Consider the following 141,171-nt stretch of genomic DNA (forward strand, 5'->3'; position numbering starts at 1 on the left):
ACAATATAGGCCTAATAGCCACGCTTCAAAACCAATCAAGCAGAGCTTGCTTTATGGTCTTTTTGTCCATATTCTATATCTGCACCATCCTGGAGAAATTAATGCATGTTATATAGTATTATACATTTAGCATTATGCAAAAGATAACTATTCACTTATGTTTTCCATTCTGGGTCGTTCAGATGGCATTTCATATTTGACAGCTTAAAGACTTCTAAAGAAAAGGCCAAACTCCCCCTGTGTGTCAGACGAAAACCACAGGGTGAAGCAGGCCTTTTTTTCATTGCAATTTACTTCCTTGCATGGAGGATATTAGGCAATTTCAAGACTTGTCAAAATCAGCTATTCAGCAAAGAATGACTTTATAATTATTCATCTCCTGACCTGTGGCACGGTTAGTGAAAACGCAAGCTCTGCAACTTTCGCCTCTGTGCTGGGTACTTTAGGGAACAGTTGTTCTTACGTGAACATGCTTTTGACTACGTAATAGCACTCTCTTGTGTTGCTGAGAGTTTCCAGAGAACTATGAGTTTCGAGTGTTTTCCACAGCCTTAATTTGACTTTGGCCTATAGGAGCGTATATCTAAGATATCAGATCTAAATTGCTCTTCTTAAGTTAGCCAACTTCAGCTCTTATATGCTACTGCGGGTTCAGCCTAATACATACAGTTTAAATGATAATGGGCAGTTGGTTGGTGACTTAAGTCAGGGGTGTCAAACAAGGGAAACTTTTAAACTCTGCAACAGCGAAATGCTACCTAAGGATGATTTTATACACATATGCACACACATACACACACACACACACACACACACACACACACACAATGCAGAAATCCCTCCATAAATGGATTAAGTTTAGTGTTACTACTGAACAAGTAAACAAGCATGCAGCCATGCAATTTAAGCCCAGGTATGATCATATTGACTCTCTCTGAGTCTATCTGAGTTTGTGAACTCAGATTTAAAGCTATTCACATTTATATCCATTGAGAAATTTAAGTTCATCATAAATAATGTAAGGATGGACACGTGGCTGGTTTTCTAGAGAAGCATTCGAGTTACTGTAACTATTGTGTATTATGTTGTAGATGTCATGTTTATATCATGTTGTATGTTTATACGTTGGGAGTCTGTACAGCTGTTGTCCAGGTCTGGTCTCTCTTGTAAAGTGATTCTTTGATCTCAGTATAACATCCTGATAAAATAAAGTCATAATAAATAAATAAACTATAGCTGCCCAGTCCAGAACTGTAGCATGCTAGCATAAATCCCAGATAATTGTGAAAATTATTTATGGTGCAAAAACTAGATATTACTCACTCCTACGCACACATACAGAAAACGAAAGGAGACAATTACATGGCCAGTCATACACTCAGAAGAAGAGACCAGCAGCTCATAAAAATTACTTGACAGAATATTATGCGAAGTAAATGTCATCAGATGCAAAATCAACTTTTAAAATGTCCTGTCCCCTACATACACAGACAGAGCCTTTAAATCAACATCTTGAAATAGCAGTAATTCTCTGTGGGTGCTCCGGTTTGCTTTCTGGCTTTGATTTGTTGACAGATCTGTAGATGGATCAGAAGATAATGACTGAGTGCTGTCACATTGGAGCAGACGAACCTCTGCCTGCCGCAGCTCTGTCCACGACGGACCGAGAGGTTGTGCACACAGGACGAGGGTGCGGCTAAAGCAAACGTGAAACGGAAGCGTTCTTGCCTGCTGTGCTGAAGTAGCACCATAAATTAAATGGGGCTTTTATTATCTCGGCGGTGTGGCCTGAGGCTCCGGAGCATGAAATGCAAATAAACAGTGATGGTGGATGGGTGAAGGGATGCACGCATCGATGGGTGGATGTGTAGAAGTGTGCACTGCCATCACACTTGTTGTATTACAGACAACCTCAGCACCTGCCGTAAAGCTCAGAGCAAGGCTGAAGTTATTCATTTTCTTATTAAGCCTATTTTTAACTGGTGTGGCATGAACTACCTGGATGCTGTTTTGCTGTTAAGCCACCCACATTGGAGTTTCCAGTGCTTCAGTGCATTGATAAAGTTTTCTAGGTTGAGAAGAACCCAAATAATTCATTAAGAACCATTAAGGAGGCCAAATGATTTTCATACTTCAGTAGTTGCATTAAGAAGTCTTAAAAACCATTTTTAGTAGAGAGTGATATGGTAAGAGTTGAACTGTATAGAAAGCTAGAGGAATATTAGGATGTGCAAAGAAAGATGATTATCACCTCCTCCCTTTGACTTCCCTCCTCCCCCCATCCATGTCCTCTGGCCTGCTGTAAAATATGATTCATATTTAATAGCCTGCACTTGCCCTGCAGTGTTGTGTTTTATCATTGTTTAATGCATGTTAAACAGCTCTCTCTCTATCACCATCTTCTCTCTGTCTATTCTCTCTCTGTTCTCTCTCTCTCTGTTCTCTCTCTCTCTGTTATCTCTCTCTGCCTTGTCTCTCTCTCGTTCACTGTCTCTCCCAATTCCCTGTTTCTCAAGTGTAGTGGACAGCATGTGGGATTAATAGGTAGCATAAAGAAAACAATACAGGCAAGAGAGACTATATAGAAGAGGAGTGAGAAATTGTGTGTGTGTGTGTGTGTGTGTGTGTGTGTGTGTGTGTGTGTGTGTGTGTGTGTGTGTGTGTGTGTGTGTGTGTGTGTGTGTGTGTGCGCGCGCGTGTGCATTTGTGCATGCGCGTACATGCGTGTGTGTGTGTGTGTGTGTGTGTGAGGGGGAGAGAGAGAGAGGCAGTGAGAGAGAGAGAGAGAGAGAGAGAGAAAGGCAGGGAAGGGGAGGGCTATTTTAAAATTGCATCATAGAGAGAGGGCAGGTGGAATTTGCCCTGCGACTGGCTGAGCTGCCATAAGCATCATGAGAGCTTTTGATGGGGTGACACTCGCTGCTGATAGTCCCCAAGTTCACCATTATGCCAGGCCTTCTGATAGTCCCCAAGTTCACCATTATGCCAGGCCTTCTGATAGTCCCCAAGTTCACCATTATGCCAGGCCTTCTGATAGTCCCCAAGTTCACCATTATGCCAGGCCTTCTGATAGTCCCCAAGTTCACCATTATGCCAGGCCTTCTGATAGTCCCCAAGTTCACCATTATGCCAGGCCTTCTGATAGTCCCCAAGTTCACCATTATGCCAGGCCTTCCTGCTCGAACTCCCAAAGACCCCCCCACCCCCCACTTCCGCTCAGCTTCCAGGTGTTATCACAGTGTGGGTAAAAAACGAGAGGCCAGCGATTAACAAAAGGAAGTATGACTAACAGGAGCAAAGATGAAAATACTCCGCGTTCAAAAAGCAGAAGCTCAGACGAAAACATCAAGCCACGAGAAAAAATGTTTGTGACTTTTTGTCTTTCAGTGGAGAAGTGAGATCACAATATAGGTCAGAATGTGGACAGCGGCGTAGAAGCCCTCAGAGTTGTATGTGCTTGTGAAGGGCTTACGAAGTCCTGTGAGGTCCTGAGTTGGTGGGGAGGTGCTGTAGAGGGTTATCAGCTCTAGTGCGGGTGCAGAGGAGGCCTACTGTGCTCTGCTGAGGTGTCCTGTATGCCGTTTCTCTGACGAGAGCTTCATCACAGAGGACTGTGCATGTTCCGGTTCCTGCGTGTCTGTGCGGTTGAGGCAGAGCTGCAGTGCTCGGGGCCACGTTCAGACACTCTGAATCACAGATGAGTTCAGTGCATTAGATACATTAGTTACCAAGTCAGAGAAATTAGTCACCACTGCCATGGACATATCCACAACAATGAGGCTCAAACATGTCTACAGGGATAAAGACAATTACTACAATTAAGCACTGTAGTGGCACGCTGGGGAAGATTCTAGTGTGACTGACAGCCTGGACAAGCACAAATGAAGAATGTAGAGTTTAATTTTGAAGTAACTTTGTCAAAAAAAGAGAAATTCATATAATACTTACTCTTCTTGAGTTAGTTTCACATGAAGATTTCAGCAATCAGCACAATATCATCTGTCCAGGACTTTTATTTTTTAATGGCAAACTTCAAACTCTAAGTCTAAGCCTTAAACCTCAAACCTCATACCTCAGCGTTCCTCATTTCTTCAACCTAAGACAGTACCCATATCCCCATCTCACCATGGCCAGGTTTTAAATGCCTTTCTACTCTGCTCCATAACTGACCATACCTGACAATATGAATAGAGATGGAGGAGTGAAGAAATCAACGCCAACGTCATCAGCACCCTGCAGCTAATGACTGATATCAATGACCCAGGATCTGCACAAAGACAGCTGGGCGTGGGTGCTAAGTGTCAGCACTTTGATATAAAGTGTTTTCTGTACTGGCCCAATGTCCAGCAGTGAGTTAATGGTAAAATAAAGTGGCAATGACACTCAGGGGATTGGCATGACATAATGGAGTTGCTGTAATCACAGGCAGCTCTGACAGCAGATGTTCATGTTCATGGGTACTGATAAATGGGAGCTATCTTAAGGCTGAGAGTATTGTGTGTGTGTGTGTGTGTGTGTGTGTGTGTGTGTGTGTGTGTGTGTGTGTGTGTGTGTGTGTGTGTGTGTGTGTGTGTGTGTGTGTGTGTGTGCGTGTGTGTGTGTGTGTGTGTGTGTGCGTGCATGTATGCGTGCGTGTGTGTGTGTGTGTGCGTGTTGAGTGTGTTTGTTTATGTATGCTTTACACTCACCCTTGTAACCAACACCTGTGCCCTGCTTTGTGACAACAACTGTTGTAAAAAGCGCAATATAAATAAAATTTGATTGATTGATTGATTGATTCTGTCAAAAAAGCCAAATCTCTCAAATACCATAGTTTTATGTGATGCTCTCTGACTTTCTCTTTCATGTGCAGACACACACACACACACACACAGGTGGATTAATAGATAAGCATACATCATCATAGCTCTCTCAACATACAGACTACATCACAGTTCAGCAAAAACTGAAACATTGATTGATTGATTGATTGATTCTGTCAAAAAAGCCAAATCTCTCAAATACCAGTTTTATGTGATGCTCTCTGACTTTCTCTTTCATGTGCAGACACACAAACACACACACATACATGCACGCACACACACACACACACACACACACACACACACACACACACACACACACACACACACACACACACACACACACACACACAGGTGGATTAATAGATAAGCATACATCATCATAGCTCTCTCAACATACAGACTACATCACAGTTCAGCAAAAACTGAAACAAAGCAGGTGTAGATTAATCTGAATTCATGGCTTGTGTGAGCAGACATAAAATATTTGTATTGTGTTAAATCCTGTGAATGTCAGGGATTTAGAGTCACAGAAGCAATCAGACATAGAGACATGCATTTATAACCAAATGAAGCATGGTTTGTGACATTCACATGTCTGAAATGCCACCATGAAATGACATTGAAGGAAATAGGTACTATCAGACATTTATGGGATAAGAGTATAGGAATCACAACATTAGAAAGCTAAGAGTGTTTAAATGTCATTATTGTTAACATTGAAAACAACAACATACATTTTAAGTCTTAATTATGAGTGATAAGCTTCATGATTCCCCATATGTACAGAATGAATGTTGGCAAGTTTAGTTTCATTTAACTGACTTTAGGCTTAAGTAAAACATTTTCAAAGACAAATATATAAGAAATCAGACTTTTTTGCATTCATTAACAAAATCATTTCAAAACCTTTCTCTGAAGAAGGAAAGATAAAATCTGTATATTTTTGCGTAGACCTTGATTACCTACACCAAAGAATGAACAATGACTGAAATGGTCTAGGATGGCATGTCTGGGTTGTTCTGGTGGTTGATGGGCCAACGGTGCCAGTGGGAGGTCAGAGGTCAGTCTCTCTGCTAGAGGAGGAGAATGATGGATGATTGGCTGTCTGACTGGCACTGGGTGGTGGTGGAGGAAGCTCATCTGACCTTGAACTTTAGTCACCTCTGACTGAGCCAACAGCTAGTAGCTCACTGGAGTACACGTACACACACACACACACACACACACACACACACACACACACACACACACACACACACATTCACACACACACACATTCACACACACACACATGCACACACATGTACACACTCAGACACACACTCTCACTTTCTCTCTCTTGATCACCCTCTCACAAACATACCTACATACTGCTCTCTTTCTTTCTCACACACACCTGCAACTCTGTCTCTGTCTCACACACATGCACATGCCTCTCTCTCTCTCTTGTCCTCTCTCACACAACTCTTTTTCTTCTACCCCTTTCTCTCTCTCTCACACACATATGAATAGAAGCATTATTAGTAATTAAACCAATTATATATATTTTCCAAATTGTCATTTACTTATATACTGAGATGCTGAAATCCAGTGTAAGTGAAGATGTCATCTTACAGAAATGTAGTTAGGAAAGTCTTTGAATGTCTTATATAAACCTTTAGCAACATTTGTTAGCACCTGAATATTTGTTCCATTTTTATTCTGGATAAATGAAACATTACTTAAAAGAACACAAAACATATATTACAGTACATGTCACAGCCTTATTTTTCATTTACTGGTTTGAGTTTCAAATAACATGTTATGAACCTGAGAATACAATGTATTTAAATACACAAACAACTTGGTTATATAAAACATAATTTATTGAAATACATAAATAAATACTGGCGGTTTTGAGTATAGGTTTTGGTACTGGACAAGACATTGTATGAGCTAGCCAATTGAAAATCTATAGCAGACAGGCCTACATTAATAAATGTTACTTATTTAATCTTAACAGTTATTATTCTTTTTGACACATAGCTTGTTTAGGTATGTTTGACACACACAGAAGTCAAACAGAAAATTGCACATTCAGACAACATAATATCTCACTGTCGTTAGGCGCTACGGCCAGAGCCATTTGCAGGTTGTATTTAGTCCTGATTCCCACAAATATACAGACATGGATGACTACAGCGTGCGGGACGCCGCCCCACGGCAATGTCGCCGTGGAAGACGGTTTGCTGGAATGTGCTGATTAATGTTCGTTTAAATCGCTCAGTCCGGGTACAGAATGAAACCAGAAAACGTACTGTATTTATTATTGTTGCCCCCGTGTGCCTTCCCGCCGTCCAATTTGACGTATATCTCGTCACCAGAGTCCAGATGTAGTACCACACTGTTGCTCGCGTAATCATAGTTTTGGTCCGCGTCCTGGGCAATTGCACTCGCGCGCACCTATTCAAGAAAAAATGCAGAATAACTTAGTTTAGGTTTTTTAAAGCGTATGCGTTATCATAGAAAATCCACAAAACATCGCATCACTTAGGTATGAGTTTTTTTGTTTTATTTCAGTTGAAACGTGTAAAACTGTATTTGTTATATCAACCTGTCAATCGACGTTCTCATTGACTATAAAAGTGAGAACTTTCCAAATTAATATGTTGCTTTATACAATAATCTATAACGCGTTAAATACGAGGCCGTATGCCGTGTACAAATCACAGAGTATTTTGCTTTGCACGGCTGATGGAGTTCTATCTATCTATCTGTACAAGCGCACACACGGTCATATGAAATAAACGTATCGTGTTGCGAAAAACACAATCGTTTTGCAATGGTCGCAACTGCGATGACTTGAAAACTTGAAAACGAAGTCCATCCAACCCATTTGTCCTGATCAGCTCGGAAAGAATAGGGTCAAAGCGACCGCCCTTTCAACGCGCCTTTCTCACTCAGTTCTCAAAGTCTTATTTTGTCAGCGTCACTATTTCGTTCTGCATTACAAAAATGGAGCTTATGTGCGTGCAACTTGCCCTGCGGGTTTATGTAAACTAAAACATTCCAAAGTACTCATGTAATGTCTTCATATAACCGTGTATATATAATATATGTTTTCATATTCATGTTCTGTAACCGGATGACATTTACCTGTCCGTTTTTACAGAGGTCTGCCCACATGCTTGTGCCATCTCCCCCACGCATTAGCACATGGTACGTAAAGAAGTATATTCCAGACACCTGGCACGTGAACTTGCCGGTAGACGGGTCGTAGTGATTGCCTAAGTTTGTTACCACATCATCAAACCGCAGCACTTCGTAGCCCTCATGAGGGTTTTTGAGACCGACATAAAAAGCGATCTTGATGCTTACGAATGCTGAACCAAATTCTCCAGTATCAGTCCTGGCTGTTCCCGACGTGAGTCCGGTAAATCCAGGTTTCCCGGAGTCCCCCCGGTCACCAGGTGGTCCTCGCGGACCGGGAGGACCCGGTTCACCGGGAGGACCCCTTGGTCCAGGTTTCCCTGGGCGTCCGGGTTCCCCTTTAGTCCCTCGCGAGAAGGGTGGAGGCGGGATAGCGCCGAGGTCCTGAATGACCTCCAGTGCCGTCGCGCTCGGTTTGGGACTATATGGATCGCAAATCATGCGGCAGGTGCCCATCATCTCGTAGTGCGCGGAGGTCTTGGCAGTGTGGACCAGCAGCGGGATCGCGATAATCAGCGTCACCAGCATGGCGATGCCCACCACAGCGCCTGCGATCCGCTTCCTGCGGAGCACCCAAGAAGCTCGCGCCAAAAAGTCCGGGTGGCTTTTGGAGGCAATTGTGACAGGCTGGGTCCGCGCTGAAAAGTACCACAGAAAAGCACAAATGGACCAGAAGATATTACTCTTCCCACAAAAGTAAAGATCGCACAAGCGCAGACATAAATGCAGGCTATTGTAACCTTAAGTTCTGTTAACCCGAGGCTAGTTCGCCACTGTCACTAGACTTCATGGAGTTGACAGCGAAACTATTCGTGACAGCATCGCTGTGACGCGCGCTACAACCCGGGACTGAGCGAAGGAGACTGCGAGCGATTTTCGCCCGTCTCCAACAGAAGACACGCTGACGTAACTAACGTAGGGCAAAGCCTGATGTAATTGGTATCAGAGTGCCAGCAATAATATTATGATCTAAATGCATGAATATCAATCTACGCTTGTTCCAGAGATTACAAGGATCAGAGTGCTTTACAGACGCAAATGTGTGCACATTTCGATACAGTAATTACAATTCTAGTCTCACCCATGCAACTATTCGTTGGCACCCAGGAGGTTTTGGCACCGAGGATGAAGTTTCACGTAGAGTCTTGACAGTTCAGAGCCTTTATGCCTCACGAAGATGTGGTAAATGAGCTAAATGACATTCAAACGAACAGGCGGGAGCTTAGGCCTAGGGCGTCTGACTCAGAGGCCTGGAGCTGTTCTTTCAGCACCTGCACAACACGCCGGGAATGGTAGCCGTCTAGAACATTCGCAACGTTGCCAATAGCAATTGCAAATAACAATTTCTAAAACACCACGGCAAAATTACACAAGGTGGCCTGATAATTAGATAGAGACACAGGTTGTGGCAGTACATAGCAGACTCTAAATACAACAGTTTGGTCTGTAGTTCAGCCATGTAAAGAGAAAACCTCTAAAACTGGAATAAGGCCTTTCAGGTGAACTGAACAGCAATTCATTTAAATTTAGATGTATTCATTTTTAATTATTTGTTGGATTTACACCCAATCCTGTGTGTAAAATACGTTACTGTCATTAAATCTAGGTATATGCAGGGATGTATTTTAGACCAGTCCTGTTACTATCCTAGCATAAATGGGAAAATGTTTTCTTGTCTGTCTGAGCTACAATCATCCTAAGGCAAGGTGGAGACTGTCAGCTCTGTCAAACACCCCCAGCTGACTTTGCCTTTAGAGCTCTCTCTCTGTCACTGTCACTCTCTTTGTGTGTGTGTGTGTGTGTGTGTGTGTGTGTGTGTGTGTGTGTGTGTGTGTGTGTGTGTGTGTGTGTGTGTGTGAGAAAGAGAGGTAGGGCAGATTTGTGGACCATCACTGCTTATCTCAATTTATCTCACAAACACACAATTTAATTTGTTTGTGAAAACAAATCACATGATATATTTAAAATACAAAGACAGGAATAGTGTGAGTGAGATAATAAGTTATTCCAATATGTCATTCCAATGAATAGGACACGAGAAAGATGAGAGAGGATTGTTACATCTGAGAATATTACTGAGAATATTATCCCTCTTCAAACAGGGTTCATTTAAATTCACTCCATCTGAAAGGTCTGTAGTGTAAGGCTCAGAAGAACATTACATCATGGATCCGAGAGTACTCTGCTTTTGAGCACAGACTTCCTTCAGAAGAGTTTCACGGCTTGTTGTTCTGGTCAGTTTTTGTAAATTCAGCATCTGTCAAAACATGAATCTGAATAAAACAGCATGAAAAGATTAATCTAGTGTCAATCCTCATCGGCCTTGACACAATAACAGAAGTTATATTCAAATGTCAGCTTGTGAATTAGGTTTGTGAAGCTTGACCTTTTAGCCTATAGTGTGGCACAGCAGCAAAATACAATGAGCCAGAGGCTGAACAGCAATCACACACACACACACACACACACACGTGCGCACACACACGCGCACACACGCGCACACACACACGCACACACACAAACACACACAAACACACACAAACACACACACAAATACACAAAACAGAAAAACATAGAGACAGAATACAATGCACATTGTGGAAGTCATTCTACTCTTGTTTTATGTGCTTTGTAAAACCTTTATCCACTTCCTCTTACACTCAATATGCACTTTCAATATTATTCAAATTATTTTGTTCAGTTGCTCTTCTGGAAGGACAAACACACTTACAGTTTTTTACGACTGCTAACATGCTTTCCCAATACTTGAGATACATTTTCAAAACTCTAAACACAGCAACACATTTACCTCATACAAATAGATAAATAGTTACAGTATTTTGCAGCTGCTAATAGCACAATTTCTGAAGCCCATGTATCTATTGACCGGCTGTGCTAAACCTTAAGCACATTCTCTGCCTTACAATCATTTAGAAATTCTAAAACACACTTTATGCATAACTTTAAACACAGTTGTTCACACAAGACACATTCAAAACTGAAAACCATGTGTTTCTTTTAGAAAACACTGCCACGCAACTGCTACACTCACCTACAAAAATTCAAACCCAGTTCTCACACGTTACAACACTTCTAGCTCATTTTCAGACACCAAAATCTAATCCCTATAAAGAGAAAGATGTCAGAGCCACTCTGGGTGACCATGTGGTCAAGCATGCTTTGGGTTTTCTGGAGGCAAAGGGTCCAACCTTATCTGTGCTGCTACACTGTAGCATCATCCAGACTATTCAAAATGAGAATAGATAAGTAGACCTATCCTCTATACATACTACATCATGTACTACTACCCCTTTGTGGGTGGCTATCCACCTCAGAACAGAAAGAGACCATCGTCAATATGGTCAGAGCAAACAACTGCATACATTTCCAACAATTTCAACAGCACATCATTACTGACAATGTCACTATCAGCAACATCCATTCAGTGAGTCTATCCGGACTGGGCCAGTGACAGTGTGAAACAACTGCGCTATGAATTTGCCACTCATCATCATGCCACTCTTGGTCCCTACAACACTGTGCACATCATCACCTTCTTCAACACAGAGCACAACATACTCATCCTCCATCACCAGGGGGATGAACCAGAACAGTCCAGGTTTGTTGTCGTCTGGGACAACATCAGTTTGCACCGGGCTGCTCAAATACAAACTGGTTCACAGTCACGATTTGTTGCGTTTCATCTCCACCAAACTCTCCATTGCTGTTGAGTTATTTTTGACATGAAGGTGGTCGCCAACCCCACCAGTGCAATTACATTCAGCAGGTGATGGAGGAAGCTTGAGGTTATTTTGTCTTTTTTTTCTTTTTCGTTGTTCATGTGTTTACAGTATATACAGCATATGTTGCTGTGTTCATGCAAACCCTAAAAAAAAAACCTTCCCTTTGTATTTTACTTTATGGTGTAAATGTACTGAATATGCAGAAATAACTTCAGTATTTGTGAATATTCATGCATATGTGAGACCTCTGACAGACCTTCACAGCAGACTACAAACTAAACACTCAAACACATGATAGTTTTCCATTTGTCACTTCAGTGTGTAGTCACATATATGAAAGGCTAATCATCTGATATTTGTGTGTAGTTTGTTATTTTTATTATATATTATGTTTGTTATATTTGTTTTGCATTTAGATGCAAAAATATGGTTTTGGCAAGAGTTGCAAGAGTTTTGGTTGAATTGTGTGCTTTTTCCAAAAGTGTGAGATGTTTTGCCTGTTGTGTGTAGCATTGGCTGCTGTGTGTTAAATTTTGACAAAAGAGCCATAGTTTCAGAAATTGTGTCTTAGCGTCTGCAAAAAACTGTATATAGTGCTTTTCACAACGCATGTTGTCACAAAGCTTTACAATCATATGGGTCCAGTTTATGGTGTAAATTTTACTTTATGGAATATGCAGAAATAACTTCAGTATTTGAGAATATTCATGTATATGTGTGATCTCTGACAGACCTTCACAGCAGTAGCTTTTCAGCTGCCTTTGTTTTTGCATTTTATACAATATTTAGGATTTTGGAACTTATGTTTTCATTTTTTACATGCGGTGTGCAAGCATTTGTAAATAAAAATGCAAAAATAACATGAATTGTACTAATTGTATAGCCACTGAAGACTGATGTTGTGTTTACTGTGTTTAGAGTTTTAAAAATGTGACGACTGATTACAAAAGGATGTTAGCAGACGTAAAAAACTGTAAATTAACCTACTGTAAGCAAACCTTGTGGTGAAACTGATGTCTTGCTGTGACTACCGCCTGTAGTCTCTTAGTGCTACATCGCCCCCTGCTGGAGGAAGCTAAAAAAAAAAACAAACATACAAAACAACCCCTTTCCTATGTTGAGACAACACTCTTATAATGCTATTCTCAACCAGTTTTATGTGTTGATTTTTTATATCCCTGTATATATTCAGTTTCTCATTCAAAGTGAGGCCATTTCTAAAATGCAATGCCCTTAGTTGGGATTAGCGCAGCGGGTGGGTGTACTTTTGATTCTAATTTGACCTGCCTTTTCAGTGTGAGACTGTATCCCTCAAATACGGATGCCTGTCAAATCAATTAATCAACAAAGGATTCACTTGTTGTGTAGGATTGCATAAATACTCTGATAATGATATTTTGTCAATATCTATTCTCTGTAGACACCATGGATAAATTAAATGTTTGGAAAAGATGCTGCGGCTCACATTATGAATCTGGACTCATCTGGTAGGCTACATGCATTGTTATATGAATTCCTAGAAGACATAACACAAACAAACAAAAACAAAAACAATTAAAGCATATGGTTTCATTATTTTCTATTCCACAGCATAAAATATCTAGAGTGCTGCTTGGCATTGTAGCACAAAGAAATATGTGATAACTGAAGACTGTTGGTAAATCTTCTTGAAAAAAAGTGTGAATAAAAAAACACTGATAAATAAAATTAAAGTTTTAGTTTTTCTCAGTCACTTTGGTGCATTTCTCAAATATGCATTTGCGCACATTTGTAAATGTGTTTTTTTCCTCAAAACAATAAGTGTAATCTTCAAAACAATTTGCACAAACAGCACTGTGAATTACCTGCAAATCCTGAAATTTGCTCAATATCCTATGATTATGATTAGCCTCAGTTCTGTTCCTTTTCTTAGCTGACAGGAGTGGCACTCAGTGTCACCCACCTCAAGGTTCATGTTGTGTGTTCGGAGATGCTCTTCTGCATGCCTGGGTTGTAACAACTGGTTATTTGAGTTACTGTTGCCGTTGTATCAGCTCAAACCAGTCTGACCATTCTCCTCTGACCTCTGGCATCAACAACCATGCCACGTTCAAAGTCACTTAAATACTTAAAGAATGAGCAGTTGGACAGGTGTACCTAATAAAGTGGCCAGTGAGTGTATATATAACAATACATTGGCTTTGATGACAATGATTGAAAATACACAAGGCTGCAATTCATGATATATACTTGATAGATTATGACAACACTTTTGAATGTAATGACTTAAGTACTCAACTAAGGGTGGGGGGGGGGACTATTCAACACAAAACAAGTATAATTGCCTAATGTTCCAAAGCATTTGTGTTTTGTTCTAAGGCCCCTTTTTGCATGTTCTCACATATTTGTATATGAGCGCCAGCTTGTATTTGGCTTGAAGATAAACTGAAACGTAAAAGCAAATGTTGTTTTCACTGTCCTCATGCACATCTTTTACGTCTAAACTGCAAGTGTCTGCTGGCGCTGTACAGCACATGTGCTCCTGGAAATGCAAGGGATTCGTTTACCAGATATTACTGTGAGTTCACGAGAGTTCATTAAATTCATTTGTTGTATAGGATCTACTTTATCAAAAGTTATCCATGTCAACAGTCTGTGCCCCGCCAAGAACCATCTTAGCAATGCAAATACATTAAATATACAAGAAGAGCTGTGATTTGTCATTGTTCTGACATAATGAGCTTCTGTGATTGGCTAGGCTTGCTGCAGAGTTGCGAGAAGCACCTTTCTGATTGGCTAGGTGAAAGAGATCAGATATATATTCATTCAGAGTTCAGATATATATGTTCTGTTCTCCAAAAAGAAAAAAAGTCCTATGAAACTTCAAGCAAAATGCTATTACAGGTAAAAGGAAAAATGAAGGCTATGATTACTGTGTTACTCATCGTGGGAATCTACGGACGAACCTTTTGTCTTGTGAGGGAGCACACAAGTGTGGATGCGCTAATGCAATGGTCAGGTGCTCAGCAGTACTGTAGAACGTACTATGTTGACCTGTCTACCCTAAGCACAACAGATGAGATATCTCAACTTTCATTTACAAGCAACTACGTTTGCCCCAGCAGCAATTACCATTCATGGTGCGAAAAGGCTAAATGGATTGGTCTATATTCAGACGTTTCTAATTCAATAGACTGGAAATGGTCAAATGGAGAAAATCTGCCTTTCTGCTCTTGGGATACTGCTGGACCAGGAGGGAACTGTATTTTTCTCAGTGATACAGGTCAATGCTATAGTGCTGATTGCACATGGAATCTTGGCTTTTTCTGCATGGATGTGTATGAGCTGGTCCTAGTACAGCAGAACATGACGTGGGAAGATGCTCTGGTCTACTGTAGAGACCACTATCTAGACTTAGCAAGTCTGAGATCAGAAAACTGGATGAATGATGCTTTGGCAGTAAGCATGGCAGCTCAAACAGCTTACGTCTGGATCGGCCTGCGCTTCTTCCAGTCTCAGTGGATTTGGACCAGCGCCGCTGATATAGACCACATCGCCTGGTCTGCAAATGTCATGACCCAGTGCCCACCCAGAAACCTCCGCTGTGGAGCTCTGGACTACATGAAAGGGATTTGGCAGCCTGGGGACTGTGAGGATACATTTAACTTTGTCTGCTTTCAGAGATCATCAGCACTGACACCACCACCATCTTCTTGATCACCATCATCATTATCGTCATCATCAAATTCAAGGAAAAACAATAAGAAAAATATTTAAACTGTTTAGCCATTAGCAGTTAGCACTTAAGTCTTTAAAAAACTTTGCTCTTATTTTCCTCCTATTTTCTCCTATATGCTCATATTTTTAGATAATTAACTACTTTTCAGTCATTTCATTTTGTTCAAGATTTGGAATGGGTAACTATCATTTGTGTACTCAAAATATGATAATGTCTTGCTCTTATTTATAAACTATAAAAACATGTTACTTATATATGGAATATAGCATATATTGTTCATGCTTTTCAGATGCACTTCCAGGATTTGGTGGCATGTTACAGTAATATTTATGATGCAAAGAAAGCTAAAGCCATTTTGTGAATCTTCGGTTTATCCATAGAGCTTTTGCAAGCTGAAGAACCATCAAAAATTATTAATATTGACAGACTCTAAACTCTTAGTTTAAGTTTAATTTCACATTTCTTGCAATAAGTAGGAGGATTTGATGATCTTTACTTAAAATGAAATTACTTTTGATATTATGTGTTTTGCCGAGGTTATAAATTACTCTTCTTATGTATGTAAACACAATAAACAATAGACAAAAGTGTTTATCATGCATTTTATATGGTTTTAAAAATACTATATGTCATTAACTTTCCAAACAAAACATTTGTCATGGTACAGCCCGACCCCTTACTTTGGGTGTGTCTGTGTGTAGATCTTTCATACTAGTTATTATTTGTGTCCGGTCTTGTGTGTGTGTGTGTGTGTGTGTGTGTGTGTGTGTGTGTGTGTGTGTGTGTGTGTGTGTGGTTGATGTTTAGTTGTTGGTCTCCGTAACTCGCCTCACCTATTCCCTGTTTCGTTGCACCTGTGACGTTGTTTAAGCATGTGTCTTGTCTTTGTTCACCCAAGGCTAGTGATCCACATGTGTTAGTTCTGTTGCACACTCTAAATAAAGGAGTTTAAATTATGTTCTGTATCATCTCGGTGTTACACCGGCTTCCTGCAATATCCTACGCAAATGTCACAACCTTGAACCATTTTACACCTCAGTGAAAATGTCAGAGCATAAACTTGAAGCCATGAACTACTAAAATGAAGTGATGAACTACAATATGTATTACTGCAATACCAAACTGCTTTTTCAATACGAACTGCTTTTAATCAAGGCCATGTGAGTATGTGAGTGCGTAATATAATTGACATTTCAATAACAGTCTATATATTGTCACCAGCACTGTCTATATGTTTATTTTATTGTTTTATGGTCAAGTTGTGTTTTCCATAAGCAAAACCCCATTAACAGGTTTTCAGATTTTAAATTAATACAGGTCTCCTGGAAACTCAGAAAACAATAATCAAACTTATTCTACTGCTTCTAAATTATTTTACACAAAAGTTGTAACAAATGTTTCACTCTGAACTGAGTAATGCATACTCAAAGTTTGCATGAAATAGAAGATTCATATAATTTTTCAGCAGTTGCTCTAGATTGGTTTTTACTTATAGACAGAAATAACCAAACTTGTGATACAGAAAATATTTGGGAGAAACAGAAGTATGATTCCATTTGATTTATCACATCAGTCATGGACAATAAATATCCTACCCTCTTCACCTTTAAGAGCCATTTTGAGACTGGCGGCATTTCAACCTTTCCACTGTCGTAAGCACAGAAAGTTACGTTTCTCCTCACAGTCTCCAGGTTTCCAAATGTTATCGTTCTTCCCCAGAGTTCCACAGTGGTGGTTTTTGTCAGGGCACTTGGGAGTTCCCCCTGCAGGCCAGGCCTGGTACTCCAGAGCATTCCCATCCACCCAAATCCAAGTTCTGACCACAAAGAGCAAGCCGGTCCACACGTATGGTGTCTGGGCAGCCTGGCTCACGTTTATTGCCAGGAGCATCTCGTCATGTGACAGCAGGCTCGCCAGGTCGGTGGACTGGTTCCTACAGTAGTCCAAGGCCTCCTTCCACCGCATCTTCTTCTGCACCAAGATCAGCTTGGGTGACTCTTCCATGCAATAAAATGTGAGATTCAGCAAACAATCATCATTATACCAAGCACCACTGCTTGTGTTTAGCAACGCACAGCTCATTGATGTTTTTAATTTTGGTTCCCTTGCTGCCCACTTTGTGAATGCCGAGATCTTTTCTCCTGACCACTTCCAAATCTGTTTGCCAGAACTGTTTGTGTAAAGGCCAATCCACACTCCATATCGGCACCAATCGGAGTCACTGCAAGGAACAGTATTCGTCAACAGCTGGTCCTCCTCCTGGCTGCTAATAATGCTCAGATCATCATAATGAAGTCTACAGTACTCCTGAGCTTCAAGCCAGCTCATTCTCTGATCCACATAGAAGTGTTTTCTGATTAAACAAGATGCTGATCCATAGCAACCCATGATAATGAGCAAGGTGACAAAAAACTTCATCTTTAGTTCAGCTTTCTGAAGTACCGTCTCTGTTTCAACTGATCACTTGACTGAAATGCAGCAGTTTGGAAAGTCAAGTTACATTAGGAAGTTCCTTGAAGCTTAGCCAATCAGAGGTCTGCCTCTCACCTGGTTCAAGCCAAACAGAAATGTACTTCACAGATCAGCATATAACTATAGCTTCTCCATCATGCCTCTCCATAACCAATAACCAATAACCATAACCAACTGTTAATGAAATATCAATGGTAATTTCATTATCAACTATGTATTACTTTCTTTATACAAGTATTGTGAGTACTGATATAAACAGTCAAAACAGTCAAAAACAGTCAAATACTGCTATTCAATCCAGGCAAAGTAAAAACAAATAGCATTCTCTCTGGTACATGAAAACCTAGAGATATGCAAATGACTGGCTGTAATTTGACTGCTTAAGAAGGATGTGTGCCTTGGCTGTGCAGTGGAGAGTTTCATCTCATCGTCTCGACCGCTTCCTGGACCAAGTCCAGTGCAATTCAATAAACAACTAAACCCATTTGCAGTATATATGAACTGCCGCAGTTCTCCAAGAAACCTCTACATGTACCCTCAGGATGAAGACTGGTGTGCTATTCATCTGACCTGTTCATTCCACCGTCTACAAGAATGTCCCTAGGTGACAGTTTTAAATAATACATTCTTAAATATTAATAAAGTTTTTTTTTGGTTGTTGATAAAATAGCCGAAGAACAAAATGAACAAGTGTGTAGATTTCACCATATTTCACCATATTTCCCCAGAGTTCCACAGAGCAAATGCTGATGTTTTAAAAGCAACTCTATAAAAACACTTTTGTTCCCACCATTTTTATCCTCGATACCAGTCTAATTTATTAGCAGTTACAGTTCTAATATCACACCCCTCACAGTGAAACATGATTATCAGACTAATAAATCAAATAGAAAGAAACATTGTACAGATTAAAAGGTTTAATGAAAGTGCTCGGCCTTGCGGGTATCACATTCTTAACACTCTGAAAAAAGTATTTCCAGGCCCATTTAGAAAAGTAAATATCCAAACAAATTCTGAACTATAAGTCTTAGTGTTAAGATTTGGATACTTTTCATTTACTGAGGACTGAAGGTCTCAGCCTTAATGTAAAGTAGTTTTAACCAATGGTGAAATTTCAATTTCTGAAATGTGGCATTTGGTATAAGTGTGTGTGACTGTAAAAATTCACTGAAAGGCAATAGTATGTTTGTCTCTTGTAAATCAAAAATAAGATATTTAGTGCATGTCAAGTATTTAGTGCATTTGGGATGTCATTTGAAAATTTTCAAAGAGTAAATAAATTCCAAACCCTCAAAACTAAATTGAACAATAAGACCACTTCAAATCTCATACACTTTATAGAAGTAAACATTTACTGTCATTAATAAATAATGCTGTGGTGACAAATAAAGGGTGTGGTGGTCCGAGAGGGAACTGGGATTAGTGGATCCAGTCTGAGAAGGAACTGGGAATGATGTGTCCAGTCTGAAAGGAGAGTGGAACCACCGGCTATGGTCTGAGAGGACAGGGGCAGTCATGGGTCTGCGATTTGCCTTGTGGAGGAGTACTTGGTGCACTCGTGGTCACTGGTGGACTCTGTGAAGCTCGGTGAGGAGGAGAGACCACTGCCTAGAGGAAGAGAGAAGGGGTGTGGCACTCAGTGTTGATCTGTTCTGATAGCTGACCATTCATCAGCTGGACACAGCATGGCAATTGGACCCTGTGAGCATGTTTTTGTCAGATGTGGTTATTTTTGTCCATTGCCTGTGTGTGTTGCCCTGGACAGGGCACGTAGGGGTGAGCATCATCACATCAGTACGATGAGCTAGGCCGCTGGCTGTCCTGCAGCACCACCATTTCACACCTTCTGGACACAAATACTGGAGTGCGTTCCAGACAACTCCCATGTGCTGTGCTCACATAGCTGCTGTAACGACTTGTGAACTGTGTGTACTAGTCATTCACCCTCCAGGCTAAGCAAATCAGATCCTGTTTGCAGTGGTTAGTCACTGCGTGTGTGAGTGTGTCCGAATGTGTGCATGTGTGTCTGTAGATACAAAATAATTAAGATTATTCACACTATGATTTTCACACTATGTTGGTTATGAATATCTTGGAAACCTGCTTTATAACACAAAATAAAATAAAAAACTGCAGGTTTACCAAAACAAAACAAAAACAGTATTTACAGTCATTTTGTGTCAGTAGTGATTTGGAGAAGCAACTGTTTGCCTGGTAACATGACATGAGGAGAAACAGAGAAAGAAATCTGTAGCTCACCTTTCATAAGATTATACATGTTCAGGTAATTAGTTCCTGAATCTAAAATGGCATACCAGCTACGAGAGGCAGAGTTGGCCTGCAGATCATTTGAGAGAGAGCAAGAGAGACAGACAAGAGACACAGATGAGACGATCTTACAGTTTTACTATAACTTCTTTGAAGTTGCTGAGACAGTGATATAATATTCAGAAGATGCTCACAGAAATTCAGACGTTCCCTGGTTATTCATACATACCTTGATCTCACAGCTGTTTGAACTTGGACTGCTGAAGTTAAAGGTGATGTCATCCACAAATCTCATTATGGGGGTGGTGCGCATGGCAACAATGTCATCGTCATTTACAGCCACAAGCTTCCACAGAAATGGGACACAAAACGGGCCATGAATCAATTGACTGTTATTCGAATCTGCAATTTGCTTTAATTAACATGACATCTGAGGGTAATAGTTAAAAAAAAATCACGATACCTTTATGACCTGGAAAATCTACAATATATTTAATTTCATGTCATTTGATCGCGACATCAGTATCTTTGTATACTCACTGAATACATGCACTTTCGACTCTTTGGGGGGCAGGACTCTGTTGCCCATTCTTTAATCTGGTTGACCAGGAGAGAGGAGACGTCAAAGCAAGAAATGTTGATGTCCCTGTGAACATGAAGTATCAGTGTCAGTATCATATAACATAACTAAATATGTGTTTTCACAACGGTTTTCATGGAAGTGTTTTATACTGTATAGCCTATGTGCATAGGAGCTAACGAATTCGTTTTAGGATCTTTACACATATGCAGATGGAAGGGTTCTACTTCATCTCGATATCCTAATTAAAACTATTTAATATGTCAGGATGAAGGTGAAATGACGGGTGAAAGCCACTGAAGTAATCCTGAAACCGTTGGCGGGGAAGCCAGTGGTCCAGCCTACCTACCAAATAACAGAACACTGCGCCTGGATGTGTTCCGCTGCCACAGCGGCTAGCAGACCGATACACAGAACCACCAGAACCAAAACGGAGACGCACACAACATTGCAGTTCGTCCTGCGAGCTGGATCGGCCAAAACCTCCTCCTCTCTCAACAAGTCATTCGATTCACTGGACATCCCCCGTCAGCGTTATCATCTCTGTGCAGATGTTTGGACATGTCCCCTCCCCGTCGTGAGCGTGCGGCCGTTACAAAAGCAAGACAAATGGGAGCTCCATACCCCAGCACACGAAAACCAGCTCTCTGAAATTCAGATACTGGCACATTTATCAGATATCACACTCGCCAAAACTGTAGCGTTGCCGTCTGCGCAATTCCTAGCTCCTTCCCCACTGCTTGTGTCTAATAGCGATGCGATGTCTCCTCCCCGTGGTTGTTTCAGTACTGACCCGTTCCTCTGACACTGCAGCAAAGTTAAATATAAATCCGGAAGCTTTTTAATAATATCTGAATAAAACTCCATTTCCGTATGAGACATAAAATATAAACACCAAGTAATATTATGAAAGGGTTGCGTGAAATGGCTCAAATGTCCGCACGATCAATATGTGCACACAGCGGGGAGGGCCTGGGGCGGAGAGCGCGCGCTACACCCCACGCGCAGGGGCGGAGAGCTCGCGCAGGGGAACCAACGAGACGTTGAACTGCAGCGAAAAAAGTGAGTGACTTGTTTTATTTACATATCGCTATATACTGCGCGTTACAATGCATGGTAATTTAATTTAATCTCCATTTGGTAATATGTATATTAGTGATTTGTATGTAACTCTTTCTTGCAGTTTCAATTTAATGAAGAATGAAACTAACCCTACTGTGAAAATAGATTAGATTAGACCACCCTTCCGCCTCTTGATAAAAATTGTCATAACCGAACCCTGGTTATGGTTTGGTTAATTATGTTTGTGAGAAGAATGATTTTTAGCGACAGAAAATATATTCCTGAAGTCTCGTCAAAGGATGAAAGTACAACAGTCTGCCATGCTCACATTGCAGACATTAGGTCGCCTAAATTCAGATAAAAATATGCAATATTGAAGGTGGCGTTGGACAAAAGCATGCTCAGTGCTCTAAATTTATAAATATATATCCATTCTTTTAGAAATGTGTATAGTAATTGTTATTGTGGACTTTTATTTCAAGTTGACTGTGTTCAACTGTGAAGTCTTCCCCGCACCCAGACACACTCATGGTGTTGTTCTCTTCTCCACAGTAGTAGCTATGTCAGATGAGATGAGTTCTCCTCTGCTCCTGCACGTGGAAGTCCAAGAGGACCCTCCATCTGGTGCTGCTGGCCGGCGCACTGTGGCCATACTGGGCTCCGGCGACTTCTCGCGTTCTCTGGCCGTGCGGCTGGTGGCGTGCGGGGTCAGTGTGGTGGTGGGGAGTCGCTGCGTGAAGCGCATAGCCCCCGGGCTCTTTCCCGACGCAGTGGAGCTGAGCAACCAGGAGAGGGCGGTAGAGAAGGCCCAGCGCCTGGTCTTCCTGGCTTTGTTCCCTGAGCACTACCCGTCTCTGCTGAGCATCAGGGCTGCACTGGCCGGGAAGGTCCTGGTGGACGTGAGTAATGCCACGGAGAGGGACTGCGGCGTGGCGTCCAACGCGGAGCGGCTGGCTGAGCTGTTCCCTGAGTGTGTGGTGGTGAAGGGGTTTAATATGATCTCTGCCTGGACACTGCAGACTGGTGCTCAGGATGGCAGCAGACAGGTCAGTACTTCCCCAGAAGTAACTAAGTTTACCATCTAAGTAAGAACATCTGACTACCTACATAGATGTGCCCCTGATTCTGATTTACAGGACTAGAACGGCAGAAAACAGTTTCCATTTTAGTGCATGCTGATTAACAAGTGTGCCAGGGTCGTTTCCATGGTACCATATGTTATCAATATTATATGTGCAATTGCATCACACTGTATTGCACCATTGCCCAATCAGGTTAGCTATCTACAGCACAAATTTGCTGTGCTTAATACTGCACCTATGAAGTCAGTCCAAGGTCCTGTGAGTTCCATGACCTTTGACCCGAGATCTCCTCTAGGTGCTGCTGTGTAGCGACAGCGTGGAGGGCAAGAACGAAGTGGCCCAGCTCGCGCGGCACATGGGCTTCCACCCGGTGGACGGGGGCGGCCTGCAGCAGGCACGCGTCCTCGAGAACGCGCCCCTCCACCTATTTCCATCCTGGCACGGACCCGTCCTCGCCACCTCCCTCCTCTTCCTCTTCTTCTACGGCTACGGCTTCCTCCGCGGCCTCCTGCTGCCGTACCTGACCAGCGGGCGCAACGTCTTCCACCGGCTCGCCCTGGACCTGCCGAACGAGAGCCTGCCGAACGTGGCGCTGGTGTGCCTGTCCCTGGTCTACCTGCCGGGGCTGTTGGCGGCGTGGCTGCAGCTGTGGAGGGGCACCAAGTACCGGCGTTTCCCCCGCTGGCTGGGCGGCTGGCTGATGAGGAGGAAGCAGCTCGGCCTGCTGGGGTTCCTGTGTGCCACCCTGCACGGCGCCTACAGCCTGTGCCTTCCTCTGCGCACTGCCACACGCCACACGCTCATCAATGCTGCGTACTCGCAGGTCTGTGGCTTTTTAGACTTCCTTATCCTCCGCATGCTGTGAATGTATCACATTGCGTTTCCATCAGACCACACTGTGCACACATTGTATCACAGGTAAAGGCAGGCGTGGAGGAACCGTGGGATGAATCAGGAGTGTGGCGTTCGGACCTCTACCTCTCGTGCGGAGTGTTGGCTCTGGGTATCCTCTCTCTGATGGCCATCACATCCCTTCCCACTGTGGGCAATGTCCTTACCTGGAGAGAATTCACCTTTGTTCAGGCAATCAGCACAAACACACGTGCAAGCACGTAGCTCATTCCGCAGTGCGGAAATATCAGGAAACCTCACAGTGACCTTGTTCTAGTGTCAGATAGGTGTCTAATGAGGAAGATATAATGAGGAAGACATATAGAATGCACGACTAAACGCTGAGATTATTCATATCAAATATCAAATATATTTGATTTTGAGATTATTCATGCTTGTGGCTTCTTGTTCAATAAGCAACACATTCAGTGTTTGTAACCATCAAACAGCTTCACCCAACATCTCACTATCTTCTCTTGTTCTCCTTCCTCAGTCAGGACTGGGCTACGCTGCCATGACGCTGTCCGTCATGCACACGCTCGTGTTTGGCTGGGACTTCGCCTTCTCCGCCCAGGCGTATGAATTCTACATGCCGCCCAGCTACGTCCTAGCCGTGGCCGTGCCCTGCGCGGTATTGGTGTGCCGCTGTTTCCTGCTGCTGCCCTGCGTGTCCGCCAGGCTGTCCCGCATACGCCGCGGCTGGGAGAGCGTTCGCAAGTGCCCCGTCACGCCGGGCCAGCAGAGGGCCGTCCACAGGACACATCCACGGGTGTAATAGCACAGTCAGGAACAGGAGACGCCTGGGTTTACTTGCAAGAAATCGTTACCTATGCAGGTTTCTGGAAGGAATGTAGCGCTCACCAAAGGACAACTGATATTTTTGAGTTGCCTATCAACGAAGGGCTACAGAGATGCAGATGTCATCTTTCAACACAAGTTCTGTCATCTTCACTTCATAGGATTTTAAATAGTAATGTACTATTTCCTGTTGTCTTGTGCCCTCTGCGGTTTTCTTGGTGCATAGTAATACAGGAAACCTTTTATCAGTAAGCCGTCTTAAGTACTTGGGTGAGACTTTCTTCTCATTCTGAGATTATAACAGCATATAACTGCTTACAGGCAATGCCATTTCATTTTTACGGAAAATTCAGAGTTGTACTGTTGACCTTTGCCCCAAACAAACCCAAGTCACTTTCAACCAAGATAAAAGCTCCTGAAATGTGATACTATAATGCATGGTCCTGATCTGCAAGGGTTTTTTCTTCCTAGCATACTACTGACAGAATATTCATGAGTCTTTGTCCTCTCTGTGAATCCTTTTGCAAATACCTCGTCTTTGATACACTCCATGCAGGACACACACACAGGAGAAGCTGCTTCAGGACTTTCTGAACAATAGGACCTACCTCACACACAAAACGTCACTGCTGTTCTCTGTATGCCTGTTAATATAAAAAGTGCCTGATCTGGTTTAGCTGTTCCCTGTTCATTCTGATGCTGTTTAATTACTCAGGAAGACAAAAAAGCAAAAATCCAGACTAGCATAGAATCTGTCCTAGAAGCACTGATCACTTATTAGTTACAAATCTGACACTGAAGTGACTTCAGACACCAGCATTTTTAGAAATTATCATGATTTAATTTTTGTGAAGACTGATTTGACACATTGTATTGAAGCTTGTATCAGAATGTCTCTTACCATTTGACTAATAATTCTCATGGGACTATTTCAGAAGGTTTGGGCCTGAACTGTCACACAAACTCTAAGGGGATGCAAATGTTAGTATGAATTTTCTATTGTACTGCATTTTCACAAAAAAAGAGAAACTTATTAAATCATACTTGTATTGCTGCACTTTAATGACTAAACATCTTTACTGATCATTAGATCTTTTTTTTTAATGAGATCAGAGTACCTAGAGTTTGGAGGGCTATTTTTTAACTAATGACTGCTGTCATTTTGGCAAATCACCAGATGTCTCTTTTGTGGTTTCCAGTTTTCAGTGTTCTAATATTTAGAATATTTTACCTGCACAAATCAGGACAAAAGCCCAATAAGCTTTGAAACTTTGTCTGGCCACTAGTTTAAAGCATCCTCATGCCATCCTCTTCAAATCTCCACATATGCATGTGCTTGCATATTTAATACTTGATCATTTATACAGAACTACAAAACTTAAATATAAGTGTTTTATAGTACATTTACTCAGTAAAAAAAAAAATTACTCAGAGGGGTGTCGCATGCTGGATGGACCAATCGGTGGACGCCCTGCAGGACGCGCTGGATGACGTGGACCGGGACACGTTCCAACACAGCTCCGATGGTGACTGTGACCTGTTTACACACTCGGTAGTGAGTCTGAGAGTCTTCTTGAAGGTCATTGAGGCGTTACGAGCCTCTATATGGTGACACAGCTCATCCCATAGTTTTTCCTATGGGATCCAGGTCTGGAGAAAGTCCTTTCGCCCAAAAGCCAAATATCTCTTTTTGTGAGTATTATAAACTAAAACATTCATCTACATAAATATGCACACATGCAGACTGTCGACCATCTTAAGACATTTAATATTTTGTATAACACCAGGATAAAAAGCCCAGTTGTTTTTGCATTTTTGCATTAATCATTTGGCAAGTACCCATTTACAATACAAAAATAAATGACTAGAACTTTTCGACTGCCAGAGTATTGATCATTTAACTGGCACCGAGCCCCTACTGGCTGAGCTTTCAGTGTGCATTACAGCCAGGAGTAGCTACTGCACTGAATTTCCACATTACCACAATAAATAATCAAAATGGCCTGCGGTCATTAAACATACCTGAGGACTACAAATAAACCTTAACAGCAAGTCAATCTTTTGCACATAGTTTTATAAAGAATTTCTGTACATCATATTTTCGGACACAAGTGACTTCTTAATCTACTCATCATTTCTGCACTTGGCACAGAAATTGTGAGTGGGTAGGTGTGTGCGTGTATTGGGGCAACAAACAATTAAACACCAAATGGTTGAGGTATGGTCAATTTTCAAAAATGTTGTGTAAAAACTATAAATGTTACCTAAGGGAAGATTTTAATTTGAACTTTATTTAATAAATATATACAATCTCAGCAAAAGGCATCTCATATAGGCCATTAAAAGAAAATGGAGGCAGTATTATATTGGTAAATAATGTTAATGCAACGCACAACACAAACACCGCTGTCAGTTAAACTGTCCAAGTCTTAGCAGACATCATTTTTTTTCCTCCATTGAATATAATTTTTTGTAATCATTATCAAATATGTCTAATTGAAGAGTGCTGAGAAGGAATTATAAACAGACTAAAAAAAACAAATGAAAATAAAATATAATTTGGTCTGACTGATTCTGGAAGACGTCAGCTCGGAGGTTTTCAATAAAATCTGTGTAACACCAAAGACCTCTTTGACCTCAAACAACTTGGTCAAAATAAAAGCACCTCAAGATCTTTTCCTGCACAAGTCGTTGTGGGTCTCACCAAACAGTCTGGGGATTGGCCTTGTATTGTGCATAGTCAGCCATTCTGAAGAAGGCCAGCTCTGTCTCATTGGCTGCAGAGAGAAGTGACACATTTCAGGTTGGTTTATGGTTTATACTTGTGTATTTAACAGTGTGTCGCAAATAACCATGTACATCAATAATCTTAAAACTGTGACCTACCAAAATAAAAAAAACACATGTACTTGAAATTTATATAAATAAATAAACCTAAAATAATCTGCGTCAAATCAGTAAGTAAAGAGACAAATTTAGACAAAACATGCGTGGAGATGGAGTCTGAAAGTGGTAAGTCCGTGTACTCCATTATACATACATTCACGGACGTAATTTGGGGGGGGGGGGGGGGGGACGGGGGGGACATGTCCCCCCCACTTTTTCAAAAGCCGGCTTTGGTCCCCCCCAGTTTTTACGGTTAAAACCAAATATTTAAATAGCGACGAATCCATGTCCCCCCCACTTTTGAAATCAGAATTACGTCCATGCATACATTATACATTTCCATGAAACAAAATTTGTAAATGTACAAATGTTCAGCATGAGTAGGGCTTAAACAAAAGTGTCATAGTATTGTGAAATCACACCACGGTGGATTTCAGTGCACTAGTGAGGAGAATGTGAAGGTAAGACCCAATAATGGGAGAAGAGTTCTTACCTACACCGCACGCTCGTAAATCGAGACCATCGCGCAGAATCAGCTGTTCATCATTCTCTAAACTCATCACTAGTTCATTAGTCTGAAATCAGAAACTTCATCTTAGATTTAGACCTTGTGTTGCGTTGTTGTTAATAGGGTTGTATTTGATTGCAGTAGTCGTGTTGTGATGCGAGTTGCACCTTTGCTCCATGTGCTTGATGGATGATCTTCATCGTGTCTGTGAATATCAGACCCGTCAATGTCGCGTTCACCATGCTGACGTTAAACTGTTATCAAACGTTTTTTATAAACCCCCCCCCCCCCCGAGTGAAGATTTAACTTACCATAGTCAAATGTCTTAAAAGGCGGGGGCAAACCAGGTCTCGTGGAAATATCTAAAATAAGAGAGCACACGCCGGCTAGTTGCTTTGCATGTTTGGCCCGCAATAATCTTAGTGAGCATCAGTGTTCGTGATGGTGGTCATCTTGAACACACTAGGTAGGAGCTCATGTGCCATTCATCTCGCAAAGATAGCCAGGATTATTCTATAATTAAATCAACGGAACATTGTCTCACCATTCTTTATAAAGGCAATGAATTCTTCTACTTTCTGATGTAAATGTACACCACGGAACACCACTGGTTTGAAGTTCCGATGTTCAAATGAACGAACCAGACGTACAGTAAGAGTCGCTTCGGATGACATTATAGCTTCAAACTGTTAGCCAGCTAGCTACTAGCTTCGGCGCTTATGGGTTTAATATTTAAAAAACAATTTACAGTCAACGAACTTCAGCTCCTAATAATCATGCGATTACGGTCAAATATCGTGATTACTTGGTAGAAAGATTCTGAATAGTTTGTGTAAGTGTTCTGGTTCCAGCTAGCTGGGTTCTAGCTGCCTGCACTATCAGCCCAAAGCAACAGCACGACTAGAGCATCAGCCCAAAGCAACAGCATGACTAGAGCATCAGCCCAAAGCAACAGCACGACTAGAGCATCAGCCCAAAGCAACAGCACGACTATAGCATCAGCCCAAAGCAACAGCACGACTATAGCATCGATGAACGTAACTCCTTCACCGCAATCGGACAGCGCGGTGCGACCAAGACAGATGGTTTGAGATTAAGATTCATTGTGCTGCTTTGAAAAACAATACGTGTTACAAAAATGTCTGAAGAGAATATGGTATAGATTTAATCTTACCACAAGTCATTTATATCCATTCAGAATGTCAGAAATATTCTATACGTCTATTTAAACTATTAAGCGGTCGTTGTAAATCACCATCTGCAAGACTAATTGAGGCAGACCTGATGAATTATATTGCAGCCTATGACCAGATATGAAACAAAAAAAACAAATTTGAAATCAGTTACATAAATACGCAACTCAACAACTTTACCAAATTAGTATCAGTTGCTTTTATATTTCCATAGATGATATGAATTATGCTGGATCTATAGGAAACTTTCATGATTTTCATGATTTCATGATTCTGATAAATGGTATTCACGCCTGTGTAACAACATTTTGTGCATACAAGTCTATGAAATACAAGAACACTATTGCTTTACATCTCCATACAGTTTCCTTGTATAGATATTGCCATATTTCATTGACTGCCTTTTTAAATATTTACATTTTTTGTCACAGCAGTTCAGAATATTTGTAGTGTCACTTTGTTCTCTTTTTATTAGTAAGTGAATATGATTCTAGTTTCTAGTCTGTTAAATTTAACACCGTTTAGTGTGTTCGTCTTTATTACTCGCAAGAATACAACAGCATTCATTCAATAAAGCGCCCGTGTCAACGTGAGCGTATATGACCTATGCTCTAGTCAGCCGGTCTGTTACTTACCCCGCCCCCCCAAACACGATTGGCAGTTTTCTCTCACTACATAGTCAAGCAACCAATTGAATGAAAGGGGCGTGGTTGAAGCGACACTCTAAAGCAATGTAGCTTAGCAGCGAAGGTCGGCTACAAGATCCACCGTAAGCGGCACAGTCGGGGCGACGGGGCTGTTTTTAAAAAGATAAACCAAAATCATGACCGAGGTTAGTAATCTCAGTGACAGATAAATACGTCTTCACCTTAATTTCATTCGCAAGTGTATAGTAATGATGAGCTAAGTGCAGGAAGCGCATATCTACCGTCTGATAAACAGATAAATGTCTGGCTCGCTAATGGAAGATCAGCATGATGGATCAGCTGTGTACAATATAACTTACAGGATGCATGAGAATTTACCACCATGTGTTAATGTAGACACGTAGGTCGATTAACGTTTGATCAATGATCAAACCTCCAGATCAATAAATATATTTTAGTCCAGTGATTTGCTTTTAGTGGTAATGCAAGCTACTTTTTCAGATGTCTGAATCCGATGGTCAAAAGTCACGAAGAATGTTAAGGACGCTGTTCACTCAGACCCTTCGAAATTAAACACGTGCTGCGTGTTTTGTCCTCGGAACCGAACCACGTTTTCGTGCCACTTTCGGTGGGTAGTGGGCGGCGGAGCGCGTGCACGCTGCAAAACGCAATACGACCTCGCAATCTGCTCATTGCGTTGGTCGCGATGTGCAACTGACTTGCACGATGTTGCAATCAAAACGGTTAGCAAAGATGTAATCTGTGTTGCAGTCAACGTTTCCCTCACTGGCCTCAAATCATTCAGACAAAAAACAGTACCAGCACTTTAGATTGTGTGTAATGCAGCGTGATCCCTCTTTTGGTCTTTTTTTGAATGGACGCTGCTACTTGGTATGCCGCGAGTGTAGACGGGTTCTACTCACTTTTACCCCTTCTCGACTATTTTACTACTGTTGTGTATTTAGCAGGACTGATTTGCACATATGCGTAATATTGAAAGCTGTCTGTGTTGAAAGTAGCCCTTGTACTGTAGTGCTCTCTGGTGGGTCGGGATGTCGCTGCTGTGGGTGTCCGTTACAGTTAGCTGCTGAAATGTAGAGCTTCTTAATCCAGCGCTTGCAGACATCCACCCACTGCATATTTGCTGTGTTCCAACTCTCCCACGCGCCCTAGCCCGAGGAGGTCCGCACACGTTGGGAGCTAGATCAGACCAAGTCTGTAGAAGCACTGATGATCCCTAAGGAATTTGAAATTCTGTGCAACATTGTACCTATTTAATATCCCTTCACTTTGTGTTTCAGGAAAGTGGCGTTGTACAAACATACTAAATAATTACATGAATGCTTTTGCTATATACAAATGTTAAAGGTTATGATTTCAGACATGATGTTATGCTGTGTAAATATTCTTTGCGTCACGTTTTAAATGGATTTCTCATCCACCACTGAAGTAATTTCAGAAGGCATCTGTAAGCGATGGCATGTTATACATGCCAGTTTTGAAATGTGTCTGTCATCCACAGGAGGCATTTCAGAAGGCAGCTGAGGAGGTGAAGCATCTGAAGGCGAAGCCCACTGATGCGGAGATGCTGGACGTTTATGCCCTGTACAAACAGGCCACTGTAGGAGATGTGAACATTGGTGTGTTTACCTCATTGTGTTTATACAATTCTTACTCAGTTAGTAGTTATACAGCACATAATGTACAAATGTCATCCTCATCTTACTGGCTTTCTTTACAATACAATCAGTATACAGTACAGAGCATGCAATGGCCAATCAATCTTGCAGGAGACCCATGGAAATACTGGCTTGTGAAATTGAGTATTGACTATTCTCATATCAATTATTATAGGGGTGTGTGAGTTAATTGCATATACACCAAACATTAATGCAGTGTTTGCACAGAATCTTGGTGATTTTAACTCAAGCTTTCTTTCTTCAGCTCGCCCTGGCATGCTTGACTTTACTGGAAAATCTAAGTGGGATGCCTGGAAGACAAAGGAAGGTCAGTTCCACCTGCCTACCACTTGAGGGCGCCAAAGACGAAGAATAAGATTTGAATCTCTTCTCAGTAATAGTAATATTCATTATGTGAAGCTTCAATACAGTATTCTGAAACGTTTAAATGTGACGAGATGTTTTAATATGAAGATATTTGCTGTTTTAAATGTTTCTGAATCAAAAATGAAAGATTTGTGAGCTTACCAAATCATTAGTATTTGTGCATTTGGTATTAGTTGACTTACACAAAAAATTTTCTGCATTTGACATTTAAACATTTACCCCTCTCACCACGACTTCTTGTAGGTATTAGTAAAGAGGACGCAATGAAAGCTTACATCAGTAAAGTGGAGGAGCTGAAAGAAAAATATGGAATCTAAAGGGTTACCTGAATTCTGCAGCTCACAAGCGCCACCCTCAGGCCAGTCTGGAGGTTCATTTGCTCATGTGAAATTCCTGTGAATCGTGGAGCGTTCTCTTGGCAACAAGATGGCCTGGGGGTGCACCACCTAGTGGGTCTTCGGAAATCGTCCCCCTAGCAACTTTAATGAAACTCACCCCACAGCCCTGTTCAACTAAAATCTGCCATAAATGCCTTTTGGTTTCAAATGACTGTGTCTAGTTTTTTTTATAGTTTGGATGAGTTGCTAATGCTAGATTTGGCTGTCAGTGAAAGCCATTTGTTCATGAAGTGATCCAAGGAATTTGGACAGCATGTTTAAACAATTTAGCACGTACTGCTGCGTGAGGACTGAACACATTTCTTCCGGTGTGTGTGTGTGTGTGTGTGTGTCTGTCTGTATTAAACTTGTGTGAATCTGCACAAAACGATTAGGCATTGGTTAGACATGCTGTTGATTTGAGGCATTACAGGTGTATTAGAATTTATTCGAACTTCACAAGCCCCTTATTTTAAAATGTGTTAAATGTGGACAGGATGTTCACTTTATATTGTATATTCAAAATATGCAATATGGTAAATTCTGCAAAAACTGACCCAGTTGTACATTGTCAAAGGGAAGAACTGGATCTTGTGATTGGCTATAATAAACTACAGGTGATGTCTGTAACATGAAAACGAGGTGTGATCTGCGCACAGAATTATGAATCAATCTAGTCTTCTGAACTAAACGGTCCTCATTATATTCGGTTAGTTCTAATATATATAATTTATTATATAAAATATAAGTAATAGTAGATATATATATATATATATATATATATATATATTTTACTGTTTTGTTTTGAGGAATGTCGTTGGAATACCCACTTCGATTGCGGGAGGGGAGAGACACTGTCCCTAGTTGCAGCGACCTGACTAGAAAGTCAGGATGCACCGTAGTGCGCTCGAGAAGGAGCAGCGGGCTCGTGCACGCCTCACACGTTTCTTGTCCCGCGGCGTCTGTTAATGTTACACTGCAGCACAGACTTTAGCTCCTGTACTTTCGACTGGAAGCGAAAGTGCGTGACATTCTTCGTGCACCGACCGTTCAGCACGGTAGGAGTCAAAATGACGGCGATAAAAATAAAGGTACATTTTACTTAACACTGTTTTTTGGGGGGTGGGGGATGTAAAAATGTAATTAATTTGATGTATTTTGAAAGGGAAATTAGATAAATATGTTCTAAAATATTAGAAATCCCTAGAAGGTAAAATTTTATTAATCTCTCGCCTGAAAACAACTGCAGAATGGAAACCTGGTTCCTACAAACTACCAGCTTGCTAAACAGCGTCTCCTGAAGGGCTGCAGCACCTCGGGCGTCTCCGTGATGTCCGTCTGGGGATGTGCCCAGCTTGGCAGTAGTAGTAGTAGTATTACTATTAGTAGTAGTAGTAGTAGTATTACTATTAGTAGTAGTAGTGGTACAAGCCTATCTGTAGGGTCGCGTTGACACCAAAACATGGTGATGCTAATCTCAGAATAGAAGCTGCTTAACCCAATGAAAATGTGTCATTATGGCTCGCTATAATTTAATGCATAGAGTCGATTAGCGACAGTCAATTGAATTGGCAGCATAGCCTGTCATTTGAAATGCGGGTTAATCTGACTGTAAACGTTTGTGTGGAGAACCTCATGGTTCCTGGTGGATTTGGGTAATCCCAGACTGCCTCCGGGCCTTTGCCTAAATTACTTGACTTTAAATTAAGTAATGGAACACGTTTAAAGTGAATGGGCATTAAATAATATCCTAATGTGATATAATACATGTTTAAAATAGTTGTGAGTTTCACATCAAAACAGAGAAGTGAAAGTTGCCAAGTCATTACACAACGCTGAGCTCTGTTGTCTCTGGAGTGAGATGTTGTCTCTGTTTCTGTCGGGCTCTCTCCCCACTGACATCTTTCCCAGGGCGTATCTCCGGCTCCACGGAGGAACTCTCGGCCTCTCTTCCTGGAGGTGCTGTGTCGCAGCATGATCATCCTGTGTTTGGTCCTCTCTGTTGTCTTGTCCTCGTTTGCCACGTGTGACGGCCAGTGGCTGTGGTCGGATCGCCGCATGTTCGGCCTCTGGTTCTTCTGCGTGGTTCCGGCGGAGGGTTCCGGCGTGCCCTCCAACTGCAGCAGGCACGGTGGGCTGACGTCGGGGGAGGGCTTGGAGGCAGGGCTGGGGCTGTGTCGCCTGGTCGTCTCTCTGGCCGTGGTGAGTGCCATCTTTGGCCTGGAGCTGCTGGTGATGTCGCAGGTCAGCGAGGGTCAGGACTCCAGCCAGCGCTGGCGCCTTGGGGCATGGCTTGTGCTGGTGGCTGCGGGATTAGCCGCAGGAGGGGTGGCAACCTTTGTGGTCCTCCTGTGGCAGCATGCGACACCTCTGGGCTTCACTCTTACCTTCTGGTGTCAGTTTGCCGCCACCTTCCTGTTCTTCCTCAATGGCATGGCAGCGAGGCATATCCACAATATGGCCTCACTGCTGCCTCCCAGTGGTGCTTTCAGGAAACTGTAGGTATTGACCTCTAGAGACAGAAAACCCTTGGACAGCCACCACAAAGCAGAAGGATATTTGGTGGGGCTTGACTTATGGAGCCGTCGGTTCATGGCCTAAAGAGCTGTCAGGAGTGACAGGAATGTCATTTCTCCTCACTGATGTTTTAAATCAGAATGTATAAATAATTCCAAGTCATGTATACATTTATTTCTGTTAATTTGAATATTTCAGCAGATTTGCAACATGACTGTCCAATAAAGGCGATATTTTTCACTTTAAATAAATATATATATTATGCAATCTTCAGTGTTATAATGATGTTTATAAACATCTCCACTAAGCAACAAGCAATGTTTAAAAACCAGGTGCATATACAACCAACAAACAGGTCTCACACAGCTGGTAATCATGCAACATGATAAAAAAATCATAATATTTTCTTTTGTGCTTTATAACCTAGCTTGTTTTTCTTGTGTGTTTACGGGTGGAGGTGTAGGACTCTCTCCCATAGGTCTAATGACTAATGATTTCCTCATATAGTTCCCTGAGGTGTCAGGGGACTTGTGTCTCAAACATATTGTGGTTAAATGTCTGGCTTAACAGCACACCAGGAGTATTTTAATAGTTTTTGAGTATTTGAAGAAACTGTAGAACCCCATAGCTATATGTATGTCTTAAATTATACTTGGCAATGACACAATTGCTACATTTTGGGAATGTTTTCCTTTTGAATAGTTTATATATTGAATAATCGTTATTTAAGAGGTGCTGATTGTAGCATTACATCCACATAGAAACACTGGAGCTTAACAGGATAAATATTAAGCAAAATCCTCGATTTACTAGCAATGCAGTGTTTGACTGCACTAGTGAAAGGCAGTCGGGCATCGCTGTTGAAGCCTTTGAGACAAGCTGAAATGAAGGCGTGGGTGAGAGAGGAGATACCACTTCTTTTGCCACAATGCAGAGCAATTTGCTCCCCTCTGCACCTGTGATAGTTCTTTGGTTGCTGTAATTAACTGCATTGTGTGTTTGCTTAGTTAGCCAGTGTTCCTATTAGATATAGTTACTGAAGTATGTAAGTAAGTAGTATGTCCTTATAGTCGTGTTTTTAAGTTCTATGTACATTAAGTTGTGTTGACCTTGTTTCAGTGTGTATTAATTCGAGCGTGATTGTGGTTTTGTTCTAACATGTTTTAGGGTATGCTGGGTGTTTTAGGAAATATTGTTAGCTCTGTTCAACAGTGAAATCTGTGTAAGTGGCAGGCCACTGTTGCTGAGGGAACCATGATGCCCCCTGGGATCGCCATGGAAACACTGCTTCAGACGCCAGCGCCGCCACCGCCTCTTCATTTCATTTTGAACCTGGTAAAAGGTCAGAGGTCAAAACCGATCACATGGATCACACGCCAGCATCTCTACAGCAAAAGACTTTCAAGCTTTTTTTTCCTTTCTTACAATAAGCTCCTCCCCTTAATTATCATTTTCATTAGGAAAGTTTAAATGCGACATCTGACCCTCGTCCAGCACTCCTGCTTTGAAACCGGTCAGCAGATTAAAGTGCGTCAGCAGAGAGAAACACTCACCTCTCCGTTCAGGAAGCAGTATAGCAGTGCTACCATAAAGCCCTGTGCAGCAGAACACACACACACACACACACACACACACACACACATACACACACACACCCCGTCACACTGACATTTCTTAATGTGGACCACAACCTATCTTGCAGGCTACTGCAATGTTAATGCGCAGAACTTGGCAAGCATCAAAGTTTCCACGGATCGACAGAAGTTACGTAAGTTTGATGCGGGTTGCATTCGAGCTCTGACTGCTCCTGTAATATTGCATTACGAATGTGTGTGACCTCCCCATACAATGTAAGCACCTGTGTGGAGGCCATGGCCAGCTCGACCGCGTTCCAAATTTGGAAGGTGAGGATCTCGACTTGATCGGGGAAGAAAGCAAAGAGTGCGTACTGCACACCAAACAGAGACACCAGCAGCAACGTGGATTTGGCCAGCTTTCTTCAAACACACAGAAGATAAAGAGCATCGCAAAAGTAAGTTATGCCGAGCTGCAGAATTCTCCCCATCTGTTCCGTGTCTCTCTCTCTCTCTCTCTCTCTCTCTCTCTCTCTCTCTCTCTCTCTCTCTCTCTCTCTCGAAATGCAGTGTCTCCTACGGTATGTCACTTTTATGTGGTGTTTGAAGCTGTTGTGCGTCACCTTACCTGTGCTTTTTAAACCCATCTTCAAGCATGTCTGGACCGCTCATCTTCCTCACTAACATTCGGATTATTCTTAGGAAAAACACCACGTTTACCTGAATTATACAGAAAAGACTTAGAAATGACTCAGGCATGCTGCAGCTTGTAGTTGGAAACAGATTATATTTTATGTTATCAAATCCTCACGTTCTTGTTAAGATCACCAAAAACTACAGTAATAAAACAGTGTCTGCACATGTTATTGGAATGTATGGCTCTGTGTTCTAAAAGTGGAGCTCATCTGCATGTTTCTTACTATGATGAATAGAATTACAGGAACTCTCAGAATCCACCAGACCCATCCGCTGCCTCTCATCTCCCAACACCTGCACACACCCGCACACACACACATTCTCTTGGTAGTGTGTGTGAATAATGACTTAAACATTAAGTCGTAAACATTAATGACAATCCACTAACCTCTTCAATCAGATTATGACAAACATTTTATTTACTTACATTTAATTGTTTTTAGTATCAAGTCATATAACTATTTTATGAATAATTGAGGGATCATCAACAGCTCAACCCTCCGTTTTATTTCCTGTTGTGCATAATTTGTCACAAATAAATAAATAAATGATTCACGAGTGCATAAAACAAATTCAGTCACCATCTGGGAGCACATTTGGGATGTAGATGAAATGCTAATGTTACTAATGATTGAAACTACGAACCAGCCTTCCTGGGACACATTCAAAGAAGAAGCATACCCCAGAGATGACCTCACACGTTCTCTTTGCAGCATGGTACAATAAAGATCCACCATCACATACTGTTGTAATGCTCAGACTAGAGAAGTTTGTGTTGTATAGCCTTTTCTTAGCAGCTGGACGAGTGTAGTCTGTTTGAGCAATATCATACACCACCTGAAGTTCTAAAAACTTCCAAGAATCTAATCATATCCTCTAGATGTTATAAAAGCCAGTCGGCACAAAGGCAATGCTATTTTCAAAAACAGAGTTGGGTTCAAATGCTTGATGTTTCTTCAAGGTTCAACAGTTGTTATAAATCTGACGTGCAGCACGTCTAGCATGCAGTTCTCCAGTATCTCTTTTATAATGTACAATCATTAATGCGAGTATGTACACGCAGTAAATAAGAGTATCACTGAGGTATTGCCAAAATGAGTATGACTCATACTGAACGTAGCAGTTGCTGAAACTGTCTCTTCAGCAACTGCCTAGATGTTTAGACACTGACTTTATAGTCTGACTGATGACAGCTATACCACAGTGCGTGGGAGAGTGTTATCTTGAGAGAGAGATTAGGCATTCTGAGATAAGGACATGATTAGGATGTTTAGGTGTGTGTGAACGCACCCCTCGTCCTCCTGCAGATATTTGGCCATGCCCCACACGCTGATGATGAGCATGGGTGTGCCTGTGTGGACAGGAGCAGAATCATTGCCTCATTTCAGTCAATAGACACAAGCGCAAAACTGCTCCGAGCTGTGGAAACCTTTGGCCAGGCATGCTCAGATGTCTCTGTGAAATGTTGATCTTCAGAATATAAGACCTACTGGAGAATATAGAGATTAACTGAAGTGGTTTTCATTGCAGTTAATGTTTACATAGCTAGGGATGTGTGCGCATGTGTCTGAGAGATTTCTGTGCAAAAGATAATAAAGAGAGAAATGTGTTTGTGAATGTAAAGAGAGAGTTTGTGTGTGTGTGTGTGTGTGTGTGTGTGTGTGTGTGTGTGTGTGTGTGTGTGTGTGTGTGCGTGTGTGTGTGTGTGTCAGAGATAGCGAGATATACCCCAGCCGAGGCCGATGTACCAGTGCAGGCGTTTTCTTGGGGAGTGTAGGGACAGGTGGATGAAGCTGTGTAGGTAATGACCCTCCACCAGCAACCAGCTGTAGTTGGCCAGGATACAGTAGTTGGAGATCAACACCGCCACCTTGCAACCAGGCTGTCAACACAGTACAGGGACACATTACAGTGCAAAACCTTCTGAGCAAAAACTAGGTTTGGCGTGTGTGTGTGTGTGTGTGTGTGTGTGTGTGTGTGTGTGTGTGTGTGTGTGTGTGTGTGTGTACCGGGTGGGAATCGCAGTGGTAGTAAGCCTGTGAGTTGTGCAGCACTGCATCTTTGATGAAGATGGACGCACCCCTCAGGATGAAGGACAGAAAGAGCTGCATGTGGATGAAGTTACGCGTGCAGTGGAGTTTTCTGAGAGGGCAGAGAACATTCCAGAAGGATTCCATATAACACGGCCCAGTAAAAAACCCTGATACACCTACATGTCTCTAGACCTCTTATGTTTGTGGAGGACAGTCAAACACAAGGCTGTACCTGAACACGCACAGAAGTATGAACGCAATGGTGAGGGAGATCAGGGAGATGCTGTATCCTACTGAATACATGATGCGTATCCCCACAAAGTACTCCTGTGACACCTGCATCTACACAAACACACAACAGTTGATCCCTTAGAGCTCCATTTAGTCTCTTCTCGGGTGGTTTCTCAGTAGTTGATGGAGTCAGTGCTAGAGTTATGTAGTCAAACAGAATTTGTAGCCATTAAATTTACTCCCTTATATTTTAGTTGCCTCATTAAATCCGATGCAGTGAATGCATTTTTAGTTGTGGGCTTTTTATATGAGGAATACTACAGGGAATGATTTCAGTGCCAACCTAAACTTATCTTCAGCCTTCCTCTTAAATGCTCCTCTTTCTCTGACTTTCTCTCTTTTCGCTCAGTTTTAAAATTACTCTGAAGTAAGTAACAATTGTACAATTGATGACATTAAAAGGGAATGAGAATTTTAATGAATGAGCATTCAAACAAACCCACCAATGGTATATCACTACCCACCACATTCAAATAAAGAGCTGTGAATTGTCTATGGATAACGATAAGACTGCAAACATTGTTTTATTTTTATCAGGACTTATCATATCGTGGAAATGACCGCAGTTATTAAAGTGTGTTTTGCATGCGCATCAGCGGTATATTACAGTTCCAGTTTGGTGGTCTCTATGCCCTATAATGTGATGCAGAATGGATCATACTGTGGGGACATGAAGTGTGTCGTTCAGAGTGTATCCGCACGCCAGCTCGTACGGAGGGACGGGCTCTGACCAGCCACTCTCCGTACACCTCCTGCCCACACCCCCTGTGGAGAAGCCAATAACAGCTGTGGATAAACAATCCATATGATTAAAAAGTAATCAAGGGTGTGTCTGCCTTCCTTTCAGTGCTTGTGCATCTCATTTCATAGCAAGCGACAATGTGCACGTAGAGCATCTCACATAGAGCATCTCACTTAGAACATCTCACGTAGAGCATCTCACATAGAGCATCTCATGTAGAGCATCTCACGTAGAGCATCTCACATAGAACATCTCACGTAGAGCATCTCCTCAGCTTTTTTTTTTTTTTTTACCGAAGACACATTTTCAAGCAAGTTATTTATAGGCCTGTATGGCAGATTCGCCTTGATAGATCAGTGTGGAGCTGACCTTTAATCCTAAGAAATGGGGGACAGGGTTGGGTGACGGTCTCTCCCACCTGGGCATGAGGCCAACAGTTCAGATGATCCCATAATGCACTGCAGCCTGCAGGGAACAATGAAAGGGGATGAGCTTCGTGCCAGGTGTACGCATCTGTCTGTGTGGCCAATTTGCTTTTCCTAAATAAATGTAAAAACTTTCAGAGACAGTTGATGAGAAATATGTATAACATTGTCATTAATTTTCACAAGAAATACAACATCTAGATCAAAAAGATGTTAGGTCTGTGAAGACATACCGTTCTTTTGAAATAGACCCAAATGTCTCCCTGCTGAGACTTTTCTGTTCACTCTAGTACTTGGGTCTAATTCTGCAGGTCATTAGCAATAATGTGATAATGGATAATGTGAACGTAATGGTCTCCTCTTACAGTGGCTGTAATTGAGTAAACCAGGAGTCTATAGAATCAGTCAGGAGAGATCAGGAGCTGTGTACACACACTCAGTATCAATCAGGATCAGTCAGGAGAGATCAGGAGCTGTGTACACACACTCAGTATCAATCAGGATCAGTCAGGAGACAGAGTGGCCCCTCCATTCTGCTGATGAATGTTTTCCTCTTAAAGACTACAATCACCACGCAGCCTGTCAGTACCTCCTCTTGTTCTGCTGTGGTTGACTGATGAATGGTAGGAAGGCATGGTTACCTTGTATGTTCCCTTCACACAGGGTGAAAGCAATCTGGCTCATTGTATCATGTGAAATATGTCATGATAGAGTAGTGCATGATAGTACAGCATACTGGTAAGTAAGGTCTGGGCTGCACTTTAGTGTTTCGATGTGCTTGTGTGGTACTAATGGCTCCATTAATGCATTACTGATAGTCCTAGAAAGTCCAGACTTGTTTTTGAAATCAGTTCAGCTCAGAATCACAACACTTGTCAATCGCTCTAGTTGCAGACATGATCGGTATACTACGATCTGAATTTGTCCTACAACATTGTGAGCTCTGACAGAAAATTGACTCTGAGCCAGTGTTAGTCTTTGTGGGAACTGCCTGAGGTGCAGGGAGATACATGTGTAAATCTGATAACATTGTGATTTATGCTAGACAGCGTGGAAGCCATTTACCATACTTCCCTATCATACGATTTTACAGCTTTCAAAGGAACCAAGATAAACCATAATCAGTTTGTTTGTCCACACGCAAATACACACAAACATAAATGCAAGTGGTCAAAAATGGATTCATTGTCCAGGTATGACCAGTACATGAATGAACAGGTCTGTGTGCCCACTCTCTGGACCTTACAATTCACGTTCTCCTGCCCACTTGCCCTGTGTGTGTTTAAGGGAGACATGGGACGTGAGACCAAGAGGTGCCATGCCTGAAGAGTCCGAGTGTGTGAGGTTATCTTGGTAGATGATATTCTTGCAGTTCTCTTCATCCCTGAGCCAGAGGATCTCTGGATCACAGTCTGAGGAGATGGCGTTCGCCTGTGGGCAGGGACGGACATACACACTGCCATCGACTCAGTGAGCTTGGACTTGGACAGTCTATGATAACGTTTTAACTGTAGACTTTTAACTGTAGTCTTTTCAAATGTAATTGAATAAAATTCAATCAATCGAAAATTTCTCACTATGTTGGAAGGCAGGTTCAAGAGAAATGTCTTAAAACAATAAAAATATCTGCAATGTAAAGACAAGTAAAAAGATCTAGAAATAAGATTTAAAATCTTAGAAGAGCCTTATATATTTCTCTCTCTCTCTCTGAGAGAGAGGGAGAGAGAGATAGAGAGAGGGAGGGAGGGATGGAGGGGATGAGAGATAGTATATCTAGAATATATAGTAGGGCCGTCTACATTCACAGTTAGGTAAGACTGTGTATAATGTAGACGGTCCTCGTTCACTAGATCTGTATACTGTCTTGGCATTTATTTGAAACTTTCAGATCAAAGTTCATTCAGCCGTGCGAGTTAATTAGTGGCTTCTTTCTAGACAATTCAAAGTCTGTGTGCGCCCAAGAGTCAAAGCTGAACTAAATCGGCCTCTAATTGCTTGTTTTAATAATGACCTCCGACGTGAACAAAACATAGATGGCCTTTACTTGCCAAATGAAATATAGGCCAATGTTAACAAGAATTATGAAAAACTGAGTTTGATTGTATTTAGCAGATCTATATAAACTTATGGCCTCAAACGTATCTTTACGAGTGAGTTTTAAATGCTGATTTCTTTTTTTTCCACATTATAGCCAAAGGCTGTCAGAGAAAAAGTAGCGTGTTGTAAATCTACATCATTCCGAATAAATTAAGAAAGTAATACAGAACCAGATAACACTGATCTACTCAAAGGTAAGCAAAATCTTTGTTAAAAAATGTTTAATTTTTGTTTTTAACCCAATTGATTATGCACTTGGGATTATGTAGTAACGCATACATACAGAACAGTCATATACTGTGCGCACTGAAAAACGTAACTAGCCATTTCAAAACGGTTAGTGCAGTTTCTGTTGTGTTAATACCGTTATATAGTTAACAATAGCCGTATTGCGCAAAATGCCCCTTATAAAATAACTACTTTTGAACTCACGTGTGAATATAAAGCGAAGAAAGCCGCCAATGCAGCTTTGTGTGCGTCCAAAAACCTCATGAAGAAATAAAGGATGAGCCCGTCTGTGCGCTGTCAGATGTCAAATTTGACTTCTATTAATAAACATCTTTTCTCTAACATCGGCGTGCACATCCCTTACAGTATAAGGTGCATGCGTGTGCGCGCCAAACATCTGTCCAGGTAGGTAGTGAATACATCCCACACTGACGCAGAATTCAAAGGTGTCAATAGGGTAAAGTATCCAGATGTCGGTGAAAGCCGTGTAATAAGATCAAATTCTTTACTCACATTCTTTAAATTGATTCGAAACGACTTTAAAAGTAGCAGTGAAGTTGTCCGCACTGAACTGTCCAAAGTATCCAACCGAAGCTACCCAACAGCGGACGCTTTAAGTAACAAAATATAAAGCCCCGCATTATTAGATTTACCACAGAATGATGTTATATATGGCCAAGTGTATATACTACACAGGCCAAGTGGCTTCCCATTGCTCTGTTTCTCACAGCACACCACACCCCTCCCTCGCTTTTCTCTAACGTCAGATCTAAAAAAACTTGCACTGTGATTGATTATACGGTTCCCAATTTCCCTAAACATCCTTCACAATTTATGTTACACCGTATAAGACAGAAAGAAACAGAAAAGTAAAAAAATACTACTATGACTTATCATTCTGTCTTATAATGACTTGAACCTGCTATTATCTGGACCTGCATTGTGAAATCTGCTGTGTTAGAGTGACTAAGGTGGCATCTGATGTCTGCCATTCAATATGCTTTAGAATGTTTGTTGTAGACCCAAAGTCTAGCACAATAACACCAGATGGTTTCCTTTGTTATCTGACTCATCCCTACATTTCATATTTTGAGCCACATTTTTTTCCCCACAAAATGTTTAGCGTGGACATACTGGCTCTCTGTCTGGGCACATTTCTGTCTCAGTTTAGATCCTCAACTCATCATTTAACATCCAATCAGAATCCCAGTTGTTTTGATTTCTGGCATCCATAGAGAAGCAACAAAATCTACTCTCTGTCTTGTGTGTCTTACTCTCTCTCTGATAAGGTCCTCAGTTAGATTGATCTGTGAATTTATAACCCATTTGACGCAATACTGTTACTGTTGTGCAACGCTGCATATAAACTATACTCTTTTTGTTCAATGTGAGTGGTGTTCAGGAGTGAAGTCTGGACACACTGGTGTTCAGGAGTGAAGTCTGGACACACTGGTTCCAGAACGACCACAGCAGATTGTGTAAACGTTACCTGTCTGTTCTACACATCTCCCCGTGATCAATAGGCCATTAATCTCCTCACCTGATAACAGTTATTCTCACCAGAGGAATCACTCTCTTTCTTTCTCTCTTTCTCTTTTTTGTCGCTTTCTGTGTATGAATGTGACAGAGTGGGTTCTTACTACACAGCACACAGTTACACACTACCTGGACAGGCAGTCATGAATCTGTCAGGGGCATGAAAGCCTTTCTCGCTTCCTCACCCCTTTGGAAGAGCTGAAGCCAGTCTGTGACTGATGACCAGTCGATGCTAAAACACACTAGTGTTTACAGATGAACTTCTGAGGGAATACAAAACAGGACACATTATATCTGACATTATCAATTATCTTCACTACACATAGACAGAGAAAAACTTTATCTATGCTGTACAATACTATTACACCAGTTAAAAGGAACGGTTTAAGAAACACCTTTAAACAGAGTTTTCAAAATGCTGCAATCATATTTTGCAGCATATGCAATGCAGAATACAGGAGCCATTTTTCTGTCTCCGTAGGGTACAAACAGTTCATGATGTTAGATACTACAGGTCCTGTTTTAAAGCAGGTAAATTATACAACTGGTTACTATAAAAGATAGCTCAGGACTTGTGCACTTTAAAAGGTGTCTTGGTGTCATATATATTTAGTGTCGCAGATGTCTAAGGGGATGTTTTTGTAGTCTGAGTCTGTCTTGTGTGTTTGGGGCTACATTTAAGAGAAGGAAACGAGTTATGGGTGCTGCCTGCAGGAGGAAGAACTATATTTCATCCTTAGCAGTGTTTAACAACACACACACAAATGCTCATAGACTTTGGCTTCAGGCAGTACACTCACATTTCATTTGTCCTCAGCTATGGTATTCACTGTGGCAGAATGTTTCTGTTACTTCTGTAGCAAAATCTGCAACAGCTCAATGCAGTCACAGACAGACGTGGACACACGTTCATACAAATGCTGGTAACACACCCACACAGACGCTTCCACGCACACAGCAGCATTCTGCCCCACAAGTTAACGTGAGATAAAAGTACTCCAGAACACAAAGACAATACAACCCTGGAGTCACGTCAGGAGTATGTTTCAAATATTTATCTTGCATTCTATTAAAAGGTCAAAGAGAGACCCTCGAATTGCAGAGAAGTCCTCATTATTTTTGAAAGCATGTGATGAATTATTTGTTGAATATTTTTATGAGCGGAAGATGTGAAAGATGGAAGGATGTTTATGAACATTCCTCTTGTTTTCCTACAGGGCCAAATGAGAATGTTTTTTTTCAGAGCTCATTGGGCTGTGCTATTTGCAGATCCTAATTGAATCCAGCCACTCTGTATACTGAGGCTTTCTGTATGTTGTCTTTTGGCGATTAGGAATGACCTCACAAAAGCCCAGCAGCAGCGCCGCATTATTCACTGTTTTATGTTTCTTTCTGGTACCAGCCAATAGAACATAGTTTACAGTGCTGTTAAACGAGGCCGGTGCGGCTAGTCGTGCTTGACGGACCTTCACCAAGACAACGACAGACAACACAAATCGATCTTTCGCAACTGATAAGACTTGGTGTCCGGCTTGGAGCGAGCGCGCTGTTTGCACATTTCCAGATAGCAGCTCATTTGCCATCTGAAGGTCACTGACATGGAATGGTAGCCGCAGCAGCGGCCACTTCCTGATTTCTGTGTTCCCATTTTTGGGTTCGTATTACTGGGAAAAGAGTTCTCAGTGAAGAGTCCTCAGACCAGGCCCAGGGTTGTGGACAGTATGGACATGTATTGATGTTTTGCATGCTAGCATTTGATTGGTGAGGTGAGGTGAAGGTGAGTTGGCTATCTGATGGTTCATGTCACATGCAAATATTAAACAAACTGCCAGACACACAAGAGTTGTGAGCTGATCAGTATACTGCCAGTGATGTGTCAGTCCAGACCTCATACCTCAGTCCAAACCTCATACCTGAGCCCATACCTCATACCTGAGTCCATACCTCATACCTCATACCTCAGTCCATACCTCATACCTCAGTCCAAACCTCATACCTCAGTCCAAACCTCATACCTCATTCCAGTCCTCATACCTCAGTCCATACCTCATACCTCATTCCAGTCCTCATACCTGAGTCCATACCTCATACCTCAGTCCAAACCTCATACCTCAGTCCAAACCTCATACCTCAGTCCAAGTGAGGACGTTTAGTAAATGTAACCTTTGAAAGTTCATACATTTGATCATGAGTTTATTTAGGAAAAAAATGTTACAGTAAAACAAGTTTCATTACACCTCTCTCACTCAGTACTTAACATTGCCTTCAAAAATAAATAATGTTTTTTATTCATCAATGCATATTTTTTTCATTTTCCTATTAATTGTTTACCAATGCATTATATATTTTGCAGTGTATACACATAACAGATATGAATTATGTAATGGATACAATGTATGTGGCAGGGGTAGAGAGGTAGTTGTCTCCCTACAAACGCTGAGGTCTTGGGCAGTACCGTCCTTACATGGTTTGCACACTCAGTGTTTACAGAGTTCTTCTACTTGTGCACTGCCACTACTTAACTCTTGAATCAATTCTTTGTGTTATGAATTTTTTCCTTTGCTGGAACACAAAGTTTTTTTTCACATTTTCTTACTTGAGTATCATCATCCTTCCCCTGGCTTTGTTTAATTGAAGTCCTGACTAAAGAGATATGAATTAAGCTTTTAGAGTGCAAATATTTACTGTTTTATCTCTGTATGTGTCACTGACTTCAGAGTATTGCTCATCACCACATAATGTAAATCCTTTAATATAATCCATGTAAGCATCAAACTAGTTTCACCAAAAATAGTCACGAAAGTCGTAGATACATGGATTGCCAGTGTAATGGAATGAGTGTAACACACTACCAAGATGAGCCAGATTCATTTCTTGAATCTTATCTTGAGCTTTTTATGCAACGTGATCACTACAATGGACAGATATCCTGCAGCCATTCACAATCATTTAATTTGCATTGCTCTGTGAGAACCACAAAGTGACGAATTCCCTTGAGCCTTGATTATGACACTTCTTTTTATGTATCATTGTCTATTTGAGTTATGACATTCAAAATAGCAGTGGGAACAGGACACCCACCGGGTGGATCAGGAAGATGAACCTCCTCACTGAGCGCTAGGGTATTGCTGACTTCCAGTCTAAGATACACAGAAAGGTCAAACAGAAAACTGTTAAAAAAATAAAAGGCATTCTTTTTCCAGTTTTGTTTGCATATTATTGCTGTTGATTTTCTTTTACTGAAAACAAAATCTGTTCACTATAGTGAACACTATGAATTAAAGGGTCTGTATTTCCATACATCAGTATTTTCACGTTTTGTTGAAAATATTGATCTTGTTTTCACTTTGATATTTTAACTATGTAAATAGTTAAAATAGGCTAAGAGGCCTATGAGAGACTGAGTTTACGAGGTTACTGAGAGATGAAATAGCCTGTGTGTGTGTGTGTGTGTGTGTGTGTAGTGCTTGTATATGTCAGAGAGAAGTATTACATTTGTATTATAGCCATCATCTATCATGCTAAGCTATCATGAAGCTAAATAACACTAACTGAATACAATTTATTAATCACGTTTTTGAGGTTACATTTATTAAATTATTTGTAATGGGTGAAATAATTAAAACAGCATTATAATATATCTCAATGTTAGCTCCCATAAAAAGGTTAAACAAGTTTTAGTTATTAACTCTTAGGAGTTGTTAATTTTGGGACAATGATTAATTATAACATTGTGATTTATTATTGAAGATTAAAGGTTTTGAATGTATATTTTATGCTGCTCTAATACAGTAACATGCAATTGAAAACATGTAATGAATAATTATTCAAAAGAGAAATGTGAGAACTTAAAAAAAAAAGATCTTGGACAAATGTACATTACATCATTTTACCTGTAACACTCTAGGTGTTATGGGAATAGGAGACAGGGAAGTGCTGAGAGGAGTGAGATTAAGGGCAAATCCATTATAGTAGAGTCAGTGACACAGTTACTGACTCACAGTCTAAGAGTAGTCACTGACACAGTCACTGACTCAGTCTAAGAGTAGTCACTGACACAGTTACTGACTCAGACTAAGAGTAGTCACTGACACAGTCACTGACTCACAGTCTAAGAGTAGTCACTGACACAGTTACTGACTCACAGTCTAAGAGTAGTCACTGACACAGTCACTGACTCACAGTCTAAGAGTAGTCAGTGACACAGTTACTGACTCACAGTCTAAGAGTAGTCACTGACACAGTCTAAGGTTGCAAAGCCAAATGGAGTCATTATGAACACACAAAACAACAAAAGGCAGGCTAAACAGAAAAACAATGGAAATAGCTATAGACTACAGAAGGACAGACATGTGCAAATAAACAGATCATAACCAGGATAAGAAATACCAGAAAATACACACTGGCTGTAGAGAAACAAAGAAGACAGTAGGCATAACACTGGGTTTAAACACAAGACCAAATGACAGACCAAACAACACACAGCTGGGAACAATAACGAGAGGCGGAGTTACAAAGTACAAGGGTGTGGCAGGCTGAACTATACACAACTTCACATGGAACACCAAAACAAGGAAGTAACACATTAGTTCTCAGTAAGAACATGATTGAGGGGAGGGATCATTCATTACATCACCCTTCTTGAGAATATTAGAACATCATTTTGATTCCTTCATGATTCATTTAGTATGGAGAGTCAATAACCTTGACAACATATTTGTTACATTAAAAATGCACGTTGTTTCTCTTTCATAAGTAAACTGAAACCTAGATGTTTTCAATACTGACTGACTATAATTTTTTTTGTTGTGTGCAGAAATCAGATACTCCAAATCTCTACTTCTGTAGTATCTTACTCACCTGCTTCTCCCTATACCATGGAGCCAGGCGAGATACACAAATGCACGCAGGCTTCATTAGATGTTTCACCCAAGTCAGGCTGAACTCAGTCAAGTAATACACAATGTCTTGGAGTAAACACTGAAGACAAAGCTAGAAAAATCAGCAGACAACATGGGATTAACAGACCACGTGGGACCTTCACAACCCCAAAAAGAACAAATAAGGTAGCACGAGGAACGAAACATATCACTGGTACGCACAATAAGGGGAAGGGAGTATTAGATAGAAGACTCGGCATATAGAAAAGTGAGAAAAGGGATAAAAGCAACAAACCAACGTGGTGCTATTGCCATGGGAACCACAATGCTAAAGGAGGTGAAACCGTCTCCAAACAAAACAAACATCACTGAATGTAAAGGTCACACATTTACATCCGACACAGAATATCAACATATTTTAATAAGGAAGGCAACAAATATAAATATGTTGCTCCAATGTAATCAGTCTACCACTGTAATTACTCATTGTTTATTTGGTATTTACTGTATGGATGATGTGGTATTAAATGGAGTCCTTGAGTCAGGGGTGCACCCTCATGGAGCACACACGGTCCCTGGAGGAGTGCGCACCGGTCCGGGGAGGGCACGCAGTGGGACGCAATGGCAGCAGCTTCCTCTGTTTCCTGATCCAGTAGTGGGGGGGGGGGGGGGGCACTCTCCTCTCTCCACACCGTCCTCCTCCCCCGCCCTCCCCCCACAGCTGGGGAAGGGGCCTGGAGTGACTCCTCTCCCTCTGAGGAACGTGAGAGGTTGTACCAGTCCCGGAGCCCCCTCACACGCTGAGAGGAGCTTACCTCCCGGATGGCAAACCCTCCCACTGACAGAACTTCAATGCCCTGTGGAGGTCTGGGTTGCTGTGGTAACCCGTGGTGCTGAAACAGAGGTCATGCTGATCTCGCTGATTTGATTTTAGATTAGATTTGGATACTTAGTAAGACTAGACATCCAAATCATAGGTGAGGTCAGTAACAGACACTTTCTTTTGGAATCCTCAGGTTTTGTGCAAAGCTCTTTAATTTTAGGGCTACCATATTATTTCTTAAATGACTTCTTGACCAGGACTTCTTCACTGGTGTCTGCACTAGAAATGCTGAGAAACCCTTGTTTATTTATTAAAGGGCATTCAGGTTATATAAGCAGGTTTGGGTCAGATCATTGAGGGAGTCCGAACACGAAACACACAGAGGTCTGTGACTAGACACAGAAGAACACCCCAAACACAATTGCAAAACAAAGACCAGCACAGACTAGACACACCAGACTAAACTAGTAACACTGGAATACAATAACGAGGGGGGCGGGTTACAAAACAGGAGGAGGGACTAGAACACGCACATGGCTAACTAAACAAACACATGAATGACAGCTGGGGGAGGGGTTAACCGTGACAAGTATATAATGGATCATGTAATGTTTACATAGTTTACTATAGTTTTTCTCTCGTGATGTAAAGGTTTGGTATTGTTGCAGAAAATTAATACATATGGTAAAATCCGTTTTCCTATTAACCCTAATGAACTTGCTTCTTTTATTTTTCTTGTCTTTAAAAGAAAATGGTTTTACACTATGCTGAATCACAGTGGCATAAGTCTCCACAAATTATTTGCAGGTGAATATCCAATTAGAGGAAGACATTGTCAAAACAGGCCCAGAATAAATGACACCACTCTTCACTGGAACGCATAGACGTGCAGCTATAACGTTTGGACAGAAGATGTCCCTATTGGGCTAGTAATTGCCCAGAGAAACCTTCTTGGAGAAACAGAACACTCCACGTTTAGAGGCGCGTCTCTTATCCAGCACAACTTGTTCACCTCATCAGCAGAGTGCTTGAAAAATTCACTTCGCCATGTCAGGGTGTGCGGTACTGCTCCACTCCAGAAGATGAATTGAGAAACACTGGAAGTTTTTTTTTGAAAATGTGAACGTTTTTAAATATTAAATTATTTTTAATAGTTTAAAGCATATAAAGATGTATTTTAACATTTAGTTATGTTATTTAATAGCAGGCAATCAATGAACTTTTGTTCTATTTTTATCAGTTTAAACATCAATAAATAATACGTTACTTGTATTCAGCCAAGGTGCGGGGCCAATAGTCTGACTTAAACCGACTCTTTGCTTTCCCCAATCGGTTTTTGCACAACGTGGGATTTTAGCACAGTATTCTCTCTTCATTTTTGTTGGGGCGGCATACGATCCACATTCCACTATCTAAGTGTTGTGCACAGCGATGATCCGTGCAGAATGCTGCACACTGTGTGCAGTGGAAGGGTAGGGGGCCTTGGCACAGATCCGCACCATCGTGTCATGACTGGAATATGTATGCTGCTGTCTCAATTAAAGAGCAAGTGTGCGGGCGGGAACAGAAACAGAGACGCGACTGTTGAGTGGGGCAGGACTCCGGGAAGAAATGGTGGGAGTTCCAGAATTTTAAGTCTCTAAGGAAAGCGGGACAGAAGCCTGCGCGAAAAAACAGTAAACACAGCTGATGATGAATAAAGGCGCGCAGGACAGACGCGCGTGAGGTTTGAGGTTCACGCGCGTGACGGTTTCTCCGGGGTCAAGACTGATGAGAGTTGACAGTCGCGCGCAGGATCAGCCGCGATCGGGGTGAGTTCTAACCTGCGAGCGCGAGGCGTTTCGCTTTTTGCAAGACTGCAACGAAAAACTTTATTAAACGAAAACCAGATCCTCCCTGGAAAAACGTGACCTCCGCCACAATGCAGATTGACACGAATGCACCCAGAACACAGTGCAAGCTCACTTTTCTTGCTAGGCTGCATTAGTCTACTCTGTGAAGGTGTGCAATGAGGAAGTAAGTTGTTTTGTCCCTTGTTTTTTAGTCGCACGGACTGTGTTGGACCCATGCAGTCCAGCACAGGTATGGATGGCGATGCTTATCAGAGCGCCTCACTCAGCCGGCCACCGGACAGACGGTACAGTCACTGACTTTTACGTCGATGCATCTTTCTGTATAGTTTGGCTCTTTGGGGATATTAAACCACTGCATACTGCCATGGAGTCGAGTCTCTCTGGAATATCTAATAAATAGAAAATATTCCGTGAAATGGCTTTCCTATTGAGTTTGTGGCTTGTCTGTTGGCATTCACGCTGTGGTGGTTTTAGTCTGACACTTCGGGCTGACATAGTGTCTTGGTTTTGTGAGCTACTTTTCCAAAATCCTCCCCTTTCCCAACCGGTGACAGGCTTTCAGTGCACAATAAATTCCATATGTTCTAAGGAGGCAGTATTGTCCTGATATATTTTAAATCGTGAATTAGGGAAAGATCCACTTTAACAGAGTATGGACTAACGGAACAAAGTATTATAAGATGGAAAGAAAAAGATTCCGAGTCGGTTGGGTTATTATTTTGCCTCGCTTGCGCCCCCCCTCCCCCTTTACACACAAGCGCAACTTGTCGCTGCAGTCAAGAGGGTTTAAGAGCCGAATGTGGGTGCGTTGTGTGTGAGAAAGATTCTTTAGTTGTGTTGCTGTTTGAGACATGTTAGCTTTAATTAAAGTCCCAGTTGTTGTATGCATTGACACAACCTTTGACCTTTGTCTGTTTCCTGCCTCAAAGGAGAGGGGATCGTGGGAAACAGTCTGCAGGGAAGTGAGGCAGGAACCACTACACCATGCAGAATTCCACTTCTCACTGATGTTTACATTCAGGAAATGAACATTTAGTTGCAATTGAGTCTTAAACGTGCTTTATCGAATCACGAAGCAAAATGTGTTCAGAAATGAATGGAATTCTCACTGTTGCTAGTGCGTATGTCTTTGCGTTCAGCTGGATTAGGTAACAGATGATATCTTCAGGGCATTCCAACATGATCACAAGCTGTTATTAAGCTGCAGGCAGCGGTGGGCCTCGCTGTTGTGGTTCCAGAATTCTGTGTCCACATTAGTGTCAGACTCCATTGTTATAAACACTTTTGGGGTTGACAGACACTGGAAATTTGTACTCAGGTTCAGCTTGCTGAGAAGGCTGTCAGCTGTCAGCAGTCCAATAGCTGGAGGCCTTCTCTCTAAAACAGGGAGTCTCCCCACTCACTCTGCCTCTTTCCAGACAGTTGATCTAGAAATACTAGAAATACCCTTTTCTTATTCATCTTTTCATCAGACATTGTGAAATATATAAGATGGCAGATTAGGCTATTCATTGGAAACACCCATAACACCTACAACTTTAACTTTCTGTATTCCATGACGCTGCATTACCCTACGCTGGCAATCCATTTCAATTAGAGTTAGGGACTGCGATGAGAAATTTAAAGGTTGCCCATAAGTAAATCCAACAAACCGCCTGCTGTTCCTTCCAGAAATGTGCGCTGCTTGATCGCCAAGAGCCTTTAGGGGTGAGATGAGGCTGTTGTAACGCCGCCCGAGTCTTAATTGCAGGGAGGTGCTTGTGTAATGTGGGTGCAGAGCTCTGGTGCATCTGGAGGTGGTGGTGACTTACGAGGCCACGCCCGGGTGCAACTGTGCGTGGATATCCAAACAGGCTGTGTATGAGCTGCCTCTCTCGCTCAGCCCTGCAGCCGGGGGGCATGCTGCCTGGCTGCCTCGCCTTGGCGGCTGCCGTTCCACCCGCTCCCACGGTGGCAGCGCTCGGGGGCCGACCTTTCTCTGGTCGAGGCTGTGGAGCGACCTCTCAGATAAGGCCGAAGAGCGGAACTTCAGGTGCCAGCCAGGAAGAGCTTTGGGAACGAAACGGGTTTGTCAGGCTGCCGATGCTGGCGTGCTCTCCACACTGACAGCTGGCCTCGGAATGTGCAGTTTGCACAGCCAGTGCAAGAATGTTTTTTTAAGCACCTATCTCGTCACAGTCTTTTGTAGATATCCAGCATATCACGATGGACACCGTTATCTGTGGTCCACAAACCTGGCGTTGGGTTGCTGTGGATCCTAACAGATGTTTCTATTCTTCTCTCTTGTTTTTCTTTTTACTGCACACGCACACACACACACACACACACACACACACACACACACACACACACACACACACACACACACACACACACACACACACACATATATATATATATATATATATATATATATATATATATATATATATATATATATATATATATATATATATATATATATATATATATATATGCACATGCACACACATACACACAAAGAGTTCGTGGGCACAGCTGTTTTGTGTAAATCCAGTAATGAAAGCTTTGGGAAGTATTGCAAAGGTGAAAAGCTAAATATTAGGAAAAATACTCATTTAAGCAAGAATTATTGTAAAGATTTTCTTCGGTCTCAATGTCTGTAGGTTCTTGGCATCTCTTAGAGGAATGCTGTAACTTCTGAAACCACTGCTCTAACACCAGCCCCAAGGTGCAGTTTGTGTTTGTGTTGAAATGGGCTTTGCAGAGAAAATTTGGATCTGGATTGTGAAATATATGTTTAATTTACTCACATGAGTTCCAATGCTCCCTTAAAGCTCAGCATAATACTTACTGTGTCTGCCTGTGTCAAACTTCTCCAGTACATACCATAGATCACGACCTCCACACATACCACATACACCCCAATAGCCCCATTTAACACCACCAATCTGGTACTATTTTGCTGAAGTCTGAAAGAGAACGTTTCCTTGGACCCTAGTAGAGAGTGTAGGCACATGTGTACCCCATCTATCCTGTCAGTGTTGTTAAGACTCAGAGTTTAATGTGTGTGTCCTGTTTGAGCAGTGCAGGCTCTTTCAGGGTGAACGATTTCTGCCCCACAAGGCCGAACCAACACATGGCGGAACTCCAGGGAACAGGGGGAACTTGGCCCGGGTTTTCTTGGTGAATGGGGTGTATCTGAGAAGAGGATTGGGTGTCCTTAGTGGGTCCATTGGGTGCATGCAGGGACAGAGTGGGATGACGTTGGACTAGAACGGTCAGTGTTTGTGGCAGAATAGCACGCTCAGAGCAGGAGAGCATCGTACGGCTGCACAGTTGAGCGCAGAAGCGTCTGCATTCACACGGAGATCAGCAGGACTCTGCTAATCACTGCTTACCTCGAGATGCCACGTGTGAGTTCAGTGTGTGTGCGTGTGTGTGTGTGTGTTCCTTGTGTGTAATGTGTTTGTTGGCCCCACCACTAAAGGCTGTGATTTATCTCTGTTTTGTGTCTGTCCAGGCCAGTTACAGGAACAAGCCACACACAGGCATCTTCCATGCAAACGGACTGTGTTTTGCCCTGTCTTAGACTCACACAGTTACAAACACTGCTTCAGACTCACACAAACAGACAGACACGGAGTTACATGTGTTTAGTAGCAAGAAAGCATGTCAGGCCCTTGCCACATCAGAGTAAAACGCTGTGAATAAATAGGGTTACACTGAGCTAAATACTGACCATGCTCCTATACTTGTTTCTATATTTAGTTTTACATATAACATCATGGGCTACTCACCTTCCTTTAGACACAAATTCAATTCACAAGTCTTCCCTTTCATTAAAATGTCTATGCTATGATATCTGTAATGCAGGACAGGAACATTTAAAGCCTCAATGCCTTTAGTACAGGAAGGGATTGAATGCCACATGAAGCAGATGCCTCACACGTAACATGGGGACATTTGAATAATGTATTGTAAGCTTTCTGGCGCTTCATGTGATGCACTGACACAAGTGACCTATAACATGCTACAGTAATGAGTTATTCCAAGTATGCTTCTTGCAGAAAACGATGAGAAAGATATCTGCACACCTTTCAGGAAAAATGCTTTAATATAATACCATTATAATACCTTAGTACAGAGGTATTGGCTGACACAATTAAAATGAGGCCATCTGTTCCTGGTTGGCTGCTAGAAAGCATGAGAATCTAACAGCTGTGGAACACAGGGCAACCGCGCACAACGGTGTTGCGGTATAACGAGAAACCCGCCGCTGACATGTCAGTGGGAAGCTGCCTTTTCCATTTCTTCTGTGTATTTTTGTGTGAGGTGCCTTCCTGTTTCCATCCTAGCAGACTAACTCCTTATAGCTGCACCAGCTGCATGTTAATGATGTAATATCTTTTATATTAATGACTTACCAGCTATTTGACCAAGTGGATCTGGGACACATGGGTAAGGTCAGCTGCACATTCGACACTAGATGGCAGTAACATTAGGCCTGTGGAGCTGAATCAAAGAGTTGCTTGGGTAAGCTTTTCATTCTTAGCAGTACTGCTCCTGGGAAAGAGAAAAGTGAATATTTTAAATACCGTTCACCCACAGTGTGAGCAAGGACACTGCAAAAAGATACAACGCATCTGTAGTGTAAGGTGAAGGGATGTTTTTAAAGTGTGTTTTCAGGGCAGGAAGTAAAAACACATTTTAGCAATTCAGCTTTTTAGAATCAAGAGTAAAATGGGGAGTCAGTCTTGAAATCTGGCTGCTCGGTAACTTTTTGGGAAGCAAGATATGTGATCTGGTATTATTCGGTGTGACTTTGGTGAGTATCTCCTCACAGACAAAGCATTTTGTCACTAATACTGAAAGGATGCAGTGTGACTGCTGTAATTATGACTCCGGGGAAAATGCTGTTTTTGGCACTTGCTTCTATAAAAGTTTTTTTTTATTTCCTTTGTATTCACATGTGCTCACACCGGCCTAACTGACTCACGTCCTACTGGTTATATGAAGTATTTGATTTGTAAGGATCTATTAGTGCTTAGCATGTGTAATTCTAGCTGGTTTATCTGTAAATAGCACAAACTCTTCCTGTACATTTCTGATCGGAACCAGCTCCCTGTTGCCTTATCTAAATGCTTGGCAGATGTTATGACGAGTAACCAAAGAGATAGAGAATATGTGTGTGTGTGTGTGTGTGTGTGTGTGTGTGTGTGTGTGTGTGTGTGTGTGTGTGTGTGTGTGTGTGTGTGTGTGTGTGTGTGTGTGTGTGTGTGTGTGTGTCTGTGCCTGTGTGTACACTGGGAACATTGCACTCAGGAAGTACTGGGCCCAGTAGAGGCTTCGGATGAATGACACAGTGGGCGTCCATCAGGGAGAACAATGACCTCCACTTTGACCTATACAAGATTTGGACATTTTGGCAGTAGAAAGAATTCAAACATGTACTTTAACATTATATGTGCATTTCTCTTCTACTTTTTTTGTGGGGCTGGGAGGGGGGGTGTAAATGTACTTAAGCTGCCTGCTGAGTGTGTTGTCATCCCCCAACCATAGTTAGCCCTTTAGCCTAATTGGTTTATGGGGCTGACATTTTTCTCACATTTTGCAGTGTTATTTAGCTGGAATGGACTGATTTGTATCAGGGACCTGTTATTGGAGAGAAGATAAGCATGTGTTTTGTAATCGTTCTCAATGGCTATCAGTTCTGTGTAAGAGAGGGGGGTGTCCATTTTTTTGGAGGGGGAGGTGGTTGGTGTTCACACTTTGTTTTGCTTTAAATAATGGGGGACATGAAGAGGAAATGGGGAGTTCACATACAGAATTACTCCCGCATCTCTCTCTCTCTCTCTCTCTCTCTCTCTCTCTTTCTCTCTCTGTGTATGTCTCGCTCTTTCTCTCTCTTTCAATCTTTCTCTCTCTGTCACACAGTACTTTTGGCATAATGACCTTTCCAGACCTTCTCTAAGCAGGCTGTGTTTACAGTTAGCGACGTCTCTCCTCTCTTACCATATTACCAGCTGTGGCCCTGGCTCCGTCATCCGTACTTCCGTGGGGAATACTCCCTTCTCCTCCCCTCTCTACCGCTTTGCTGCTGCCTGTCAAACATCCTCCCCCCCAAAAAACAACCCGTCCTCAAGCCGTAAACCCCACCTGCTGCAACGTTCTGAACCTTCTTCTACCTGACCAATCACAAACACGGACACCCCGCCCGACCATAAAGTCGTGCTCAAAATGTAACGGCGCATTCTGAGATGCTGAGAGCGGCATATGCAGTTGCACTGTTGAGTCAACACATGGTCCTGTCTGGCAGGCCCAGTCAACATAATGCTTTCATTCATTCATGGCTGTCGCACCTTCCACGCGCCTCTGCGGAGAGGTCCTGTCAGCGGAGTTCGTTTTTAGCATTTCCCCTGTTTTTACAAGGGCGAAAGGAAAACTGGCAAGATCAACATTGTGCTGTAGAATAGGGTGGAGGGGATGGAAGCTAATGAATAACAGTGCCACATCACCCCCCCCCCCCCCACCCCCCCACCCCACCAAAAACCACACCCTCTCGCCTCTCGCTGTGTCACTGTGAGTTTCTGCCGTCTTTGCTGGCTCTGATCGAGAAATCTGCTCGAGTCTTAAGGTCACCCCTTCCTGCCTTTATGCCTCTCCGCGTCGCACAGTGTGCCGGATAAAACTTTCCACAGTGCAAACAATGATTTGGAATTCCAAATAGCCCTCTGTGTAAAGTTTGTTAACTAGTGGGGGGGGTGTATTTTTCATGTGCACTCCAGTGGGATTATGGGTCGTGTTTGAACATGTGAGCAATGCATGACTATCTCAGAATGTAATCACCTCTTAAAGGATAAGGACGGAATTTTGACAGCCTCTCCCTTTCCCCATTTTTCTTAATTGATTATTTCACTGGGTGGTATTACCACCCCCTCCTCTGTTGTTCTTACAGCAGAACCAATCACCATCATTTTTAGAGCTGTCCAGAAATAAAATAATTTAGGCATTCCTGTTGACCGACTTGAACGTTAATAATGTAAGCCTCCCAGAAAAAATCGACCAAATTCAGTTTCTGGATAAATAATTACCAGTTTAAGATTTACTGGGCGCAGCCACATGGAGGTTGCTGTCGTCGCAGTCTTTAAGAGGCAGGAAAACCATGTGCTTAGAGCAGCTTTACAATCTTAACAAAGCGTCTATACTCAAATTCCCTTGACAGTGGCTGTACATAAGTGTATCCTAACAGGGTTCTAGACTGTGCATTTTAATGTGATTTCCCCCTTTAGTGTGACTGAAGGAACTGTTAAATATACCTTTTATTCCCAAATCCATCCCAAAAGTTCAGTGAAAGGGAGACTTGGCCAAAATGCAATGATATACAATTTCACATCCTTCTAAAAAGGAAAATACAGTTCACCACAATAAGAATTTATGTCTACAGCAGCCATTGCACATTGGGGATGTAGCAACTGTTTACTCTATGCCACAGTTTCTCTTGGCGTGATGGCTTAAACGCTTAATATGTCAGCGAGCCATCCATCTGTGGGCTTGATGGACTGGAGATGACTCAAGCTTAGAACAACCAAGCCCATCCTTCCCTGACCCGACCAGGAGTCAGCGCATGGCCCAGGGCACACCACCGACCCAGGACTCTGAACTCTCACCTAGGTGTTTTCTAGAGCCTTGGTCTGTGATTAGGAACTGGAACTTGAACAAAATGTGCAAAAACTCACTAGCTGATCAGTGCAGTGGCATGTCGCTGGAAGGATGTGGTGGGCGAGAACAAAGGGATGTTGATGATCTGGGGGAAGACCTGCAAAAATATTTGTCACTCTAATGGAAGGCAAGTGGAGCCCGTCAGAGTATTAACGCAAGGTCAGTACATCTCAAAGTAAAAGTGATCATTTAGCCTCCTCATGTTCCAGCTTTGTGAACTGTGACTGGAAAAACCGATCGCCAATCAGCATTCCTAAAGATGTATGCTCAGAAGACCCTGGTTTGAAGGTGAAGCAACATTTGTTGCTTAAGTCTGTTCAGAAGCACATTGTGTAAAATGATGTAACAGATTGTAACAGATTGTACCTTGGAGTTTATCACAAAAATGTGGGTTTTAGTCATGTTCTTCAATTAATACAGTATATAGAGACCGATGACTGATTAGAGCTTTTTATTGTGTCTTTATTTGCTGTTTTTGGTTTTCTGATTACATATCAATGCACATCCATTACTTTCACATAGTAATCCATTAGCATTGAGTGGATTATCCTTATCTGTAGTTGTGAGTAGATGAGTGTGTTTAAGAAACAAAACCTTAGTTAAGTGTTACCTCTGACATCACAGACCTATTAGTCAAACTCTGAAACCACAGGCTATGTTAAGTCTGCTCATTGTCACATGATTTAACTGAAACCCCAGGGTCCAACATGCCTGTACAGGAATGTGAGCTCATGCTTTGAAATTTCCGCGCTGTTCCAGGGCAGCTGAGGAGCCCAGCAAGAACCTTTCAGCCTGAAATCAGTGTGTCCTGTTTAGGCACACACGCAAACCAGATAAACAAACAGATACGCCTGATGACGAGAGAACCTGATTTAATTAGTTTTAAACTCTCGTGGTTTCGTAAGCCGGTTTGGGTTGTGTTCGGAGATAAGCGGGTCAGTGCCCAGAGGCATACTCCGCTCCTGCTCATCAGCTGGGACGCATGCTTGGAGTCCTCCACAGACCGTACGCTGATTAGCTGTCTGCCTGCCATTGGCTGAGGGTGTATTCCCAGGAATGTCCACTCTTACACACCCACTGCCACACATGGCTCACCAACAGTTGAGGGATTTTCTGTGACAGTTGGCAGGCAGGAAAGAGGTGTGTGAAGTCAGGTTTTTTGATGTCACAGGCTGGGGCGTGGCTTCAAGGTAGTTTTGCTGTGTGCAGGCATTGTGCAGCTGACTTTGTTTGACCTGCTCTCTTGATCTGTGGGTCAGGGCTGCTCTCTGTACAGAGGAACTTAAACCGGAGGTTCACGAGGTAAGGGGGAAAGGACAGCGTGAAAGAAATGGATCAGACATAAGCATTTCTTTTACTTGTGGGGCAGGTAATGCAGAGATGATAGTAATGTACATACCTGAGTGACTGGGGAGGAAGTGTGGGTGTGGGTGTGTGTATTTCTGTGTTTTTAAACTGTCAAAACTTACCCTATATGTTCTACAGACTGTTGCTGCCGGCGGTTTGCATGCGGTGTTTGCTTACAGAATGCTATTTCCACTACTATTCTGTTTACTGTCTTGGATGTTTACTTCATTGTGCAAGTAATTTTCTGTGAAGTCTCTGAAGTTCATGATGTTTTGAATTTATGATACTCTGTATAAAGTTATCAAGATCAACTTTTATTGCATTTCCTTCAGATGTAAGGGAATACTGTAGTTTCATTTTTCTTGAAAAAGCATGTATTGTTAAGATGTTTGTAGAACATGTTGGGTGTAGTCCGGTAGGAAGCGTCTTGGAACATTGTTGTGAGCTGTGAGCAGAAACCCACCGTGTCCCAGTGGAGCAGGGGGCCGGCTGGCTACTCTCCATCTCACACGTACGGTCACCAGAACTCGTCCCTTATTTGCCCCGCCAGGTGCACGCATTCTTACCACCTTATTTATTCTTAGTTTCAGTGATTGCCTTTGCCTGGTAATAGTGGAATTCCACGAAGGCATTCCGTAACCGTCGTATTTAGCAAAATCTACGATACCAGCTGCAATAACGAACATGGGAATGTGTGGAATCTTCGCGATCCTAGTGGTTCATTTCTCTCTGACACATTACGGTATTTGGAGATACGAGATACCTCAGAGATCATTCCTTACTCCTTACTGCTTGCTCTCGGCTGTGTGTTTCATGCTCATTTACTGACGGGTTAAGAAGCCAAGTTGTCTTTGCTGAGTAAGTAGTGAAAACATCAATCACGCCACTGGAGTCACTCTGCCTCCCTCAAGTCCCACGCACCTTAATAATGGTCTCGGAAATGGGCGTGATGGACTGTTACTTTCACCTAATGGCTGCGGATCAGCGCTGACTCATTTAATGCATGCTTCATTTCCACAACAGACAAATTTATTTAATCTGCTAAGCTGAGGCAGCCATGCTACCCCCCTTCCCGATGAATGGGACTGTAGGCAGTGATTTGAGAAGTGGAAACACGATAGTCTTCATGTTCCATTCCAACCTTTCATGGGTGAGTTCCAAACGCAGTATGAGTAAACTGAGCCAGAGATCTTGGTAGTGATGTAGTGATACAGGTGTACAGATTACATGCTCTCTGTGCACTATCCATTAGCCTTGAGACTCACAAAGTAAGGTTTGGATTTGGGGGAAAATGAAGTGACTTCTCTTTTGAGACGGACTGTGCACACTGTCTAGACAGACAGCTGTCCATTCTGCCTCATCGCTCTTGTGACGAGGCCCAGGAGTAGATCAATGGGCAGCATCTGACATCTGCACCTGCTCCCCTTTCTAAGGGCTGGAGGATTTATACTTCACAGAAGTTCAGTCTTGCACGTTGACGCTGCTAGTGGGTGAACGTGTGCTATAGGTGGTTGTATATGTTCTGTTTGTGTTTCTCTTGACCTTATTACTCCAACACCATGATAACAATTAAGGTAGCAACACCGAGCTAACAATGAAGATAGCAACACAGTGCTCATTTTTCCTGACTTTATCGACTTTCAAACACAAGTGAAAATGCAGAAACATAAACTCACAATATGAGGATCTCATCAGGCTGTACTGTGGTTTTAGTGGTAACTCTTTTCATGTGCACACACACTTCCTAGCCTTTTAATTCCTTATTCATTCTAGTAATGTATTCAATGGCCTCCTTCCCTCTTCTAAATAATGTCTTTGTTCTCCTGTTCTCTGATATTCCACTGTGTCCGAAATGGATCAGTAAAGAACTCTCTGATGGTACTCCAGCTAAAAATGGCATTAGATACCTGTGTTTTGTTGAGTCCCATTATCTTTCTGAATGGAGCTGGGAAGAAATAGTCTAATGTGTTCCGTTCTCACAGTATCTGTTTAGCCTCTGACTTTAAGGAGGCCACGGGAGGACCTGAACTTCAGGACGAGCCCTTGTGTGAGGAGCACATTCACATGTTCTTTACGGCTGCCTGCCTGGGGTGCTGGGCCCTTCGCTAAGGGCATCCAAACCATTCGCAGCTGTGCTGCGCGCTTCGTAGAGCGCCAGGTGTTCTCTAAAGGGGGAGCTGTGTCTGCACCACATCTGTTGCCATGTGCTTCCCTGGCAAAAAGCCATACGCCAGTATGGTGGAGGTCCTAAATACCGCTAACCCCCATGCTTAGCAAGGGGTAATGGTCAGCACTCTGATCATGCTTGTCTGGAGTTGATTCTCAAATTGCTTGTTGTTTTACAGAGATGGCAAGTAATTTAATATTTTATTCAACATTTCCTCTGGACGATGTGGGGTGGGGATGATGACATTTTGTCTCCAGTTGTCGGAGCGGCTTTTTCATGTTTCTAACGTATTAATCTCTGAGGCATTCAATGGTTTTGTAATTTCTTGAGCTGTGAAATTAGGTGTGTCCTTTCTGAACAGGCTTTTGCGTACACTAGCTGGGGGGGGGAGGAGACCTCGAGCGGATCAGGACGGAACATGTCGGCTGCTGAAAAGCACAGTGCCACTGTGTGCAAAGGGCCTTGTCTTCACCCCACCCCCCACCCCCATGGTCACGTGTGTGCTGTTTCCATGCCTGTCTGAATATTAGTGCTAGAGGGGTAAACACGGCTCCTCAACAAACACACTGCCCTCACTGCCAACCAGGCATGGAACTCTTCCGTCTCATTCAGAGACCTTAACCAGAAGTAAACTTTCACCATCCAAAGCATGAACGTCGTTATATGAGTCCATACCTTCTCTGTGTCAGCTTTCCTGTTTTATTTATTGTGTCATTTCTTTAAAAGCTGAAACTACAGCAGTCATTTCAGAGATGAGAGTTAGGCATTTGTATGACAAAACACTGTTGGCTGCTTTTGGTCAGAGCAGGCTAGGATTTGTGGAACCTTGAAATGTGGACTTTACACCTTTTCTGTGTGGGTCTCTGTTTGAGCATGTGTCTGTGAACGTTCGCTTGTATTCAGCCAATCAGAGTCTGCCCCACATAAGAGCAGCTTTACTTTGAGCTTTTGACTAAACATTCTACTAAACATCTACTAAACGGTATTTTAAAAGACCGACTTGTTGTGGAGAAGCTGAAAGAAATATCTTCTTGGTTCTGTTATTTGGTTTATAGTTTTCTTCTTGGCACCATCAGAGTGTGGTGACATTCATACCTGAGCAGATAAGGGCTAAGGGTAGTCAGGGGAATTTCCTGTATTCTGTTGGTTTTATACATTAATCAAATTAAATTAATTCCATTTCTTTGTAGAACCCGAAGGTCAAGCGTTATTACTAATAAAAACCCACACAGACTAGTTCTGACAGGTGTGATGCTGATTTTAGTCCAACACACCTGGAGCAGTGTTGGGTGAATCTGACAAAACAAATAGATTTGTGAGCATGCTAAACACTGCTCACCCAGTTAATAATCATGTTTAGCTTTGTGGCTTTGTATACGGGACTGCTTAAAATAGATCTGTGGACCTGCAGCACATGTGCGTTCCTGTAAGACTGCAGCTAGTGGCTCAGGTGCCCTGATGCGAGGACTGCTGTTTCAGATCTTCTGCTGTTCTGCAGGTCAAAGGTGCCTACGGGTCTGCTGATTTACCCTTACGAAAACAAGCGACTGTTTTTGTTGGCTTTTCCCTTTCACAGCTGTGGATGAGTCGAAGATAACATGCTATCCAAACATATATGCGATTCTGGGGCATTCTGACCTAAGCAAGAGCACATTTGTTCTCCGGGGACAGTTTAGTTCCACTGAGGATCCTCAAAGTCATACCAGAATTAGTGTGACATGCAGTGTGGTGTAGTGGAGTGGATGTTGTGCTGAGTTGTATATGTTTTTCAGTAAGTACATATTTTTGTGTATCTTTTTTGTATCGTCTATGGTATCACTAATTAATTAATTACCTGCTGGTCTATGCAAATTTTGGTCCAGCTCCATGCTGTAGAATCATGCTCTAGATCCTCTCCATAACAGGCCCAGGACTCTTCCTGTGATTATCATACATTGACCTCATCTCCCTCTTTTGCGCAGGGTTTTTGTGCTCGGATTACTCTGACATTTGGACCAAACAGTTCTGGTCTTTATGGCTCAATATAGTTTGAAATGTTTGCAACCCCTCACCCAAATATTCCCCCGGTACCGTGCGTGGTTTGCACAGTGTGATGTAACAGAGCGGGAACCTAATGTGGTCTCAAGCTGTGTTGCGTTAACTCACTAAATCATTTCGAATTACACAGAATACTGGCATGATGACCCACCCTGTGCTCCAGATGAGTTTAAAAGGATCAGCACGTCTCTCATCCCTCCCTGCTTTCATCCCCTCCCGCTGCTTTCGTCCGACTGAATAAATCACTTCAGCATCTTGTGACTCGTGTGTAAAGTGGACCCGAGAGCTGTGGTGCAAATTAAAGGATCACTTTCGGACTGTTTCGCGCAGTTTGCTCGGATTAGGATGCTTCTCGCGATAATGGAAATAGCACTGCTTCAGTTACTTTAAAGATCCTTGGCGATAGGTTATTAGATTTCCTAGATAAGTTTTAGACTTATTTATTGTAGATGCGTACATACCAAGATAAACAGGATATGTGGGCATGGCAATATTAGTGGCTTGCTCCAAAGACGTCCCCAAAACACTGTGACTTGAATCAGATCTCAGCTATGCCATGTGCGGTCAGTGGGTCGTAGTGCAACTCACCACGTATCCCAGAGGAGTTTGAGTGGTGGGTTAAAAACGCCACGCTGTTTACACTGTGTACGTGGACGTGCAGCCTGACTCTTACATTTGTATGACATTTACTAAAGTAAAACACCAAACCGCTGAGGACAAAGTGGCGTTCGGTACATTTGAATAGTTTGCTCACAGTTTATTTCAGTGGACGGAGGGTTAGATGTTGTTGGGAATGATGAGCTTAATGCTTACCGGTTAAATCACAGCAACATGAGAAGAGACAGAAGAGCATAGCATCTAAAATGTGCTCCGAATTACAGTTTACATACGGGGCTCAGGTAATCCTTCATGAATCAGTCATTCATTAGACATGGAGCTTAGCTGAGTCCCATTTTCTGTTGAACCACAAGTATTATGTCATAGATTAAACATTCTTAATCACTGTTGTTAGTAAAAACATAAGAACCGCTCAAGCAGGGTGTGATTATCTCAGTAATCTGTATCTACAGGCTCTCCTGTAGGCCACTGCCTGTGGTGATTTTCTGTCTCTGTGGCTTGTCTTTGTACAGGAGGTCATATAAAAGTAAGGCCCCCCCTCCCCCACCGGCACCGCATGGTCCGGACGCGTCCCAGAGCAACCCCCAGCTGACGCGCGCCGCTATGGAGCCCAAGGAGAACCTGATGGAGCAGGAGCTGCTGCTGAAGGTGGTGCTGCCTGAAGGGGTGGAGAAGACCACGCTGGTGCACGGCAGGTGAGACGGGTGGTGCGGGCGGCTCACGTCCTTGTACGAGGTGAATCCAGGCGGCGGGCGGGGCCCCGGCAACGTGAGCAAGGCGTGTGCGGGACGGGAGACAAGACCTCAGGAGAGCGACGCTGGGGCGGGTGGAGCTCGGCTGTCTGGGCGGGTGTGGTCGCTCCGTGGGAGGCGGAGGGCCAGACGGGCTGCAGTATCCTGCTGTGGCTGTGTGTGCGCGTGTCACTTGGATGCTGCAGTCTACAGAAGTCTGCGCGTTTCCCGAGATGCTGTCATGATGCTGCTTAGCAACCGCTGCTCTGTTTCAAACACAGTATGATGAAATCCAAATGCCGACGGACGCTAATGACGCTAAGGCAGCTCTTCCAGAACTGAGTGCAGTAACACATCGTGATAAATGTTGCATTTAAAATGCAATTTAGGGCTTGCGGAATGACTTTCTGAAGCCCTTCTGCGTTGCGCTGCCATAAACGAGCCTGTTAGTTGCGGAGGGTAATGACATTAAGGTATTAAGGCATTAAAATAGTTTTGAAGATGCTTGGAGAACCAGCAGGGTGTGCTTCATTAAGATGCAAATCTTCTAGTGGGGCTGGTGACAGGTGAGCCCTCTATTACGGTCTCTGTTTAATACACATCAAACTAATGGATAGTGGATCAATGGAACCTGACCTGCCTTGACTGGGAGGACGTTTGTGCGGAGGTCGTGAGGTGAGTGATGTCATTAGCGATGCAATGGCATTTCGTCAGTCATGAGGCAGCTGAAACATTGCCTGAGTCAGACGGGCGGAGCTGCAGAACGCACCGAACATGGAAACAAAAAACCTTCATCCAGGGATCAGCTCACGTCTTACGTCTGCTCGGCAGGGGTAGTCACGGTCGGGTCACCGATGGACAGACATAACATTACACTATAGCGCAGTGATGGATTCAGATTCAATCAACATTCCTTTTCTTTCTTTTCAGTATAGATGGGGCCTAGATTGGACTGCGATTTAGAAGCTGTTCAATGTTAAGACCAACTGCAGCACTTTGCCCTTTTTAAACCCCCAGGCACTGTCATGTGACCCCCCAGGGTCTATCATGCAGTGTCAGCAAAGACAGGGCACAGGACAGACTGGAGGCTGGATGGTCTACCCACAGGAAGGATGCGGGTCTGAAAGGACAGGGCACACCAGACGACTTAATTGAACAGAGGACTTTAAAGGTCTTTGAAAAGCCAAATGAACTAGGACCTCTATGTCCTTTCATGCTGGAAGTGAAACCGAATTTAATATAAAGGGATTAGGCATCAGGTTCCTCCCTGTCTTGGCCTCTGCTGGATTTGCTAATGGAGCTCGCCAGCCTTCTCCTAATCAGGATTAAACTGTTGGCAGTGGAATTTCAAAGGCCTCGTCAGCCCTGACATTCCACAAGCGGTTGGAAATCACTGTGCTGCTCATTCTGTCACTAAAGGATTTTCCACACCCAGTATTCTGGAATGGCAGAAGTGTTGCGTAGTTTGAATAGCATACATACCCTCGTGTGAAAATAAGACGGCATTTTCTGGTTATATCGACACTGGCATTCAAGAGTATGAAATGATCGTTCTGCAAATGTTATGACTGTTATGTTATGAGTGTCTGTATAACATGGAACCTAAGTCATTTCAACTTAATAACTTTTTTGTTCATTGGAGTCAATGAACAAATAGATATAGAAGAAACTTTGCTCAAAAGTTGTTAGGTTTGTTATCCGTCATAAATGTATGATTGTAACGTTGGGTGCAGGAGGTAGACACCACGACGATTACGGTGCACAATCAACATTTATTGGACACAACACGAAATAGCTTGGTGCGGAGCGCAAGTAGCACACAAACACTCACTCACGCTGACACGTAGCTTTAGACAAAGACGAGCACACCACACTGCGCGAACGCACATTAAATAGGTGAGTTACACAGACCCACATGACCTCGAGACAAGGCACAGGTGTAGCAAACGACCACGCTCACAAACAACCCACACCCACGGAAGTACAAACATGGACATAACTGCACGCAGACGACATAATGACACGCCCACAGGGAAGGATCCGGAGCTGTTCCGTGACAATGATATTGTAGTTTGTTTAGATCCCAGGAGTTTCATCGTGTTTGCTTGTTGTCCACTGGCAAAGTGCTACTGAAGTGAATGCAAGCTGAATAATGCACCTGCTTGAAAGTTCCCCTCAGGCGAACTGGCAGCCTTGGTCTTTACCTTGAACTCTATGTATATATGTATAAAAGTAATGACCATTTTTCACTTCAAAGTTATTTTACCATATGCAGTACAAGGGAAGAATCTGAGACCAGGTAGAACGTTTCCTTATGGGGTGTCCAGTGGGTTTCATAAGTCTTTACCCGTTTGTTTCATGCAGTAAGCCCATGATGGACCTGCTGGTGATGCTGTGTGCGAAGTACCATCTAAACCCATCGGGCCACACCATGGAACTAGTGTCTGCCAACAGGAACCACATTAAGTTCAAGCCCAACGCACTCATCGGGGCACTGGAGGCTGAGAAGGTCGTGCTGAAGCCCAAAGGCACGGAGGACAAGAACAGGAAGACTGGGCCGCAGATGCCTGAGGTAAAAGCTTCTTCGCTTGCGCACAGCCCATTCTGAAAACAACACTGTTTTGATTCTTGTGTGCTAGACCCAGCAACTTAAACAGGCCTGTTGGCTCTGAACATCTTCTTTTCTGTTCCCTCGTGTTTCTCCCTGGTTTGATCACGCCCCTCTCCCCTTCCTCAAGGCTACGGTGCGTCTGGTGATAAACTACAAGAAGACCCAGAAGACGATTTTGCGGGTGAACCCTCGCGTCGCCCTGCGAGCGCTGCTGCCGGCCATCTGCGAGAAATGTGAGTTCGAGACACGCAGCACCGTGCTGGTGCGCAGCGTGAAGTCCGAGGAGCCACTGGACCTGAACAGCTCCCTCAATGACCTCGGACTCCGGGAGGTGTACGCCAGAGACACGAGGGGTATGACACGCAACAACAAAAAGCGTCCCGTGACTTGGATAGCTTGTTAGAAATGCCGTCGGCTGTGGCTGAGGTTTCTGTTCTCTCCTCTACTGTCTCTGGCGTTTTATTAACTCGATGTTCGTTGATCTCTGAACAGTTGTCAGTCCAGCAGACCTGCCTCTGTCACCAACGCACTCAGGTAACGTTCTCCATCGCACACGCCTGTGATGTTTGAGTTGCTTCTTTAAACATTTCTGTGTATTTCAAGTGAAAATTCAATCCCCAACATTTGAATCTGTGATATCTGTGAATCTGCCTAACAGATATAATTCAACTTGGCAAGGACAAACTTCAGAAAGAAAAGGAAAACAAAGGGCTGTTTAGTCTGTTTAAAAGAGGAAGCAAGAAGAAACTGGATCAGGTGGGTGCTGCTTTTATTTGTGATATTTTTAAAACACAGGGCCTGTTCAACTGCATTCACCAACTCCAGAAGTTCAGTACCAGAAGTTTTATAGCCTAGTGGCTATCAGTTAAAATGATCTGAATGTGGTCCTCGCCATGGGCTTCAGTGTTTTAGGAGGCCCACAGCATTTTGAAAGTTGTTTACGCAACTAATATGTTGGACGTTGGGTTCATGGCTGGTGGAGTGGATGTTTGTTTTGGGTGCTCTTTAAGCTTTGCATGAGCAAACACAGAGTTATTCCATTGGTCAGTGGTCATGCTTGTCCTTTGCTTTTTTAAATTCTCCTGTCAATCATAAGGGTGGAAGCGTGATTGGCTTGTTCTTCATAAAGGCGGTGAAGGTCAGCCTGTTTTTGTCTTTCTTTAAAGGCTTCGACGGTGAGTGCACCAGCGTCTCCGGTCCGGAGGAAGGCGAGGCCGGCCAGCACGAGTTCCATGTGTGTGCACTCCCCCACGTACGACTCCAACACCATGCCCTCGGACACGCCGAAGAAGAGGCGTGCACCCCTCCCCCCCCACATGACGCTGCAGTGTGTGTCCTCGGTCCACAGCCATCACCACGGCAACGCTCAAGCAGCGGCTCAGCCCGATGGCGGCCAGGTATGTAATACCTCAGCAGGCCTTCCCATCGGCTCTAGTGTTTCAACACACGTCACATACGTTAGAGTGTGTTCTTTGGTCTTCATACATCTTGTTGAATATTAATGTCTACCACACACTCTGTATGCAGCACAACTCAATGGCTAACGTTGTTTTCTGTTATCTGTTCACTCATGTCACCGTATTTCTGGGAGGGATTGTGGTGAGTTTGCTTTCTGTTTGTTTCGGTGCCGGTAACGGGTCTGTTTGGTGAAGGTTCTGGCACGCCTGGGTCGCGCCTCTTCGGTTGACTCCTCGTTGAAGAGGAGCAAAAGGAAGGCCCCGCTGCCCCCCAACAGCCCCACCAGCTCCACCAGCTCCATCACCTCCACCACCCCCACCAGCCCGGCTGCAGCACCCGAAGAAGTGGTGCACGACAAGGCTGGGACGGGTGAGTCACACACACGCGCACACACACACACACACACACACACACACACACACACACACACACACACACACAAGCGTCCTGTTCTCCCAGCTGCAGATGTGTCCTGCTCTGGTGATCTGTACCCCACTCATAAACATCCTGTCAGTATGACATGAACACACAGCCGGCCTGTGAAAAAACAACTTTGCTATGGGTTACAGTTCATTTTTTCAGCAATGCCATTAATGGTTTGTGTGGATTTCTGAAGTGTGCTCACCTTGACAGAGCTGAACATCTGTACTTTAGTCCGCATGTAAACAGAGAGAGGCCAGGATGAGGTTAACACTAATCACTGCTTGTTCCCAGTGACTTTTATATACATTCTGCCTCCTAGTGGTTGAAGTGTGGCATTACATCACATCTTTCATTCTGGCTTAAATTTATTCTGCATGTATGCTTTCTCTCCTCCAAGCTCCAGCATTTCTGAAAAATCTGCTATGCTTTCCGTTTCCACATAAAGTACCTTAAAGTAACTCCGAAATAGTTGATTAAATTACACTGCCATTAAGTTGTGGGGCTTGGAGGTTGATACATTTTCCTTGCACATGATTTGAATCTGTATTATGTGTCAGACACACGTGTGCATGCACATGCAAACGTTGGAGCAAGTGTAGATCTCTGTTTATTTGAATTTAAATAAGTATTATTATTATTATTATTATCATTATTATTATTATCATCATTACATTTGTATATTGTTTTTAACAAGGTAGCATTACAAAACAAAGGCAAAAAAGTTTTTTCAGGGCTCTGAAGGAGATCTGCAAAACTTTCTAAACAGTCGTCATGCCAGTCGTCATGGGTGAGGACCCACAGGACTGCAGGGTTCAGAATATACTGCAGGATTTTGGGATGGGAGCCACAGTAATCGGTACTAGACGTAGTGAAGGCGTGAACCAGGGCTGGCACGTCTCCGTCAGGTTGGAGCGCACAGGTGAGCAGTGTTGCGTAAGAGGAAGAAAGCGGTCTCGGTGAGGGATCTAAACATCTACAGTTGGTTAGTGTTTTGGAAGAAGAATGTAAGGGAGAGTTTGTACAGATGTATAGAATATCATCCACATGAGGGTTAAGGCTGCTGCTATGAAGAATCTGGCCAGGGGGTAAAATATAGATTAGGAAAAGAAGGGGTCCAAGAATTAGCATAAATCTAAATATATCATGATTGTTTCTCTTATTAATAAGTTTTTTTTTTTGCTGAGGCTAGAAAGACAGAATGCAGAAGTCTTTAATGGCACCTGTATATATGACTGGAGAGTAATACAGCTTCCATAGCATATTACCACTCTGACGTGTGTGTGTGTGTGTGTGTGTGTTCCTCTCTTGCTTATAAAACGCTTAAAACGCTGCACTTTGCAGACTAACCAGGAGAGGGCGCATATGTTCTTATATCTGCAATTCTCTCCTGTCTGCTGCTTGTCTTCTCCCCTGTGGCCTCATCCTCTTTCTCATGTGGGGGCCTCTTCCTGCCTTCACTGTATTTGTTTTCATTTCTATTCTCTTACATTTTCTATTCTGTAATTGTTTTAGTCAACTTGAATTGATGCACTTGGTGCAGATAAATTCAAGTCACAAAAACGCTAAATGTCATGTATCAAAGCACGTGCGCACAGACACACACCAAAGACAGCTAAACAATTGCTTATTTTTATTTTGTTTAAAGTTGCATAACACAAAATGCAGTTATGTGTAAAGCAAAATGTAGTTATGTGTATTTTGAATTTCTTTATCTCCAATAAGATAATTTTTTCATATTAAAAGTGATTTACCAGCACTATTAGTGATATCTTGTTAGATTCATGATTTATGTGCATGAGGAAGTGTGTCAGAGGGAAAGAAGCCATGATGGTTGGGTCTCATTAGGACCCATCCTCTATTATGTCTCAATTAGGTCTCCGTTAGGTCTCCATTGGGTCTCCATTAGGTCTCCATTGTCAAATTGGCCCTTCCTGCTTTGACTATAACACTGTATTTGTTTGCGTGAATGTTAGCGTGCGTCATCCAGATGACCCAAGATGGGCGAGTTTTCTTTCTCAGAATGTCTGAGGAATACGGGGGACAGAGTGCTCGTAAAATTGCATTGTTTTGCTTAGATGTTTGGAGGTGATAGCCAGTTTTCCATAAAAGTTGTGGGGGTGGGGGTCTTTTAAGGAGCTGGTACACTGTAATCAGGGGTTGGGATCTACACGCACAGTTGGCCTGGTGTTCATAACCACACAAAAGCAGCCTCGTGAGACATGGGAACAATCCTTCCTTTAATCAGATTTTTTTCCTATGTATACTTTTAAAAGCTTCCTGATCTAACTTTTTCTCTCATACTCACTGGAGTTTTCTAATCTAATCTAGTCTTTAATCTATCGCAATCCATTTGAATGTGTATGTGTGTGTGTGTGTGTGTGTGTGTTGCATTCTTAATGAACGTTTTGTCTAAGTAGCTCAGAGTTGCAAATGTCTCGGTGTGTCAGCAGTATGTTCTAAAGTGTTGGTATAAAGTGCTGCTAAACTTCTGGAAGATCTGTGCCTTCTTACTCCTCTGTCCATGCCATGCTCCCCTGCTGCCTGCAGTAATCAACTTCACAGTGGAGGAGAGGGAGGTGTGGAGACACTAGTGAAGAAACGGAGGGGAACAGGGTGGAAGAAAGAAGGATGGACAAAGACAGGGATTGAGATATATAGGGAGCAAACGATGGACGAAGACAGGAGCACAGAAGCAAAAGGGGGGGTGAAGGAGAGAGGGGAGAGAGTAAGACCAGACTGCAATTGTCTGTACCTTTATCCAGAGAGAGAGAGAGAGAGAGAGAGAGAGAGAGGGAGGGAGGGAGAGAGAGAGAGAGAGAGAGAGAGAGAGAGTGAGAGAGAGAGAGAGAGAGAGATCAAACTGCGTTTGCAGAGACGAGCTCTCTCTTTTTGAATATTCTTTCTGCTCTCGAGTCCCCGGCGACAGCCCTTGAAGTCCTGAATGCAGGTCTGTCGGAGGGCAGGAGGGAGACCAGACGTCTTAATTAAGAGCGAGTCGCTCGGGCTGAGGAGGCGCGCGGTGCCGCACACTCCGGCCCGGCTGCTCTGCTGCCGCATTAATACTGAAGACACCCAATAACCCACTCCTGTCAGGCCATTATGTAAGCTCCTCGCAGCCGCTGTGGAGGGGGAGGATATGGATCTCGTTATTACGCCGCGCTTAAACTGGCCACCGAGCTTCCAGAGAGAACAGGGCAGATGGAGAACCTTCCGGAAACTGTGTGGAAGGCGAAACGGGCGAAGCTCCAGTCTACGTTTAGAGTTGGCCAATTTGATAAACAATATAGCCCCGTTATTATAAAAGATAACCCCACTGAAGAAAAATGGCATGAAATGAGCTCTTATCTCAGTTTTGGAAGTTTACCAGACTGCATCAATCAGTGCATTGGAGTTTTTTAGGACTCAGGCCACAGGTCAGTAAGGAACACATGAAAATAGCATGAAGGAGCCATACAAGGAGGCAAAACCCCAACGCAAGAACAGTGAACGTCAGGCAAAGGAAGCCTGAATATGAAAACAAAACGTAGAGGCAGTCCGATGATGCGCAATAAATGAACCGATTATACTGATGTGTGGAACAGGATAACAAAAGTCTTAAGTGCTTACTGGTTTTGTTGGACACTGTAAATGGTAGACATGAGCGTGCAGCAGGACATGAGTTTTGGAGGGAAGTGATAATAGCATATGTAACTGACGTAATCTCTGGAGCATACAGGTAGAGATTATGACAAATCAGCATGGCCTACAATATTGCACTACACCTCATCTTCAAAACAACTGACAATGTAAACACAAATGCACAGATGTACTTTAAATACAAATGTACAAAGTACAAATGTACTTTAATGCCCGGTATGATGCTGCAGGCCTGCAGTCAACTCTGGGAGAGATCCAGGAGAAAGAAGAGACGCCCATGGCCACCGAGACGGCCGAGGAGCCAATGAGCTCCAGCCCCGGTCCTGGTCCTGAGAGTCCCAGCCCCATGCTGGATCTTCTGGAGGATGACAGCAGCATCAACCTGTCCGCTGACATCTCCCTCGGGTCTGGGGGAGCAGGGGCCACCTCCCCCTCTCAGGACTTGGACATGGGGACAGTGGCGCCACCCGGGGGAAGTTTGGAAGACCTGACCGCAGATGGCAAGTACGACACTGTTGCAGAGAAGAAAGCGTGTGTTTTGTTTTTCTTTAGTCTGGTTAACGTACTGGGTGGGTTGCAAAGCTATACGTGATTTTCACTCCTGACAGACTGGCTGCCGTCTCGGAGGTGAATGGGGATGAACCGGATGCTCTCGCGCCATGGCAACCAGGAGATGATGGTGTGTTGTGTTGCCATTGTGACTTTGTTTTATTAGTTCTACAGGCTTGTGTACACCACCAAATGTAAACTTGCGGACACATACAGAAAATGGTGCAATGTTTAAGAAGAGGTGTATGTTTAATAAATAATAATGTTGATAGAAATTTGGAGGCAGGTAACTTGAGGGCAAAATAAAAGGCAAAATTGTAAATGTTCTTGCGTGGCACTGCCTGACTGTGTTCACGGTTCTGCTCATATGCAGCTGGTACTGAGGTGATGCCTGAGACGTCCTCCACAACTGCTGAAAAGTCTCCAGCTCTGAGGGCCAGGAGCAGCGGTCCAGCAGACGTCCCTCAGGACACCGCAGCCCCTCATCCTGCTTCTCTGCATGCACTCACACACCCTCAGGAAGCAGAGCCTCAAGCGCCCCCCAAGCCTGGCCCGGGAGCAGCCTCGGGCCAGACGGCGCCGCGCGCCGGACCCGCCGCGGCCGACGTGGGGCGCATGCACGCAGAGATCCAGACGGAGGAGTGCGGAGAGGTGGCCGAGGTTTTCCCCAGCCCACCGCCACCAGAGCTTCTGCCCACGACACCCCCACCCTCAGTGGGTTCGAAAAAGGACATGGCCACGTCCACAGAGGTGTCCTTCACCACCACCGCTCACCCGGCTTCGGCGCGGCCAGCCTCGACTCACGGCCCCTGTGGTCCGCAGTCCGAGTGCCCTCAGGCCCTTGCCGGGCAGCCGTTTGTGCACGCCCACGCCCCTGAGAGCAGGCCAGCCATGCCCGCCCAAGCTCCAGCGATCCAGCCACCCATGGGTCCCTCGACCCCTGAGAGCCAGCTGCCTTCACTGCTTCCCTCTGCCACCAAAGCGGGCGGCCTGCACTACGTCACCGATTCCGAGCCCAAACCCAAGCCGTCCAACGAGCTCACCCGCGAATACATCCCCAAAGTGGGCATGACCACCTACACCATCGTGCCTCAGAGGTCCCTGGAGAAGCTGCGCTTCTTCGAGGTGGAGCTCACGCTAGAGCCGGCCCTGGCTCCCGGGGCTCGTGAAGCCGTCCTCCAGGGCAAGGCGTCCACAACTTCCGCCTCGCCCCCTCCGCGGCCCGGCGAAGACCCTGCCTCACCAGCCCCCTCGGACGAGCTCTCCGGCTCCGCCCCCCTGTCCCCGATGTCGCCCGTGGCATCAGACCCTTCCGAAGTCAAGTTGAAGAAAGTGCCGCCTGCCACGAGGCCCAAACCAGCTTCATTCCGCTTACCGCAGCACAAACGGACACCCGGGAGTTACGTAAGCTCGGCGGCCGTGCGCAGCTTGAGCGTGAGTGATGGCTGCAGCACAACGGCCCGAGGGGGCGACGCCGACGCCCCCGGCAGCCCGCAGAGAGAGAGCTTCACCGGGGATATGCAGGAGTGCTTTCCCCCTCCGCCACCAGCCGTCCAGTGGGAGGAGGAGAAGGAGCCTGACGAGCCACGGCACGCTGCTCGTTCGCCTACGCCACCGCCACCAGAACCGGAACCGGAGGAGCTGGAGACACCCACCCCACTTCTCTCCCCGTACACGGCCACAGCGTCCGGGCAGCGAGTGCGATCCCCCCCTCCCCGCCAGACGAGCCTCCCCTGCAGGGAGCAGCCGCCCGCTGGCCTCTCGTTGGACAAGCTCCGCAGTTTCACGGCACCCAAGCCGTACACGCCGGCCGCGTCCTCACGGTTTGCCCAGGCGGTCTCTTCCGCTGTCCGGAGGTCCCAGTCTGTTTCCTACTGCCCTGTGGGCCAGGTCACCCACAAGCTGCCCCTGGCGCTCACCAGACACGGTCCAGTCCTACAGTCGCCCACCAGCTCTGTGAGTATGACTCCTGATTGTGCCATGAGGGCATCTTTCCCCAAGCAGTTTGAACGTGAGCATACGAGTGTGGCGGTGTCTCGCTGTTGCCTATTTTTGGAAGATGACTGCAGTTGCTAATTGTAGACGTGACCCATCTCCACGCTTACACCGTTTCTCCCTGATTTAAAGCGACGCTCAGTATTCACGATAAGCAGTAAACGGTAAACCAAGTACCATAAAAAAAGATACACAGCTCCTTTTACTGTTTATTGAGGTTTTTTTTCTTTTTTATTACATTGACGCATGTGCCTTAGTAATGTGTGTCCCAGAGTGACCCGTCACCTCCCGCCGAGCTCACGCCACTCAGGCTCACCTGTGAGAGTGCTCAATAATGCAGGAAGGTGATGTTCTTCTCTTTCAAGCTGCACAATACGTCATTTTCCCCTCGGTGGCATCACAGCCCAGCATCTCGGAGAAAAGGCTTTGTTCAGCGAAGGGCTAGAGTGTGCACGCCGTCCTGTGTGGCGATAGACGATCCCGTTTTTGTGTCTCTCCGCGGCCTCAAACAAAAACGTCCACCGGGGAGCGTACCGTGCAAGGTGCCGCCCGGTGTCGGCGTCTCAATCGTCCACCAGCTGCCTGAGGGCGAGTTTTGGGTGCTTGTCTTTGCGTGTGCTTGTGCGTGCGCACATGTAGCTTTTTGAGACGTACCCAGCGGGTAGCAGTCAGTCTGTGCCAGGGTCCAGCGTGCACACGTGCTGTATTTGATCTCTTCCAGAAGGTAGTGCTCACGATGCTCGTCTACAGTTTCCAAAAAACATATCTAAGCGCGTTACACGAGTGTCTGTGTGAGCGCACATATTTACATTTGGTAATGTGTGGATATGGGCATCCCTGGGGGATGTTAGTGTTCTGTGTGATAGACCATTGAGGTGTTTCATGTGTCCACAAAGAACCGATCAAAACAGTATGTTCTCTTTGGCTTCTTCTGCACGCACCTTTTGTTTTTTTAACTGTACTCCATGTGTGCATGTTTTTCTGTGTAGGATTCAGAAGGTGGATCCGGGCAGGTGGAGACCAGTGGAAAGGTCTGGCCTCCTACAGCACGCCTCGGTGACCAGGAGCTGAGCACTGCCGGAGATGCACCCAGCGGGACGCAAAAAAACGGAACGGCCGACCTGGAACCGGTAAGTGGACTGGCCCCCTCCTCACAGCCCCCAACCCCCTCCCACCCACAAGCAGGCAGAGTCCAGCACAGTGTCAGGTCCTGAAGATTAACTGCACAGTTAGGAGCTAAAGTATCTCGACACAACATCTCGATGGCTAAATCTGAATTGATGAGCATTGTAAGAGCTCTTTCAGACCTGCCACGCTTAGTTATAAAATTTGGAATCCTGGCATGTCTGCCTCCTCCCTGTATTCCATTTGGCTGAGAGCCAGATACACTCAGGTTATGCTCAAGGGCAAAGAGAGGTCTGACACAAAGGAAATGCTGAGCACGGGTCTGTGTAGAAGTTGCGTGGGTAACTTGTTAGCTGGGTGATGTCAGTTCCCCATATTATGTTTGTGAGCCAGGAAAGGAACTATATACAGTGGTTTCTGGGGCTTGCAGGCTGATATATGGCAGCTTTTATAATCGACACACAAGGATGGAGAGAGTAGGCCGCACACACCGAGTCCACGTTGTGCCAAGAATCGCATCCTTTCTGCTCAACTTTTGCACAACTTTGGGCACTAGCTGGTCTTTATAAGTTAGTGGGAAACCTGTCTCTAACAAGACAGAATTGATACAACAATCGAACAACTCAAAAGACAGAAGGAATGTGACCTTTTGTGCTCAATACTAAACAAAGCTCAACCGTACTGTCATGGTAGGGTGCAGTAAGAACAGGCCCTGTTTGGCTACAGCAGGTCGTGTCCTAACTAAGGGTTGTGTGTATTTGTTTGCAGGAATGTGCCGTGTCTCCTGTGACGTGTCCCACGCTGGAGAGTTTGCCAGAGGCAACGCTGTGTCAGGAGGAGTAAAACAGTTCTTTATCCCACAATACGTTAGCGAGCAAACACGGGCTCAGTAGCCCCCGGGTGCCACCAGAACAACCCGCCCGATTCCCCTTCCCTGAACAAACAGAAGACGCTGGACCACACGTGGGCAGCTGCAGTGCTGGAGGCCCACGGCACTACATTTGAACATCGCCCTGGTCTGGGGCTTGAACCTTCAAGGGCTTCACATTATCGCAGTTGAAACAGGCATTGAAGAACAAAGACAAAACTGTAGTTCTGTGGCCTTTTAGCACCAGAAATGCCCAATGCTCTTCTTTTAACATTCCTTGGGTTTTTCATACTTGTCTGTCTAAGGTGTGTCTCAGAGTGTGGAATGAAACTAATCTTGGGTCCGTTCTTACCTTTTACATTCTCTTCAGACTAACTCAGGATCAGCGCTCGTACTCTGAGATACTTAAGCAAATGTGGCCCTGGTGTCCGTGTGCTGACACTGAGTAAACCAGGAGCACCTGAGGATAGTGGCTCACTGGGATTTAAAGCTGTAGTTGTTCTAATGCAGTGGACCTGCCCAGTTTGTTAGCGATTCAGAGTTTTATCATCTCTTGCTTTTATTTTATTCTTTTTCGAAATTATTTTACATTTATATTGATTATGAAAAGTTGGTTTATATAATTGCAATTAATTATATGTATGTTCAGTTTTAAGGAAGATGGATTGTTTTACTTATGATTTTTCCCCTTTAACTTATTAGTTGTAGGGTATAGAAAAATGCCAGTGTGGAAAAGGTACTTAAATATGCCAGGCTGGTGTTGTTATATATCTGTGTGCATCTATACTGAATACGTACCGTTAGTGATGGTAAACATTACTAGCACACATTACGTAATTGCAAATGGAATGAATCACAAAGAAGTAAGCAGTATGTACTGACGTGTACCTACGCATACATTATAATACATTACACATGGGTGTTGTGTGTAATAAACTGGTATAAGGGGTACCAAAAATAGTCTTTTAAACATAGCGGAGCTCAAAAAGGAACACACTGGTCTGCTCGTGCTTGTTTTAAAGATAATGCTGTAATATCTGAAATGACTGTTTTCAAGCTGTACATTAAAGTATCACTCACGAGTCATGCAAGTGTTTGTTACTGATTTCTCTACAGTTCGGTAGATCCGTGAGACCGTTTAGGTGCCCTTACATGACCAGCGCAACTCCTAGTGTGACACAAACCATATAACGAATAAAACTAATGAAGTTGTAGGACGTGTTTTTATATATCAAATACAAAACCTTGGCTATTAGTATATAGTAGCATGATTCATGAAGTAACAACAGGAGTAAGACGACGCTGAAACACACCAGACTGCGTTCATTCACAACTACAGTTTTAACCCGTGAGAACGTAAGTGCGGCGGGGCGCGCGCGCGGTTCGAGTGCGCGAGAGCAGCCCTCGCGAGCCGCCCTAAAAAAGGGCTGCATGTTAACGCAGGGCCTATACGCCGCGCGCGTGCTTGCAGCGTAGCCGATACACCGTGACGTAGCGATTATGCATGAATAATAACACGCGCCCCTTATCCCGGTGAGCATGCATTAAAAAGGCGTCGGAACGGTAACCGGGCAGCGGTACCGGGTGGCGAAGGGAAGAAGCACCGAACTCTGGGCAGGTACGGCGCTATACTGTTGAACCACGTCACTTTAGTCTTATGTTATTCACATCATAACATTGTTTATTACTGATTCCTTAAAACCTAATTTCTCAGCTACTTTTGCATGCCATGTTCGTAATATAGTTCATTCGCTTATAGGCTGCACTGTATGGTATTGCATGACTACTGTAACGTTACATCATGATAGATCAACGCTCCGTTTGAAATACGCAGTCAGCAAAAAAGTGTGTCGCCAGCATTTATTCCTAGCGTTAATGACATTATCAAATCCAGCTTTTAAGTTTATCTGCGTGTTTTGGATGTGATGCAACGAGTGAATTTTAAAAAATCTTTTTCGACTACGTAGATCGTTTTTTTTTTTGTATTTTAATGACCAGTACTTTAAGTAGTCTGTGCAAAGCAGGTAGTGCTTTATTATTTATTATATATCCTTGTGCCAGATCAGCAGTATTACTTCTCACACCCTTTATTTAAAAGATCGGCGCCCGGTTGTAGCGTATTAAGAACACGTTAAGCATTTTCCAACTGCAAGTAAGAACAGTGACAACTTCATTTACCTTGTCGACACACCACCGCCGTGTTTGTTACACACCAGATGTTGTGATTGTTGCAGAATTTATGCTCATTTTTTCAGTCTCATGATGGCCTGCTTCACTGTCCTTGACGTGTCTTTGGTCCTCATGTTAAACAAAAGCGACCAAGCGATAAAGTGTCGCACTACTTCGGTTTGTAATTCCTAAACAGTTCACCTGATATAGGCGACAGTGGCCGACAGTGTGCAGTTTAACTTCACTATTTAGTTGAAAATTTAAAAACCAGTGTACTGTAGTACAGAGCCCAAACAATAAAATCTTAAAAGCTCGTGCCCACAAACATTCATTTGATATTTCCAATAAAATAAAATAAATTCTCTTATACTATTTGCAAGCAAATATGCAAAAATAGGGTATTTATATAAATGTAAAATTTGGCAAAAAAAAAAAACCCTTTCTTGGGTTTAGTTGTATTAGTAAATTTTTGACATTGTGTACTTTTGTTTACCAACAAAATAATGTAACTTAGAAGGGCTTGGCTACATGATACCACCTGAATCAATAGAAATGATTGCTACACTACTTGTAGATCATCATTCATCCAAATCATGTCCAAAACCAGGAATGGCTGCAGCATTCAGCAGTATGCCTGTGAGTATACAGTAATGTTGTGTAATACAGTGGAACCCAACTTTTGAGTTTCAGCCAGAGAGTCTTATGTGACAGTTTGTTTCTTGGGATTCCCAGGACTATTTTGATAGTGTTGAAAATGAGAAGTTAATTAACAGAAATAACTAATGTAATGGGGGAAAAGAAAATCCACACCCTAAAGCCATGAAAAACTGAAGATCCATCATTAATGAAAATGTCTGAGCTTAATCATCTTGCCTTCGGTTTGTTTTTGAGCGTGCTAAGTGTAAGGGAACGGCATGTCTTTACCACAGAGGGGTCCTATTGTTTCAGAGGCATGTGGTGCTTAATCAAGCGCAAACCGTCTCATCCGCCTTCACCCCTGTCAACACAAACATCTTACCTCTGCCCCAGAGTGGCAAATGTCTCAACAGCCTATTTGTCAGCACTTTGCATGTGTTGTTCTGTTTTTAAACAATACAGTACGTTTGTGTGGTGTGTTGTACCACAGTATTTCTCCACTGAATTCAGACAGGCCGGGGAACCGAGCATTTGGACATCTGCTGGTTTAGCCAGCCAATATAAACATGCTCAGGTTCATATCAAGATCATGAATTCATAACATCAAATGACGATGATGCGTGTTCTGTCAATATTTGGATATTTAACACAGATGAAACTAGTAGAACTAATTCGGTTTACGTGATCATTTGGCTGCTGTGCAGACTTAGAGCTAACTGTACATGCTTGCTAACAAGAGCTGACAGCAGCTCTGACAGGTAATCGCTAGTGGCTAGTTGTATATCATTTGTATATCAGTTTGATATGCATGTGATGTGCTCATCTAACGAAATCACAGGAATGTTTGCGTATGTGCTGTGACCGCACATGTATCTCAGATATCACCGTTTAATGTTCTGTTTTTGATAGTTCACAGAATATACCCAAACACATAAGGTACATTAGAAAGTCTGGCCCTAGGCATTGTAATGTACCAATGTATCAGTAATAGTGTTTAAATCATGGAAATGCAAAAGCAAAACTTTGCAGCCTTTTCTGAATTACAACAGGGTGTTGCAATCCAATGGGAAGCTTAACTGTTTATTTCCTCCTATGTGTTAATATATAACCTAATATATAACCTAACATATGTAGCCTTTATAGTAAGTTAGTGTGTGCAATTCCATTGTGCATTGAACAAAATCCACAGTTTAAGATGTCATTGGTTTTGTGGTTGTGTTGAAAGTAATGCTTGCTTTTGTGTCTTGTAATGAGCCTTGTGCTATAAACCTCTGGTGTTCTTCTGGAGTTTTTAAAACATTTAAATGGCTTCTGTTTATAAAGCTGATATCACCAGTTTTTTTATTATCGTCATTTTTTTGTATCCAAGTCTCCACTGGGGCAAAACTAATAAGATGGGTATTAGCTGTGTGTGGATGTACAGTCTGGGCTATTGCCTTGTGAGTGTGGGATTGTTCCAGTCTAATTCTCTTGTCATTTTTTTCATGTTGTTTCATTAGTTCAGCGTACACTGCACAAATAGGGAACCAGAAAAGAGCATTCTTGGGACTGGAGTCTTTTCTACAATATCAAGACATAAAACTCTGCACACACAAATGGGCAACATCAAAGAAGTCACCCCAGGATCATACTTAGTTCACACTTAACAATCTTTTTTGTAGTAGTGTCAAAGGTTCAAATGCATGATTGTGTTTTTGTATAAGCACATTCTGGATATTGTCAGTGTTGCGTTCCCATTCCGTGTTTCTAAAACTGATGTACGCTCAGAAGTTCAGTTAGAAGTATTGCTTTAGGACCCGTGTTTTAGAAATCTATTTCAACCCGCTAGTGAAATATGAAAGTGCAGCTCAACCTGAGGGCATGAGACTCTAATTTGTTTATGTATTAGCATACACGCATGTGTATATGTCTGCAGCAACAGGAACGCCTCGCTGCTGTTTACAGGGAGAGGCGCTTTTCTCCCTTGTGGATATGGGTCCCTCTTTCTGCCCAGTCTAGCTCTCTCCTTCCTGAGTCTTCCTCCGTGTCTGGTCTTATCTACTAAATGTCAGGTAGACATACATAAACAGGAGGGCACAAAACCTGGTGTGTTGCTGGATGTTCCATTACGGCCGTTTCGTAGAAGAGTTGCTGAGCTGCTGTTGTTCTGGTGGACCCAAAGTGTCCTGTTGTTTTTGATATCTCCAGTTCTTTTTCTTTTTTTTGCCCTTCTGGATGTGAGGTGGCACATGGTTTATGCATATCCATCCATCGTTATTATTTTTTTTCTTTCATTCTCTCTCTCTCCCTCTCTCTCTGTCTGTCTCCTCTCTCAGTGGCTTCTGTGGTTATATCATAAAAGTTTATAAGGGAGAACACACACACACACACACACACACACACACACACACACACACACACACACACACACACACATACACAGCCTTCGCTACTTCTGATTCAGCCCTTCCAAGGCTGTCTGGATTCAGTATGGCTGTGGAACTGCACAGAAGAGAGGAGGAGGAGGGGGGAGAGGTTCAGGGCGTCCGGGGTGCAGCGCTAACGCCGTGACAAAGGAACAGCAGGTTTTACTGTCTGGCTGATGGCCAGGCCTCATTACAGCACTAGGCTGCATACCGACAATGAGAAACCCTTTTGTAGGACGAACTGCCTGAGCAGGTCTCCTTTCCAGGTACAAAAAAAGAACGAAAAAGTAGAAATGCAAAACAAAAGCTCAGAAAAGAGGGAGAGAGTGAAGAAAATGTAGCTGAGCAGAGAAGCTTTTTGGAGCAGGACTAAGTAGAGGGGATGAAAGAGTGGAAGGGATTTTGAGCTGGGAGCCGTGTGTGAGTGTGAGCAGGGCTCGTTCGCGAGTCATCGAGTTAAAAATAACTTTATTGTGGTAGATCATGTTTTGGTAGGAGGGACCTGCTTCCCAATCCTAGGACAGCCTGTCGGGCAAGGGAGCAGTCTGTGTATGTGTATTTGTGTGTGTGTGTGTGTGTGTGTGTATGTGCGCATGCTGACGGAAGAGGAATGCTGTACTGTGGCACATACACACACACACACACATACACACACACACACACACACATGCGCGTGTGCCTGCTCTTACTCCGCTGCCCTGACGGCGTGTGTCCTGCCCCGTACTTCAGATGATGCGGTGGATATAAGCGGCGTCCACGAGCGCTATGAGCGACCCTCTGCTTGAGTTCGACGCACCGGCCAGCCTCGGCGAGAGTGCCGCTGTCTTCCGCCGCGGGGACGTGAGCGTGCTCGGAGGAGACCCTGTCCTCATCCCACTGCCATCGCCCGTCCAGCCGCCCGGGGCCCTGCGCAGCAAGACCGCTGCTCCCACCTCCACCGGCCTCTTCAGAGGGACTAGGTAGGGCCGCTCTCCTCCCGCAGGGCCCCTGGGGCCCCTGGGGCTCCCACTGCTGCAAGACGCTGTCCTGTAATGGGCTCTGCTGGCTTTGGTATCGATTACAGTGTTTAACCAAGCTGTTCGTTGTGCCAGGCGAGTCTGAAGTGCAAATCTATAGATGCAAATTGTATGTGGGTGTGCGCACACTTGCGCGAGAGACGTCTTAACGTGCAGGTCTGCCATGCCGACGGTGTTTCCTTTTTTTGTAGCGTCCGTGTGTCTGTGTCTATCAGCGTCTGCGACTCACTTTTCAGCGGTTAATCTTTAACGTATGTAATCGGCAGGAACGCGCCGCAGAAACACAGAGCAGGCTTTGTGTCCTCTCCCACGGGCTGCTCTGAACAGTACAGTAGACTTTGTCCCTGTAAACAGCGTCCCGGCGTTTCCCCACTGACAGCTCGGATCAAGCACCTGCTCTTTTCCAGGCGCTGCAGGGTAACTCAGTAACTGCAGTGTTAACAGGGAACTTTGCGATACGGCGCCGAGAATTCCAGGTCGCTGCGTGCGCGTCAGACACGCCTGTGCTTCGGGCTCGGTTCGCCTGGTCCACGTGACGCCACCCTCTCCCAGACGGAGTGCCCTTGGCTCACCCCTCCCCTTGAGGTGGGGGGCTGACGTGGGTTGGGATTAACTGGACGTGCTCGGTGTCGTCGCGTAAAAACTAACGATCAAAACAAGCAACATGGCCACTGTAGTTCCTGATAGTGTGGACCTGCCTCAGCTAATCAGACAACAGGACTATGAAGACATGGCCTTTATAATACACACACATACAACCGCACAGAGGCAAAGTATCACAATATATGTGCCCTCCCCCCCCCCCCCCCCCCCCTTCTTTCACCACACCTTCAAATCTGTGCATGCTCTCCTGGAATATCTGTCTCCCACAGCTATGTCAGCATGCACAAACCCAATCATTCATTTTGATGCACACCGTTCGTTACGCTGCATTCGTCTGATTCATTAACACCTGTTTCCTAGACACCCGAGGGGGAAGGCGGGGAGGGGGGGGGGGGGGGGGGGGGGGGGTGGTTTGTCATCGACAGAATGCAGCCCATTAGACCGGATGAGCTCACAGCTCCGGGTCCGTTGCTCCTCGTGCCGCCTGAACGATGAGATGGTCATACGTAGACGCGGTGATGTCATCGCTGGCTTAAGTGTGCGCATCTCCAAGGAGATGAGGCTTCAGTCAGCTGGCCCATCAGCGCAATGACTTCACCTCAGCTGCCTGGCTTGCACAGGAGTCAACATTTTCCTAATAAGGGCAGGTCTTGGTTCCATTAGGAAGACCAGGCTGTGTTAAGATGATTTCTTGTTAATCATTCATACACAATGATGGCCTGCAATAATGTTTGGAGGATGCATCTCATAGTCTCTCTGTCTCTATCTCTTTCTCTCTCTGTCCCTCTCTCTTTCTGTAGGAAATACAGAGAAGGAGAAGAGATGCAGATGAGCCTGGTCTCCACCCCCTTCCCAGACCTCTTCCCCTCAGAGTGCTTGTTACCCTGGACCAAAACCAGCGCTTCTCAGGTTAGAGAGTCTCCCTGTTGCCAACATCTCCAAATAAGATGAAGCGACATCTTCTTTCATTTAAAATACAAAATGATGAATCAGGTCAATCTGACAGAGACAGTATTGTGCCCTGACATCTAAAAGGGGACCTTCACACAAACCCCTCCCACTCCCCCCCCCTCGCCGCCCCCGTCCTGAGAAGTACCACACTGGCTAACAGTGAAAAATAAACACGGTCAGTGTGCAGGCTTATCGCTGTTTACACGTTAATGTCATGACGACCACTTTGTGATGCGTTGCCGTTCCGCCAGATGCGCATTTCCGCATTTCGCTCCTGCGTTACTAGTGTTGTTTATTAGCTGTTGTAGTGTTGGAAAGCTGATCAGAGATAAATCTTTGCTTCCCCTGTCCTTTTAAATATGGTTTGGATGTGAGCCTGAGTTTGACCCTGCAGCTCACCAGACCTCTTCCTACCAGGCCTCTGCAATACTACCTTAAACTTTGCTCAGAAAAGTGTGTTTTTATTAAGGTTGCAATATAGACATTGGTTTCATGGGTGCACTTCAGTTATCTGTTATGCGTTGATTGCTAAGGGTTCATGTTTAAGACATTTCTTACACTTTCCTGATGGGCTTCATAGGTTTCACTAAGGCTGGGATCTCACTGGTGATTCCTACCCGTGTGGCCTACGGCTATGTTCGCTTATGATGGTGTGTCCCTGTTAATCAAGAAAAGCAACTGAAAAAGTAGAAAGAGACTAAAATGGCCAAAAGATTAATGAATCTTTTTAATCATTATTTATTTATTTTGCAGTGGTAATAGGTTTTATTGGCAATATACGTCACGATCTCCTGCTGAGTATCGGTGGAAGTGTATTGGTGTAAAAGACAGGAGGACACCATTCATACATGGACGGTGACGTGTTTACAGTGGCCATTGATTTCCACCTTGTGGACCAAAGATTGTTCTTACACTTCTCAGGGAGCATTGAATTGAACTTTTTAATGTATTTAAAGATAGGAAATCCAAAAAGAATGATGAGTGAAACAGAAAGTTCTAGTGCTATTTTAGAGGTCTGTTGAGTGAGACAGTTTGGGCAACTGACCCAGACTGTGAGTCGTGCAGACGTGACTGTGGGTCTGTATGGATGTGCTAATTACAATCAGGTGTGTGAGTCTGTGCATGTGTCACACAGAATGGACAGAGATGACAGGCTGTGTGTATGCGTGTGTGTGTGTGAGGCAGAAAGGCCAACTCAGCAGGCTGAGGTGTGTGTGTGTGTCTATGACAGAAGGGCCAGCTCGGACTTGTGCTAAAGGCTGAAATTACAGCCTGTGGAGCAGCACACAGCATAGTGGAGGAGATTTGGCCCAGAGGCAAGCGGCCCCAAGCTCTGCTAATTAATCATTATTCAGGGTTTTTTTCTGGGGTTTTTTTGTCATCATCCCTTCACACAGATCACACAAGCTCTGTCCTTAACGATCTGTGTGATTTGGCACATAATGCATCTAATCAGACAGCTGTTTTCTTGTTCTTGGTCTGGCCGACTTAAAAGCAATAAGAAAGATACAATAATTAATGTTTTTTTTTATGAGGGTCTTTTTGAGAAGTGGTCATGGCACGAAGCAGATTACCTGATTTGGCTCACGTTTGACCCTAGTTTGAGGTCCCTACATTAGCGAGAAGTTGTGGCCGTCTGCCGTGTGCTCTGCTGCTCTGAAAGCCCTGTGGGAGGATACTGTTAGCTTTGTGTTTCCGTGGTTTCGGGGGAGCGGAGCGTGGAGTCGTAGCTGCAGTCGGCAGGACGGCCATATCGGCGTGACCCCGTGCTCCGCGCCGCGTAGGGGGTGGGGGGTTGGGGGACGGTGGATTGCTGTGAACCCACCCTCCAGCACGAGTGGCGCTCCAGGCCTTCTGGGAATTCCTTGCGGCGCACGCCTGCAGAGTTGCCCTCACTGCAGTCCTCCACACAGCGATGACATCATCCCCTCCCCCAGGCTGCCGCGGAGCACAGCGCGAGGGTTTGACTAGGTTATGTATTGCATCATTGCTGCCTCCACCCCCCCCCCCCCCCCCCCAACCACAACCCCAGCGCCGATCTTAATGGACCTCTTTTGCCTTTGAAGGGTTTTATAGCTCGAACAGAACTGCAAATAGATGCTGACTTTGATTTCTCCCTTGTGAAATCTTGCTTCAGAAATGAGATTTATAGACAGCGTTGCTGGAAGCTTGGTCTTTATATTTGTAACGTTCTTTAAGGCATTTTGATTACGGTGACTGCAGTCCTTCTCTTACCACTCATATAGCTAACTGCAGTAGGAACAGCAACAGGTCTCTGTGTAACGGAGAGTGTCATAGTTATCAACAAGAGGGCACTGTTCCCCAGATATTAAAAGATACCGAAAACCCAGCTCGAGCCCTTGAGCCCAAAACGTCACACACACTCCTCGTCTTCTCAGCCGACACAGGCTGCTCATAACACTGTCAAAGACATTTATGTCTAGTGCTATAACGAGACGCCTCGTGTGCCATACAGAGAAGAGACCTTTTTGTCTCGCACGCACCAGGAGGCGAAGTTTATGCCGCAGACGTGCACGTCCCGTTAACGAGGCCCACATTGTTTAGCCGTGCGTGTTTGCGAGGGGCCGACGGCCCACTGGCGGCCTGGCCGACAGGACACGACCTGGCCTTTGTCTTTCCTGGGGCTTGAAGCGTTACGTCACCCGTTAGCGAGTGCTTCAGACGGGTCTCGCATTTGCAGCGTCTTACCGCCTGTCTCGTGCCTGCTGTTCCGAAGGCTCGTGCCCGTCTCTCTCCTGCGTGCGTGCACATGGGCAGACCACGCAGCCACCGCCGGCACCAATCCCCCACGGGATGTCGCCACGTAGGGACGTCTCCGTTTCGGAAAATATGAAGGATCCCGATGTTCCGGCTCACGCAGCCCTGCGCGAGGGAATTCATGAATGAGCGAGAGAAGGGTTTTCTCCTGTAGACCCTGTCTGCTCTGGGCACGCTGCCGCAGCTGTGGTCTCTGCGTTTATGCTTGCCTATAGTCAGTGTCTTATCTCAGCCCCCTGCTGCATTCGTTACTTACATAAGCATTCCTATATGTACGGTCTCATAGCAATTATGTACGTTTCGACCGTGACTGCCAGTTTATTTATGGAGCAAATTACAGCTCTAAACACATCTCAGCATCATCCTTTATAGTTCAAGGTCTGCAGGTTATCCTCTCCCCTCCACACAGACCAAGAACATGCTGTAACATTTCAAGGCAAAAGAGAAGGTATTATTAGCCTAAATGCTCTCTTGTGCTTGTCTCTGTCTCTCTCTCTCTGTCTCTGTCTCTCTCTCTCTCTCTCTCTCTCTCTCTCTCTCTCTCTCCTCTCTCTCTCTCTCTCTCTCTCTCTCTCTCTGCACCACAGTCTGTCCTTCCTTTATTGCTGAGGAAGTTAAATTTGGACTAAATTTGTCCAAGACCAAGGCCTGCTTTGAGAATCCCCTTCCCCTGAGGCTGTCTCTGCAGGCAGATCCAGAGGCTTTCTGTCTGCCCCGAGCAGCCATGCTGCCCCTCACACATGGGAACGAGAGGGAGGTTTGCACGGAGGGGAAGGGTTCTGGTGAAACGTCTCACCAACGCGCCCCACCTGGTACAAAACTGAGCTGATAAATATAAATGTAAATGAGCTATTTCTATTACCCTGTATTTCAGTTACATTGATGGTAAGGCTTGTAACATATAGTAATGGTAAAAAGCAGTGAGGTGTCACACAGTAAAAGGAAAAATGCAACTGTGGTGATGGCAGGAGTCTCCGTCTTAACTTCTTCAAGTGCTGTTGAATGTGTGTACGAATGTATATGTGGGTCTGTGTCCAGAAATAGCGCTGTGTAGCAATGCTGAAAAGACATAAACATGAAGTGAAATGCGTAGTCCCACCATGGGACAGGACGCTGACGTGTCATGGTGTTCCAGAGCGGTAATGTCTGTTCACATACTCATCCACACTCACTTAGTGACTGTAATGATCCGAAATTCTTTTTGGAATATGTTGTGAGCATAAAATTGTTCGTTTTTTCCTAGGGAAGTTTTTTTATTAGTGTGTGATTGTGTGTGTGTGCACGCGTGTGTATGTGTGTGTGGGAGATGGATAGATAGATAGAGAGAGAGAGAGAGGCAGAGAGAGAGACAGAGAGAGACAGAGAGAGAGAGAAAGACATGCATCAGGGGCACTTAGTTGACGAGCTTGTGAAATAAAATCCTGCTGCTCTTTTGATTATGACCTCAGCCCTGCTCCCACTGCTACCCCCCAGGGGCTCAACAACTGCTGCAGATACTGCAACTACCCCCTCCACACACAGCCCCCTTATCACACACAGCCCCTCCACACACATCCCCTCCACACACATGCAAAAACAACCCATCTGCTTATATTGCCTTAATAGCTTAGATATGTTTGTATTTCTGTGTGGTCACCATCGTGCACATCATGCTTTTTTATGTGCTTGCTTTCCCCTTTACAATTTGAACATAAAGGGAGGTGAACCGTTTGGGTTCCAGTGAGAACGGCAAGACGAGGCAGATACCACGGGCAGCCCCACCAGATGTGTTTAAATCCATTCTGTTAGTTCAGTTGCATTTTGCATTTCATTGTTCAAAGCAAGACTTGGAGATGCTCATCTGAAATAGCAGATTAATATTTCTGGCACTCCTGAAAATGGATTTAACTTGCTGACTGTCAGTTTGATTAATTATAACTAATCCTCTTTTGCATAGTTCTAAAGCAGTGTTCTGCCTAAACAAATATTGTACAGTTCCCAAAGACGTACATCCATTTCAGTTCATTATTTTTTAGTCTTATGATTATGATAATAACTATGTGAACTAAGAATTTTTGACCTGCCATAGTTCAGTATGCAAGTGATCTGACAGCATTAATCTGATAATCTACCAAGATTAGACTTATTATAGATGATACTCATAACAGGTTTTCTTAACTGCTTAAACATCACACTTGACATGTCATCTCAGTTTCAAAGAACTTTCATGCACACCCTTAAGACTGGAATATTCAGCAAAACTGCCTACAAAATCGAATTTTGAACTCTGTCCAAATTTACCATAAGTCAGTTGAAGAGAGTTTTGCATTAAGTATGACAAACTGTGTGAAATCTTCAGTTGTCGTACAGTCATAAATTATCCTTCATGAGTAAAACACAATTTATAGCATAGACTATAGCTCAACATTTTGCGTGCTTTCCAGCTTCCCTTCGTTTTGTTTCAGTTTAGTTGAACACCAGACCATGCTGTGGTATGGTCACACTGGCCAGAGTCATTGTAAGAGAAGAATAACCCTCCCTGTGAACATAAACGCCTCCCGTGAAGTAGCACACCCTTCTCTTTGCATTTGTATTGCATCACACAACATGGTTCACTTTTCACATTACCACACTGCTATAGTTTTCCTCATGAGGCATTTTAAAACAAGAACTATAAAATATATATCTGCGCTTTAACTGGAAGTGTCTTATTCTACATACTTGAAATTAAAAACTGTATTCTTATATTCTCATTGATATAGTTTCTAGTGCAAATCGGTTATTGTTAAATTGAAAGCAAATTGCTTGCAATGAAACGTTATCCGAAGGGGTATTTATGTACAGTAATTTGTACTAAAGTTGTAGTGGTAATAGTTTGTTATTGACAATATGAATAGGTTTGAGTGAAGATGTGTATGCAGACTAAGGCTTTCTAAGACGAGAGAGAGAGAGAGAGAGAGAGAGAGAGAGAGAGAGAGAGAGAGAGAGAGAGAGAGAGAGAGAGAGAGAGAGAGAGAGAGAGAGAGCTGCATACTTAGCAGTCACAGACGCAGCTGTCTGAGGCGTTGTCTTGCGGGGTATAATTAAGTAGAGCCTGACTGAGTCCACTCTCAGCACTGGTAAAGGATTAATCTCACTCATCCATGTTTACGAGAAATGGACCCACACCCATGACCTCCAGTTTATTAATAATAATAAAGACTGAGACAGGCCCCATAAATTAATACTGTAAACAATCTTCAAGTAATCTTTCAGGATAAATAATGATCAGTTTTTCAAATTTATTGTCACTGTAATGAATGAATGAATTAATGTTCAACTTATATAGCGCCTTTCTAGATACCCACTGTAAGACACAAACCTCCAAACCTACAGTCTACTACAATCTACCATTCCATTTATATAGTGGCACTGTGGACATATGCTCCCAATGAACAAGTTCAAATCTTAATTGATGAAAGTGCACACATAGTTTGGTCTATTATAGTGCCACATTAACACTTTTCATTGTTACCCAAATGACAGATTACTTGCGTTTTCAGCTGGAGCTCCAGAGGCAGGTCCATAAATGCCGTCGGGCGAGACTCAAGTCAGCACGTGCAACGCTAACGCATGCATGCATTCCTCTGGAGCCATCGAAGATCAGATCTGCCCTGCGCTTGAGGAACTGAGGCCGTGCAGCAGAACGGACCGGGCCTGACGGAACTTGTTTTTGGTTAAAGCGGCTTTAGTTTTGCATTTTTAGTAAGGCCAGCAACCTCCCATTAAAGCTCTTAATCAGAAAGCGCTTGGAGATCAGAAGCAGACCTGGGGCTGAGCCAGGAGTAGCCCTAAGGCGGACCTGCTGGAGACTACAGGGGTGCCTGGTTCTGGTCCAAACTGGCCAGTCGGTGCTGGATTTTAGCCCTGCACGACTGGAGCCGTCCTGCTTTAAATGATCTCTTAATTCTTGGAAGCTGGAAGCTGCGAGTGGCAGGTGTATTTAAAGCAGCTGTATAGAACACAATCCCAAGGCTTTATTCATCTGAACTCAGACTGGAACCACATTCCTCTTCTTTTGTTGTGCTTTACTAGTGCTGTATACATTCTTTATAAATTAATTCATTAACTTGAATACGCATGGAGTGATTTAGTGTGTGTGTGTGTGTGTGTGTGTGTGTGTGTGTGTGTGTGTGTGTGTGTGTGTGTGTGTGTGTGTGTAATTAGTGGCTGGGGGGGGATTGTTTATGACCTCTGCGTTCCACTAGCTCTGCTCTCTGCCGCTGTCTCTCTCGGATGGCGTGGTGGTTGATGTCCCCTGCTGCCGGTCAAGGCCAGTGTCTCTGGAGCTGCATGTGTTTTGAGAATGGCAGAGACTTACTTATCAACAGACTCTTTTCATTTGACTCCACTTTTTTCAGTGGCTCTGATAAGTATTAGCGTCTGCCTGTCTGTGCTACCATTCTTGATAAAGACAGAGTCTTGGAGTCCTCTCATTTTCTCTGTTCCCATCTTACACCCCCTCCTTCCCCCTAGCTCTCTCTCTCTCTCTCTCTCTCTCTCTCTCTCTCTCTCTCTCTCTCTCTCTCTCTCTCTACCTATATCTTTCCCTCTCTGGTTCCAGAAGATGTTTTAGGCTGCCAGAACTGTAATCACAAAGTACTTTGGGAGGATAAACAACACAATGCAGACAACATTAGACATTACACCAGCATTACATTCAGCTATGACATAGCTTATACTTTGCTGGTATGACTATAATTGAAGAAATATATGTGCAACCTAACATTTAAACTGACCTCAATTTCCAGACATCTTAAATTAAGACTAGAGGCAATTAAGACTTTGGTGTATCTTTAGACTGCATGTGCAATATTTCCATGTTTAAGCCTGCCATTCAACTGTGGCTGTTAGAATTAGTTTTTTCTGCCATTTGATAATAGAAAAACTGATTATATCTCTGGTTAGATCTTTATAAACTACTGTAGGTTATCTCCATATGTAATACTTGTATATTATATAAATATTGTGGGCTGCTAACATAATTTTATTGCATTGTCCAGAGATTTACAATCTTGGCTCTCTACACATCACATTCAGACATGCACATTTTCTTCAAATTCTTGATGAATTTCTTTCTCCCCTGGCTCATTTGAGAGTAGGGGATACTTGTTTTCCTGCACAATTGTTCAGGTTTGGTTAAATCCACTTATCAGAACCTGTGAGGACCTGTAGGTTTTACCGAAACAGACTAAGACATTGAGCTAGGCTGGCTGAAAGGAATTTGTGTGTGCGTGCGTGCGTGCGTGCGTGCGTGCGTGCGTGCGTGCGTGCGTGTGTGCGTGTGTGCGTGCGTGTGCCTGCGTGACAGCACTGACGTTTGGTGAATAATGACATTTGGTCCAACCATTGCTGTTTCCATGAAGTGTCATTTTAATCCACATTCACTTCCAGTGATCTAAATATACTACCTGGAAACTGGCTTGTATGTTGGAATGATTACAACTATCCAACAACAGCAACATAATTTTAACACACATTTTCTGTGAGCTTGGCACACCAGAGGAATATAAGGTTCATTTGGTTTAAATGTGCAGACATCTTAAGTTTATTAATGGCCAGACAGTCCGCCATCCCATTTATATTTGAAATACACTGTAAAGTTTCTAAATCATTTGTAGACATCTTTATCATTGTATATTGATATATTACATTTACTTTGTCACAGAAATTGCCTTTTTGAGGTCACAAATGTGGGAAACCATGCCTGCCACTGTGGCCATTTTAAACCCGTCGATCCTCATTTCTCTCTCTCTCTCTCTCTCTCTCTCTCTCTCTCTCTCTCTCTCTCTCTCTCTCTCTCTCTCTCTCTCTCTCTCTCTCTCTCTCTCTCTCTCTCTCTCTCCGTCTCCCTCACTCCCCGCCTTTTTCCCCTTAGCCCGCCCAGCTCCTCGTCAGGCTGCTCTGAAGTCTCCCCCACTGTCTTGCCTTGATTCATCAGGTCTGTTTAGTGAACATCACTGGTCTGGGCCTTGCCATTGCTAAACATGAATGAGAGCTCCATTTTGTGTGGAAAATGGCACAATTTTAAAAACCATGAGAGTTGCCATCAGGTTGTGATTATAAAATCAATGTGATCTTATAGTGGGGATTTCAGAGCACTAAAAGTGCCTTTGCCTTAGGAACTGTGTTCTAATTATACTGCTAGCACTGTAATATGACCAAAAGCACTTGGTGCACCAGAGCACAAAGAATTTTCTGCCTCTTGTAGTTCTCCAGAGAAGACATTGGCGTGTGGAAGTCACACCATCCTTGGATGCCTTTATGGAGGGAAGGTTTACATGTTGTCAGCAGATAAAGTTACTGTAGGTCTTTTCCCTGACCTTCGGAGCTCTCACTCGACTCCTTGCTGCTTTATCAGGAGTTTTTATTAGAATGGAGTGCTTTTTCTTACGGGAAAAAAAAAAACACGCGGCACGTTTCCAAGGCCACTGGAGGAGTTAGAGAGGAGAGGAGCACGTGTCTGACTTTCAGTCTCCTGCTGCCACCGTCCCTGGTGCAACTCTAGAAATCTGTCGATTACAGCACATTCATTTTTGGATACACAGATCCTCATAGACATTTAGTAAGCAACTAGACTGCTTTTTATATGTCTTTATATATATAAAAGGAAAGATACCGGATGGACATTTCACTGCCAGCACAGTGAGGAGACCAAAATGAATTTCCAGGCCAGAAGAGTGACTCTACCTACTATTACTCCACTTTGCCTGCAGAAGCGGGTAGGGACACTTTATCGCTCTTTCCTCTAAGCCTATAGAATCGACCGCGTGCTAACCGCTCCACTTCCTGCACACTAATTTTGTCTTCTGTGGATGAAGGTGAAGCAAAACCCATTTGGTGGACTCATCCGATTGTTTACATGTGCTCCTTTGGTTAGGTTCCCCCCCGCCGTCTTGTTTAGACTTGGGTTTTTCCTGTGTTTGCGGGGTGTTTGGATGGCTGGGGCAGTGGTGGAGTGGCTGCGTCTGTAGTCTTTCATTCTCTGCACAGAGTTTCTCATGCCCGCAAGCCTGAGTGTGTATAGGGAACAGCTGGGAACCCAGACATTTCATCCAACCTCTGCTCTCGTGGCCAATCTGTTGAAGATGCCTTTCTTGCATAATCCAAAATACTGATTTACTGTATCTACATGTGACAGCATGACATGTCTTTGCTATAAAATGGTGACAAGTGATCTATGCATGAATGTGCTAGACTGTCTTCCTGAAAGGTCTTATATTTTTATAGACAAGCCATCTAATTTTAGATATGTCTTCAGAGTGAGGTACTGTATGAGATTAAGCATATAGATTAGAGAATAATCCAGTGAGACAGGCTGAATCGAATTATGATGAACTCTCCTGCTCAGCACTAAGGCAGGTTAAAGAGGAAAACATGCCTGAAATTGTTCTCAGAGCTGCTAGCGTAAGCTTGGAGTCAGAGTTTGCAAAGGTCACATGGAATGCTGGAGGGTGTTAAACTTACTGGAGGTGGTTTAACCAGAACTGCATGTTGAGCTACCAAAGAAAAAAGAAACATGCATTAATCCAGTATGTTTGCAGACTGAACAAGCAGAGAGTGAAGTTTGTCTCAAAATCACTCAAAATCTCAACCTCCCTCCTCCCACAATCTGTGAAGGGTCATGAGACATTAAAGAGTTTGGCAGCAAGATAATGACAAAAGCAAAGGTTTGGAGTCGGGCACGTGTGAACTGACGGAGGGAGGGAAGAAGAGATGTGCGGGAGTCTGACACCCATGATGTGAACGAGGTATGGCTGGATGGAGAGACGGATAGAGGGAGCATCGGATAAGCGCGGGTCCTGCCAAGGCCGATCATGCATGATTCCCAGATAAAGGCACAGCTGTGAGGTGAGGGGTCGCGACAGCCGAAGGCCGGACGCATTAACGAACTTTTCCATGCAGTCCCTTGCTTGAGCTGTGGAGTGTTAACCATCTCCATCGTCTGAGATAAGGTGATCCAAGCTGGAACTCACAGCAGGTGTTCATTTGGCACTGGGAATTTTGCTATGCACACACAGCAATCCACAGCAGGATTAACAAGGGCGACACAGTCTGCAGGGTTAATGAAGACACTTATAGAGCTCAATTATATATCAGCCGACTCTGCCTACTTCGAAATAGCAGGCCAAACGTCAAAGTCAAAGACATGGCTGCTATATGGAAGTAGGCGGTGTAGGCTGATATATAATTATATAAGTACTCCAACATAGCAGGGCCAGAGTAACTAAATTGTTGTTCCGGGGTAAATCACGGAGACTGAAGTTGGCGACGTTCCCTCCAAAACACTGTTACAATATGTTGACAATCCAAAGTGAGAGACAGTGACCGTGGCAACTTCAGAACACACAGGAGACTCGACACGGAGATCAGTTTGTGTCCTTCGTCGGCCTTCTCTCAGAGAGTGCAGTCAAAGTCTTCCTCGGTTTGAAAGCAACAGGCCTCATCTATAATGCATGCAAAGATAACAGAATGTGGTTAGCTGTGTTTATGGATGGGATGGATATTTGAGGCATTACAGCAACTGACTGAATTTTACTCTAATTACCACTGAAATGCATCAGTTCCAAAACTCACACGACATTACATTAAATAATGCACAACTAGCTGTTGGCAGAAACAGTGAGACGTGTTTATTTTTCTGAACAAATTCAGTCTTGAAAACTCTTCCATGCTGCTTTTCCCCAGGGAGTGGGAGACCCCCCTGTTCACGCCCTCCTTAATAAATAAATGCAGAAATGTTTTGTTAAAACAAATTCCTTGTAGGAGCCAGTTCAGAACTGGAACTAAAAAATTCAATCGATGCACATCCTCTGTTGCGGTGTATGGAGACAGTTGGCGCACAAAGCTGTCATGGGTGTAATCAGGTTAGTGCTAATCTTATTTCCTTGTTTAACTGAGTGAGGCTGAGGGAGACAGTCCCACAGTGTTTCACTGTTCCCAGCCCGCCTTGATCCAAAGCTTATCTCTCCGCACAGAAAACCAAACACCGATTAAACTCGCACATTTTTAATACTTGACTTGTGGATGCCTCTATCCTCTCAGGTTTTAGAATGTACAGGAGTCATGGAGAAAGGTGTGTGTGTGTGCTCGTGTGTGTGTGTGTGTGCTTGTGTGTGTGTGTGTGTATTTGCTTATGTGTGTGTGTGTGTGTGTGTGTCTGTGTGTGTCTGGGTGTGTGTGCAAGTTACAGTGGGGGCTGCCAAATGTAGGTGTTTGTGTTCAGTGATAGCACTCAGCACAACTAACACTATGTTACAAATGTTCTATGTATACTGTGTTCTCATCTCATGCTCATGTACATGCATATGTAAATTTATACAAATCTGTGAAAAGCTCAAAGATCATTTTATTAAAAGCTGCCATGTTAATAACCGCATGAGATCATCATTGTGTAAGACAAAGTCTTGCTTGGGTTGTTTCAGGATGGACTCCCCACTCAGAATTCGGAGAAGAATTCACCAAGGGATACCAAACGAAGCCCAAAGCTGTTACCACACATGTGTGTGCGCTATAGTCAGATATAATGTAGATGTAACATCCAAAAAGTTTTCTGGGTGCAACCAAAATTAACCAGATCTGGGCTCACAGCATCAATGCATTTTTTGTCTTTCTTTACTGTGATATTGATACTAACACACGGCATCGTTAACAACTCCCCAACTGGAAGTCATGGACCTAAATGATAATGCTCAATATCCTGAACAATGACATCATACTGGAGCAATTAGCAGGATGGCACAATGGCTCATATCTGACCAGTGATCTGCAGACCTGATGCTCTGGTGGTGTCGTGCACGTCTTCATGGCCCTCTGCTTTACATTTTACTTCTTTTTGCCGGGGATGCAGCTGTGCCAGGCCAGACTGGAGCACTTCCTGTCCTGAAGCACTTCCTGAACACTGTCCCACCTCCTCGTGAATGAGGACAGTGAAGGCAGCTGCTGGTTTGAGTCTAGCGTCGACTTCCGGACGGCCACATGCAGAGGAATCCAAACACTCCCTACTGTGTTTACACTGAGTGCATCCTACCATATTTTCTGAAAAAGAGTTCATTGAGCCAGGTCTTGCACTTTCATGTTAGATGAGGGGATCCATTAGTACCCCCGAACACCCCCCCCCACCCCAGAACCCAACCCTGACCCAGAACACCCCCCCCCCCACCCCAGAACCCAACCCTGACCCAGAACACTCCCCCCCCCCCACCCCAGAACCCAACCCTCACCCCGAACACCCCACCCCCCACCCCAGAACCCAACCCTGACCCCGAACACCCCCCCCCCCACCCCAGAACCCAACCCTGACCCAGAACACCCCCCCACCCCAGAACCCAACCCTGACTCAGAACACTCCCCCCCCACCCCAGAACCCAACCCTGACCCAGAACACTCCCCCCCACCCCAGAACCCAACCCTGACCCAGAACACTCCCCCCCACCCCAGAACCCAACCCTGACCCAGAACACTCCCCCCCCCCCCCCCCCCCAGAACCCAACCCTGACCCAGAACACTCCCCCCCCACCCCAGAACCCAACCCTGACCCAGAACACCCCCCCACCCCAGAACCCAACCCTGACCCAGAACACTCCCCCCTTCCTTTGCATCAGTGTTCCAGCTTGTAAATCCCACTTGCTGATTAAAGAGTAGATTGCTTACTTCATTTAGAGATGATGTCACCAGAGGAGGCTATGATTGGCTGAGAGTGGTGCTTACCGCTGTCCTACTGGGGAGGCTGTGATTGGCTGAGAGTGGTGCTTACCCCTGTCCTACTGGGGACCTTGCTGTACTCTGTTGAGGGAAAATGAGTAGCAGGTTATGCAACTTGAGACCTAGTAAATTGAGACGATCACATCAAAAAGCTTCGTCATTGTTCTGGAAATGTTTCGCAAAGCCAAGTCCCTGACGATTAGTGAAATAAAGTGTATGAAACTTGTTCAATTTGTTCTGTTTTATGTAGTCTAAGAGCCTCCAAGCCTCAACATGCAGCTGTGTTTTAGCTACAAGCTTGAGTGGCCACGGTATGTGTTCGTCAAACACAGAGCTTTCACCTGCGTGTCTGCACGCTAGCACACTCCAGGTTGACTTTGCTAAAAGCATAAATAATAAATAGCCCATTCCGAGCCCAACCTCCACACTTTCCACCCTGACTCAAGTCCTACTGTCTCTTGATCCACATGTACCTCCCTCTTCCTGTCTGCTCTTTCTCCCTCTTTCCTGTCCACTTTCTTTCTTTCCCCTCATATTTCATTCCAACTCTCTTCCTCCCTGTTCTCTTCCATCCAAACCCCTGCTCTCTCGCTCATCCCTGCCTGCCTTGTCTCAACTTGGCATTACATTTTAAGCAGCACCTCTAGTACTGCTGCAGCTCCCATGCTGAGCATGAGACACGGGACATGGCTTGGTCACGGCCGAGCGAAAAGGTGAGGCCAGCCTTGTGACATTTTCTACTCCTTTTCCCCGCCTCCTTTCTCTCCTCCATTGCTCCTCCCTCCCTCCCTTCCCTCCTTGGTGGAGCGAAATGGGCGGGGGAGATAGGGTTTGCCCCCAGAGCCTGCAGTGGGTGAGAGATGGCAGGTGATTGGGCAGAGTGCTGGTGACATGCAGAAGAGGAGGCAGGAAGTACAGGAGCTCGGAGTCTGCCCTCTTTAATTACCTCATTTCAGCTTCAGCTGCAGAGAGAGAGAGAGAGAGAGAGAGAGACGCAAGCAAAAGAGAGATAGAAGAGAGTGAGAGACCGAGGGAGAGGAGAACGAGAGAGAGAGAGAAAGAGAGAGAGAGACCAAAAGCAGAGGAGGGAGGGAGAGAGCTGCTGCTCCCTCAGCTGATATACGTTTCTATGTTCCACATAAAACCCTGCTCCTACAATGCTGTGTACTCAGCTTTACCTAAACTGCAGAGCTAGCCCCAAATCACAGCCTTGCCTGCCGCCTTACACAGGGGTAAGTCGCTCTCAAATACAGATTTCCTCATTTGTTCCTGTGTGCATGTCTGACAGTGAGTGTGCAAGTGCGTGTGTGTATATTTATGTGTGTGTGTGTGAGTGTGAGAACTGGTTTGTGCCCCATAGGAGAGGTGGAAACAGTGTTCTCTTTCTGCAAGCGATAATATGAGAACTCTCTGATAGCTGTTCTAAACTTAGACCAGAGCGAATGGACTCAGATTTGGCGATAATACGCAACGCTCCTGCTGCCGCTGTTTTCGGAGGGTGCACGCCACGGCTGTGCGCTGCGTCTGGAAGGGAGACGCGGGTGATGTCCCGTCAGTGTGTTGGCCGTGCCCTCACCGCCTCACCGCCCCGCTACACGAATGGGGTGTTGAGTGTGGTGGGTGTGAGATGGGCGGTTTAGCGTTTGGTATCAAACGAGCTCCATCAGTGCGGCGATCCTCTGCTGACGCACAAAGAGTGTACGCATATAACCGAGTTTGGGATTCGTGTCTCGGCTCACGCCGAATGACTTTCGCTGTGTCGGCTTGGGAACTTTTTCCACCGGGTGACGAATGGGTGTCCGTCCGCCAGGTGATCAAGGTGTACAGTGAGGACAACAGCAGTCGAGCTGTGGAGGTGCCCAGTGACATCACGGCTCGGGATATCTGCCAGCTGTTTGTGCTGAAGAACCACTGCATTGATGACCACAGCTGGACGCTGTTTGAGCACCTCGCTCACCTGGGGATCGGTGAGTATCTAATGAAAGATAAAGGAATCGCCTTTCCATCCTTATTTGAATGTAAGTTACTTTGTTTTAGGTCTTTTGATATTCTGATGTTTGTGTTGTTATCCCTTTTTAATAATTGTAGTATAATATGATTATAGTTTAATATTATAATTTAATAAGACAAATCTCCTTTTTCTGGTCAGACCCTAAATACCAAGACAGAAAGGGGTGGCTATATAGTCTTATACAAAATGCTGTCTGTGGCTGTTCTACTTGTCTCTCAGTCCTGGAGACTGAATTATCATGTACTGTAAAGCAGTGCAGACATCTTATATGCGTTGAAGCTCATAAACAGTGTAGGAAGGTGCTTCTCTTTATCTGTGAAGCAAAATTCTCCCATCTAGAGCTTTCAGACTGCAGCATCAGACCCTTCAGACACCAGTGAAACTAAAGCAGTACCGTATGACACTTGGACAGTCTTTAGGTCAGAGAAATGTTCTCACTGCATGCTACTAGACATGCTCTCATCTCTCAAACCGATCTCCTGGGTCCTAGTTCCACATGACATAGATATCTCTTAAGATGCTGCCTCATCATTGTGAAATGTCAGTTCATGGACCAATCAGATCACACTTCAGAAAATCGTATGAACATCTCTAGCAGAACGTATTCAGTGCATCTCTGACTGTTGAAACCATTAACGAACAATGAATTTGTGTCTGATCTTGAAGGTTTGCAGTCTGACAAAACATGCCTGGGAAAATGGCACATAGCTAGAAATGTGTGTGGCCAGCTAGAAAGGAGTCTGATCTGGTACCAAACGTAACGAGGTCAATAAGTTTGAGCTGGTAGCAAGCCTAATGAGGTCAATGCATTGAGAATCTGCACCTAGGGTTCAATGTACTGTTTGCAAATGTAGTCCACACCTTCAGATTAATTAACTCTAGTTTGAAGAGTTGAATGCATAACTGCGTTGGACTGAAAAATCTCAAGGTAGAGTTCTGGGTTTAAGACATGGTCTTTCTATACAACCTAAGCTTGCATAATTGCATTTTATGGATGTAGCTCACATATTCAATAAAAACCCCCAAGAGATCATATGATAAAGATGTGAGTAGCTTTGCGATCAAAGGCTAGACCAGTGGAAAACTCCAAATGATGTTAAAGTCAAGCTGCTAAATGGTTCTTCTGAGGTACCTCATTTGCATATTTATATAAGTGGGCCTAAGATACAATGCTCAAGAAGTTAGGCAGTATGAATTGTGAGTTCTTGATGGGATTTGAAGAGAGCTGCACTAGTCATAATGAGTTTTCTTAGAATTTCTGTGCATGGCTCCTGGGTTAGTGGAATGTTCCAATGTAATTGTGCTGTAAAAATGCCAGCAACAGGTTCCAACTTCCACAGGGCTGTGGTATCAGCAGACTGAAAGAGCATGAGAGTAAACCAGAAAAGGCAAAGCAGAGACTGCTATAGAGTTCTCAGGTAGGTATGTTATAGCTGCCTGCTTCGGAAGTAAATTCCTACTGGGATGAAAGAGTTGGATTTGGTCACTGTCTACTATTTGACAATATCACTACTAAGGCACACCTTGGCTGCTACAACCAAGCTAGCTTGCTAGTTAGCTAAAATTGGTGAAACTACAGCTAACTCCTAGAATGTTGCTTTTTTTAAAGATTCAGAACAAAACATTACAAGGGTGCAACATATGATCCAAATGTTGATGGCAAATCATATATTCCTAAAAATACCTCTGCAATAAGTTGAATGCCAGTGACAGTAAAAATAAATGCAGTAAAAATGTCAATGACAGTGAAATGAATCCACTTCTGACACCAGTGTTGTGGATGCACATCAGAACTCCACCCAAAGCAATAAATGGGACAGTGTCTGAGTTGTGAGTCCCCGAGCGCACACAGTGTCCTGGTAAACAGCAATCCCGCTTGAGTGCTGAGATCTTATTTCGGTCTGAGGAAAGAGGTACAGGAGGGGGAAGTGATGTTCTACGCAGTCATCCAGAGAGACGGCACCTGACGGTGCAAGTGGAGGATGTGAGAAATGGAGACACGGGCCCTGAAGTGGGGACGACACCTTCAGAGTGGCTCCGAAATGATGGAAAAGGGAGAGTTGCCCACAGTACATGAGACAATGGTGATACGGTCGAGCTCGACTCACTGAAGAGAACCTTGACATAAGACCGTCTTGTAGGTCACCAAGGAATTCCACAGAGTTAGAGGATCTCTTAGTATCTCAGGAGAGGTGGATGCCAAGTTGACGGAAAGCCAAGGAGAGGAGATACTATGAGCAAGCGGAAAGAGGCACAGATGATGGTATCCAGCAGAGGGCCTTGGCCAGGGTGTCGAAAATGAGTAATGAGGCGTTGTGACCAAATTAGGCACAGTAGCTGTTGCAGAGGAAAGCTCGCGAATAAATTAAGCACAGCACAAGAGAAGAGAGAGTGCGAGTCTGTCTGGTGCTTACCTGCAAAAAGCCGCCACACAGTCCTGGTGAATAAAAAAAAAATACATTAGTGATAGCGGAGTATCGAGCCTGGTCTTTCTTCCAAACTTCAGTTATTGCGTAACTCCATCAGCGTGAGTCTCCAGCAGGCAGTGAAGGGTTAACTCGGCTAGCAGTGACTCCCGCACCCTGCTGGTGTAGCCTGCCCTTCACACAGGAATATTCCTCAGCAGAATTCTTCACATCGTTACATAATTCAACCATCTGTTCCCTCCATCCCCTTTTTTTCTCTCCCTTTCTCTCTCTCCCCCTCTGTCTTTCTCTTTCTCACTGTATTTCTTTCCTCTGATATGCAGATGATGAACACTGATCCCAAGTCAGCACACTTTGCGAACACATGCCTGATTGAATGCTATCAGTAAAACAGAATATATTGAGTGTGCATGAAAACAGTTTCTCACTGACTTCCAGCCTTGCTGCCACAAATAGAATTTGTAATGTAATTTTCACATGTTATTTCTACAGTGGAAATATAAATGCATGAACCCAGTAATTATTAGCAGGCTTTTGATGGAGCCTAATTTTAAAGGTAGGGTCAATATGTTTGAACAAATCCATTTTTCCATTGGTTGCTTATCTGGTTCATGATGCCTTTTGTCAAGGGCTTGGATCAGTAATTTATTTCCCTGAAAAACAAACCGAATTGTGAAACAACATTTTCATCCCAGCACACCTGAAAACTGCAGCTTAAATATTCATTAACGGGTTCATTTCAAAATTGTGGAGATCCCAATTTAGGGGTGTATAATTTGCAATGTAATGCTATCATGTTTCTACCCAGTACAATAATATTAACCTCCAACCCTTTCCAGCTGAATGAAAATCCTAAATAACCATACATCCTCACATATCTATGGAAGAAAACTCACTCTTGCAGTAAATTACTTAGCACAGGCACAACCATGAAAGTTACTGTCCGGGACGAACAACCTTATTCTATCGATGTAATAAACTGTGATTTAGCTGGATGCTCCAGAATCTTGCAGTGGTCCATTTGTAAGAAAAGGCTAATCAGCTCACGCATCAGTGGCTTTGTGATTAGAGGTAAAGAACACTGGTGCATTCACAATAAGCTCAGTGAACCATACTACCTACAATTAGGCCCTGTACTGCTAGGTTTACCTGATGTGTATTTCAGCGATATCGCAGTATCTACAGTGCTAGTTCCTGTTTAGATGAAGAGTTAAGGATAAGGAACTATTGCGCAACATAAAACAGTAATTCCTGTGATGTTATAAAAATTATATCTTAACATACTCATAGTATTCAGACATGTATTAATACAATATGGTATCTTATTGTTGTTTGGTTTTATAACTATTGTTTATAATGTGGTTTGGTAGAAAACTGCATGATTTCAATTATTACTTAATGCACTGTAACCATGAATCAGTTAAGCCTTACTTAACTAGAGTTTACAGTAAATAGAGCTTCACTGTGGTCATTCTGGAGTTTTGAAGAGGTTGCAGTGAAGCAGAGACCAAGGCCTGCAGGCATCTGAGAAGAACAATGGTCTCATGTCTGCTCAGCCTGGTGTGATCTCCTCATACCTCAAGCGCTAATGGAGTTCTTCACCACCTTGGCCTAAATGCAGCTCCTCCATTACTCAACTGGAAACCGCCTCATGGATGGATTCATGTCCCGCTCCACCCACCCCCCATCCCACAACCGCCCACTCCCCCAAAAGCCCACTATCAACTCCCCACATGGAGTCTTTGGCATGGTTGTGAACCTGGTTCACACCTATCACATCCAGTGCTGTGGGGGTGTGGTTGCTTCACTCAGTGGACACGGATCTTCTTAGAAGTGATGAAATCCAGATCTTCGAATCTTTAAATGCCACTGGCCACACAACAAGCCCTCTGAACTGGCCACAGATGAGTGGAAGCCTCTCTCTTCACTGCAGCGGCGCACAGACCTGCAGAACGCCGTTGATTGCTCCAGCAAGGATGCTTGCACGTTCTGATGAGTTGCTCCAGCTCTCATTGCAGATATGTTATGGGAATTAATTAATCTTGAATAATATCATTCTCACTCTTCCAGATGGCTTCCTCTAAATAGCTGCTTTCCGTTCATTCATTAAACATTCATTTGGGGTTCAAGGAACTGAATAATGTTTAATGATAAAGTGAACTGATGCAGACGGCTCTCCCTGTACCTCACACTTGTTATTATGGGAGATTATTCATTAATGACGCATAATCTTTGTAAATATATGAAAAATTAATTTGTCAAACCCACGTTGCCAAGGGGATGCAAAGGCCAATGCCTGTAGTGAGTGAAAACTTTAAACAGAAAACAGAAGCGGCTCCAACCACAGGGTTTGTTATAAATATAGCATGGTGACTTCGAACTTACTCTACACGTTCGGCTGAATTTTCTGTGTATGTGCATGCAGATGTTGCATATATGCAGCTCCACGCGGACGTGTCTCTTTCTCCTGTCCCCTGTTGGCTCCTGAATGCTCCTGTGTCTTTCCTCATATTATTTTCAGAGAGAACCATAGAAGACCATGAGTCAGTCCTGGAGGTGCAGTCTAACTGGGGCATGGACTCAGACAGCCGCCTGTATTTCAGGAAGAATTATGCCAAATATGAATTCTTCAAGAAACCTCTGGTGTGTGTTTGCGTGCGTGTATGTGTGTATATGTTTGTGTGTATGTGCAGTGTGTTCTTGGCAAGAAGTTAGTACATGCTGCCTTGAATATGCAGAATTTATTCAGCCAGTAATGGAGGGGCAACAGTGTATGTGGAGACTCTCATTGAACTTGTCATTAATAAAACTTGTGCAAAATCTACCACTTAATATTACACCTCGCAATCTGGAGCAGTTATAAATTCAAGGCTTGTACTCCACAGCCTCAACAAATTGAGACTCAATTAACTTACTTCTTCTCTTAGTAGTGATCTGCAGTCCTTGAGTTTTCACACACATGGAGCTTGTAGAACTCCTGATGGTTGTGCCTGCAGCTACAACTGAGGTTTAGAGAGGAACAACTGAGATCCTTCGCTGATGATGCTGTTCTCAATGTCACCAGGATTTTTTCCCGGAGAACATGGTGTCTATATCAAGTGAAGCCAATGGAATCATGAACCACTCACAGCTTATCCAGGTATCCACGTTTAGCATTAATGTCTCACTGTGTGTTCTTACATAAAGAGCAATGGCTTGTGACCTTTGAGACTGTAACAACAATGAAGAGGTTTGTAGTCTTTCTGACTGAAGCTCTTTGCCTGTGTGTGCTTAGATGTTCCTCAATTCCAGCACGTGTCCAGAGATTCATGGCTTCCTCCACTCAAAAGAGCAGGGCAGGAAGTCATGGAAGAAGTTCTACTTTGTGTTGAGAAGGTCTGGACTGTACTTTTCCAATAAGGGCACATCGAAGGTAATTTACACCACTGCTCAATAATTCTTAGCATGTCTTACCAACACTCCCTCTCTTTCTCACTTCTCCACACAGTTCTCAGGCTTTAGCTTGTGTTTAGATAGGTTGAACCTCTTCAGCTCTTTTCACCCGGGGTTTATAATATCTACACCCAGCACCACCAGTCATGCATCACACCACTTGATCTCACTGATTAGATTTCTTTGGCGTCGCGCAACGTTACTTACTCTGATCATCCCCACCAGCTAATCCGGCCTGGGACAGATATAAGAGACATGCAGGGCTCGGTTTGATAAGCCCCCACCAGCTCACTCCCCAGTGCCCTTATTCGGACGCTAATCTCCCACAGCACCGTCAATAGACGTGACGGCTCGGGCAAACAGCGTGGCATTGTGGGACTCCGCCGGGCCAAAACTGGTCAGGCCGGATTTTCCTCCGGCGTGGGGCTGGGGAGCATGCCAGCTTCTGAGCCCTCTCCACTCACCACAGGTGAAGCTTATACCTGCTGGGTGGTGTGCCAACCAAAGTTGCCCTCCTCCTTCTTGTTCTAGCTCTCTCTCTTCTTTTCATTTTTCACAACAAAGAGTTGTTGTTCGTAGCGTAAGAGGAGCTCTTTCTCGTCTCGCTAATACCGCCCAGGAGGGAAGACCCGGTCCAGGTCTGCCCCCCATCTCCCTGTCTGACCTGGCATGTTCGGGACACAAATTCTTTGCGTCAAATAAAATATTAGCACTGGCCAGTCTGTACAGTCGGTTGACCTGTAGCAGAGCAGGCAGGGTTTTCCGGTTGTTCTGCCTGTACTGACAGTTGTTTCGCCTGCTCCTTTGTCTGTCTGCTTGTCTGCATCTGTTGGCAGTTGGGAAATTAGAATAGTGTAGCACATCGAAATGAGACAACGGTTGGGTTTGTGCTGCCTCGCTTGGGAAAGGCTCTGGGTCCGTTCTCCCTTTCGTCTTTTCTTTACACTTGGCTCTCTTTCGCTGTTGTTAAGATAAAGCTGTTGGCATTGCCTTGTGTTTTTGCTTCTCCAATTGTACATATTACACCCTGCTTGTAATTGAGAGTGCAGCCCCATTTGAAACAGAAGAGATTGCCCTAAGTCTTTTACGCTGTGCCAGTATTGCCTTTGATTTTAATCATATGTCGTGAAAGTCCTTGAGAACATTTTGCTGAACGCTGAACCTTAAGGCTTTTAAGTGAAGCTTAGATGAACTATCAAACTAAATCCGCGCAACTTTTAAGTGAGGCCACTCGGCTCAGTCCCCATGCTGAAACCTAAAGCCAAGCCTTTCCCACCTTGTAAAATGGCCCCCGTATGCTTTCAATCCGGCCGCAGCCGCCTGAGCTGCAGGTCTCAGAATAACACAACAATGTCAATGCACAACAGCCTCAGCTGTGCGGTCAGAGCTGTGGTTGGAGACCTTCACCTTGTTTCTTCGCTTAAGCCAGGTCCACTCGCATCAGTCACACACACACACACACACACACACACACACACACACACACACACACACACACACACACACACACCAACTTGTGTGCTCACAGTTCACACTCTCATTAGGTATGGCCATATCGCTGTACATACTTCGATTGTCTAGTGCGTGTCCTGACTGGACACTGGATGCTATACCCAATACCTACCCTCCTCTCTCTTTCCCGGTTTCTCTCTTTCCCTCTTCTCTTCCTCTCACTGTTTCTCTCCCTCTCTCTCTCTTCATAAGGAACCCAGGCACCTGCAGTTTGCTGCAGAGTTCTGTGACAGTGATGTCTACACTTTGTTATCAGCCAGGAAGACACACGGCGCTCCAAGCGACTACGGGTTCTGTGTGAAGGTTTGTGCGCTCCCTCCTTCTCCACACACCCACCTAAATCTGACGCATATGGCTCACATATTTTCTTGTGCAATACTGAATTATATTACACATGGCATCCATGCACTGTTACATTTATGATATAATAACCCTAATTAAGTGTCGCATTTATCTTGGTCTCACTGTTTAAGAGGGGACATGGTAATCCTTAATCAAACATTAAGGTTCTGGCTCTTATCTCTGATGATTTGTGCAGTGATGTTAGAAGCCAAAATTGATCACGAGATGTTGATAGTCAGGAGACATAGCTGATAAAACTTTAAACCAAGCTTATTTTATGAGATTCGTTTGTGAAGGTGATAAAAACCTTTTCCAAACATACTGATACTGTCAACACCAGTGAAAATGCATTGGCATTCAATTGACTTTAAATGTTTTGTTTTATCTAAACTGGTATGTGATGAGTGAAGTTATGATTAAGTTATGATAAATGTACAGTGTGAAGGTCTTAGGCTGTCCATAAAAAAATATACATGAAGCTGTGATCAGGGCAGTTTTTTGTTGATTCTTCCAAACTTTGTTGTGTGGATGGGCTGTTCTTCACTGTATTCACGGCCCATGTGATCCAACCCAGCATTTTGTGCCGGGGGTGGAGTCAGCCCTACCCAGAGTGTTGCATCTGTGTGCTTTAACTGTGTTTCAGTGTGATCTATGAGTGTTGCATCTGTGTGCTTTAACTGTGTTTCAGTGTGATCTATGAGTGTTGCATCTGTGTGCTTTAACTGTTTCAGTGTGATCTGTGAGTGTTGCATCTGTGTGCTTTAACTGTGTTTCAGTGTGAAATATGAGTGTTGCATCTGTGTGCTTTAACTGTGTTTCAGTGTGATCTGTGAGTGTTGCATCTGTGTGCTTTAACTGTGTTTCAGTGTGATCTATGAGTGTTGCATCTGTGTGTCTTAACTGTGTTTCAGTGTGATCTATGAGTGTTGCATCTGTGTGCTAGAACTGTTTCAGTGTGATATGTGAGTGTTGCATCTGTGTGCTTTAACTGTGTTTCAGTGTGATCTGTGAGTGTTGCATCTGTGTGCTTTAACTGTGTTTCAGTGTGATCTATGAGTGTTGCATCTGTGTGCTTTAACTGTGTTTCAGTGTGATCTATGAGTGTTGCATCTGTGTGCTTTAACTGTGTTTCAGTGTGATCTATGAGTGTTGCATCTGTGTGCTTTAACTGTGTTTCGGTGTGATCTATGAGTGTTGCATCTGTGTGTCTTAACTGTGTTTCAGTGTGATCTATGAGTGTTGCATCTGTGTGCTTTAACTGTGTTTCAGTGTGATCTATGAGTGTTGCATCTGTGTGTCTTAACTGTGTTTCAGTGTGATCTATGAGTGTTGCATCTGTGTGCTTTAACTGTGTTTCAGTGTGATCTATGAGTGTTGCATCTGTGTGTCTTAACTGTGTTTCAGTGTGATCTATGAGTGTTGCATCTGTGTGTCTTAACCGTGTTTCAGTGTGATCTGTGAGTGTTGCATCTGTGTCTTAACTGTGTTTCAGTGTGATCTATGAGTGTTGCATCTGTGTGTCTTAACTGTGTTTCAGTGTGATCTATGAGTGTTGCATCTGTGTGTCTTAACTGTGTTTCAGTGTGATCTATGAGTGTTGCATCTGTGTGCTTTAACTGTGTTTCAGTGTGATCTATGAGTGTTGCATCTGTGTGCTTTAACTGTGTTTCAGTGTGATCTGTGAGTGTTGCATCTGTGTGCTAGAACTGTGTTTCAGTGTGATCTGTGAGTGTTGCATCTGCGTGCTAGAACTGTGTTTCAGTGTGATCTGTGAGTGTTGCATCTGCGTGCTAGAACTGTGTTTCAGTGTGATCTGTGAGTGTTGCATCTGTGTGCTAGAACTGTGTTTCAGTGTGATCTGTGAGTGTTGCATCTGTGTGCTAGAACTGTGTTTCAGTGTGATGTGTGAGTGTTGCATCTGTGTGCTAGAACTGTGTTTCAGTGTGATGTGTGAGTGTTGCATCTGTGTGCTAGAACTGTGTTTCAGTGTGATCTGTGAGTGTTGCATCTGTGTGCTAGAACTGTGTTTCAGTGTGATCTATGAGTGTTGCATCTGTGTGCTAGAACTGCGTTTCAGTGTGATCTGTGAGTGTTGCATCTGTGTACTAGAACTGTGTTTCAGTGTGATCTGTGAGTGTTGCATCTGTGTGCTAGAACTGTGTTTCAGTTAAACAAAACGGCCTTTTCGCATGTGCAGCTTTGTGAAGTCTGAAAACCAAACCAGTTTTCTTCTAGCCATTTCACAAGATAACGCAGATAGCTTTTTGGAGAACACAAAACCCATTATTTATGATTATTTGCACGAATGTTGTGGTAGTGTTGGGTGGGCACTTTTGCATCTTTGTAAGGTGTGTTTCTGTGTGTTACTATGTGTAGCCAAGTAAGTCCAGCTCAGCCCGGGACCTCAAATTGCTGTGCGCTGATGACGAGCAGACCAGAACATGCTGGATCACAGCCATGCGTCTCTTCAAGGTGAAAACCTTCTGTCTCTCTCTCCCTCTCTTTCCCTTCACATCCCCATTTCCATCCTCCCTCTCTCCATCTCTCCCTCTCTTCCTTGCCCTCATTGTCTCTCATAAGCATTTTCTATATTTTTAACACCTTCTTATCTGAGCATATCTGGCACGAGGCACGGTGTAGAGGACTCTTCTTTAAGAAGAGGCTGTCCATATAAAGTGTCACAGTCAGGGGCTGCTTGGTGCCACCTTCTCCTGCGTCTATATGGGGTGGCTGTCTAACATGGTGCCCTTGTTGTATATGCAGTTTGGGATGCAGCTGTACCAAAACTTCATCCAGCCTCATCAGAAGCAGAAAACCTCTCCAATGGTGAGTTCCTTTGTCCACTCCTTTGTCCTTCATCACTCCCACTGGTCACTGGTTATTCCAAAACAAGAAAGAAAAAATAAACATTGGCCATCTACGTGACACGAAGGCAGATGGAATATCAAGCCCAGGTCGTTTTAATTGCACAGAACTAAAATGAAGAGCCTGTGTCCAAAAGACCCAAATGTCTCCGGTTCAACATGTTCCTGATCTTGGTACCGCTCTCTCTGACTCTGAACTGGGCTTGTTTTACAGGGCTTTTGGCCAACAGAGATCCTTAAAGGCACCATAAATAGGAGGGGCTGTAGTTTCATACTCATTTCTAGGAACAATTTGGTTATTTTGCCTCTAAATGAAAGTATTATGTGCGAATAAGCCCCTGGGCTATTTCAGCAGGCGGAATATGCTGGAGGAAGCAGACGCACCCTAAATATAACCCAGCATCAGCTGATTACTCACTTTACAACTCATCACCTCGGCCTTGTTGTTAGAGGACAGAGTGTGTACTGACCCATACACACACCCATACACACACCTCCGCACACGCACGCGCACACACACACACACATACTCACTCGCACACGTGCGCGCACACACACACACACGAGCACGCACACACATGCATGGAAAGTGATGCATATGTATGAAGTATATGTACTTTGTCACCCTATTTATGTCCATTTTAAAGAATCTATACTTGAGTATTTCTGTAATTTCATAGTGTTTACATGTATTCACTACAAACATCAGTGCGATGCACCCTGGCTCATTTCTCTTGTGGTCTGGCCCTCTTAGGCATTGCGGTCCCCATGGCGATAAGTGCCATGTGGTTTTGTTTTCTTTCTTGTTAGTTTAGTTTATCTGCACATTTTTAAAGGTCACCTGTGGTTTGGTATCAAGATTTTGCTCCAAAATTAAAAATAATTGAAAAATCTGGCATTTGTATGATTTTGCAGACGATGCATTATTTATGTGCAGAGTCATGTGTTGGATAAATACAGCAATCTAAGAACAAAGTATTTCCTGTTTTAAGTTAATATGAGAACACATGCATCAATAAAAAGTATATGTATTTTACCAGAATATTTGTACTTTTAATTAAATAAAGGAATTGTGTAGTTCTACCACTTCTGCACACAACATTCCAATCTGGACACAGAAACACATATAAACACACACACCCACACACACTCAAGAAAAATGACACATTAGTATAAACAAGTGCTGTGTGTGGTGAAGTATAAAGTGAGGAGGGTGGTGTATATGGGAGTCAGTAAGTCAGATTTACACACTCACCAATCCTCTCAACAACGTCCAGGGTTCAGAGCTGTGTGCTCATCAGAAACGTTCATGAGCCAAACACAGTAGTAGCAGATATCCCAAACTTGAGTCTTGAGATCATGGAAACTGGTTCTTGGACTCCATTCCAGTTCTGGTTCTTGGAGTCAGTCCTTATAAAATCAGGCTCATATCTTATTTTCCCATTTTCCCTCCACCACTAGCAGAACTGCAGGGCCTGCCAGAGGAGGAGGGCCTAAATTCTTGGAAATGAACACGGACCACTTGATTTAAATGTTGCACAAAGATCTATGACTCTGAGGCTTAAATGTGTGTAAACCATGGTGGGTTTTAAGCATATTCTTGGTAATCTGCACAAAGACGTTATTTCCCCTTTCAAAGTGATCGTGAGCTAGTGAAGGTGACAAAGGCGCATTAATCAAGATACAAGAAACACCACAGTGGAGCAGTTTTTTACGCTGTGGATCCACCTCCCATCCCTACCCAATTTATCTTCTTGATAGTGAAACTCTAAACCTTTCATGAGAATTTGCTCATGATGTCTTGCTGCTGTGAGAGTGTTTTCACTGTTCAATATTTATTTTGGGGACTAATGTGCTCCCATGTGTTTATGAGACCCTGTGATAGCTAGTTAGCATTGTTAGCTAGGGAGTTTGTTGCATTTGCATTTATTTACTTTGCTCAGTAAGTTATAAAGAATTGCTTACTGTATTTGATACGAGGTGTCACGCAAAAGGTTCAACAATTTATACAGATCATGTAATAAGTTTCTCAGTTTTGGAAAAGTTCTTCCAGTATTAACTAGTTTTTTGTTGGTGTTTTTGTTTTATTTGGCAACACAGTCTGTTTTTCCTCACAGTACACAAACCCCTAGTGATGCAGGGTGTCCTCGCGATTCGGCCATGTTTTCTTAGCCAAGGCAGTTTTTCAAACATGTTTTCTCAGGCACTTAATACATATTCTACATATGTAATAGTTTAATAGTAAAGGGGGGATCGACTAACACAAAAGCCCAACTGGAACTTTATACATGAGTATCCTTCCATCTGCATTCCTCATGATACTACCACCTAGAAGAAGTGTTATCTTATTACAACACTAGAGGGCAGAAAAGATACACAAGGAAATAACAGCTTTCAGTAATTTTTTCTGTTCTCTTCAAAACCTGTATTTTGTGTGTAATGGAACACTAAAACAGTGGGCTTGGAACCCGCAGGGCAAAAATGACATCTTATTAATTTTGTTTTGCCTAAATGATGAATATGGGTATTCTGAGTAAATGATAAAAACCTTCGAGACCTGTCACAGATAATCAGAAATCAAAGTGTGGCAAAAATTTGTTTGTGCATTTTCAGGTAATTTCTCAAATGTCAGTTTATCCCTCATGTTGTTTGTGCGTGTGCGCGCGCATGTGTTTGTGTGTGTGTGTGCGTGCGTGTGTGTGTGTGTAGAGAAGCATCTCGGAGAACTCCCTTGTGGCCATGGATTTCTCAGGGCAGCGGAGCCGTGTGATCGAGAACCCGTCGGAGGCTCTGTCTGTGGCGGTGGAGGAGGGCCTGTCATGGAGGGTGAGGCACACGTGCATTTCCTGACACCCCATCATGCACTGCACCTAGGGTGCCTTGTCCCGCTGTGACCTCACCCCTCCGGCCACGCCTTATTTCTCAAGCTCCAATCCACATTTAGTGAGACAAGTAATGTTGACCATGTGTAGATCATGATCAGGCCTTGTCCCATATGCACGGACTGTGGGGGCACCCAAGCCGGTGATGGTTGATGAGTTTGGGTGTTTGTTTCTCCCTCAGAGGAAGAGCTGTCATCGACTCAGTCATGGAAGCTGTTCTCCTTCCCAGAGTTCCCTCTCCAACATAGGTCAGCCCTTCCATTTGTCTCCCTCGCTCCCTCTCTCTCTCTCTCTCTCTCTCTCTCTCTCTCTCTCTCTCTCTCCCTCTCTCTCTCTCGCACACACACACACATTGAGCACTCTTTACTAATCATGTTTCCCTGATCTCCAGCGATCCACATGGCACAGCCATGGTTCCACAGTAAACTGTCTCGAGACGAGGCTCACAAGCTGATTACACAGCACGGCCTCATCAACGGGTCGGTCCCAGTTGGCTTGATTTTTACATCTCTCAAGTTCACCTGCGTTACCTCTCTTGGATTGTATGCAAGTTGACTGACGTCTAGTTTGTTTGCAGGGTTTTCCTCTTAAGGGACAGCCAAAGTAACCCCAAGACGTTCGTCCTGTCCCTGTGTCACACACAGCGCATCAGACACTTTCAGATTCTTCCCGTGAGTTTTCGTTCAAGTTGGCAAGAAACGTTTTGTGTCTATTGCTATCATGCCAATAATATTCTGTGTGTGTACGTGTGCTTGCGTGTGTTTATGTGGTCGTGCGTGTGTGTAAGGTGGAGGACGATGGCGAGCTCTTCTACAGTCTGGATGATGGAAACACACGCTTCAGCGACCTGCTACAGCTGGTGGAATTTTATCAGCTCAACCGAGGCGTGTTGCCCTGCAAGCTCAAACACCACTGTGCCCGAACCACCCTGTGAGCCCCCCCCCCCCCCCATCGCTGTGCACCACCCCCCCACCCCACACAGTCCCATCTGCTTGGTTGGCATCCTCATCCATCCCCAATGATGCTTTGAGCTCCACCTTGAACCGACTCCAGCCAGTCTGTGAACCAACCCCCCCCCCATCACCAGCCCTCTGAGCACCTTCCTCTCCAACCCCACATGCTGCGTCAGCTCAGCTCCACGCCCACACCACACCTCACCCCCCCCACCCCCCCCCCCCCCCCAACCATGACGTAAGCCCCGGAACCTGGCCCAGATGCCCCACCGTTCACCTCTGGCACTCTCAGAACCCCAACCCGCCACCCCTGTGCATTGACACACAACCAAACACACACACAGGGAGACTTTGGATTAATTGCCAGCGCAGATCGTGCCTTGGACAGGAGACGGGCAGGGATGCCAGTGCCAGCCTCAACCCCCCTGACTCCTCTGCTTGGTTTCACTGTTCACCACTCTCCTGAGCATTAGGGTCATGTACCGTACACTGGGGTGATGGGAGGGTGGTGGAGAGTGAGATGGCACCCGTTAAGTGTTTGTGGTCACATTTGGGTGTGCGCAAGTGTTGTCTGTGTTTTATAATGCAAAGAGGCACTGGTGTGTTTTTGACATGAAGGCTATGGCTGATGTACTGTACCGACATGCAGATGTCACGGCTCTAAAGAACTCAAAGCTCTCTCGGAGGACAGGAGGGGGCCACGGTAGCAAACTGTCATTGAAACTCAATTCTGATGCTGGACGACCTGCATGTCCATATCTCATCAACAGAATTGACAGACATGGCCATAATCACATGTGCACAATAAGCTGAACCTGTTGAATTGGCCAGCAGGGGGAGGTGTTCTGGAGGATATGAACACCCTCTCCTTCTGTGCTTTTGGGTAAAATGTTTTATCTTTTTTTTCCCTTTTTTCTCTTTCTGTTAATCGTGTGACTAAATATTCAGGTATTTTATAAAAGAAATGTGATATGTGTAATTTGTTTGAGAGGTCTGTGGCTAGCTGAAAAGACTCTTAGCTCCATGCATGCTGTAGGATATTCTGTCCACCTGCGACAGTTGCGTTAGCATGAGCAAGTAGCCATGGACATACATGCAGACACACACACACACACACACACACACACACACACCCACCTCCCTTCAGTCTCTGTTCCGCCAGAATGTGGAATGTATCAATGCACACAGACACACACATATCACAGAGACCCACATACCACTGGCACCCATGTACACACACTCGCACACATACAACATGCGCATAGACACATGTACACACCACCCTAGAACAATGCTGGATCACACTGTAAGTGGTTTACATAACAAATATTCAAAACTCGGACAAAAGAGAAAGCATCACTCGCTATTAATAATCAAACATTTCATAACTCTTCTATATAAAAAGTGATATTTTCAAAGTACTTTTCAAGATTCAGGTTCACAGTGCTCCACACCTGAGTTGGTAAATGTTTTATAGAGGAAGACCACTGCAGTCATAGTCTGGACATAGTGCTTTTTTCCTTCAGGTTGTGTGGTGTTTCATTTCACCCTCAGACTTTCCCTTAAGAAAACAGGCTGAGGTTGCAAATCACACGCGACTAACATGTTGTACTGTAAAAACAAAACAAAACAAAAAAGCTAAAGAACAATGTACTTGAGAAGAAAAAGAAGTATGGTATTTTAATACTGTAAACATAGTCGAATGCATTTTGAGTTGAAAGGCAGGAAAATGTCTCTTTCTTTATCGTTTTTCCTTTCTTTTTAATGAAAAGAGATCAGTGCATCATTATGATAGGCTGCAGTTGTCTTTGTGTAGAAAATCCTCTGTGTGTGTATTGCTTGAGTCCTGTTTTGTAATCTTTGCTGAATGAACCCTAAATGATAAATTGTTTTATATCCATGGATAAAAAAAAATGCATTTTGAGAGGTTTGATTTGCCATTGTTTATTGCACTGTAGTCGAAACACTGGTAACTTTTTTTCCGATGCTGAGGGATATCTTTGACTGTTAAAGACTTTTGATAACATGTAGGGTTATTACTGCTGCAGTGTTCACATGCGTGTGCCCCGATATGCTCTGCTCTTTTTGATACAGACCCCAACAGTGTAGTGTATGTGAAATCACACTGTTGATTTGTCTCCTATAAAACTGGCTCTGTTCACCTGCTTCAAGATCATCATCATTCAGTTCTTCTTCTTACACTCTTTGTAATACAGAGCAACAGTATCGTCACAGCTGTGTAATACAGAGGCAGAATATCATCAAAGCTTCAGTACGTCCTGGAGATTTTGACTGTGCTCTAGTGAACGTCAAGGCATATTGCCTTTGATTTGATAAGGTACAGAAATGGATTTTCCAAGGACCTGTACTTATCTGTTTATGGTAACTTTTAACTTTTGTGTGTAACTCCAGCATAGTTTCTACTGTGCTACATTTAAAAACAGCCATCCAGTTTATTTGTGGGATCAATCTGTAATCTTTTTTATTTGTATGCCGGCTTTCCACATTAGATAGTAATGATGCAATGGAGGCGTATGTGGTGAAACTCGACAATATGCACGTTAATGGTCATGGATGAAGCTTTATGACAATCTCCAGCAGATATGGACATACAGAAATGCCAGCGCATACAGTGTGTGACTGCCCTGACTGGGAAGAGGGTCTGATCTGCTGATAGCGTGCCAGACCTTACTGCTTCTGCTGAGTAGGTATGTGCTAATTGGGCAATCGACTTAAATCAAAGGCTGTTTGAGTCATAATTAAAGTCTATTTGAGCCATAATGGTGTCTCATTGGGATGAAATTCAGCAGCCTGTCTGTAAACTCATCGTGCATAGCTCATTTGCTATTCATGAAGCACAATAATTAGGCAACGAAATATTTAATAGCTTGTAATAATATTGTGTCCTTTCATAAACAAATTTTTAAAGTCAGGCTACTGTCACATTTTTTCACCTTAATGTAATTTTAATTGCCTATTTTCCCTTATTTTTTGTCCAATCAGACTTAATTGTCTCCACTAAAAAATGTTCGATTTTTACACTTTTACATCTGAGACACAACATCTAAACATTTAATCTAATAGCCACAACTGCCAGTATAAACATGTGTATATTTACTGACTTTTCTGATGGTATCCCAAATGAGAGTATCCAGCAAGGGCCTGTAACCTATAAACAACACAGTTTGAGTAGTCACAGGTGGAGTCTTCAACTGTTAATTACACTGAGAAACGTTTTCAGTTGGTACAGTACAGTTTAATACAATTATCTACAGTAACATGCACAAATGCACGTGCGGCATCTTATCTTATTCCTCACCTGTGGGTTACATGAATTCACCATTCGCAATTTTCACTACAAGGGCAATTTAACAGAAAACCAACAGATAAATGGTTAATCTGGAAGCTCTTTTGCCAAGCAGACTGTTCAAAAGTCAAATAAACGTTTGCCCTTATAGAATTAGGAGGGGTTTTTATTTAAAGAATGACATGGGAGTGCACTAGTGCATGTAAGAGGACCACAAAAGTCAAGGTACCACTAACTTTCTGCACCACACCACTACACATTGATTAAGCGGATAACCACTCAAAACCACACTCGGTCTGGTGACACACAGGATGCAGCCCAACTGGTTGCTGTGTGACACTGCCAGGACAAATTGTCACACTTCAGCAACTGTGGGCAAGAAGTTGAGAGGCTTGTTCATCACCCGCCCCACCCTAATCAATGTCATTCTCCATCACTGAAAGACAGCACCACCTCACTGAGCAGGTAAGAAGAACAGTGAGAAAGACCCGACCCAGACCAGCCAGCAGTTGTAATGCCCACAGGGAAGATACACAGTTTCACGTGGAACAACTGGTATGTGCCTACACTATTTCCAGTATGACCATTTTTAATCAAATCTAGTGCCCAAGCGGACCAGGAGTAGCAAACGAGTAGGAGCATTGCATCCTAGTGACAAGGTAGATTGAGTGAACGTGGTAAACCTCATAACTTCTTAGGACCAGTTTCCCAGTGTCCTCCAGCTTGGGCGTGGCACTGCCACATAATGGGATCTGGGGAAGGTACACTGTGTACATGTGTACACTGATATCTTTAGAACATTGTGTAATTGTGTAGAACGTTGTGTCATAAATATCCATTTTAATGTCCTATGTTAACCCATTTATGCCCAAATTTTTCCCAGACATGCAAATATGCAAATCATGTGTTATTAGCAACCCTTTGAAATAATCAAGAATTATTTCCTCCAAAAAAATGAGAAAAGTAGATGAAAAAGTGTGTTTTATTACCGGTCACAATTGTGACCGGTGGGATGATATGCGTATTCTCAATGAAAGGTTTGTGCCACTACTCGTGTGAAGGTGAGCAGATCAATGGTCCCTCCCATAACATCTCTATAAAAGTAATGACTATTCACAAGTGCACTGTTGAGAGACCATGCAAAAGTGGGCCACCACCACTTCTTGGACTTGATTGTGATGTTGAATCTTGAGGCCCCTGACCTAATCTGGTCTGTGGGAGGAGCGTGAAGCGTCCCCCATATGGCTTCATATGATGCATGTACCGTTTGTGTGAGGCAAGGCTCCAGATTTTATAACAAAAACAGATTGGTTTGCCTCTGATAAACTGCTTGCATCCATGATGGCCATAATATCGTATCATGCTTTCATACACAACCAGCCATTCTGGATATGGCATGACTTTGTATGATGTGTTGAGCTCAGTGAAGATGGGTCTGACTTCGAAAAATGAGTCCACTGTGATCTTGGTGTTGTCAACAAAATGTAGAGAGGCCATGATCTCATCAAATCGTTTCCTCCGCATTGCATTTGAAATGCTTTCAATGTGTACATCATCAAACGACCAGTGCATACGCCTTCTTGGAATTGTGCTGTATCCGGATTCCAGTAAAATCCCATAGAATGTAAGGAGCTCTTCCATATTCATATTCAGTGGCCTGGCCTTGGTCTGGGTAGAGTAGAGTTTGGACATTTCAACATTGATCTCTCATTGGATCCATTGGATCTGGACAGCTCTGTTTGACACATTCAGCAGCATTGGGGCTGTATACTATATGTATTCCTTTGGCTTGCTCATTAGGGATCTGGACCCATACGATTGTAAAGCTGCTTTGTGACAACATGTGTTGTGAAAAGCGCTATATAAATAAATTTGACTTTGACTATTTTTTACCACCTCAGGCTGTGCCCATACCCCTTCGGGCTGACCCCTCTGGTTGCTAGATGACCTTGAAGGTTCCTCAGACTCCATTCTGGAATTCAGAGGACCTTGGGGTGTCTTTAGACCTGTTCTGACATCTAGGATATCTTGGAGGTCTCTCAGACTGGCCAGTCTTGTGACATGAGGATGTTGGAGGCTCTTTTATCTTATCTATTGGGTGGCTAGAAGATCTTGGCCGTTTAACAGTAGACAGTGGTGAAGAAGAGGTTGGCTCTTGTGGTTGCCTGGAACGTTTTCTAAAAGCCCTGTACTCTAATTTTCAAAGGTGATATATTGCAGTGGGGGGCTGGTTGGGGTGGGGGTGGGGGTGAGGGGAGGGGGAGTTCACAGTAAATTTTATTCCGGTCATCATCTGTCTCCAACAGTTCAGCATTTTAAATTCTAGCTGGCAAATGGCCCATCTCTCCCTGGTAGTCCATATCTGAACCAACATTTATAAAAGCATCTTTCTCATTTTGAGGTATGATTGCAATGTTGCATGTTTGTCTGGGCCATCATCTACATGTCAAGGACTTCACTTAAAGTCATCCTGAAGAATTTTGTATATTTAGTATGTGTGCATCTAGATACAACTTTCTATCCCACCGGTCACAATTGTGACTGCTTATATGTTTACTCATTCTGCAAACACACCAAAGACATTTGACTAATTGTAAATGCATATATCATAACTAAACAACTTAGAGAGCATGTGTACAAAAATATTTTTTTCTATGTTTATTTTAACATACTTTACTATCCTTTTATTTTGGAGCTTTGAGGCAGCCATCCTCTTCTCAAGGTGCAACCAGGAAGTAAACTGCTCTGGTCATGTGACAATTTACTCAAAAAATGTGATACTGCCCACATTTAATTGAAACACTGTAATATTTCAATATATCCTTATATAGTATTGGGAAAGTACCCAGTAACATTTTTAGAGGCTTATAATTAATGAATTTTTTTTTGGTCACAATTGTGACCGATGGGTTGAAATGGGTTAATATCAGATTTTACTGTGAAGGAGTGAATATAACCATTCTCATGTCCTCTCATGTCTTGATTCAATAAATTAGGTCATTATTACCTATTCTTATTCTTTATGTGTTTTTACTTTTTTTTTTACATTTAGGCTCAGTTCAAACATGAACTAGGACTCTTTAATTTGAATACAGGTATTCATTGGAAGGGAATAAAAGGTTGCAGCCATCTTGTAGAGAACAAAGGCTGGAGGAAAGTTTGTTTGGTGCTTGATTAACAGCCTTAAAAGAAATATAGTTCTCGTATTTATTTATATATGTATTTATTTATTCATGTTCTCATGCTGCTCTGTTGTTTGCAGGATCCTGTGGATTGGTTTTGGTATCTGAGTGCCAAGATTTTTTATAAAATATTTTGTTTTATACAATAAAACTGTTGTTTTTGTTTGTTTGTTTGCCTTGGCTTGTTTGTATTGTTAATTTTAATCATTAACATGTTTATCCTCTCACAGTCTCTCCAGGTTGGTCATCCTGTTCACTTCTTCACTGCCTGAAGTCTTGAATCATCAGGTTGACAAATGCATCAGATTGCAAAACCCTCCTTCAGAACCATGTGATGAACTTTTTTACCTCCTTCATTTGAAGTGAAGCACCTGTACAAAATGTCATCTCTTAACCCCCTCTTGCTTTTTTTCCAGAAAAAGGACCTGTTAGAACACCAAAGGCTTGTAGCTGTGCCCTCGTATGTTTTGACTATACTGGTAAAGTGGTCACACTCTCTTGAATCACCGCAGCTAAAAAGGCAGGTGGACACACTCTCTTGACGATGTTCTTGGCTGTTGCCGCTTCATCAAGCGTTAAATCATTTGGCACTAGACTCTCTAAAACCAGTTTACATTTTTAGGTATCAAGCTCCTTTACAGTGCTGTCAAGGACTACAGTGCTCCAGTTCCTCTAAGTGCCCTGATGCTCTGAGAGAGACGACCTCCTTGTACCTCAAAGGTATGAGCTGTCTTGACAGCTGCCTGTTCACATCTAAAAATGAATGATTTTGATGAATCAGTACCCCCCCCCCCCCTTTTTTTTTCAAGGGGTGGCCAAAAGGTGACCAAGGTTTTATCAGAGGGGTCCATATACAAATGATGAATGAATGAAAGGAAACACATATTTTCTCTTAAAATTACCATTTCCAGTGGGGTGGCACTAGGGGTGGCAAGGGCTCTGTTGGGGGTGGCAACTGCCCCCCCCCCCCCCCCCCCCCCCTTGGCTCTGCCACTGCCCACAGCACTGATATGGCTAGAAACACTTCTATGGTAATACTGGGCGTGTGTACATTGTGTGGAGATTTATGCAGTTCTGTCAAAGGACATGTAGGAACTCTCACTGGATTTGACTGGGAGGGAGGACTCTAGTCATGGCATTAGTCACGGTCTGCTCTTGCAATAAAAGTTCATTGGCAGCTTGTAAAGTTATCAACTGTTCTTGTTCTGGGCCCACAGCGATTGTCCAGGAGTGCTTAAAAACAATGGACCAAGTTATGGACCAAGAGGGAGGTGTTAGAATGATAATAATACAATAATCAGCCTCTGCAATAATCAGCCTCCTATTAATTGTACTCAATGACAGTTACCATACTTGTCTAGATAAATACTGAATGGTCACCCATATACATTATGGAAAAGAAGCTAAATGGCTAAGTGGCTAAATTCCATCATTTGAATAAGCAATAAACATCCCAGGAGCTAGAATTGAACTATATAGTGGATTACAATCATTGCTATGATATATTATGATTGTAATATAAGTTATTCAGTGGTGTTTGCATGAGTATGGGGAATATAGAGAAATTAAAGGCCTTTTAAAATAAAGTTGGTATTCAATGCAGATTTTTGGTGGTTACATTTGAAAACAGAACATATCTGCATGAAGACAATAGGTAAATGTACAGCTTCAGGGGGTCTGTCTCATAGTGGGTCACAGTAATTAATGGTGTATACAGTAATGTAGCATAAATCTCTACTGTGATGAATGCTGCAACAGAAAATTACTGGAGGTTCTTTGCTGTCCATTATTTGAATTGCCACTAGATGGCAGTAAACTACCTTACTGAGTCTACAGTTTAGTTTAATGCTAGAGTTCCAGCACAGCACTATTAAAAACATGTATTTTGAGAGATTAGTATGCATGAAAATAAATATATTTGCAAAAGTTGCATTTAAATTATTCAGGATTGAAAAAAGAGTTTCCTCAAAAACTCACTCGCTGCATATAGTTTAAAACCATTAGTAACTGTCAAAGGAGGTGGAACCACTGAATTTATATAAGCATATGTTTATATTAGAAAAACACTGGTCTGTTATTTTGGTTTCAGCTAAAAATCTCAATGAAATCCAACAAGCTTTTTGAAAGCAGTCCACAGTTAGTCCTGTGTAGGAGTCGCAAGCTTGATCATTAGGGCAGGGTCCCTGTAGGGCTCTAACCCCTTCACTGCAGCAAGAAACACTAAGAGACAGGAAAGTTCACACCAAGTTCATCTGACATAATGCGTTTTATCCGTATGCTCTCAGAGTAGTACCTGTTCCATCCTGAGAATATGAATCTCCTCCCGACCCCTCTCTCTCTCCCTCTCTTCCGTCTGTCTCTGGTTGTGTTTCTTTCTCTCTCTCTCTCTCTCTCCCCCTCCATCTGTCTTTGGGTGTCTCCCCCCCCCCCCCCCCCTTCGTCTCTTTCTCCGTTTCCAGTGCAGGGCACATGTGTGTAGTGATATTCTAAATACAGCTCCTTTCTTCCAGGGTCTGCTGCTGTTAAACGCTCTCTTGGAGTTGTTCCTGCCATTGATCCATGTCTGCCTCCAGGGCCTTGCTCAGACAGCAGCTGTCAGGGAGACGCAGAGAGGAGGCGAGGAGCTATGCGCCTCCTTTAGCTGCGCCTTAATAAATTCGCCCTTCTAGCTGGAGCCCAGAGGGCCTGTGGCTAGATGCGCTGTACCGGACTGAGGTCTCTCTGTCTGAGGAGCCCCTCACTAGTGGCCGAGGAGGGTGAGAACTCTGTGTTCACCAGATGCACCTGGATTCGGGGGGAGATTAGGCAGGTAAGGCCCACAACTGGAGTCTATCTCAGGAAGCATTTCCTGAAAAGGGGTCAGGATGGGCTTAAAGGCATGTGTGACTTCAGTTCCTACTTTTAATACCATGGCTAATGTCACTTAAGCCCCAGAGCTAGAGAATGAACTGGCATCGGTTTACCTCAGGATGATAATAAATACAGTGCGACAACATATTATGGGAGAAGAAAGGACACAACTTCATGCATGCACACACACATACACACACAAACATGCATGTAAATTACATTTCAGTATTAGGATTCAGGACTGAATAATGTGTTGAATGTGTTAGATAACAGGAGGACACAAATAGTGTGCAGAATAAGGTAGGTCTGTCAGTTCTCAGAGCCTTAAATTGAGCCATCAAAGTCAGTTGGGCTCTTTGAGAAATGACTTGAATATCATATTTATATAGCCGTCTAGAACAGAGCTAGACCAGAGCAGACGATATGCCTATACTAGACATGCTCGATATCTCTGTGTTATATTTGTCGTTGACCTTGCCATTCACAGAAACCACACAACAACACAAACATACATGGATAAATATTTCATAAAGTGCAGCACAATTCTAGACACCCATGTCTGACACTATTCTAATCATTAATTAATGGTTTTGATTGTATGCATTATTTATGTTTTCAAAATGCATAAATGACACACAACACACATCAAGGTACAACACAGCAATATGTCCAACTGAACTAATTATCAGATCAAATCACTTGTGTTGCATTTCCAGTCTATGAGGATACTTCACGTAGCCCACTGGAACTAGTACAAAGTGGGACAGCTTTCTAACGGCTTACCAAGAGCTGCTGATATACGCCACTTAAGTGTTATGTAAATAGGATACCACCATCCATTTATATCCATGGTGTGGTGTAACGGTGGTTCAGAATTGGGCCACTCCTGTGTCCCACCCTCACTATTACTCAACATAATGCATGTACAAGCGTGCTCTCGTCGCAGGGACTTGGGCGGCTCAGTCGAGAGTGAAGAATGATGCACGCTGGAGTGAAAACAAATGTTTTGGTGCTTTTTGCACATTTTTTCTTTTTTTTGCAGTAACCCACACCCCTGTTGCTCTGGACGGGTCCTCTTCTCTCTCTCTGATGGATTGCATTGTGGCTAATTACAGTGTTTTAGAGTGGACTTTCTCGCGTCTGTAGGGCAACCCCAGACTCTTTTCTCCCCCATTTCTGAGGTGCAGAAGGATGCCAAGTAGCTTGCTTTGTTAATTACAAGGATAACACATTCTCTCATGAAATAATGGATGGTCTTTGCAATTTCTGGTTTTAATAATCAATTACTGAGAAAAATTTTCCACAGAGTCACAAGAGAGTCATTAAGTCTCAGAAGGAATGGGGAAGAAAAAAAAAGCCCCATGATTTTCTATCCGACGCTCTTTTTAAAATATAAGCTCTCTCTCTCTATATATATATATATATATATATAATAGGGCAGAGTCAGATTTTGTCCTATGTGTATTTGGTGATGATATTTTGAAAGAAAATGGCTCAATTCTCAATTATTCCTTGAGGAAAACACAACATGAAGCTGTGTGTATATATGTGGCAATGTGAGTCAGTGGTGACTCTGATTAGGTTAGGCCAGACGAGGCAGGATGAGGCAGGATGAGGGGAGAGGAGGTGAGAGGAGGTGAGGGGAGGTGAGGGGATACAGGATGAGGGGAGGCAGGTGGAAGTGAGGGAAGGTGGGATGAGGTGAGGTGAGGCTGGACAAGTTTGGATGAAGATGAACAAGGCAGGTTGAGGCGAGACAGGATGAGGTGAGAGGAGGTGAGAGGAGGTGAGAGGAGGTGAGGTGAGAGGAGGTGAGAGGAAGTGAGAGGAAGTGAGAGGAGGTGAGAGGAGGTGAGAGGAGGTGAGAGGAGGTGAGAGGAAGTGAGAGGAGGTGAGGTGAGAGGAGGTGAGAGGAGGTGAGGTGAGGTGAGAGGAGGTGAGAGGAGGTGAGGGGATATGGGATGAGGGGAGGTGAGGTGAGAGGAGGTGAGGTGAGAGGAGGTGAGGGGAGGTGAGGGGAGGTGAGGTGAGGTGAGAGGAGGTGAGGGGAGGTGAGGTGAGGGGAGGTGAGAGGAGGTGAGGTGAGGGGAGGTGAGAGGAGGTGAGAGGAGGTGAGAGGAGGTGAGGTGAGAGGAGGTGAGGTGAGGTGAGGTGAGGTGAGGTGAGGTGAGGTGAGGTGAGGTGAGAGAGGATGAGGGAAGGCAGCATGATGTTGAGGTTGAGGCAAAGTGAGATGAGATGTTACTTCAGCCGGTTTGTAATCTCAAATGTTCCAGCTTATCGTGGGGTCATTTAGTTTCATTGTATTACTCTTGTAATTTTATTAATCCCTGTAATTAACAAGAATTGAATTCAACAATTAAAAATAAATCACTTGATGTATTTACTATACTGCAATAAATGAGGAACTGTGACTAAAAGGCACATTTTCTGACTTCAAATACAAGTATGTTCAAATGTTTCTCCATGTGAGGCACTGACTGTACTACTCTGGGGAAGCCCTACTGGCCCCACAAAGTTCACCATCCTTCCTCCAAAAACAGCTCAGGCTGATGGGTGGTCTGACCAGTAGACGGGGCAGGTAGGCAGGGGCCAGGGCAGGAGAGCTCTCGCGGTGAGATTACAGGCAGTGGTTCGGACAATCCGGAGTAGAGAGGAGACAGCTCAGAGAGACTCACAGAGACGGATCTCTGTTCCAGGCGATCAAAGGCGAGGATGAGAGGGAAGGGATTGGCCACGCAGGAGCCGCAGAGGCAGGAAAGCCAGACAGACGCTCCGACCTGAAAGAGGGGGAGACGGCAACAACATCAACAGCAACAAACAAAATCGCCTTGTGAAGGCAAACCGAGCGGAGGATCTGTGAGAGCGGCGTGCCGCGCACAAGACGCAAACACACAAAGGCTCCGGCGAAGCTTTCTTTGTCCTTTGCTCTTGATATGTGCTGTGAATATAGTACTGCTGCTGAAAACTTGGGAAATATGTTGGATTTTACCCCTTCACAGCTCCACAGCTCAATTACAATAGCATCCAGTTTTTTTATAGTGATGTTAAATGTGACATTTGGCAATGATTGCTTTGAGAGTATGCAAATTTGGAAGATCGGAAGAAAAATGTTTTGTTTAGTTTACCTGAAACCAACTACATATAAAAGTAAATCTATGGTGTGAAAATCTGAATCTCACACCTGTGTTGGGACCCAGTCGAGACCCCCCCTAACACACACATAGGCACCAGTCATCCTTCCCAGTCACCTCACTGTTCACAATCATACACTTAACAATGGTCACTCTCACCTGTCCTTTTACCTGTCCCTTCACCTGTCCTTCTATCTGTCCCTTCACCTGATCTTTCACCTGTCCCTTCAGCTGTCCCTTGTCCACAGGAGCTCCCTCCTTGCGTTTCAGGTTGTCCTGCTCCAGACTGACGCCATGCTGCATTTCCTCGTCCTCTCTTGCCTTCAACAAGCTGGTTTGCCTTCATCACCTGCGTCTCACTCCTGCGTCTCACACCATGACACAGGAGGCTTGTTTAAGCATTTAATGTACGACTGGAAAGGTTAAACATGATCTGCAATAATATGCAGTTTTCTGATTATATCCCACTTTGTCTTGGTCTTGCTTGGTTTATTTATTTCAAATGATTAATATTTAAAATTCTACAGTTTAATATTGCAGCTGCATTAAAGCATCAGAATGGAGGAGTATTGTGATAAAGGAATGACAGCTCACCGCCCATCACACGCAGACACATGTGCGCAAACACGCATACATATACATAGGAGAAGAAGTCTGCAGGACTGACCGGCCCACTGGGTGAGATGTGTTCAGGGTTCCAGTAGCAAGCTGCCCACTCACACCCCACATGTGCTTGGGGTGCATTTACATGTGTGTGTGTGTGTGTATGTGTGTGTGTGTGTGCTTGAGGTAGGGAAGGCAGCAGTAAGAGAGAGAGGAAATGGTTCATTTCTCCGAGCACTCAGGAGTAGAAGTGGAGCAGCATATGTTGGGATTTGAATAGGCAATCGATGAATAACCCAAAGCACTTTCTCTCTCCTCTACTCCCTCCCTCTGTCTCTGTTTTTGGGCCGGCTGGCACAACAGCAGTGCTGTGCTGGGAGAGCCGGCCCTCCCTAAAGTACCAGCTGTAGTCAAAAATATTTACAGTGCCAGGAGGTATTTAGAGAAATATTCAAAAAATTCAATACTAAGCTGACCTCTCACTGGGCATTTGTTACCTCTCTCTCTCTCTCTCTCTCTCTCTCTCTCTCTCTCTCTTACTCTTTCTCTCTCTCTCTCTCTCTCTCTCTCTCTCTCTCTGTCTTTGGTTCATCTTCCCACCTCTATCTATCTGAGACAGAGGTAGAACAGGGCATTGTTTTAGACATAGGAATAAATCCATGGTTAAATTAGGTTTTCAATTAAAACTTCACTTCAAACTTTTACTTTAAATGGAAACCCATACATTCACCTCCTGCCCTACATCAGTCAAACTGACAATATGTATTTTGGATCTTATTTCACTGTTTGTTTCTGTTACTTACAGACTTCATTGATTCACCATACCTCCACAGACCTGGATGTGATTTTATTTATTCTTTCTTAATTTATTCTTCCTCAGCCGTCTCTTCTAAGCCCAGGTTGCTACTAAACATTTACTGTGTTGTATTGATTTGCATCAAATATTAAAACATGTTTGATCAAGCCTTGTTTTTATTAATATGGAGACAATAAGGCACTATAAAGAGTCTATATTTATTTTCCAATATATTTATATGATATATATATTATGGTTTGTCTTTATCATAGTTATTACAGATTAAATAGATTTTGACATTTTTATTATTGACATGAACTGGCCCTAGTTTATTATGAACTTTATACATCTAAACATTTGCAGCCTGGTTTCTAACTTTAAAATTCTTTTAAGTAATATTTTAGTTCTTATTATGGCACACCATCAATTGATTTGGTTGGCTTATAACGTAAAAATAAGCACGGTAGACATCCACGCTACTTTACCACTAGAGGGCAGGGTATATCCAGACAGAAAAAAAGAGTTGAGGCCCTTACTGCCCTGGTCTTAGGACACATGCAATAAATTTCATGGCAATATACCCATACAGAAACATATGAGATAATCTGCATTAACAAGCAATGTGTTATATGAAATAATTGCAAAAAATATTTAAGGAAGAAATGAATAGACCTTCAAAAAATGTTAGTAAATGGTAGATCAGAGCTTGGTCACTAACTATGTGTCCTGATGACCTGGTGTGTGTGTATGTGTATGCACCTAACCTGCCTTAAGGTTTGACAGGGGTTTTCTCTCACAGATTGCCAGAAAGGAACAGATGTCAGGAGGATCAGAGATCCATTCAGAATTTCACACACTTAAACCACTTGTGCATACTCACCAGAGTGTGACATCTTCCTTACCACCTTTAACAGCTTTGTTTTGTTAAAATAATGTCTGATATAAATGCTCTGCTTGGATTCAATTACTGAGCTAACAATCTGACAGAAAAAAACAAAACAGACCCCCCCCCCTCCCCCAGCCACAATATCAGCACATTGGCCAAAAAGGGTGAGCAGCATGTTTTTTGTTTTTAACTAATGAGGAAAGACCTAAATATTTTGAGAGGTTAAATTACATTTCAAAGCGTCATTAAACGGCGTGTTTCATGCGTGGATATGTTGGCAGGCTGGAGTCACCTCCATGCCAACGACATACTCGTTCGCTTTCTTTCATGGGGGGCTCTTCTTCACACCCACTCTCTTCCTCCAGAACCACACGCATGCTGCTTCCTTTAGCCTGGTTTATACTTTCGCGAGTGACTGTAGCGCGCGGCTCCGCCCACCTCGCGCGACCTCCTAAGCCGTGGGGTATCTGCCCCCAGAGTTAGGCCTGTCTGGACACGATACGAAACGTTTCCACTGACAAACAAAAGCGATATTCTCTTGTTAACATCGATTAATTTGGCATCGGAGTCATAAACTCAAGCAGGAAGGAGGAGTCGCCTATTTCCAGCGTTTTAAATCATTACAGTCTTAAGAGTTCTTTGAATACTGATCTCATGGACCTCTCCTATTCTTCTCCACATGCTGCTCGGAGGAACTTCAGTCTGTGGGATATTAGGATTTATCTTGGTTATTGCCATGATTCTACCGTTTACTTCTATGTCTCCAAAACATGACAAGTGGCAGAACAACAAGGCTAATGTATTCGGTGGCAGACGAGAAGGGGAAGGATTGTGAAGTGTGCAGTGAAGGGAAACCTGAAAGGTTCTAGGCAGGATGTGACACTGTGTCGTTCAGCGTGGCGCAGATAAAAGCCCCGTCCTCGCCGCACCCCCCTGCCGGTCGCCACTCCCCCCCGCCGGTCGCCGCCACCCCCCCCATCGGTCGCCGCTCCCCTACGCCCACATCAGTCCCCACCCAGGCAGCCTAGCGCCAGCCCCCAAAACACCCCCCATTAATCCCTTTGGTATCTGCATGTTTATACAGGGCTGAAACAAGGCTGACATCTTATCCACACATGCAGACAGCATCTACTGCACAAACGCTTATTACTGTACACAACACTCATAAAGGCTTATTGTCTTTATCTCTTTAAGATATCTCTCTCTCTCTCTCTCTCTCTCTCTCTTTCTGGCTGCCAGTGGAATGTCCTTCACTCTGCTGATTTATGGTCCAAGACTTTGACTTGTTAGATCTATCTGCAATAACACAATATGGCCCATCCTGAATGTCAGCTCTAACACAAGGTTTGGCTGAGGCCTAATTGTTCTTGTCTGCTGTTTTTCCTACGCTGTTAAGAGTTCACTCTGTGATGTGTGGGTTTTTTTTTAAGTACCAATAGAATTGGAGGGAAGAAAAAAGCTTTTTCTGAGAGCGTTTAGCAAGCATTTGCCACTGTATTTGTTTACATTGCTCTTCCCTTTCGTGTGTGGGTTGAATGAAGGCTAACACCAATCATACCTTTGCTCCTCTGGCTTGTATAGCTAACTCCCTCACTTTGCCCCTTCTTACAGGACGAGTTAATTGAATCCGAGTTCAATTCGTCTGTCCAGATGCTCCTTGGCGCACGAGTACAAAAGTGCCGGAGCAGGTGTAGCCGTGCTAACATTCCTTTCCATTAAAAAAAAAAAAAAAAAGAAGAAGAAGAAGAAGCATCTCTGGGCTCAGGCTGACTCGACAGTGGCTGCACGGTTCTGGCTTTTGTAAACATTCTCCATTTTCCACCTCTGGATATTATGCTGATCGCCGCGGCATTGAAAAGATTTCTTTGTGACCTTGGCACATATCAGTCTATTGATACATCTGAGAGAGGCCAGACTACTGTGCATGCTTGTTCTTCTGGCCAGAGAGAGAGAGAGAGAGAGAGAGAGAGAGAGAGAGAGAGAGAGAGAGAGAGAGAGCCTTGGGTTTCTTCTCTGATGTGGACACAGGCAGAATGGCCATGACCCTGGTGACCTGCAGCTTTTAGTCAGCAGGGTTAGTAAGCCCCCTCCCCTCCTGTTGCTAGATACAGGAACACAAAGCATGTTTGGCCTGACTGCTGTGGTGCGTTCAGCTACAGATGCATTGCATTCATGGCTTTTCTCACAGGGCTAATGGCTAGTCTGTGTACTGCCTCTGAAATGAGCTTTGTAATTACTGCCCTTAGACACTACAGAGGACACAACGGAGTCACTTTATGGAGCCGCACTGCGTTTTTCTGTCAATAAGGTTTGATGTGGGTTTCAGAAAGGTGTGAAAGACCTGTTGTCACTTTCATTACCTGAGCACTTGCAATGTAATTCATTTCTGAAAAGAACCCTCTTAGCTTTATACACAAGATTCTACATTTCATTCAGCGCCTTATGTGATTTGGCCAATTGAAACATAAAGTGAATTTGAAAAGGATAAAAGCACGCAGTATTTCTGACTGTGTAAACAAGCAACACGTTAAAACCCCTTATGGGAAGATCAAACACTGAGGAAGTGCTACTGTACATCTACGTTTTTTTGTGTGAGTAGAAAGTGCACTTTAATGGGTTTTTTGTTGTTGTTTCAAAGGTGCAATAAATAATAGTTTTGTGTTTTGGTTCCAAATTGCGTGGTATCAATGGTCTGGTGACATGACTAACCACGCTCATGATGCGAGAATACTTGTGTGTCGACCTAACAATTACGCCTTAGAAATAAACGCTCTCCAAATCTCCCAGTCCTCCCTGATGTCTGTCATTAATTTTGTCCCCTTGTTATTCGGCTTACAAGTCAGTAAAGACTTCTATCAGCTTGGGGACTGTCTGTTATGAGGGATGTGATTAGCACACCTTAAATGTGTTTAATGTCCCACTAGCTTCCACACACTGTACATGCGTTTCACATACAGTGCACACGTTCCCCTACATTTCATACTGTATATGCTGCACGTCCCTTTTACACGACTTGAAAGAAAAAAAACTGAAAGCAAACAGACCAGTTGAATTTTAACCCCAATCTCAACATTGTCAGCAAGCAAGACTTTTCTGATATACTGTAATGCATAAATCATTTAGGCAGGTTTGTTCATTAGGTCTCATGGTCATTTTTTTGTTGTGGACGGGTTCCAGGTAGCAGATGCTAGGCCAAACGTACACACACAGTCAGCGTGGTACGTGATGCACGACCCTGCAGGAGAAGGGTCATATAACCGGCACATTTAATATGTGACGCCAGCAAGAGATTTTGTTCAATCGTCAAATATTGAGTTGGACGTGAACAAAATATCCCTTCATCAATATCAGAGTCCGCCCTCTCTTCCTCCACGTGATAACCTTCCACCCTGCGAGCACTTATTCACTACAGCAGTGATCTGTCGACGACGTGCGGCAGAAATAGAGCACTGTAGTGTGAAGTAAACATGGATGTGTGTGTGTGTGACCATATGAATACCTTTACTACGGATAAATTGTGATTCTTGAAATCTCCGCCCTCATACCAGGTGCTAGTTTATCAGGTCATTGTTGCTGTTGTTCCCTCTCAGGATGATGAACAGTGTGACTAAACCCCTTTAGTGTCTCTCTGTGGTGCCTCGGTCTCCAACACCTGTTAGTTAAGTCTGTCTGGACCCTTTATTATTACATAATTATTTTTCTCCTGCGCTCAGTTCTTCCCACAGATTTAAAACTTAGTCCCGGACTCTCCGCTAGTGGGATTAGTCTTAATGAACATAATCTTGATGCAGATACATTTCAGTTTAGATTAATTCCATCGATTCTGACAACACTATGTCTGTACAAACAACTAGACTTCGATTTCTCACTTAATGCTCTAGTAGCCCCTCTGCTTGGAGCTCTCTCCATCAGCTGAAGAGTTCTTCATTTTGATTTTGGGAAAAGTGGATTGATTCACTTCTCTGGTGCTCCTGCCATCCTTTTACCATTCTCACACATCCTCAAAGAAAAACCCACAATATTCATTATGAGGATGGCAGACAAACGCCGACTTGCTTATTTGGATTTTAAAAAGCTTATTTTTACGCATGATTATGATGATTCCCAATTAGTGCTAAGGCAACTCAACTCTGGCTCATTGGAGCTTGTCTAAGATGACTCATATTGACTGATCTTTGATCCCTCAGATTAAAGGGGAGAGCGGCGTTAGCAGGAGCACAAGGCCCCTTCAGGGTCAGAAGGCTTACTGCTGGGGAGAAATGAGAGGAGTAGAGAGGGGAGGAGAGGAGAAGAGTGGGGAGGAGAGGAGAAGAGAGGGGAGGAGAGGAGCAGAGAGGGGAGGAGAGGAGAAGAGAGGGGAGGAGAGGAGTAGAGAGGGGAGGGTAGGTTTAGGAGCACACATAGCATGAGAACGAGGAGGTGTGAAAGGGTAGCAGAGCAGAAAAGAGGAGAGAAAAAGAGAGAAGAGAGGAGGAGAGAAGAGGATGAGAGTGTCAGGTTATTCTAGTAGGATTAGTCTACGGTCACTCTAGTAGGACTAGTGTACAGTCACTCTAGTACACATATGTCAAAGTCAAGGCCCGCAAATTGATTATCTATGGCCCCCTGGATGATATTTAATTACTATTAGGACCGGCCCGCAGGCCACAGTCGCCCGCTGGTGTTTTGCACGCACAAACACTACATTCCCCACAATGCAACGGTAGCCCGCGAAGTCACTGCAGCGCACACAAGCGGCGAGGGTCTGCGCGGCGAAAATGACGTAATCGCAGTGGCGTCGCCCGTGCGCGAGGACGTCGCACGCTGTCGATTTGCAAGGTCGTGCACCTCTCGAATTTTGTAACTGCGCGCACCAGTTAAACTTAATTAAGTTTCGACATATAGTCGAAATGATTCGAAATAATTTTTTATCACATTATTTAATGGTTGTTTATTTTCAAAACGCCCAATCTTAACGTCTTCACGTTCTCTCATGTTTCATCCTGGAATTACAAGAGGCTCGTATTTGTTAACGTAATACAGGAGAACTGTTCAGTCAGACAGATATTTGTTGTGAAACGAAGTCGTTACAATTTCAAGCATTTTCAAGCACTTTAGCCTAAATTCCAGCACTTTTCAAACCTTTATTACTTTATTCATTTAATGTACAGGACATGTTTTCTTTGAAGGAAGTTTGTTTTTATCTGTTTGCTTGTTGAAAAATGTTTTCACTTAAAATTACTGACAGATCAAGAAAATATTGCTTTATTCATTTAAGCATTAAATAATATACACTTTGTTAGGTCTTGGTTCAATAGGCTATGTGCAATTATTTCAATATGTTTTAATAAACATTGAACCAGTCCGGCCCTCGGCTTGTAGCAAATTTGGTTTTTTGGCCCTCGGTGTATTTGACTTTGACATCCCTGCTCTAGTACAACTAGTGTACGGTCACTCTAGCAGGACTAGTGTACAGACACTCTAGCAGGACTAGTGTATGGTCACACTAGTAGGACTAGTGTACGGTCACTCTAGCATGACTAGAGTACAATCACTGTAGTAGTACTAGTCAGTGTTGTATAAAGTATTCGAGACCCATACTTGAGTAAAAGTACAAGTACTCTATCAAAACATTGACTTGAGTAAAAGTTGAAGTGTTCTTTAAAAACTTTACTTAAGTAGAAGTACAGAAGTATTCAGCATTTTTTGTACTTAAGTATTGCAAGTAGTTTAGTCTAAAATGTATTACTCAAGTACTGAAAGTAAAAAGTACAAGTATTGTGTTTTGAATTAATTAAAGAAAGCCATCAAAGTTTGATTATTAATAGTTTTTATATATCACTTACAAATCAAAGATGTCAAAGATCACAAGTACAAGTGTTCTGTATGTACTTAAAAAACTGGGGTTAACACTTCGTACACAAAAAACAGATAACCTATGTCTTGCTATGTCGTAGGTTTGACGCAGAAGTACAAATTCGCCTTAATTTAGCTGAGAAAACGAGGTGTATTTTGGACGTAAAATCCGTCTGTCGGATTCTAAGGGTGAGCCTATTTATTATTATTTGGAATAATTTCGAATATATGTGCATTTGTATAAATATGTAAATTAAGCTGAAGGTGCTGGAAAATACAGAAAATGGACCTTCAATGTGCCGTACAAGTGCATGAATTCTACCTTGTAACTTCGCACGCACAAAAATCGAGTGGTGCACGACATCACGACGCGACCGCGCGTGTGGTCACGCTCATGGGCGGAGCTGCCGCGATTGCGTCATTTTTGCCGCGCGGACCCTTGCGGCAGTCACGACGTGTCAAGTGAACCTAGATTACGAAGCTCAAGTGTTCAGTGAAGGAAGCAGCAGAGTAAACGAGACGCGACCGGAGAATGCGCAGTTTTCTCATAAGACAGCCTGATCGCTTGACCCGGTGACAGCGCCAGCTAACATTATAATTGTAACGAGTAACTATATAGCACGTAAAAAATGTATCGGAGTAAAAGTATTAAACTGATGGAAAATATGTAGTGAAGTAAAAGTGGAAGTAGGAGAAAAAAATAATACTCCAGTAAAGTACAGATACAGCATTTTAGTACTTAAGTACAGTAGCGAAGTAGTTCTACTTCGTTACTATACAACTCTGGTACTAGTGTATGGTCACACTAGTAGGACAAGTGTACGGTCACTCTAGTAGGACTAGTGTACGGTCACTCTAGCAGGACTAGTATATGGACACTCTAGTAGGACTAGTGTATGGTCACCCTAGCAGGACTAGTGTACGGTCACTCTAGTAGAACTAGTGTACAGGCACTCTAGTAGGACTAGTGTATGGTCACTAGCAGGACTAGTGTATGGTCACTCTAGTAGGACTAGTGTACGGTCACTCTAGCAGCACTAGTGTACTGTCACTAGCAGGACTAGTGTTTGGTCACTAGCAGTACTAGTATATGGTCACTCTAGTAGGACTAGTGTACGGTCACTCTAGCAGGACTAGTATATGGTCACTCTAGCAAGACTAGTGTACGGTCACTAGCAGGACTAGTGTTTGGTCACTAGCAGTACTAGTATATGGTCACTCTAGTAGGACTAGTGTACGGTCACTCTAGCAGGACTAGTATATGGTCACTCTAGCAGGACTAGTGTACGGTCACTCTAGCAGGACTAGTGTATGGTCACTCTAGTAGAACTAGTGTACAGTCACTAGCAGGACTAGTGTATGGTCACTCTAGTAGAACTAGTGTACAGTCACTAGCAGGACTAGTGTACAGTCACTAGCAGGACTAGTATATGGTCACTCTAGCAGGATGTGGCATGGTATATATGGAATGACTATGTTCTCTTCACACAGCTGTCTCAAGGACACATCTGTGGGAATAATGGGAATTGGAACTGTATGTGTGTTTGTGTGTGTGTGTGTGTGTGTGTGTGTGTGTGTGTGTGTGTGTGTGTGTGTGTGTGTGTGTGTGAGAGAGAGAGAGAGAGAATGAGTGGTTTATCGACATAAATTTAACAAATGTTCCACAGCTGCTATCAAGGCAGACATAAGGAGATTTTTCTAACCAGTTTCCTTGTATCGAATAGTTACTACAAATGAGTTGTCTCATTTACACTGAATAACATTTACATTTTCATTGTCAAACTCTTCCCTTGAGGTGGATTTTAAATAAATGCAATATTCTGTTTTGTATGCATTGCCAGGAACAGTCAAGGATAGTACCAGTAATAGTATTAGTAGTAGTAGTAATGGTAGAAGTAGTAGTAAAAGTAGTCAAAGTAGTAATAGTAGTAGTAGCAGTAATAGTAGTAGTAGTAGGAATAGTATTAGTAGCAGTAATAGTAGTAAAAGTAGTAGTAGTAGTAGTAGTAGTAGTAGTAGTAGCAGCAGCAGTAATAGTAGTAGTAATAGTAGTAGTAGCAGTAAAAGTAGTTGTAGTAGTAGTAGCAGTAATAGTAGTAGTAGTAGTAGTAGTAGTTGTTGTTGTTGTAGTCGTAGCTGTAGTAGTACCAGTAATAGTAGTAGTAGTAGTTGTAGTAGTAGCAGTAATAGTAGCAGTTGTTGTAGTATTAGTAGCAGCAGTAGTAGTAGCAGCAGTAATAGTAGTAGTAGTAGTAGTAGTAGTAGTAATAGTAGTAGTAGTAGGAGTAGTAGTGGTAGTAGTAGTAGTATTAGTAGTACTACTAGTAGTAGTAGCAGTAGTAGTAGTAGTGGTAGTGGTGGTAGTAGTAGTAGTATTAGCAGTAATAGTAGTAGTAGTAGTATTAACAGTAATAGTAGTAGTAGCAGCAGTAATAGTAGTAGTAGTAGTAGTAGTATTAGCAGTAATAGTAGTAGCAGTAATAGTAGTAGTAGTAGTAGTAGTAGCAGTAATAGTAGTAGGAGTTGTTGTTGTAGTCATAGCTGTAGTAGTACCAGTAATAGTAGTAGTAGTAGTTGTAGTAGTAGCAGTAATAGCAGCAGTAGTAGCAGCAGTAGTAGTAGCAGCAGTAATAGTTGTAATAGTAATAGTAGTTGTAGTAGTAGTAGCAGTAGTAGTAGTAGTAGTAGCAGTAGTAGTAGTAGTAATAGTAGCAGTAATACAGGGGTGGCCAACCCGCGGCTCGCTCTCTCGGCTCTTTGCCTGGTTTCATGCAGCTCCCCAGCCGGTCCGCGGGCTCACCTGCACAAACGGGGCGACACACTGCTACATTTTCGTGGTGCGCGGTTAGTTTACAAGCCTAGCGAGCCGCTAATACTTTTAAAACTGGCGCAGTGGAAAACATGCATTTGACTGTCTTCACAGCTAATAATTCAACCCCCCCCCCCCCCCCCCCCCCGCTCAACAGATTACACTCGCCCATGTACGATGTGGCTCTTTGCCGTAACACAGTAAGAAAAGTGGCTCTTGGTCTATGACGGGTTGGCCACCCCTGCAGTAATAGTAGTAGTAGTAGTAGTAGGAGTAGTAGTGGTAGTAGTAGTAGTATTAGTAGTACTACTAGTAATAGTAGCAGTAGTAGTAGTGGTAGTGGTGGTAATAGTAGTAGTATTAGTAGCAGTTTTGGGAATAAGGTAACGGCGTCATTTTGTCAGTAACGGGATAATGTAATTAATTACTTTTCCTGTCCTTACAACGCCGTTGACGTTACTGGTCATTAATAAAAGTGGTGCATTACTATGTATTGATATACTAACAGTAATCCGAGCGGACCGCTGCCCAGGCTAGTGAGGAGTAACAGATCTTGATAGGTCACAGTTCTCGGTGTAACACCTGTTTAACTTAACAAGTCAGTAAGCAATTGGCTAAGGCAGCGTTATGGTAGCCAATCAGAGCCAGTGTTTTTACATGCGTGCCGATGCACGCCAGTGACACACAAACGGAGAAGAGGATGAAATGGCGAGTCAGGAGCAAGCCGAAGAACAATTTGCATTTTCAAGGCAGCGATATAAACATTATTAAAGAAAATACTTCAAGTTCCTGAATGTCTACCAGACTGGGTATTTGATTTA

At 43.7% G+C, this 141,171-nt stretch overlaps 10 protein-coding genes and 2 long non-coding RNA genes across 18 annotated transcripts; 5 read left to right on the top strand and 7 right to left on the bottom strand.

Annotated features, from left to right (window-relative positions):
- Positions 1–6,652: 6,652 nt before the first annotated feature.
- Positions 6,653–8,937, bottom strand: c1ql2 (complement component 1, q subcomponent-like 2). The gene is made up of 2 exons (XM_077001207.1): positions 7,941–8,937; positions 6,653–7,247 (listed from the first exon to the last, which is right to left on the bottom strand). Exons 1-2 carry the CDS (start codon positions 8,520–8,522, stop codon positions 7,068–7,070), a joined length of 762 nt encoding a protein of 253 aa, XP_076857322.1. The 5' UTR covers positions 8,523–8,937; the 3' UTR covers positions 6,653–7,067.
- An 8,153-nt stretch (positions 8,938–17,090) lies between these two features.
- On the bottom strand, positions 17,091–17,459 carry LOC143511688 (dromaiocalcin-1). Its single transcript, XM_077001262.1, has one exon. It carries the CDS (start codon positions 17,457–17,459, stop codon positions 17,091–17,093), a length of 369 nt encoding a protein of 122 aa, XP_076857377.1.
- A 1,367-nt stretch (positions 17,460–18,826) lies between these two features.
- Positions 18,827–21,297, bottom strand: LOC143512496 (uncharacterized). Its single transcript, XM_077002883.1, has 5 exons — positions 21,125–21,297; positions 20,736–20,841; positions 20,425–20,541; positions 20,187–20,265; positions 18,827–19,535 (listed from the first exon to the last, which is right to left on the bottom strand). The coding sequence occupies exons 1-5, from the start codon at positions 21,295–21,297 to the stop codon at positions 19,441–19,443; spliced, it is 570 nt and encodes a 189-aa protein (XP_076858998.1). The 3' UTR covers positions 18,827–19,440.
- Positions 21,298–21,709: 412 nt separating this feature from the next.
- Positions 21,710–25,665, top strand: steap3 (STEAP family member 3, metalloreductase). Of its 2 annotated transcripts, none has more exons than XM_077002880.1 (5): positions 21,710–21,837; positions 22,390–22,883; positions 23,215–23,742; positions 23,838–24,002; positions 24,304–25,665. In XM_077002880.1, exons 1-5 carry the CDS (start codon positions 21,726–21,728, stop codon positions 24,583–24,585), a joined length of 1,581 nt encoding a protein of 526 aa, XP_076858995.1. In that variant the 5' UTR covers positions 21,710–21,725; the 3' UTR covers positions 24,586–25,665. The 2 variants fall into 2 exon arrangements, with proteins under 2 accessions (XP_076858995.1, XP_076858996.1); XM_077002881.1 differs by having other exon boundaries at positions 21,720–21,837; positions 22,393–22,883.
- A 996-nt stretch (positions 25,666–26,661) lies between these two features.
- Positions 26,662–29,008, bottom strand: c4h2orf76 (chromosome 4 C2orf76 homolog). Its single transcript, XM_077002884.1, has 5 exons — positions 28,547–29,008; positions 28,314–28,364; positions 28,170–28,207; positions 27,988–28,069; positions 26,662–27,385 (listed from the first exon to the last, which is right to left on the bottom strand). The coding sequence occupies exons 1-5, from the start codon at positions 28,674–28,676 to the stop codon at positions 27,309–27,311; spliced, it is 378 nt and encodes a 125-aa protein (XP_076858999.1). The 5' UTR covers positions 28,677–29,008; the 3' UTR covers positions 26,662–27,308.
- An 888-nt stretch (positions 29,009–29,896) lies between these two features.
- dbi (diazepam binding inhibitor (GABA receptor modulator, acyl-CoA binding protein)) lies at positions 29,897–32,454 on the top strand. Its single transcript, XM_077002886.1, has 4 exons — positions 29,897–30,027; positions 31,365–31,482; positions 31,787–31,849; positions 32,152–32,454. Exons 1-4 carry the CDS (start codon positions 30,019–30,021, stop codon positions 32,223–32,225), a joined length of 264 nt encoding a protein of 87 aa, XP_076859001.1. The 5' UTR covers positions 29,897–30,018; the 3' UTR covers positions 32,226–32,454.
- A 638-nt stretch (positions 32,455–33,092) lies between these two features.
- On the top strand, positions 33,093–35,095 carry tmem37 (transmembrane protein 37). Its single transcript, XM_077002885.1, has 2 exons — positions 33,093–33,376; positions 34,197–35,095. The coding sequence occupies exons 1-2, from the start codon at positions 33,254–33,256 to the stop codon at positions 34,785–34,787; spliced, it is 714 nt and encodes a 237-aa protein (XP_076859000.1). The 5' UTR covers positions 33,093–33,253; the 3' UTR covers positions 34,788–35,095.
- An 889-nt stretch (positions 35,096–35,984) lies between these two features.
- On the bottom strand, positions 35,985–43,608 carry sctr (secretin receptor). The gene is made up of 14 exons (XM_077002887.1): positions 43,402–43,608; positions 43,093–43,182; positions 41,871–41,994; positions 40,508–40,603; positions 40,058–40,161; positions 39,338–39,447; positions 39,082–39,214; positions 38,801–38,954; positions 38,363–38,423; positions 37,297–37,366; positions 37,005–37,096; positions 36,661–36,799; positions 36,356–36,397; positions 35,985–36,134 (listed from the first exon to the last, which is right to left on the bottom strand). The coding sequence occupies exons 2-14, from the start codon at positions 43,150–43,152 to the stop codon at positions 35,985–35,987; spliced, it is 1,335 nt and encodes a 444-aa protein (XP_076859002.1). The 5' UTR covers positions 43,153–43,182; positions 43,402–43,608.
- A 3,683-nt stretch (positions 43,609–47,291) lies between these two features.
- On the bottom strand, positions 47,292–49,575 carry LOC143511627 (uncharacterized). The gene is made up of 3 exons (XR_013130200.1): positions 49,527–49,575; positions 49,285–49,416; positions 47,292–47,564 (listed from the first exon to the last, which is right to left on the bottom strand). It is a non-coding gene; the product is annotated as an uncharacterized LOC143511627 (long non-coding RNA).
- Positions 49,576–51,542: 1,967 nt separating this feature from the next.
- cobll1b (cordon-bleu WH2 repeat protein-like 1b) lies at positions 51,543–80,332 on the top strand. 2 transcript variants are annotated; one of them, XM_077002888.1, is made up of 14 exons: positions 51,543–51,938; positions 52,172–52,264; positions 66,363–66,545; positions 68,946–69,153; positions 69,320–69,545; positions 69,685–69,726; positions 69,851–69,948; positions 70,359–70,589; positions 70,845–71,019; positions 74,940–75,213; positions 75,318–75,388; positions 75,632–77,214; positions 78,243–78,383; positions 79,147–80,332. In XM_077002888.1, exons 1-14 carry the CDS (start codon positions 51,898–51,900, stop codon positions 79,219–79,221), a joined length of 3,441 nt encoding a protein of 1,146 aa, XP_076859003.1. In that variant the 5' UTR covers positions 51,543–51,897; the 3' UTR covers positions 79,222–80,332. The 2 variants fall into 2 exon arrangements, with proteins under 2 accessions (XP_076859003.1, XP_076859004.1); XM_077002889.1 differs by lacking the exons at positions 51,543–51,938; positions 52,172–52,264 and adding an exon at positions 60,569–60,983.
- LOC143512504 (uncharacterized) lies at positions 71,014–84,704 on the bottom strand. The gene is made up of 3 exons (XR_013130474.1): positions 84,134–84,704; positions 71,276–71,293; positions 71,014–71,187 (listed from the first exon to the last, which is right to left on the bottom strand). It is a non-coding gene; the product is annotated as an uncharacterized LOC143512504 (long non-coding RNA).
- On the top strand, positions 80,694–119,114 carry grb14 (growth factor receptor-bound protein 14). 5 transcript variants are annotated; one of them, XM_077002891.1, is made up of 15 exons: positions 80,694–80,864; positions 85,186–85,415; positions 86,876–86,984; positions 102,337–102,493; positions 107,485–107,606; positions 108,028–108,102; positions 108,238–108,375; positions 110,100–110,210; positions 112,626–112,721; positions 113,013–113,075; positions 115,823–115,939; positions 116,177–116,243; positions 116,387–116,474; positions 116,573–116,666; positions 116,783–119,114. In XM_077002891.1, exons 2-15 carry the CDS (start codon positions 85,222–85,224, stop codon positions 116,927–116,929), a joined length of 1,578 nt encoding a protein of 525 aa, XP_076859006.1. In that variant the 5' UTR covers positions 80,694–80,864; positions 85,186–85,221; the 3' UTR covers positions 116,930–119,114. The 5 variants fall into 5 exon arrangements, with proteins under 5 accessions (XP_076859006.1, XP_076859008.1, XP_076859007.1 ...); XM_077002893.1 differs by lacking the exon at positions 85,186–85,415 and having other exon boundaries at positions 80,696–80,864; XM_077002892.1 differs by lacking the exon at positions 80,694–80,864 and having other exon boundaries at positions 85,006–85,415.
- Positions 119,115–141,171: the final 22,057 nt, after the last annotated feature.

Source organism: Brachyhypopomus gauderio, chromosome 4 (assembly GCF_052324685.1).
Source record: "Brachyhypopomus gauderio isolate BG-103 chromosome 4, BGAUD_0.2, whole genome shotgun sequence".
Lineage (NCBI taxonomy): Eukaryota > Metazoa > Chordata > Actinopteri > Gymnotiformes > Hypopomidae > Brachyhypopomus > Brachyhypopomus gauderio.

What these genes read in the sequence shown, in the direction of transcription:
- sctr (XM_077002887.1), bottom strand. Translation starts at nt 43,152, where the DNA reads ATGAGGTTTTTGGACGCACACAAAGCTGCATTGGCGGCTTTCTTCGCT. An exon ending in TTCAGGCATGGCACCTCTTG is followed by an intron (nt 40,604 to 41,870) that starts GTCTCACGTCCC and finishes TGTTCCCTGCAG; the next exon opens with GCTGCAGTGCATTATGGGAT. An exon ending in TGGCCATGGCCTCCACACAG is followed by an intron (nt 36,398 to 36,660) that starts GTGCTTACATTG and finishes TCTGCTGCACAG; the next exon opens with GGCTTTATGGTAGCACTGCT.
- LOC143511688 (XM_077001262.1), bottom strand. Translation starts at nt 17,459, where the DNA reads ATGGAAGAGTCACCCAAGCTGATCTTGGTGCAGAAGAAGATGCGGTGG.
- c1ql2 (XM_077001207.1), bottom strand. Translation starts at nt 8,522, where the DNA reads ATGCTGGTGACGCTGATTATCGCGATCCCGCTGCTGGTCCACACTGCC. An exon ending in ACCTCTGTAAAAACGGACAG is followed by an intron (nt 7,248 to 7,940) that starts GTAAATGTCATC and finishes TTTCTTGAATAG; the next exon opens with GTGCGCGCGAGTGCAATTGC.
- grb14 (XM_077002891.1), top strand. Translation starts at nt 85,222, where the DNA reads ATGAGCGACCCTCTGCTTGAGTTCGACGCACCGGCCAGCCTCGGCGAG. An exon ending in CAGCCATGCGTCTCTTCAAG is followed by an intron (nt 112,722 to 113,012) that starts GTGAAAACCTTC and finishes TTGTATATGCAG; the next exon opens with TTTGGGATGCAGCTGTACCA. An exon ending in AGGAGGGCCTGTCATGGAGG is followed by an intron (nt 115,940 to 116,176) that starts GTGAGGCACACG and finishes TTTCTCCCTCAG; the next exon opens with AGGAAGAGCTGTCATCGACT.
- c4h2orf76 (XM_077002884.1), bottom strand. Translation starts at nt 28,676, where the DNA reads ATGTCATCCGAAGCGACTCTTACTGTACGTCTGGTTCGTTCATTTGAA. An exon ending in CATTGCCTTTATAAAGAATG is followed by an intron (nt 28,365 to 28,546) that starts GTGAGACAATGT and finishes CTCTTATTTTAG; the next exon opens with ATATTTCCACGAGACCTGGT. An exon ending in TTTACGAGCGTGCGGTGTAG is followed by an intron (nt 27,386 to 27,987) that starts GTAAGAACTCTT and finishes TTCTCTCTGCAG; the next exon opens with CCAATGAGACAGAGCTGGCC.
- dbi (XM_077002886.1), top strand. An exon ending in TGTAGGAGATGTGAACATTG is followed by an intron (nt 31,483 to 31,786) that starts GTGTGTTTACCT and finishes TTCTTTCTTCAG; the next exon opens with CTCGCCCTGGCATGCTTGAC. An exon ending in TGCCTGGAAGACAAAGGAAG is followed by an intron (nt 31,850 to 32,151) that starts GTCAGTTCCACC and finishes GACTTCTTGTAG; the next exon opens with GTATTAGTAAAGAGGACGCA.
- tmem37 (XM_077002885.1), top strand. Translation starts at nt 33,254, where the DNA reads ATGTTACACTGCAGCACAGACTTTAGCTCCTGTACTTTCGACTGGAAG. An exon ending in TGACGGCGATAAAAATAAAG is followed by an intron (nt 33,377 to 34,196) that starts GTACATTTTACT and finishes CATCTTTCCCAG; the next exon opens with GGCGTATCTCCGGCTCCACG.
- LOC143512496 (XM_077002883.1), bottom strand. Translation starts at nt 21,297, where the DNA reads ATGTCCAGTGAATCGAATGACTTGTTGAGAGAGGAGGAGGTTTTGGCC. An exon ending in CAAACAGCTGTGAGATCAAG is followed by an intron (nt 20,266 to 20,424) that starts GTATGTATGAAT and finishes AATGATCTGCAG; the next exon opens with GCCAACTCTGCCTCTCGTAG. An exon ending in CATGTATAATCTTATGAAAG is followed by an intron (nt 19,536 to 20,186) that starts GTGAGCTACAGA and finishes CTCTTCCTCTAG; the next exon opens with GCAGTGGTCTCTCCTCCTCA.
- steap3 (XM_077002880.1), top strand. Translation starts at nt 21,726, where the DNA reads ATGTGCACACAGCGGGGAGGGCCTGGGGCGGAGAGCGCGCGCTACACC. An exon ending in GTTGAACTGCAGCGAAAAAA is followed by an intron (nt 21,838 to 22,389) that starts GTGAGTGACTTG and finishes TCTTCTCCACAG; the next exon opens with TAGTAGCTATGTCAGATGAG. An exon ending in TCAATGCTGCGTACTCGCAG is followed by an intron (nt 23,743 to 23,837) that starts GTCTGTGGCTTT and finishes ATTGTATCACAG; the next exon opens with GTAAAGGCAGGCGTGGAGGA.
- cobll1b (XM_077002888.1), top strand. Translation starts at nt 51,898, where the DNA reads ATGAGAGTTGACAGTCGCGCGCAGGATCAGCCGCGATCGGG. An exon ending in ACCACGCTGGTGCACGGCAG is followed by an intron (nt 66,546 to 68,945) that starts GTGAGACGGGTG and finishes TGTTTCATGCAG; the next exon opens with TAAGCCCATGATGGACCTGC. An exon ending in GAACGGCCGACCTGGAACCG is followed by an intron (nt 78,384 to 79,146) that starts GTAAGTGGACTG and finishes ATTTGTTTGCAG; the next exon opens with GAATGTGCCGTGTCTCCTGT.